The sequence below is a fragment of the Bactrocera dorsalis genome, chromosome 5 (assembly GCF_023373825.1).
Source record: "Bactrocera dorsalis isolate Fly_Bdor chromosome 5, ASM2337382v1, whole genome shotgun sequence".
Classification (NCBI taxonomy): domain Eukaryota; kingdom Metazoa; phylum Arthropoda; class Insecta; order Diptera; family Tephritidae; genus Bactrocera; species Bactrocera dorsalis.
In genome coordinates this window covers 6,847,201-6,991,379 of record NC_064307.1, presented here as the reverse complement: position 1 = coordinate 6,991,379, position 144,179 = coordinate 6,847,201, and the positions used below count along the sequence as shown (strand labels likewise).

The 144,179-nt window shown below is 40.1% G+C and overlaps 13 protein-coding genes across 23 annotated transcripts in view; 6 read left to right on the top strand and 7 right to left on the bottom strand.

Annotated features, from left to right (window-relative positions):
* Positions 1–1,853: 1,853 nt before the first annotated feature.
* Positions 1,854–10,868, bottom strand: LOC105223420 (guanine nucleotide-binding protein G(f) subunit alpha). Its single transcript, XM_049457312.1, has 5 exons — positions 10,341–10,868; positions 5,988–6,191; positions 5,252–5,420; positions 3,117–3,214; positions 1,854–3,005 (listed from the first exon to the last, which is right to left on the bottom strand). Exons 1-5 carry the CDS (start codon positions 10,349–10,351, stop codon positions 2,312–2,314), a joined length of 1,176 nt encoding a protein of 391 aa, XP_049313269.1. The 5' UTR covers positions 10,352–10,868; the 3' UTR covers positions 1,854–2,311.
* A 20,081-nt stretch (positions 10,869–30,949) lies between these two features.
* On the bottom strand, positions 30,950–32,784 carry LOC105223421 (coatomer subunit zeta-1). The gene is made up of 4 exons (XM_011201152.4): positions 32,627–32,784; positions 32,190–32,569; positions 32,035–32,125; positions 30,950–31,170 (listed from the first exon to the last, which is right to left on the bottom strand). Exons 1-4 carry the CDS (start codon positions 32,642–32,644, stop codon positions 31,123–31,125), a joined length of 537 nt encoding a protein of 178 aa, XP_011199454.2. The 5' UTR covers positions 32,645–32,784; the 3' UTR covers positions 30,950–31,122.
* A 174-nt stretch (positions 32,785–32,958) lies between these two features.
* Positions 32,959–36,075, top strand: LOC105223422 (coiled-coil domain-containing protein 13). The gene is made up of 4 exons (XM_049457311.1): positions 32,959–33,726; positions 33,788–34,687; positions 34,738–35,099; positions 35,176–36,075. Exons 1-4 carry the CDS (start codon positions 33,238–33,240, stop codon positions 35,366–35,368), a joined length of 1,944 nt encoding a protein of 647 aa, XP_049313268.1. The 5' UTR covers positions 32,959–33,237; the 3' UTR covers positions 35,369–36,075.
* Positions 36,076–38,783: 2,708 nt separating this feature from the next.
* LOC105223423 (LIM and SH3 domain protein Lasp) lies at positions 38,784–95,423 on the bottom strand. Of its 7 annotated transcripts, none has more exons than XM_049457303.1 (8): positions 95,211–95,423; positions 94,478–94,738; positions 59,188–59,282; positions 44,021–44,153; positions 43,641–43,776; positions 40,875–42,254; positions 40,306–40,577; positions 38,784–39,578 (listed from the first exon to the last, which is right to left on the bottom strand). In XM_049457303.1, exons 2-8 carry the CDS (start codon positions 94,544–94,546, stop codon positions 39,399–39,401), a joined length of 2,265 nt encoding a protein of 754 aa, XP_049313260.1. In that variant the 5' UTR covers positions 94,547–94,738; positions 95,211–95,423; the 3' UTR covers positions 38,784–39,398. The 7 variants fall into 7 exon arrangements, with proteins under 7 accessions (XP_049313260.1, XP_049313266.1, XP_049313261.1 ...); XM_049457304.1 differs by having other exon boundaries at positions 39,327–39,578; positions 95,086–95,423; XM_049457306.1 differs by having other exon boundaries at positions 39,327–39,578; positions 40,875–42,182; positions 94,478–95,423.
* Positions 95,424–96,010: 587 nt separating this feature from the next.
* On the top strand, positions 96,011–110,330 carry LOC105223426 (protein disabled). 5 transcript variants are annotated; one of them, XM_049457282.1, is made up of 11 exons: positions 97,337–99,325; positions 99,620–99,978; positions 100,032–100,337; positions 100,396–100,578; positions 100,641–101,151; positions 101,683–102,941; positions 102,993–105,616; positions 105,697–105,779; positions 105,840–106,667; positions 106,725–106,860; positions 106,920–110,330. In XM_049457282.1, exons 1-11 carry the CDS (start codon positions 99,202–99,204, stop codon positions 108,124–108,126), a joined length of 7,620 nt encoding a protein of 2,539 aa, XP_049313239.1. In that variant the 5' UTR covers positions 97,337–99,201; the 3' UTR covers positions 108,127–110,330. The 5 variants fall into 5 exon arrangements, with proteins under 5 accessions (XP_049313241.1, XP_049313239.1, XP_029405004.2 ...); XM_049457285.1 differs by having other exon boundaries at positions 97,341–99,325; positions 101,683–102,021; positions 102,409–105,616; positions 106,920–109,579; XM_049457284.1 differs by lacking the exon at positions 97,337–99,325 and adding an exon at positions 96,011–97,174 and having other exon boundaries at positions 101,683–105,616.
* A 2,533-nt stretch (positions 110,331–112,863) lies between these two features.
* On the top strand, positions 112,864–113,646 carry LOC125778631 (translation initiation factor IF-2-like). The gene is made up of 2 exons (XM_049457317.1): positions 112,864–112,957; positions 113,029–113,646. Exons 1-2 carry the CDS (start codon positions 112,946–112,948, stop codon positions 113,467–113,469), a joined length of 453 nt encoding a protein of 150 aa, XP_049313274.1. The 5' UTR covers positions 112,864–112,945; the 3' UTR covers positions 113,470–113,646.
* A 2,236-nt stretch (positions 113,647–115,882) lies between these two features.
* On the bottom strand, positions 115,883–116,685 carry LOC105223432 (uncharacterized). The gene is made up of 2 exons (XM_011201164.2): positions 116,490–116,685; positions 115,883–116,417 (listed from the first exon to the last, which is right to left on the bottom strand). The coding sequence occupies exons 1-2, from the start codon at positions 116,499–116,501 to the stop codon at positions 115,977–115,979; spliced, it is 453 nt and encodes a 150-aa protein (XP_011199466.2). The 5' UTR covers positions 116,502–116,685; the 3' UTR covers positions 115,883–115,976.
* Positions 116,686–125,120: 8,435 nt separating this feature from the next.
* Positions 125,121–126,114, top strand: LOC105223430 (cuticle protein 16.5). Its single transcript, XM_011201162.2, has 2 exons — positions 125,121–125,132; positions 125,210–126,114. The coding sequence occupies exons 1-2, from the start codon at positions 125,121–125,123 to the stop codon at positions 125,903–125,905; spliced, it is 708 nt and encodes a 235-aa protein (XP_011199464.2). The 3' UTR covers positions 125,906–126,114.
* A 6,304-nt stretch (positions 126,115–132,418) lies between these two features.
* LOC105223429 (cuticle protein 16.5) lies at positions 132,419–133,056 on the bottom strand. The gene is made up of 2 exons (XM_011201161.2): positions 132,996–133,056; positions 132,419–132,929 (listed from the first exon to the last, which is right to left on the bottom strand). The coding sequence occupies exons 1-2, from the start codon at positions 133,005–133,007 to the stop codon at positions 132,510–132,512; spliced, it is 432 nt and encodes a 143-aa protein (XP_011199463.2). The 5' UTR covers positions 133,008–133,056; the 3' UTR covers positions 132,419–132,509.
* Positions 133,057–135,019: 1,963 nt separating this feature from the next.
* Positions 135,020–136,197, bottom strand: LOC105223440 (transcriptional regulatory protein AlgP). Its single transcript, XM_049457313.1, has 2 exons — positions 136,061–136,197; positions 135,020–135,991 (listed from the first exon to the last, which is right to left on the bottom strand). Exons 1-2 carry the CDS (start codon positions 136,070–136,072, stop codon positions 135,110–135,112), a joined length of 894 nt encoding a protein of 297 aa, XP_049313270.1. The 5' UTR covers positions 136,073–136,197; the 3' UTR covers positions 135,020–135,109.
* A 4,916-nt stretch (positions 136,198–141,113) lies between these two features.
* LOC105223428 (uncharacterized) lies at positions 141,114–141,715 on the top strand. Its single transcript, XM_011201159.3, has 2 exons — positions 141,114–141,270; positions 141,334–141,715. Exons 1-2 carry the CDS (start codon positions 141,142–141,144, stop codon positions 141,625–141,627), a joined length of 423 nt encoding a protein of 140 aa, XP_011199461.3. The 5' UTR covers positions 141,114–141,141; the 3' UTR covers positions 141,628–141,715.
* Positions 141,716–143,041: 1,326 nt separating this feature from the next.
* Positions 143,042–143,546, bottom strand: LOC105223427 (cuticle protein 16.5-like). Its single transcript, XM_011201158.4, has 2 exons — positions 143,482–143,546; positions 143,042–143,409 (listed from the first exon to the last, which is right to left on the bottom strand). The coding sequence occupies exons 1-2, from the start codon at positions 143,491–143,493 to the stop codon at positions 143,083–143,085; spliced, it is 339 nt and encodes a 112-aa protein (XP_011199460.2). The 5' UTR covers positions 143,494–143,546; the 3' UTR covers positions 143,042–143,082.
* A 407-nt stretch (positions 143,547–143,953) lies between these two features.
* LOC125778634 (cuticle protein 16.5-like) overlaps positions 143,954–144,179 on the top strand; it is a 590-nt gene continuing 364 nt past the window's right edge. The window contains exon 1 of the mRNA XM_049457322.1: positions 143,954–144,092. Within this exon, the coding sequence (XP_049313279.1) occupies positions 144,081–144,092 (12 nt within the window). The 5' untranslated portion in view covers positions 143,954–144,080. The remainder of the gene's footprint in view (positions 144,093–144,179) is intronic.

Here is a 144,179-nt window from a genome sequence, read left to right as displayed (position 1 = left end):
GAAAATAATATATACTAATATTTGTAAGTATATATGCACGTGCCTTCAAGCAATGTTGGGCGCGCAAAACGAGCGTGTGTACGCCATCTGATAAACCCATTAACATGTGTATGTCTGTGCATGTGCATGTAGGTGCCTGTGCCCATAATTAATTACATATGTAATTTCTGGCTTGTTTACAAAGTGTGTGATCGTCAAGCAATTACAGCTCTAATTTAATAAAGCCACTCGGCCGCACAAAGTCGTTGGATATATTGCGGTGAACTTGGCAAATTAAAGTGTTATTGTGTCTAACCATGCGACTTGATTACATATTGCATCGCATATTATATTTACATATATTTAATTAGCATTAATTATTATTAAACATTAATAATTATGTTGGTAATTATAGGCAAAAGATTTCTTCGACCACAATATAGAAAGGAGCAAATAGCGTGCGACTTCCGCAGCCTCAAATGATATTCATACAAATGGCAGCACGGTTTCTGTGAAATGGTTGCCTTTTACATTTCGGGATTAGAGAACAAAAACAAATAGAAATCGCTTTATTCTCCATAATGATCTATACAATTTTGCATCCGTAAGAACCAATTGTCGAAACACTTTTGGCAATCAGATTGTTGTATCTCCAAAGCATATGTTCTGAGCGCATCAACCGCCTCTTTAGGTGTCGAAAAACCTTGACCTCATAGTTTATTTTTTACGTACTGGAATAAAAAGAAGTCCTTCGTTCCTAAGACAGGACTATAGTATGGTGGATGACTCATAAAATTGATGGTTTGAGTGCCCAAAAATGCAATTGTTTCAGACGATGGGTCAGAGCTCGCATTGGCGTGGTGAAGATTGATCTTTTTTAAGTAGGAGGAAGTGTCGGGACTTTGATCTGTAAATGTCTCAATCTTGTCTTAATTAGATTTGTCGCTTCGCTGACAGCTTTCTATTTTACAAGTGCTGCGAGACTACTACCAAGAGTGGTTTTCAGCTTTTCCCTTATACCTGAAAACCGAGGACAATGAAAGAATACGTGTCTTCTATACACTCTGTACACGTCGGCCTAAAGTCATGACGATATTAAATAAATTTTAACGCAACCTTGGGCACTGAGCATTTTGGAGAGGTGGAAATTCAGGTCCCCATGTTGTCTACTTATCCATGAATGTATGTCCGAAATCAGTCTGTGGGTCCACCGTCCTTTGCATCAAGTTTGCCAACGTTGCTGCCACATTTGCTGTTTATTCTCTCCTCTCTTTATGCTACGCTAGACGCCTCTGATATGTTATATATTCGTCTTCTTGAATATCAATCGGCGCCATACTGGCTAATACCTCAGCAGCGTCATTGATCAGCCGTCGATGACTGGTTTCTAGTCATATTGTATACCCATACAGTTGACCACCGTCTACTTTGATATACAACCTCAATTGAATTTTGACGAAAGCTGTAAAAACTAATCACTTCAAAATACCCGCAATTTAATTCCATTATTTGGCCGAGATGAATATTTTAAGCTACTGTAAACAACACAAATAGCGCTCATATGTATGTCAAAACGTTCTGAGTATGCATACCGTCAAAAATGTCAAACTTGACGATAAAGTTCCGAGTTACCGGATTGAAACTCTAGGGTTGCCAAGTCCTGAATTATAAAAAAGCAAATTTCGTATTACTAAGTACTGACATTTCGTCTCAAGCCTAAATATTTTAGCTTAATGTCATACTTTCACATTGAAATACCATCCATACTTATCTCTATATCCTTATAGGATCTAACAGCATCGAGGATAAATATTTCACACGTAACCCAACCATATAACTCCCCACATATGAATATTTCACACATAAGATGCAAGTTTGTCTTTTCAAGTAATAATTTATTTTTATTTTTTCAAAACTTCAAAAGTCGTTTTAATGTTTTTACAAACTTTGGCGAAAACGCAAAAATCGAACGAGTGTAAAACCCGGTTTTTTTGCACACACTGTTTGATTGCTCACAATTATTTAAGCTGTTAACCATAAGTTATTACAAATTTCGGTAGAAAAATCGATTTTTAAAACTACTTGTGATGCTTACAATAAATATCCCTATTAAAATCACAGTTACAGAATAGGAATTCACTAAATTCTGGCGCTTATTCAAAAATGCAAAGATTCGGCACGGACCTAACACTAACATATTAACAATAATCAAAATACTATGCTTTCATTAACCTAACACTATACTTAACTACTTAGAAACTCGTACTACGACTATGTTAATTATAATATTTGCGTTTCACGAACTCGCATTCGTGCTAAATGTACAGTCTCATCACAGCAGCCCCATCAATTTCATGTTCTGATGCAGAATCATCTGATGTACGTCGTTAAAGACCTTCCGCACGCAACTCGTGTCGGTGGCGACGGTAAAATGATAGTAGCACTCGCGCCTCGAGTAGTCAATGTTATTTCGAGAATTACGTTTGAAAGGCTCACGCGTGATATCGATGAGCTTGTGCTGTATGAAGCGCTTCGTCCAATCCGACTCATCGAAGTAGTTGCCTTCTTGCGGGGAATTGCAGAAATCCTCAAAATCTGGGAAGTAATCGACGATATGCTTGCCAGCGCGTATCTTGCGCTCCATCACGTCCTGCTTGTTCAGGAAGACTATGAAGCCGGCGGAGGCGAGGAAACGATTTTGCCATACGCTCCGAAACAGATTGAGCGCCTCTTGCAGACGATTCTGACGCGGGTCCTCACGCAGACTCTGATCGAAGTCACCGCAGGAAATGAGAAAGAGCACCGCTTGTATACCCTCGAAGACCTGTATCCATTTGTTGCGCTGGTCGCGCTGACCGCCCACATCGTACATGCGGAACTCTTGCACGCCGCCGCCCATGGTGCGTGGCACCTTCACCTTGAACGTGATCTGATGTATGCCGGTGGTGATCTTGCGACTGTGCAATATGTCCTCGGTGGATGGTATATATTCGGGGTCGGAGATGCGTTCGAAATTGTCGAGGAAACTGAAAAGAAAAGGGTGTTAATTAGTAATCTTTTGTAAAGGGTAATTAATCACATGTGATTTGCTGGCGATAAATGATTTCTATCAATATCGGCGAGTGTTGGAAACTTACTATTTCGTGCTGTCCAGCAGTGGAATCTCATTGGAGCGTTCGAAACACGTCCGTATGCCAACATCGTTCCACAGAGTTATTATGTGATCACAATATTCCTGTAATGAAAAGAGGAAAACATGTTTAATTGCATTTTTGAGTGGATTTTATAATTTTTTAATTGCACAACTCCATGTTTACACTCCCATTATCTAAGTTCAATAAGAAACCAATTTCTTCATAACAAAAAAAACAGGTTGTCAATGGGTTAAAAATACTTAGCTTAGCGGAATGTTTCGAATGAATTCAGCTAACAGCACGAAAAACCCCCGCCTCTACTCCTTATCGCCCTAACCTGCTAACTAGGTGCTTGGAAAATCTTGCATATATGTATATCTACTCTGATAAGCCTATCTATCAGCACGACCGCAATACGTGTAGACACTGCTGCAGAACTGGCGCTGGCATGAATCATCAGTTTATTTAATGTAGATTTTTAGTTTTGTCGTTTTAATAAAACAATAAGAGAAGAAGCGTCTAAGATCGCCTTTAAAGTAATCCCCACCATAGCGTTTTGGGCTATAAATTCAGTTACAATCGTGCCTCGATGCGATGGTGCATTATCATCCTGTATTATCCATAAATGGTTCTTTCACAATTCCAGCCGTTTTCGACGGATGTTCCCACATAAACGCCTGAATGCGGCCAAACATATCTATGATGCACCAGACATCGAATATCGAACGAAATTAATGAGCTTGATTTTTGGGCGACTTTGGAGTGTTTTTTATGGTTTCAGCTGCCTTTTTTGACTCCATTCCAATGTTTGTTGACTAAACAAGTCAAACTCATAAGGTTAGTCTCATCAGCTAGACGATTTTCAAGCACCATACCCATCATCTTTTTAATAATTTCAACAGTTGAAGAGGTCGAAGTTCGTCCAGAACGAACAATGTCTTCAACAATCTCTCGGCCGTCTTTGAAGACTTTGTACCACTTATAGGCTTAAGTTTTTGATAGAACTGATTCATCGTCAGCATTTTCCAACATTCGCAACGATTCAGCACACGAAATTTGGTACGAAATACAAAATTTGAGACAATTTCTTTGTTCGATATTTTATCCATTATAAAAATCGAAAGGCACATCTGAGGTGTACCGACTCAAGCAGCCGCTGTAAACAAACTGGTTGACAGATCGCGCTCATATTTGGCATAGTATTTAATTAAGACCTGTCCTACCAACTTAGAAATACATCTTTTTGAAATATCATTTACCCACACTGGAAATGTGGGTATTTCCTATTTTTGCGGTGCAAACTTTTAATATTATAAATCTCACAAACTAATCATTATTTTATCAGTCATAAAAATCCATTTTTTGTATTAAAAAGTGTGGCATTGTGTTGGAAAGTGTTGATAAGAAACCAACACATGGCTCTCCGCGTACAACTATGGAGCAAAACTATGGAATGTAGACGTGTCATAAAGATAATCACACTCGTAACCATGATTTTGTGTTACTAAAAGCGGTTATAAGCGAATTTGTTTAAATGTATTATAATACAAATAACATTAAATATATCGCTCCTCGTTGGAATATATCTAAGAATTTAATATTTATACTATATTGTTCACTTCTCTTTTTTTCTTCTCATTTTTAATAGTTATACATTGTGGTATATTGAAAATGAAACACTGTATTGACAAAATTTGTTTGTATTTGTTTTGTGCAGTTCTGACCACATCACAATCAATATAATCTAAGAGCCCAAGTGCCTACTCTGCGATTATATTTGACGTAAATTTAATGTAAACATACACACATGGGTTTACCTACATATAAACAACTTCTCAACTTAAATGCCAGTAAAGTCCAGCAGAGATATGAGAATTACTTTTATGACATATGCCAAAAGGAGGAAATATCAATTTCATTAATGAAATTGAAAAATATGAATGAATTGTGCTAGAAATTAAACAAGATTTATAAAATTTTAAGCAGCGACCTCCTATTCAACTAATAATCTGATACTCAAACCTCAAGCATGAATCTAGAACCCCGAAAACACGCTGGAAGTCATGCGAATTCCAAGTTGTGTCTTTCATAAAAACCTTATATGACTTTGAAAAATAATTATTAAATGGAAAACCCACCTCATTCATGTATTCCGGCGCTTGATCGCCCATTGAGAGTATATAATCTGCGCACTTTCTACTCGCTATGCTCTGATACTGGATACCCAGTATAGACATGTGCTGCACCAGCTGATAGATGGATTCGTGGATGTTTTGGTATATTTCGGGAATTTTGTCACAGCGTTCTCTGTAATGAGAAAATAATATGAATATAAATATGTATGTGAAAGTTAGTATTAGAAAATGATCGAGAGAGAAATTCTATATAAATCTAAACCGAGAAAATTAACCTAAAAATCCAGTACATTTAGTTACATAAGAAAATTGCGTAGAACTGCGTGGTTTATATTTTTTTGAAAAGTTTCTTATATTATTTGACGGTAATAATATCTTTATATATAAAAATGACATGTCATGTTGTTTATCCGCGATGGACTCCTAAGCTGCTGAAGCGGTTTTAGTAAAATTTAGCACACTGTGTCCAATTTGAACCAACTTAGAAGATAGCATAGTATATAATACATTTAGCTTTGCTTCAGTATTTTTATCTTCAATCGCAGAAAAGATCTTAACGTCTGCTGAATGATTTTCTGAATATAAATTTTCTATAATTTTCTGAATGATTTACGGAATGCTGTTTATATACCGCTTCTGCGATTGGTGCCGCTTGGTTGACAAAAAAATGATGGCTCTCTCGACTTATTCTAATCTAACGCTTAGGTGAGCTTTCGCTCAGCGCTCATACGCAACTTACTCGTCTGTGTATCCGTTTATGTGCAGAATGCGCATTTGTTTGATGATCGTCGTCTTGCCGGACTCCGCTGTGCCCAGCAGCAAAATTTTCACGGCCTCACGAAACGATTTGCGCACCTCGGTGAACTGCTGCTCCACATCCTGCGGCGTTGTGTGGAACTCGTCCGGCACTTGCGGCTTCGTATGACGTAAACAACGTAAGAGTCTGTAAATAAAATAATGATAGCAAATAAGTACACATGAAATTGTGTGACTTCGCCGAAAATAAACGAAAGCATGAACGGAGTTAGCGCAGAACAAACGCTTCCACGCGCGCATTATTTGTCAGTTAGACCAATTCAAATATTTACAAAGGGGTTTACTTTAGTCGACTTGCTACCGTTAATTCGTAAATGTTTCGCGGAATTCGAGATTAGTAATAACACTGGTTCCGGGTATTTATTACTCGTAACAAAACAAAAAAGTGATTTCCAAAAAACAGCCGAAAAGAACACGCATTAATTAATTGGCAAATGTAAGTGGTTGGCGTCTGATGAATTGCCTTGCGCGCCGTTGATAGTGGGTGGTTTCCGCTTGCTTCCAAAAATGTACATTTTATGTTTCGTTAATTGAAAAGTAATTAGTAAATATAATGGCTGTTTGATTAACATTACTTAATGAAGTGGTGTACTTTTCGGCTTGTTACCTTAATTGCTTCGGCGAAGTGACAATTGCTGAGCACATACATACATATGTATCTGAACAGTTTCACTTTTCGATCTATTTTTATTATATTTCTGTATTTCTGTTGTTTGGGCTTCTATTTTGAGGCGTGCGATCTTCATTTAAACCGTATTTTAGTGCCAACCCAGTCTGATTAATCCGTCTGCCACTGCGAGACTTTTATGGCATAAATCATGATAAAACCGCATGTGCGTGGGTCTGACGGAAAGTGCTGTTTTTTTTATCAGCTTTCAGGCACATGTCAGTGTTGCTGTTATACGCCTCTTGCACCAAGTATGATTCAGCGCCTATTATTGTATACAACTCATCAGTCTGCCTAATTGATATCACATCGACGAATCCAGTATAAGCGCCTGAGATTAGTGAGGAATATTGGTAACGTTTTGTGTAATGTTTCGGGTAACGTTTCTGGTAACGTTTAGGGTAATATTTCAGGTAAAGTTTCGGGTAACGTTTCAGGTAACGTTTCAAATAACGGTTTTAGGTAACGTTTCGAATAACGGTTTGAGTAACGGTTTGGATAACGGTTTGGGTAACCTTTCAAGTAACTTGTTGGCTAACGTTTTGGGTAAAGTTTTGGTTAATGTTTCGGGTAATGTTTCAGGTACAGCACACAGTTTGCCATACTCATCCTTATTAAATTTTTATTTGGAATATTTATATTACTGCTGAGTGCTATAAAGTCACCATTGTCGCACAAATTAATTTTCTTATGTTGGTAAAATGCTGAAGAGTCATTTCTTCATGAATGAATGATCTTTTCTAACCGACGAGGGGAAAATCACTCAATTCGATTGAAAGCTCTTGTAAAAAACGCTAGAAACTTCCTAACATTGCTTTATGCAACCTTTTTAGATAAGAAATTGACAATAAACATTGAACTTTCGCATAGAAATTGAAAAGAAAGCAAACCCTTCTTATACAAAGAATGTATACAGACATGCTCCCACATATATACATAAATATGTGTGCAAGCAACACATACACATACATATATATACACTCTCCTTTGCTGCATTTTACTTTAACCCAAACAACAATAGTACAAGTCATTGCACACTTTGTACCCAAGGTCTGTCATCAAAATTTCCTAGCTTCATATCTTAACAATTCCATTTCGTTTCCAACAACAATAAATACCAACGAATAACTACTTAATTTTGTATCACATAATTAAACAGAGTTTAGTTGTAAATCAGTCATTCATAAAGAACCCACTCACACACACGCACATACACACACATACAAATGTAAAATCAACTACCAAGCGGCTAACACAATTTTATAACTTTACGATGATAAACACACATACACATACGTATAAACTCAGATATCAGTGTGTCCACACAGCGGCCAGTTATTTACGGATATTGACGCCCTCAAATCCCTGCGTTTGGGCGAGCCGCTTGAGCGCTGCGCTGCTATTTACGATACCTTAATTATGCAATTAACTGAAATGATTAGACAGATATGATATGTGGTTGCGCGGGCGTATGATAAAGCATGCGAGTAAACAGTTAGTCGCATAATCATTTGCGCCACCCACTCGCAAGCCGCCATTATTTCGGCGAGAAGCTTGCTGGTAATTGAAATCATTTTGTTTATATCATGAAACATAAATAGTACTTCATATGGGCACCGATAATGTAAATACTATGCATCCATCTATGCCTGCGCAGCTGATCAGTGTGGAGAACGTGACAAAAACATTTTCGCTTTTATCGGTTTTCCTTTTGACTTTTTTAGATAAAAGGTGAAGTGTTTGTGCGAGCTTCGGTTTTTCCCTTTTGACGTGGGTTTTTTCTCTTACTTGCTACATATCTTATATGTATGAATAATTGTTCTTCATCGATTTGTCTGGTGCATAATTTATTTATTTATTCAATGTATATATTGAACAATATCTGGTAGCATCGGAGCTTCGCTTCTTTCTTTTATGTTCTATACAGTTAGAATTTTGAAAATATTGATTTATTTATTTTATTTTCTTAAGGTACATGTATTTGAGAATACACACAGAAAATTTCATATTGTTCCGGTGAATCTTTTCGAAGTTACATGCAAATTTGAAAAAGCGTTTCAGAGTACTTGGAAGCACAAGGCCACACTTTAAATGCGTTTTTTTTTTAATTATGTTTTCGATGACCAACATTACTCGAAAACGGCTAGACCGTTAGTAGTCTCATGCTTCTTATATATTTTTGAGTAATTAAAGAAAGATTTTTTCTCACCGATAAATATTTTTTTCTAAACAATTGAAGGCCGAAGGAAATGTTGGTAAAAAATCGTTGTTTTTTGAGAAACCGCCATTTTGTCAAAAAATTTTATTTTGCTTATTCCTTCAACTAATTACTAGATTTAACATTACTTTAACGAAATCTGTGGTTTTTTTTTAATTTCAGAAGATTTAGTTTAGAGTTAAAGTGGTTCCCGCAAACCGTCGTTTGAGAGAAGCTCCCGAAGATCAGCTGTAGTTTCTTTCCAAATAAATATTTTTTCTATTACTAAGCTTTAAAATACCGTTAAAAAATACCGTACTATGTCTACAAATCTTTAGATCAATAGTTCTCTCAGAAAAAATTCTGAAAAATGCGCTTTTTTTTGGACTCCCAACTGTATATAACCCCTGTTTACTGATTTTCAGTAAGAGTGGATCTTATAACCGAATAGCTAACGGTAATTTTTTTAAATTGCGCATGATTAAAAATGTCTTTAATTTGTGAAATAAAAAACCACTTAAACTGGTAGAAAAGCATACGGCGTGGGTCTCAGGTCGAAAAAACTGCAATACAGCGGAAATGAAAGCTTGAAATTTTATTGAGACTCACACCTCAAATTCGCCGCCACCCATTTGCCACTTGAACACAAACGCAGTTTGAAAACACAATGCAATGAGTGAGATCTATATAATTTTGAACAAGCCATTTCCCCTTTGGCAGATTATATAGATAAGGTCAAAGTAAAAGTCAAAAAACTGCACGCTTGCTGAGAGAGCTGCAAATAAATATGCTTACAGGGTGACACTTGGTAAAATTCAACGCTAAAGTAGCTCAACAGTAATGTTAATGTTAAATCCCACTAAACTGAGTTCCCTACAAGGGACGCCTTAGCTGATATACCCAAGCGGCGTCTTCAACATTTAAAAAAATACTTTGTACTAATCTACCTCTAGCATTACTGGGATTAAATAGATTGTATGTCGATATTGAATTTGCACCAGCTGGAAAACACCAATCAACTATGTACATATGTAGTCTGCGCAGACTTGTTTGTTTTTCGTTGTATTTAAAGTTGAAGCGCTTAACTTCCTTTCATAAATTAATCAATCACCGAGTCAATGGTCACTTGGCTGGCAATAGCCGCAATACCGAGTGATCACATGCCAAGTCAATAAAAAAGAATCTTAACTTTCAATGTTTTATTATGCTTAGTAACAACCACACACACACACACACACGCATACATATGTACTCATGTACGCAGTTTAACGGTAAAAAATATTGACCGATAAACCTCTGTTTGCTGTGTAACTCTCTGGTGTGCCAACAATGCTGCAAGCACACATGTTTGTATGTTTCTGTGTGTGTGTGTTGGCTTTAATTGCTTGTAAGCGCATAAATCTTCAACTCACCTTAACTTCATTTTGGCCAACGTTGTTGTAAATTTTTGGCTGTCAGCAAATGTTGATAAAAAGAATATTCGAAAGCACTTGTTTGTGTGTGTGTGTGAGTGTTCAAGCAGTCCTTCACACTCAGCTTATTAGCACTAACTTGATTCGGCTTTTTTTTGCCACACTTCTTTATGATAAATGTTCTAATGTTTTTGCACAATTGTTTTTCTTTTAGTTTCAGTTTTTTTCTTTGTTTTTGTACACTAATTCACTCGTCGGTTCACTTTAAGGCACGCACTCACGCACTGCAAGTCTTTGTCTTTGTCTGTGAGCTGAAAGGGAGTGTCTCTGTGTGTGTTTGTTCTGACTTTGTCTAGCGAAATTCACCTCGATACACTTTGGATTGCGTGTGCTAACGCTATGAAATCACTCGCCCAACTGTGGCCCGTGCTCGGCGTAACAATCTTTTAAACGACGTCGAATATCGCACGGCACAGCTCACCACAGCGCGCCGTTATCGCGGGCAATTATTATTATTGTACAGAAATTGCTGCTGTCCTATCGATATCGTACAAATTGCTTGTACGCCCGTCTAATTTATGGTACACAGCAGATAAGATTATCACACTCTTTCACTCTATATGCCGTACAGCTGTTCGCCTGCCGGGAGTGTGAAGTGTGTTTCGCCTGCCCGCGCTGGTAGTTAGTAGGCGTCGAAGCGCCGCCCAGCGACATTTTCATCGGCAGCAGCCCGCCGCGCACCTGAAGTGCCACCTAAAGCGGCGGCGCGATCGTCGTTTTGTTTCCTTTTGCTTGCCGAGTTTTTGCGGCATCAACGCTCTCACTTACATGGGTATATGTGTGTGTGTGTTTTGTGGGTGAAATTGCTGCAATGCGACGGAAAGGAATGTTGCGCGCAACGTGTGGGGGTGGGCTGGTCGGAGCCCTTATCGCTCTGCTGCTGCGCACATCCCGCGCGCAAACAGTGACCCTCCTCAAACGACGGCTGACTTTGCATATTTTGCTCGGCACTTGAAGTGTTTTTAGTGTTTTTCGTTGGCTCACACACATGGGCACTGGGCTAGCGGGCCAGGGGCTGCAAACATACCACACACCTGTGTATTGGATATAATAACAACGGACGCGGCTAAAACAATTTGTAAAGAGACAAACATGTTAATAAGTGCAGGTATGTTTGTGCCTCCTTCTGCCGATAAGCGCGAAATCAGTTGAATGATTTTCGCAAAAAAACATCATAACACTTCAGCACTCTGGTTCTCCTGCAACATTGACAGCAACAAGAAGGGGCACTTTCCCACAGCTGTTGATAGCAAACTCCTCTACCTCTGAGCACATGTACATAAGTGTTTTTTAAGTATGCAAATCAGAAATCACAACTTAAAACACCTCTACCCCACTAAAGAGTAATTCAGTGGGAAAGCGATCTACTTGAATCGCAGTTGTAGAGGAAGTGCCCACTTTTTATAAGCTTAGAAGCCTGGACCCTACTCATCTCCGAATTTTATATTCCGACAAAGCGCTTTGACGCCAATGTAAAACAGGTTAGGCGCTTTATTTCTATTCCCACCAGTTCACCGGGTTATCTGAAGGTGGGAGCTCTGAGGTGTAAAACATAGCTCGCAAAGGCAAGAAACAGTCAAGAAAAGAGTTTTGAGATGTTTCTACCTTTTCTAACTATTATCAGCTTCAACAACTGGTTTAGCTGGCAAAAATTGTCCTAGCGGGTGCCGACTGAGGAAAGAACATCACTGGTCGCACCATCATAGCTTAGCAATTGGACTAGCTTCTAGAGCAAGTCTTGGTAGTGCGAGCAGGCAGCGTCTAGCTCTGGTAATATGCCTTGCATATAACACTGAGGTCGGTTGTGTATATATTTTCTCCCTGAGGTACCTGTCGGCAAGTATAAAACGCTAGGAGTAGTTCCCCGAAAAACAAAACCTCAACATGGAGGACAAAAGGAGCAAAAGTGGGCTGGAATATCAGCACAAACGTCGGTGAAAGAAAGAAGCCAGCACTGGGAGCAGATGACAGTAGTTGCAGTGCTACTGCCAAACTCGCTTTGCCACGTAGAAGTACTACAGTCTGTGAAGACTCAGACCTCGAAAGCGTTGGAAGCGTAAACACAATAGAAGAGGAAGCTTTGTTACGCTCTCCGGAAGATGGCAAAGATGCTACGTCGGCGATAAAGACTAGGCCGAGAGCAAAACTCAGTATGGAGAGGTCGAGAGGAAAATCGAACTACAAAGTAGCGATGAAAGACCAACCGCGAAGGAGGAAGAGGAAGGTTGACTTGGATTGAGGCAAATTTGGAAGATAGACGAGCATATAATGCATCGAGGCCGTAATTCACATCCTGCGATCCCAGTTTCGCAAATTGCAGCCAAAGGCAGAGGTTGAAAGTCAAGCAACGGTTACAAGGGAGTTCCGGAAAGAAAACTACTGATAAGATTGCTAAAAGTATCATAAGTCTATCGAACAAGTACAGGAAATACGAAAGTCACTAAAAACGATATACAACGAAGTGTCCGAAAGGGCTGACAGACGAATCAGGGCGAGATGGAATTTCTTAAATACATGCAGTATTGCCAGGATCACATGCACGATCCCATTCGCTTTCTTCTTACTCACACGGTCTCGAAAGGACTGCAGGATGGCTATTGGCTTCTTGACCGGTTGCCTAGCAAATATCAAATCGCTCTTCCAGTTCGCAAAAAACGTTGATATCCTTTATAACCTCAGAGTATACAGAATAATAGGACCTGTAGGTCTATGTATGGCGGGATGGTCGGGCAGTATAACCTAACCTATAACTGGTATCCTGTAAGATAGCCAACTTAACCAGATGGACGCCAAGAGGACAATGATCAGTTAGAATGAGGCTCATGGCGTCAGCACTATACCACTATACTTCTTGGAATTCACTTTGATCGAAAATGATCTTACGTGAAACCCAGGTAACCAATGATATAACACTCACAGAGAGAAGGAGCTCCGTACTTAGTAAATATGAACTAAGCAAAATCATATGCATCATATAGCTTTATATGTGGAAAGAATTAAATAACAACTGTCTAACAACATACAATTAGTTGAGACACAATCTGCCTTGGGTCCTCCAGATGTAAAATAACGTATCGATCAGAGATTTATAGTAGTAAAATTTTGAAAATTTAGACATAGGTTTTGAACATTACTATTTGGTTCTATGGGGTATCTTTTCATGATTTCTAGAAACAAGGACTCGCTTTTCACAGGAGATCATCAATGAATGTTGCAAAAATGTTTTAAGTTAGAATCTCATCGTCCATGTTGAAAGAGAAAAGCGATCCGGCACCGTTATGAAGATCTTGGAAGCGGATGCCTTGCTTCGAAGGCGGCGATCGAGGCGCCCACATGAATGAAGCCGTTTTATATAAATAATCGATATAACGATATCTTTTGCTCATACATCAAGTTTTCTCTTCTAATCTGCACATAGTTACTTAGGCACATTAACGGCACAACAACACCAACGAGTTAACACTTGTAAAGCGGAAATTTCGTGTGAATTAATATTTATGCCCCATTTATTGATTTCACTTCCTATTTGATGATTACACACTTTGGAATTTCAGTTATTTCAAACAAACACTTCAATTCCATTCGCATTAACCTCATCACAAACAACAAGAGCAACAACAACTAAAAAATGTCCCAACTTGTTTATGTTTTGACAACTTATCCGAGGCACATGTCACTCTGTTTGTACGCAACTAAAGAGCACGCAAGTAAATATGTATTATTGGCATTAAGAACGTAAACAACAACAGCTCGCTGGTTGGTTGTCATGTTGTAAATGCCCTCCGACCACTCCGCATTCGACACTCGCCCGCACTTGACATTCGCACCTCAGCCCATCTGCCACAAAAAACAATAACCGAGTACTCCCTTCAATTTTGCATTTTAACTCCGTCTGGAAGGCAACACGCCGAGTCGGACGCCGGTGCGATGCGACTCTGCGCTAAGCGCATGTTAATGCTCTAATTGGCAGGTGATAAATTACTTCATGGCACGATGTGTGTATTGTATATGGCATACCATATACTATGTACTTAGCTCCAGATGTGCGTGTGTGTGTGTTTGTTGACATGTGAACTTGTTGGTAGATTAATTAATATATAACATTGAATAATTATTTTGCGCTCGATCGTTAGGTTGCTAACTGTAAATGTAAGCAAGCGCTAGAAACCAAAAATAAAAGTAAAACTGTTACAAAAATACTCCTGATAATCACTATGCGAAATGTCGCATATTACATCGTAAACAGCAGGTGAACCAAAATAAGCTTGTACTGAGAGTTGTTTTGACTTTGAGGGGACTATTACAGTTTTTGATAAACAATATGAACATCTTATAAATCTTTTGTATTTTTTATAAAAAAACTCAATAATAAATAAATTTTGATGTTAATGATTGTTATCTTGTCACATTCAAAGTAATCCTCACCAAATGTAATACACTTATGCAAATGATTTTTCCCGTCCTCATAAGCACTTTTTGGCATGGCCTTCAGCTCCTTCAGCGAATTTTGTTTTATCTCTTCGATTGACTGAAAACGGGTACCACGGAGCGTTAATTTTAGTTTGGGGAAGAAGAAAAAATCACACGAAGCCAAATCTGGTGAACATCACGGTTGATTGATGGTATTCAATGCATTTTTCGGCTTTAAATTCCGTCACAATCGTGGCTCGATTCGATGGTGCATTATCTTGATTTTTGAGCAAATTTGGCGTGGTTGTTTTTCTTCCGGCTCGTTTTTTCCCATACATTCCGATAATTATTGACTTGTTTGCATGTCAAACTCATAAACACATGTCTCATCGCAGTTGTAATGCTCTCTGTTGAGATCTGTACCTGTAAAAGAAAATGAGAATACGCTCTCTTAATTCAGCAACAACGAACGATTCGAGCAATAACGCGTTCCACACCCAAAATATTCACCGAAATCTCTCGAACGGACTTGCGAGTTGAAAAGGTCGAAGGTCATCCAGCAAGTCTTCAACGATCACTCGATGGAATTTGAATATTTAGAATTTATTTAGAATAGTATCATAATTAAGGACAGTGCTACCAACTTAGCAAAATACATTCTTTTGAAATATCATTTACTCGCGGTAAGAGAACAAAAATACGCTCGAAAAAGGTAATATTTTCACAAACGCACATACAATAAATTATTAACCAATTCAAAATTTATTGGTTGAGTTGGAAGACTTGATGGTAGTGGAGCTCCCAAGAAACTTTCTGCATCCTATGCTGCAAATAAAGTTGCTTGGAATATCAAGGAACACCCCAAAATATCCGACGTCGCTAACGCCAAGGAGTTGTAAAAAGATGGCATTGCAAAACCGCTGCCTTAAACGGTTCGGAATTTTATTCTTTCACCCGATTTTAGAGCTCCCACTACAGTAGAGGTATAACATACAAGTCTTCACACCAAATGTACGAGGTACCCTAGTCACGGCCGCCTGAGTGTCCGTAATCGACTCAAAATGGTTCCTTTGACCATTGTGAGCTTTGGCGTTTGGTTTCCGGGTCGTATTGGAAAAACCAGCTTCCTTCGCCTGTAATAACTCGATCAAGCAGCGTGGGATCGTTTTCTACTTGTTTCAAATCAGTCTTCCAATCAGTCTTCTGCGCGTTGCTCTTGATTTCGTTTTTCCATTTTCGTGACGAGCACTACAAACACACGTCTACTCAACTTGACGCAGCAGGCGAACTAAACAAGCTAGAGTGATGGTACATATACATATCAATGGAGAGGGGAGGAATGCCGAAAAAAGAGAAAGGGAGCTTCAAGGTCATGGGTTTACCACAAGCGCGGCAATAAAATCAGTCTCATTACTTAATTGTCAAACCTCGTATCTACAACAAGTATGTCACTGCGATTATGTAAAAGGACTCCTATCAAATATGATATACTATACTTCTATTTTTTTTCAGTTGATCTGATATGAAGGTACTGCTAGGTAACATCATGTAATGAAGATATTCTATAACTTATTCTATTTTTTTAGCTGGACAAACTTATTAAAAATCTGTGTATGAAGAATATATGTACAACATAATATTATTTCTTTTATCGGTCACTACAGTCCCTTTTTGTTATTTTTTCAGACTTAAGTAATTAGTAGTAATTATTTTGACAAAATGATTTATACTTAAAAGGAAGTGATTTATCATTTAACAGGAAGTCGTATTTAAATATTATTTAATATCGAACATATCACGTCTATGTTTGGGACTATAGCTGTACGAGTATAAAGAGAAACTCTCTCATAACAAGGAAACTGAAAATCAATTAAATTTCCAATGCCGATTATGGATAATAATTAATTAGGGAATCTAATCGGGTCGCTATTAAATTTATCATAATTACTAAAATAACGGTTTCCGCTTTTTAATAATCGGCAAACTATTTACTAAGTTAAAAAATATATTACTAAATAAAAAATATCTATCGTACAAATTATTTGTTCACAAAATATCTAAGTAAGACAAATGTGAGTAATTTTACAGAGCAATTTGTACCGGATGATACGCAGCCGCATGTGTCATTGTATCCCCATATAACTGTTGCTCTAACGTGTTTAATATTATATTTTCCCGACCTAAAGCGCACAGAATTTTCTTCGCTGAAATTTTTAAAATATTTTTCTTTTTTACTTATGTTTATTTGATAATAATCGCTGAGTGATGACCAGCCTCAGCAAGAGCCGGGTATTCACAGAACACATTGACTAAGATGTGAAAAGTCTTCCCTATTTAAACAGCTGCTTCTCGAAGCACTCTTGCCGAGCTCTTAATCCACAGGCCTTGAAGCGCAAGTGCAATGGAAGTGCTGGGATTTTTCGGTATCAAACAGACACTTGGGGGCGTTCAGTCACTTCCAAAGACATAGTAATTTAAGCCACACGCTCTTAGCCGTAAGTACTTGGATATGTGAGTATATAAAGGGTGATTTTTTAAGAGCTTGATAACTTTTTAAAAAAAAAAAAACGCATAAAATTTGCAAAATCTCATCGGTTCTTTATTTGAAACGTTAGATTGGTTCATGACATTTACTTTTTGAAGATAATTTCATTTAAATGTTGACCGCGGCTGCGTCTTAGGTGGTCCATTCGGAAAGTCCAATTTTGGGCAACTTTTTCGCCGGAATAGCCCGAATTTCTTCGGAAATGTTGTCTTCCAAAGCTGGAATAGTTGCTGGCTTATTTCTGTAGACTTTAGACTTGACGTAGCCCACAAAAAAATAGTCTAAAGGCGTTAAATCGCATGATCTTGGTGGCCAACTTACGGGTCCATTTCTTGAGATGAATTGTTGTCCGAAGTTTTCCCTCAAAATGGCCATAGAATCGCGAGCTGTGTGGCATGTAGCGCCATCTTGTTGAAACCACATGTCAACCAAGTTCAGTTCTTCCATTTTGGCAACAAAAAGTTTGTTAGCATCGAACGATAGCGATCGCCATTCACCGTAACGTTGCGTCCAACAGCATCTTTGAAAAAAATACGGTCCAATGATTCCACCAGCGTACAAACCACACCAACAGTGCATTTTTCGGGATGCATGGGCAGTTCTTGAACGGCTTCTGGTTGCTCTTCACCCCAAATGCGGCAATTTTGCTTATTTACGTAGCCATTCAACCAGAAATGAGCCTCATCGCTGAACAAAATTTGTCGATAAACACATTTCGAACCGAACACTGATTTTGGTAATAAAATTCAATGATTTGCAAGCGTTGCTCGTTAGTAAGTCTATTCATGATGAAATGTCAAAGCATACTGAGCATCTTTCTCTTGACACCATGTCTGAAATCCCACGTGATCTGTCAAATACTAATGCATGAAAATCTTAACCTCCAAAAAATCACCCGTTACTATACATATGTAAACTTAGTACATAGAAGTATAGATAATAAGTATAAGGCTATTTATGAAGTAAATTTAGCCCCATTTTGTTGTTGGTAGATATGTATATCATTTACATGATTATCAGTCGTACGTTGTAACAATTGACGCTCTGCAAACAATGATTACAAGTGCCAACAGTAACGAAACATTATTGAAATATTTCACTTATCTGTAAGTGGGTTGCAGAGCTCACTCTGTGTGAGCGAATTCCTCATAGAAACATAACACTCCATTTGCCTTTGCTGATGTGCAGCTGTTGTAATTTCGCTGTGGCCAGCAGTGAGTGCATCAAATGCAATGCCTTTAGAACAAACCCTGGCGGAAAAGTGAGAGAGGGAGAGTGGTAGTGGATTTAAAAATTGGCAATTATTAGAAGCAGATATTCTGTGGTTAGAAAGATCAAAGTGATACAAGCAAACCGTACACTTCTTCTTCTTCTTCTTTAATGGCGTGGACACTGCTTAGTCGCCTTGTCTGAAACATCGTTTGATATCGAACGGCTCGCATAGGTTCTTCTAAATCCTGAGGAACCTTCCTTGTGTTTCTACGGTTGCAGTGGTCGTCATTAAAAGGGGGATCTCTCATCCGAGACTGTTTCCTTTTTTTCATTGGGGGCATTTTTTATGTAGCGGATCCCGGACCCAGCGCAGAACCCTGCGGGGGGGGTGGTTTCGCCTTCTCACTTTAGCTCGTCTTCAAATGGATGTTTTTGGGCTATCCAGAGGATACTTGGTCTCAGAACGGAAGTCATAGCAAAAAGAATCGTTTCCAACTACTCTCAAGTGTATGGCGCTCAGAGATCTTCCCTCCCTTTCGTCAACTTCATGGCTCCATTCAGCAAATAAGTATATAAATTGGTGTGACACCTGTATATGAATACCTTGACCCCTGTTGATAGAGTGTTTGTTTCAGTGGATGTCATCGCTTGAAAGAAACGCACTTGTGACAGGAATGGGTGACTGCAATCTAGGATTTCAACACGATGCAACAATTAGTGTTCATAATGCACACGCTTCAGACCACCACCAACATGAAGACCACTTAAAAGCAACAACAAAAGGGCACTTGCTGACTATAATGACATCATGAAGAATTACAGCAAGCACTTGGAATTTATTGCGGCAATCGTGTTACAAATTTAGTTGAACAATACTGACAACAATAAAAGCACGCAGTTTTGTAAGTATGTATGTATGGCAACACATGAAACACACACACATAAGTACAACTTCAAATATATAGCAGTAAAAATAACTTAATTGAGTGAAGTCACAAAGCGAAAAACGTGAGATCGGCGAGTGATATCTCGAATTCCGACGAAAGAAATTAGAAGAAACACATTTCATGTCTTTTATGAACCGTTAGATTGCTGCACAGACACAACAATTTATACAAAAACATAATTGAAAGTGAAAATAAAAGTATGTAGTGTGATTGACTTGCCTGAAGGCTCGTTCTTTTCGGTCTCATAAAGAGTTCAGCTGCAGTTCATGGTCAACTAACTGGAATATGAATCCACTTCTTTCCAAAGGACTGCTTTGCTTTTCTTTGACTGCTTTGGCAGGCATATTGAATAAAATTTTGATTTTTTATTTGAAAATACTATCGATTTAACATTAACCATTCAATTTTTTGATAAAACCCGCAAAAACCAGTTTTGCACTTATACAAGTGAAATTCATTGGTGTTTTATTTTTTTTCTTAGCGCTTATTTAATCAATATTACCTTTCAAAATATTTGCTTTGATTTGTTTGCCAAATATGGTTTAATAAATAAACTTTGCAACCATATTCACACACATACACACACACACACATGTTACAAGTGCACATTGGACATCTCTCAACATTCTTATCTAAATTATCTAAATAATTAAAGTTGCGATTTGTGAAAGACAAACAGGCACCTTTCTCGAAAGCCCCCAACACGCTTGCTTTCAACTAGCTTTCGTTCAAGAATCACCTTCACCTCAAGTACTCGTGTATAACTTTCCACTCTATTATGGCTTATGATAAATCACTTAACGCTATTTTCTCTGATATCACTCGAATAATTTGAAGCGTTTTCAAAAAGTTCCATTCGATGCACTGAGCGAAACAATCCAGTAACACTGCCAATTTTTAAAGTCGTGTGTATTGGTCTGGTGACGTTATTGAAGTAGGAGAGATGTTCTTCTTCTTCTTTATTGGCGTAGACATCGCTTACGTGGTTATAGCCACCCTCCGACGCCCTTTTCTTCTTTTCATTGCTAGTGTTTTTACGTGGCGGGATTCCCAAACTCAGCGCACAACACTGAGGAGAAGAATTTTAGTTAGAAGGAGTTTAAAAATGTTCTCGTAAACATGGATTGAATTCGACACAATATTCCCATTTATCAACTTATACTCGTATATGTACTTCTCGGAGAAGGATTTCTTTGAGAAACCCAATAAAATCTATAAACTTTTTCTGCAACTAAATTAAACATTCTCTTAAAGAAGAAAGCGTTTAACTGTAAACTTCTCCAACTAAGGCCTCTGAGTCCACACAAAAAAAAATTTGAAAATAACCGATTAACTTCTTCCTAGTTAAAACTAATTACGGACCGAATAAGGCAATGCAAGGACAAAACAAAACGCAAATCCGACAAGTAATGAACAAATCAGTTTATATGATTTAGAACATATTTTTTTTAATTTTCATATCAATAATTTTTCTGGAAAGTTTTCTTAAAAGTTTTAATATTACTACTCCTCTTTTTGAAGGCAATTATTGCTGCCAAATTGTTTTGGTGTCTTTTGGTGATCAAAAAGTGTTTAAATAATATTATTACCCCAGTACTCTTGTCCTTTTTAGTATTTCCAAGTTGGTCTCTCAGAAATGATTATGAGTCATTTCGGTAATCTTTACAAACATATTTTGACACTTAAAAAAAAATAAATAAACACGATAACAAGTAAGGAACAGCCAAGTTCTAGTAGAACCGAATATTTCCTACACTTGCAACTTGCATGGAATAAATCCAGGGAAGTACCATCAAGTACATAAGGCTTGATAGCTATATGGAGTCTAGGGCGAGCTTTCACCTATTTTATTTCATTCTAAGCATGACGATTCAGCATTATAAGAAAAATACGCCTCTCTAAACTTTATTAAGCTAACTCACATATTGGCCGATATATGCGGAAGTTCGAAAATCTTTATTTTAGGTATTAGGGGGGCTAAGGGAAGGATTGAGCCGATTCAAGCCATTTGTAACATACACACACGTATTACTATCAGGAAAGGATTCTATTTTAATTTCAATTGTATATCTCACAAATTTACCCATATTTTCTGTAAAAAGTCTCGAGATATGTGATTTCAGCTAAAAAATGGGTGGTGTCATGCCCCATCGTCCAATTTTGACCCGGGCTCCTCTAAGGCTCTCCCATACCATCTCGGCGGTAAATTTTATGCCTCTGGCGTATTTTATTATTGATTCGTCGCACATTTAGTAGTTTTAAACAGTACCGTACATAGAGAGGGAACGATTTCATCCATTTTCATACAATCTCAGGAATTCTTATAATACAGGGTTTTGTCCGGCAAGTAATAGGACTGATTTTCTTTCGCTGCGACTGTAATTCGGAGCGTGCACGCACCGACTGGATTCGGTAGAAAGCGTTCCTAACTAACGAACGAGCGGCTGGACAATTATCTCCGAGAGAGTCGGGACAAACATTTTCGCCCCGCGTGTTTCTGTGAGTGGTGCACGCCGTACGTGAGTAGAGCAGAGGTACGTGATTAAGTACGTATAAAGTGACCCCCAATTAACGTTTGGATCTTTAAGTATGATCCCAAGACAAAGAGGCAACATTCCGAGTGGCACTTACCGGCTTCTTTCTCGCCCAAAAAAGGGAGGAATGAACAAATCCAAAGTGATGATGATGCTCATTGTCTTTTTTGGGTTCAAAGGCTACGTCTACCATGAATTTGTTCCCCCAGGACAAACTGTCAACTCCAAGTTTTACGTGAAAGTATTCAAGAATTCAAGGGTCAATCGGGTCTGACAAGACATCGCAGCAGCTTAGAAGTTGGACCACGACAACGCCCCGTTTCACACCGCCTTTTTGTGAAACTTCCTAACCAAGGCCGGCATTCCAACGCTTCCGCAACCGCCCTATAGCCCAGATGGGGCCCCCACCACATTTCCTTGCCTGAAAAAAGCCAATGTAAGGCACAAGCATTTTGAGACAAAAGAGGGGATCCAAGAGTATAAAAACTATTTATAAACATAAATCCATATTTCACGATCTACCTTATGTCTGTGTGATTTCTGTGTACTCGTATATAGTATAAGTGTTTCAAATTTCCTTTCAAATTGTTTGCTCTGCGCATTCCTGAGTGATCGCAATCGTCGCGTTAACTTTGACGTATGTAGATCATTATGGACAGTGACAAATGAAGTAGCTTTCGATGGGCCAACTTTTGAGTGACTTCGGTTGCCTGTTCGACACTTCATGTCGGCAAAATTTACGAGTGTGTGTTTATATCACTTATTTGTAGTAATACGAGTAATAATAAAAACATAATGCGAGCCGCTCAAAGGCACGTGACTTCATTTAATGAGGCGCAATTGATTTTAAAACACATGTTCTCTCTTTTTTAGGTTATAAAGTAAACAAAAATATTTTGATTTCAGCGAGACTAATTCAATCGACGACAATTAAAATTCCTGTAACTCACGCAATCGGTAAACAAAAGTAATAAATTAAAGCAACGCCAGCTTTGAGTGCCAATATAATACATACAAACAAATACATATGTATATAATTGTACATGTGTGTGTGTGTTGTTTGTAGTTGAAATATAAATCCAAGTGCTTTTAAAGTGAATTAGAATTACACATGTACTTAAGGCTGAAGTAGCACAGTATCGGACCAAACAGGAAGCTTCAAGAGCGATCTCACTCGGAGATATTAAGAAACTCGTGCTAGGGATCAAAACAGTAACTACAACTCACAAGCACCACACACCTCGGCACGTTTTCAAACATTTCTCACACCCATTCGGTGCGCTCAACCAGACAAATCCATACATACTTACATACATATGTACACACCGAGCCGAGCAAATTGGACCACGATGAACCAATCATTTCGCTTGTTATGGAAATAAAAATTTATGGCCCCAAGGAATCGTGAGTGTGTGGAGACAGTGCGAGCGCATCACCCACATCGCCTTATCGGGGAGAGTCTACGCATACTTCCACCAACACACATGCGTGTATTTCGATACTCTACTTAGTGGATATATGGCGTCGGGTAAAATTCCATCACTATTAGAGATAATGCAATCAAATAATTATTGTAGGGCGTGAACCCAATTTGGCTTTTATGATCAGTCTCAAAGCCACTGAAAGGTAAATAAACAACATTTTTGCGTATGTTGCTAAGGCACCAGCGCGAACATCAAGCGGTAGGCAACTGTTGCAGGCTTTTGTGGGTCAGTCATTTTTGATAGTTTAAACGTCTGAATATTTACAACGGTTTACTATATGTAGTTCGAGCGAAGCAGTTGGCAACAGACGCCTTAATGAAGATAAAACTCCGAAAGGCATAAAAAATCTTCTGGGGTCAAGTGGTGTAACGCATCCACCTCTCTATTTCTATGCTCCATGGCGAGATTTAGATTTTGGTTAAAATACGTTTTAGAGAAAGAAACCCGAAATTTAAAATTTGGTTCGACTGTGCTTTTACTCAAATATTGGAGCTTTATTAACCAAATGGCACAAACTTCAAGAAAATATAAAGGTATCTTTCCTGGCAAAGTCTTTTCTTGGAGGATTGATCATTTGAAAAGCCTGTAGACCATGCACTGCAGAGCGGTCCTCAAGAAAGGCGCTCGCCAATGCTTTCGGTCCGATGTGAAGACAGCTTTCCTGAACTTGAGTATTCTAAGAATATACTATACATTTTAGACGGAGTTCGAGATCGCGCTCGACTCGAATAACTTATAAAACCAAGATTTAAAAGAAAGAAGCTTGTTTGCAGCAGCTACTTAAGACTTCAAAGGCGGTCGAGAGATCGTTGAGGATATGCCTCGTTCAACTGATAAAAATTTTGAAAAATTTAAAGATCTGATGCTTGAAAATCGTCCGTCAGGTAAGTATACAAGAGATGACAAGAGAACCAAGAGAACTCGACATCTCTCGCGATTTCGTACAAATGATTTTGATGTTCGTTCTTGTTCGGCTTCCCTCGAAAAAGCTAATTTTTTTCAAGAGGAGTACCGTAAACAGGTCTCTTTGGATATGATTGATCATGCGAATTCCGATCCCACATTCATGGAGAGCACTATAACAGCCGATGAGATATGGGTTTATGAGTTTGACTTGCAAACAAATAAACAATCATTGGAATGGAGGGAAAAAACGAGCCGAAACCAAAAAGACCACACCAAAGCCGCTCAAATATCAAAGTTATGCTCATTTTTTCGATATTCCCGGTTTGGTGTATCATGAATTTGTTCCGTACGGCCGGAATTGTGGAAGAACAATTCTAAAATTTTACACTATGAGAATGCGCCTTCGCATCGAGCGATTAAAGCCAAAAACGCAATGAATACCATGGATCAACCACCGTATTCACCAAATTTGGCTCCGTATGTGAAGCCGCTTTGTGGAACCCATTTTCAGTCTATCGAAGAGTTTAAACAAAATTCGCTGAAGGAACTGAAAGTCATCCCAAATAATTGCTTATGAAAAGTGCTTCGAGGGCTGGAAAGATAGTTGGCATTAATGTATTACACCTGATGGGGATTACTTTGAAGGTGACAAAATAAATATTGATGAATAAGTAAATATTTTGCGCTTTATTTACAGTTTTTTTCTTCGAAATACGTTTCTATTTTACCAGTTATAATACTACCGAGAAAACAATCAGAGAACAGGCAATAAAAGAGGCGATCCCTACAACAGATGTGATTATTGCATAAGGAGGTGTGTTCAAATATACTTTTGACTGCCGTGGTAAGCTCTTTAGGTATGTGAAAACTAATAGGTGGGCAGTGGTTCCACTCCCATCTAAAGCAAAATCGAAAATTACAGAAAAGTGCGTTTGGGACTGCAAGAACTCATGGAATGTGTTCGAATCTAGTTCCAAAAAGAAGGAGCTTCTGCAAAATCCATCTGTTTGAGTAACCTACGGCTTATAAGTGTAACGCTTCGTATAAAGTCAATACGCACAGCCCAAAACAGGCGTGAAGCTCGGCCTATATGTTGGTGAGGCACGAGCGTCAATTATAATCACATGTCTATAGGCACAAACATACAGAATAATTGACTTTATCTAGTCATAAATTGTTCGAATTGAAATACGATATATGATACGAATATGACTAATATGATTCGTGAAATCATAATCAATCAAAATCAATTCGATTGGAATATGAAATTCGGCAATATGCGAATGTTATGTTTATAACAGCTTGTAAAAACGGTAATGCAATTGCGCTGCTTTCAAACTCCTGCAAAAGAGACACACAAAAAACGGCATGTTCTTCCTACAGACAACAAATTCATTTAATTGCACCGTTATAAAACAAAAGCAAATTATTTTACAATCAGTATTTCGCAGAAATTCAAATAAATAAAAGACCAAACCCCTTCCCAAGAACTGACAAGGTGTTGAACTTTTTTTAAAATAAAAATAATTGAAATGAGAAGAAATCGAGGAAGCATAATACCGGCAAACATAACGGTAATGATGAAATTCGTGTCGCAATACAATTGCAGTGTTTGTGTTGATTTCAATAAGATTTTGGGTTTGTAGTCGCTATTTCATGATAAAATGTCGGTTTGTGCGGATCTGAAGTGGTTTGGAACTGTCATGGTCAGCTGACTCACGCCATTTTTGGTCATGCTCAAGATAGAGAACTGTGAATGCGATAATGTCATTAGTCAGCTGAAAGCTTTATTTTTTTTAATGTTGTTCGCTAACGCGTGGCTGCGTGGCTAACCCAAAGCAAAACTAAAAAGAACCAGTTAAACGCCGTTTAAGTGTAGACACACAATTAGATACACCAGGCAGCCGAAAATTAGGCGCACACGCGTCCCCTCTATCTGATGAGCCAGTACTATCACTGATGATGTAATTCCTCAGCAGCCGCGCTCGCTGATAAAGGCACAGCACGTAATAGAACCTTTGATTGCAACAAGCCGATAAAAAGATGAGTGTTTGTGTGGTTTCTGCAAAAAAGGAAATGAAATGAAAAATCTAAAAATATGGTCATTACTTCTGGCAATATTTATAGACACAGACACTGATATTTACATACATACACACTATATGAGTACATACACGTGTACTTAGAGTGCACTTTCCTGGAAAATAAATCAACGCCAAGACCTCGACTCGAACCATCAAACAAGCGTATGTTTTGGCAACATGCTTGCAGCAACAGGTTCTCGCTTATCTAAATTGCAATCAACGGTTCTAACAGCGGTTTCGCATCAATTGCGTTTTTAATTTGATATGAATTTCCAAAATAAAGTTGACAACGTTTTTTATTCAATTTCAATAGTTATTTCGTTTGATTTTCTATTTCTTCTTCTTCGTGGACTTTAAGTTAAGTTATACTGGCCGGTAGTCACGCCATCCATAGACCTGCCAGTCCTTAGTAATACCCGATGAAGGTTCAGTTGAATTTGCGTTGAAATGGTCTCCATACAGAATCTCTAGTATTTGATCTAATTTTGTTAATACGCCTAGTCCTTTGAACTGCCAAGCTCCCAGATGTCTAGGACGAGTTCTTGTTAATGCTGGCAAGAAAAATAGGACGTGTTTCAACAGCTCTCTGATGCATGTGTCCCTGTACTTTCTGCATATAGCTTCGTTACTTATGCCCATCCGGTTCGTATGTGATGCCAGTAGATTGTAACCAGTCCTTAGACCAAAAACCGTCCTGCAATCCTTTCAAAACTATGTGAGTGAAAACCGTGCATGTTTTTCTTCCGTGCTTTTGCGAATAATCTTGGTGATAGTGTATGTCCTTAAGGCGTTCCATCTCACTTTTGGTAAGCTCTTTCGGAATCTCCTGATTCATCGGTAAGCTTTTTCAGAAATTTCATAGTATATCGGTTTTAGTGACTTCCGTATTTCCTGTACCGGTTCGGAAGCCAGAAGGATGGCGCTTTTGGCAATCTCAACAGCTATTTCGATTGCGGAATTTCTTGGTGGTCTGGAACCCGACTTTCCGACAGCTGCTGCATCTATTGTCGTCCTACTTCTATTTTCTATATTCTCTGACGTATTGTGAAGTGAGATTATTACCTTAATTGCATCCTGAATATTGACTTATATATTGATCATCTGCCGCTTTCCTAATCGCCAAGACTTTAGCCTGGAAGATGTTTTAGTATTCGATAAGCTTGAAAAGCCCGTCTCTGATGTTGCAAATTTCGCTGGCGAGACGCATGCTCCTGCGCCATCCACCCTCGTTATTCCCGTCCTGCTATATGGTGCAGGGGCGTGGACGATAACAGCATCTGAAGAGTCGGCGTTACGAGTTTTCGAGCCAAATGGATGAAAACGCTCCAGCTCTGAAAGTATTCGACGAAAGGAAGACGTCCATTCCGTTGGAGGGATCAGGTGGAGAATGACCTGGCTGCACTTGGTGTCTCAAATTGGCGCCAAATTGCGAAAAGAAGAAACGACTGGTCAGAGCTTTAAAAGTTGAAGGTTCCGGAATTTTTGTCGAGTATGTCCAGATTATTCGATATCACTCTCAATACGGTGCGAGCAAAATGATGACATAACAGCATTGATACATAAATTCTGATAATTATTCAATCACTGTCGACATATATAACCAAGATAAACCAATGATAGCGTCTGATAGAATGTTAAATCATAAATACAGCAAATATTTAGAACCTCTGTACTTTAAATTATTTATTATATTTATTTCACTATCATTTTCGCACTTCTCCACCAACTTGCCTCCATATTTATGTATGTTTCGATGGACCTTTCAGATTTCATCGCCATTTATGAGACCAACTGAACTTTTAGTGGCTAGCCGCACAGTGTATATTACGACTCCATAACTTAATTGGCCCATCTACACATTTATTTGCAGACAAACACAGATAAGTAGATACATTTACTGCATACTTGAACCTTGTGAAGGCCGCCGATTAAGTCGCTGTTATGTCAACGTACATGTTTGTATCTAAGTAAGTCGATAAAAATTTCGACTCTCCCAGGCAAACTAAATTTATCTTCCGCCTTATCGGGCAATACTTGAAATTATACTTTAAACATGTTATATAAAGTCCGTTGCAAATACATACATATGTAGATAGGTAGGTTTGGCTAACAGTAAAGACACATTTCATATACATATGCACATACATACACACCGACAAACAAACGTACTTTATAACCCTTTGTCGTCCAGCTAATCAGAAAATTACCCGGCACTCGAAGGTATTGGCTACCAGTTTTCAAAAAGAAATTTATGGCATATAACCCGATTTAAATTTATAACGGTAATACGCCGTAGTAATATTAACTCAAAAACCCATAAAAAAGCAAAGTAGTACACACATACACATATGTAGAGCAAATCCAGAGACTTAGTTCCGAAGGAGATTGCCTAATTGTTTGTTTATGAGTGGCTGTCGTTAATCTTTAGCTCTTTTAGGTCGGGCCGTGTGTCGCTGCGTGACCACCGAAACGCGGCAGCGCTAATAATAACTGCGACGTCTTCACCGACCGCATGACAGCAGCAGAGCCGTAAAAGATATTTCATGCTGAATGTGCATTATTAAAATTCTTTTATGGCCATTTCGATATAATATTATTCCAATATCGGCAAACAAGTAATATGTGGCTTGCAAAATGTTTCATGTGACCAGCTTTTATGTAACAGACATTGTTGAGGAACACAGAGCGGGTCTACGGCATGATACCAGCTGTGAGAGGAACTGCTACAATATTTTATAAGGCACATAGGGGATTCAACTAATTATAAAATACTTTACAATTACTATGAACCGAAGCCCAACTAGTCCACCAAGAAAAGGAGCCTAAGACTATTCATTGCTAAGTCCACACCAGCTGCAGTTGTGTTACCAGGAGACATCATCTGGGTATCTGGTTGAAAAAGAATAGATGGAAACGAAAATGCAGACGAACTGGCCCGCTCGGGGACAGCTGGAGACAAAATTCCCCTAAGTTGCCACAGGCCATTCAGCTCCTTCAAGGGTTGTTTGAAGCAGTGGACCCTAGAGGAACACCTCAGGTGTGGGAACACAAGCAACACATGTCATACCACAAAGATACTTTGGGTTAGTGTTGATGGCGAACAAACCAAAAAGCTACTACTCTTAGGTAAAATGGAACTTAGCTACATTGTAGGGGCTATCACAGGGCATCATGACTTAAGATCCTACCTTCAGAAGATGGGAAGAAAGAATGGATAGATAATGAGACGCTCGAAAAATATCTATGCGAACGCCCAGCCTTCAACCGGATGAGAAGGGACATATTCCGTGGCTCCCAAAACTCTTACTGAAGAGATATTGAGCAGATGGGGTGACAGGACTTAAATTGGTTACTTCCCGAGGCACAAAGTACCTAACGTTGGCCAGTTGCAAACTGATCTTTTTCTGGCTGGTAAAATATTGGACTGTAGGAGTGCCTACAAAAAAGCTCACTTCACACTTACATAGATATGTGTGTATATACAAATCTTACAAACATATGTACATAAGTGTTTAGAAAAACGTTAATTCGCTTGGGATTATTTTGAATTTATTGTTATTGTTTACACTCGGCAAAGTCCTATTAGTAATAAAATAATAACGGCACACAAGAAGAAATGGAAAATTTCGTAGCAGTTGCTGTTGTTGTTGTGGCGGCGACAGTCCTTGGCCGGATACAAGCCCGGATCCGCTCCGGTTACGTAGACCCGACTGTCGTATCCGTCTTATATGGCGCCGAACAAGTGTGTCGTATGTCTATAGTCCGTCCAAATTCTCCATAAAAATAAAACAAAGTCAGATTATTCAATAATGATTGCATCGATATCGATCTTTGATTTCCTGAATTCGGAACAACATTACGAAGTACGCCGGCTCAGATAGTTTTATTAGCGTGTTGGCTTACCCCCCACGATGTAGCCCGCCTGCTGCATCTAAATAGGTACATATGTATGTACATATATACATAAATGAATCTAGGTAAACAAATGGAACATACTTTAATGAATGTTTTCCGAAATCATCGCGCATTGATAAAATACCACAATATCACGGAATCTTCGCGTGTGGCCAAACTGATATCAATAAACACGCATTGGACAAATGATGCGTCTTTTTTTAATTAAAAAATAAACAAGAGTGTCGCCCACTGCTTATCCACTTATAATTGTTCGAAATAACAAATCGATTAATATACCACACGACCATAGAAATCTAGCGATAAACATTAGAGTGGGTCGCTCAAATGAAGTAAATGTTTTATTTTCTTAAAACCGATTCTACGGCAGCTAGCTCTCTTACCAATTTCGAGCAGCAAGCTTCTTTATATTTACCTCAGTGAACCAATGAATCGCTTAGGCCCAATTTAGCAAATCAGCCGAATGCTTTAAAATCGAAATAACACTTTAACAGCATTGACATACACACACATTTGTCGACATATTTCGCTATATATTCTTTGTATATGGTATTAAATTATATTAAAATTACAATAAAAATCGAATGTACTGCGCTTTTGGAAAGTCAACTTAGTATATTATTGGGTATAGTTATAAAACTTGATTTTTGCCTCCTCTGTCCCAACGGATATATATAAACACTGCTCACTTAAGTATGGACCACTTGAACTGTTCGCGCGCCGATTGCAAAACCTGTAAAGGCATGAGAGTTTATTACGAAATGTTATACAAATTTATAAACAATTTTGCAAATATTTACTGAGCATATGAGTAATATTAAGTATTAAATACTGTTGTAGTAATTAAAGAAAAGTAAAATTTTCTTGAATTTGTTGCATTTATTTAATAATGGCGTAAAGTATATAACAATAGTAATAACAATAGAGAAGCACTTCTAAATTGCAAGAAAATGTTTCCGCTTTAGCAGCTGTTTTCGGCATAAAGAAAAGGTAAAAAGTTGTGAATAAATTAATTTTAAAACAGAGGTAAAATATGTTTATTTTCGTAAAACCACTTCTTCTACTGATACTGATGAGGAGAACGTAGCAAAATATTACACAAATTGAGGCAAATATTAAAAAACATACAAATATCAACCGATTTAAAAGTAAAATAATATACACTTAAACGTTTAGCATATTTTTATTTTCATACACTCTTGAATTAGCTAAAAGGTAATATATTTTCAGTTCATTTACACCAAACTTGCGATTTGTTTATACATACTCTGGTATAAATGTAATTATATGCTTATGCGCTTATTACTGAGGCTTTACTTGACTGTTTGTCATTCATTACGAGGCACTTATATTTACAAGGGACTACAAATACACGTACATAACTGTTATTATTTAACGAAAAAATTTGCTTGGCAAATATTTCAATTTAATAATAATAAATTTCGAGATTTTTAAAATACATTTAGGTAAACGACGGGGAAGGTTTGAAAATCTACGTAAGCGCAATTCGAGAGCAATTCTTTCTTTTTTAGTGACAAAGCATCTATACGATAAATGCGTCGTACTACCAAAACAGTCCATTGATTTTATTAGTTACCTGCGCGACGGTCTGCTCGGCGATGGGAATGTCATCGTTGCGCAAATCCACACGTTTAACCACTGAGGAGGGATCTGCGTCCAGTATAACTCTACATAAAATAAACAAAAACATTTAAATATAACACAACCAACTAGTCCGTTTTCAATACATACCCGCCGTCACAGATTTCGTCGAATGCCAGCATAATAATCTCTAGATTATCCAAAACCATACGCTTTTCAACAATCTTCTTCAGTATCAAGTTTATCGAATCGTATAGGCAATTCAATACAGACAGTAGAATCAATTCATTCTCATAAGCACTGCCCATTACGTAGAAAAATAGATCCACGTTACTTTTGTAGACACAGGTAAGGCCATCCAACATGATAATTTCCGTATTGGATCGATGTGTTTTGCTGAATAAGTTCTTTTCGAAAGCCTTTTGCTCCTTCACTGTGGGCAACACATTCTTGTCGTAGTACTTGGCCAATATACGGTTGCCATCATTGTCCATGATGCACATGCCTTTGATTATGTTAAGCGTGGGCTCCTATTGTTAAAAGACGTTTATTTATCACTTAAACTTTATCATTTTTACAAAATTTACCATCATAAAACCTTCCATTTTAGTTTTGATTATTTTCGTCGGCAGAATGATATCTGACAGTTTACATTACACGTCAACCCCTGACAGGGTTGCACACGTTACAAAAATGAGCGCAATATTTTCATAATCCTATATTTTTATATTTTTTATTGAGATGTTTTGTAAAAAATACTGTATATTTTCTTATTTTTCGAATTAATGGCTTCATAAAAATGTGTGTGTAAAATAATTTATGAAAATCTTGCAATAAGACTGCCTTTGCATTTAGTGTTCTAAGCGACACCTGTTGGCCTGCAATTTGAAGTATACTGTGCCACCTGTTGGATAGAGCTGTAATCATCCACTATTGACAAAATTGTTTCCTTCTGTCTCCCAATTGCTGGCATCGCTGACATTTCCGCTCAAGTCAAAGGAACTTTTCCATTAACAATAGTAAGTGACAGCTAAATTTAAATTTTAAAGAAAAATTTAAAACGTTTTTTCAATTTTCGATCAGGAACTCCGCATATATTTCTTATTACGCTATACAATTATAACAGCAATATATTTTTTTATTTGTTGCCTATTTTCTATAAATATTTAGATAAATATAACAATATATTTTATACGAAATGGATGTTATACAGAAAATGGATCAGGCGACAGTCACTGAGACGCCCAAGGCCAAGCGTCGCTCAAAGGAGAAATTGGCTAAGATTATTGAGGACGCAATGGCCGGCAATGATGACCTTAGCAACGCTGGGGGAGGTAAAAAGGGAGCCAAGATACATCTAAAACAAAAGGTAGTCCTGCTGTCGGAAGAGAACCAAAATCTGAGCAAAGCTATCAACGTGAAAAATGCGGAGATAACAGATTTGAAGCGATCAGTCCAATCGCTAAATGAGGTTCTCAACTCGGTGCCCATCGATGAATTGCGTTGTAATTCGTCTATAGCGAGTTCCAAATTATTAGAGTTAAGCAAGAAAAATCGCTTGCTGCGAGCCGAACTGGAAAGCACCAAGAATAAAGTTAACAAAAAAGAGTTGCAAATCCAAAAGCTGGAGCGAGACTTAAAACTTCTCGAGGATAAGCTGCACAAAGGAACCACTGAAACTCCAAAGGTGTTTCTACTAATTAACGGTCTTTTTTGATCACAAATACTCACAAGCTGGTTTCTTTTAGGAGCCGTCAGATGAGTTGCGGGTTAAATTGAACTCTATTCAGCAGAAGCTCTTCGAGACACGCAATAAAAATACCGAATTACAAAACCAACTGAAACTCGCACAAAAGTGTCTGCAGCAGGAAATCGGAGAGAACTTTAACTTGGCTACAATGGCGTCGCAGACACAGAACTCCAACTGGCGCGGACGCGCCCAGCAAATCATACATCTACAGCAGAAAGTTCACGAATTAAAAGAGCGCCTGGAAATCGTAGACAGGCAGTACGCGGAGGATAGTCCCATCACCTTTGCCACCGATGATGTTCCGCATGCTGATTTGACAGCCTCACACACAGCAAAGAGCGGTGCACGATCGGCGGGTGGACACGCGGAAGCAAACGTTGCGTCGAATGTCAGCGCCACCTCCTTCGATCGCTACAACACAGTCGTGCGAAAAACCGAGATATTGCATCGCGCCAAGGTGGAGGGTCTAGAGAAAGAGATTGCTTCACTTAAAGCGCAACTAGAAGAGCAGCGAGGCAAGGTGTTGGCACTGAAAGTGCGAAACAAGACGCTCAACGACGAAGTCTTGAAGTACAAAGTAAAAGCGAGTTCCCTGGAAGAACAAACCGATTATAACGGCTTGAATCTGGCGAATATGAATGAGAAAATGAATGTGCAGCGCTACCACTATGAAAGCCGTTTGGAAGAGATGGCGAGACAGCTAAACGACCTGAAGCGCATACATAAGGACGGTGCCTTTCGTGAGGAGGAATTGCGACTGAAATTGGAAAACATGGACAATTTGTTACAAAGCAAAGAAACACACATCGAAGACTTGAATCAGACAATAACGCGTTTGGAAACTGATCTGAAAGCCTTGTCTGGAGGTTTTCTGTTCTCATGCCGCGAACTACGCAAGGTGAGCACGCTTCCCGTGAGTTCCGCTATATTTAACGTTATCTTCTACAGGAAGAATTCATAACTATACTCGACTCGTTGGAAGCCGAGAAGAATGAACTGCTTAAACATAACAAAACACTCGTTGAACGCAGCGAGCAGGATCGTGCAAAGAACGACGCATTGCACGAACAGCTGGCCAAACAGAAGGTGCGCCTTTCGCGCATGGAAGCGCGTATGCGTGAGCTGGAGAAGGAACTTGAGCTACAATCCGAACGGAAGAAGCGCTCGCAACGCATCGCGGACTACGTGAGCAGTGTGAATTCAACCGCATCGATGGGCACTTTCGTTTTTGAGAATACTTCGCAAAATGCTTTATCACAAAGGGCCATCGATGAGTTCACACCCGCACAGGTGTACCAAATGAAGCATGAGTAAGCAAAATAGTCTGAAATTATTTGTGAGAACTGAATAAAACTCTCCTCTAACTCTCTATCTCTCTATGTTTAGGCTCGAATATGCCCAGGAAAAGTTAGCATACATGAGCGAGAAGCTGGCGCATCTGCAGGAGGAAAAGGAGAACGACGCGCGCTCTTTTGCGGAGATTATCAACAGCTCCAAAGGTGTCGTGCTCGAGACAATATTGGGCAATCGCAGCAATGCTTCGCTGTCCGTGGAGATCAGCACTGGCACATCGGTGTAGCTTCAGCTCCAGCTAGTGAGGAGCGATGGCTTATGCAAAAATCTTTACCATCTCCAACTCGAAATTGTGTAAAATTTTGTTCGTAGTGCTTCCATAATTCAGTTTCTTCCGACCAGCTGAGGGAAACCGCTGTTCCTTGCAGGCAGCGCCATTTTATTATGCAAATATGCGAACAACTTTTTTGGCATATTTTCACATTCAAATTACTAGTAACGTGGCTTTTGATAAATAAAACAAATATTTCAAGTTTTATTGAACTTATTTTTATTTATGTTTTATTGCTATTTCAATTATTTTTACGCACCCTACGTTTGGAAAATTTACTAATTTTTGTTCGATACTGTTGCGATCTTCGTTTTCGAAGTTTTATATATGATTTAACTCAGTTACATTTAATGTTGCATGTATTGTGATCTTTAGTTGAATACTTTTTGTAGTTCGTGGTAAGTGAAAAACTCACTGTTTGGAAATATTTAGTTTAGTATTGAATAGTTCGTTTTCGCATTATGCTTTTACTTTTAGGATGTACTATTAGTTTATACTTAGATATATATTTGTTTTCAGAAAGACTAAGACAAGACTAAAAAATTTTGAAAACTTTGCTTTTATTTGACTTAAAAAGTTTTTAGTTTTTTTTAGTTTTTAATTATAATTTATTTATTTGGCAATCATTCGAAAATATGAGGATCAAAGATTAAATAAAATAACTGTATATATATGTATCTTGTGTGGATATTTACAAACACTTTTAATTTTTATTTATATGACAAAAAATGTATTGTAATTTTGGTATTAAAAATTTTTTGTTTTTAATGTAAAGTAATTTATTTTTAGTAGCATAAAAAGTCAAAATGGGATCAAGTTGAAAAAAAAATATTGAAATAAAACAGCTACAAAATTTATTGGAAAATAATAATTATTATTAGAAAACACATTTTGAAATTATAATTTTTAATTTCATAAAAAAATTAATTAAAAAATTACAAAAAAATAAAAAAAATTTAATCAAAATGAACATGTGACATTTTGCAATTTTTTTAAGATAGTTGTTTCATTATAAAAAAAATATTAAAAAGAATTCAAATAAAAAAAATAGAGGATAAAATTTGAAAAAAATATATACAAAAAAATTTTAATCAGTATGAAAAGATTATATAAATTTCGCCACATTTAACAATTTTTTTTATTTTTAGAATGTTCTTTCATTATAAAAAAAAATTAAAAATAATAAAATAAAAAAATAACAAAAAATAAAATAAAAAATTAAAATAAAAAATAAAAATTAAAAAATTATAAAAAAATAAAATAAAAAATAAATAAAAACATTTTTAATCAAAATGAAAAGTTCGTCTAAATTTTAACAAAACTAAATTTAACATTTTACAATATTTTTTTTTTTATTTTTAGAAAGTTGTTTCACTTATAAAACTCCTACTTTTTACGATTTCATTGGGCTGATAAACACGGTAGTCCTTTATTTCATGAAAGTACGCTCACTATTTTTTACTAATTATTTATTTATGTATGTATATACGTATTCAAGCAATGATTAATGCATATGTATATCGTCAACTAAAATGCAAAACAACAAAAAAATCCAAATTTGTTCACTACCTCATATTACAATAATATACATAAAATTTTAAGCCTCCGCTATCCATTAATATAACCACTAACTAACCATTTTATAACCAAAATTCAAATTTTGTTTCATTTTTCATTCTCCCTACGCCTATAGAGTATGTCGAGTGATTTTATGTTTTTTTTTGCATTTTAGATGACGATAAGTATGTACATATGTATATAGGTATATGTATGTATGTATGTATTTATGCATATATGAATAGACTACGTGTAGTTTTAAGCATTATTTAAGGTTGCTGCAAATAAAAGGCACTTTAGGGATTTAATTGTTAGTAATCAGATCCTTTCAATGTTTTGCTTGTTTTTGTTGTAAGAATTAGTTCTATCTATCATAAATTAGTATACGCTTTCGATGCTATCAAAATTTTTCGCACAAACGTCACTCATCGAATTTTCTAATGATTTACTAAGTTGTTGTAAAAACATAAGAGTAGCTAAATCTGTAAATACTCAGTCCAATGGGCTTCACTAGAGGCATCACATGATAACCGGTTATTACTTCGATAATCGTTATTGTTTTCGAGTATAAAAAGCAGTTGGTTGTTATTCTATTCAAATTGTTTGCGGCCACATTTCGTTTATTGGCCAATATTTAGCTGATATCTATAGCATTATATACTTATGTATGTATATTTATAATATAGTATATTGACTAACCTAAGTGTTAGAGTATCGAGTTAGTATTGCAAATTCGATCGAATGTCCTTTATCTAAATGCTTTTATGGGTTTTACGACTAAATGCGCTTAATCCTGGCACATACCAGCCATAATATGTCTTGGTTTTTATAATTAGTTCATTTTATGCAATCTGCCGAATTCATTACATACACTTTTTGGGTATACAAAGTTGATTATTTCTACACAACGTACTTTATTCAATAACTCTTAGAAATGCCACAAGCATCCTGACTGTAAACGAAGCAAAAATAATTTTGAAATTAAAATATAAATCATAAAAATATATAAAAGAGTGGAGGGAGTTAGTGTCTTTAACTGCTTGTTTAAGCTACAAAATCTGTGTGATTGCCGGCGACCAAATCGAAAGCTGAAAGCTAGTAAACAAGTGACTGAAAACACATATTTTTCATGCTTTTCGCAAAACAACCTTTAAAGCTTATGCCTAAATACCTTCATATGTATATTTTCTTTATTTCATTATTATTTTCCGCTATTCAAACTATCAGTACCATTTTTATATACTCATATTTGTAATATATTATATTCTTGTTTCACAATGAATACAGTGTGCTAGAATTTTCCTGCATTTACAAAACTTTAAAACCATAAATTCGTTGGAAGGATTAACGAAAAAACGATAGCAAACGCTTTTTCAAATCAGAAAGTCAAATAAACCCAAAAAATCAAAATTTTATGAACTCCTCCCAGCGTAAAAAACCAAAACTAATCCGCTCAGCTTGCTTACATTCAGCCATAAGCATATAAAGCTCGAAATTTTAGTATTCATTTCGCTTTTAACTCTTTTGCATTCGGTTTGTGATTTTTATTGAAAGATTTTTATTATTTCTTTACTAATTAAATTTAATTACATTGTATGCCAGTGTTTATTGTATTTTGTTTGTGTATATACGTACTATATAAATTTTATATAATATATGCATGTATGTATATTTATAATATATGTAAACGTTTATATCTAAGTTGTGATATAACAAACATTATCATCTGCAAATTCCTTTCAATTCAAAATGGTTGTGTTAATGAGTTTTTGTTTGTGTTTTTTTTTCTTTTTTAATAAAAGTGTTTAATTTAGTTTATGTTTTTTGCTTTTCTTTATCATTTTGTTTGTTTTTAACAACAATAATTGCGGCGTAGTGGCGACGCTTTGCATTTGCATTTATCTTACTACTCTCACATCAAACGTCTGCTTTAACTCCCGTTAGGAGCATTTAATTAATTATTGAATAAGTTCGGCCGAATGCAGCCTAGGGACCAACACAATGCACTTTCGCTGTTCGAAAGTGGAGCAATCCAAATTGTGCAACACAATACATACATACACACACACATGTATATATGTAGTGGGTGCAAATGAAATTCGTTTGGAAATCAAAAGACATGATTGAAATAATAATAGAAATCAGTCTCGACTTGTGGCTGATTGCTTGGCTTTTGTGGATTAGTGGATTTCGCGTCCCTAGGGCTGTGTGGCTCATGATAATGATTATGATGGTTGTGGTGGTGGTGGTGATTGTGGCTGTGGTAGTTATCATCATCGAAATTCTTCAAATGATCGGCATCATAATCATTATTGCTATCAGCTATAAATATGTTAATGAAGAATATTAAGACGACTACCAAATAAAGGATACAAATTAGTATTACAACAAATTGATGATGACAACAACAATAATATAACATTCCCTATTATATAACGGCTTGTTCCACATAGTTGGCGGGCAGCATTCCGGTCTTGCCAGTACGTTCGACGCGTCCGGTCATCCAACCGGAATCGGCTGACTCCACCTCAAAGATAACGTCGCCTTCGCGGAAGCTCACTTCGTCGGTGTCCTGGGCCTCATAATCGTACAGTGCACGATACACACGCTGGTAAAAGAAAATTAAAAAAAAAAACATTATTTATTTGACGAAAAGTTGTATAACTTTTAGTGTCTAATAGACGAAAAAACCTGCTACAAGCTATTGAAAATATTTGAGGTTAGTTCTACAAGATTTTTGTTAAAGTCTGTTTTAAGAAAAACTGCTAAAAAAAAAAAAACGATTTTAATGGATCCCCAAAGCACGATTTGATAATTTTCGTCAAAACTAAAAATTCAAGTGAGCTATTTTACTATGTGTGGAAGCAACTTCTATCTATTTACTTTGAGAAAGCTACGTGGGGTTATTTGCTCACCTAAAATCGGAAGCTTGTAAAATTGAAATATACATATTTCGGCGGGAAGATTTTAGAAGTTAAATCAATGTTTCCTTGGCAAGCTTGGTGGATAATTGAAAAAAAAAAATTATTAATTAAGAAGATTTAACTAATAAGATTTGAAATGGAAGAATTAGTTTAACACTTTTTAATTGCAAATCAAATTATTGCATAGTTTCAAAAACCCTCTAACTCTCTAGGAAAATATATTAATGAACATTTCTTAGCCGAACAGACATATGTAAGTTGTATGATAAAATTTTGACTACAGTGGAAGCTTTATTTATAATACTTATGGGATTACAGTAAACCCTCAACGAATGCAAATGTCTGAGTTAACTAGTCTGGTACTTAGAACACACTAACTTGAAAATCAATTTCAGTCCGTTATAAACTTACCAGATTTGATTTCGATTGTTGCTGTTGCATCATTTGTTGATAATACTGTTGCTGTTGTTGTTGCTGCTGCTGCTGGAGCGCCCGTTGTTGCTGCTGTTGATGTAATAATTGCTGTTGCTGTTGTTGCTGTTGCTGCTGATGTTGTTGTTGTTGCGACTGTTGCTGATGCAATTGGTGATGCGATGCCGTCTCACTGGCCAAGGAGCTGTAAATGCCGTTAGCAGGGTCTATGTCAGCTATGGAGCCGATACGCTTCGGATAGGCGTTGTTCACTACAGCGCAAAGAAATAAAATTAATTAAAACCACATTGCATTTAATATCATAAGAATGTTACTAGGCGACAACGAAAAGAACACAAGAAGCGCGCTTAGCGATAAACGGGACTCATGTTTAGGAATGACTATGAGACAAATTGCTTAGGGCAGACGACAAACGCACAAAATGTTCGAAATGTTTCAAATTCCCCATTTACGGTTTACAATATACTACCGTTATTATTTACAACCAAACCGAGCGTGTACTTTACATTTCAAATGATTAGCCACGACGGGCACTAGCCTACACTCACCCGAACCGCGGCTGTCCGAGCTGTAAATGAGCGTTGTACTGGGTCGGCCGGTGTTGGGCATGGGGCGTGGCCCATCGGTCAACGGATCGTAGTCGGCAATCTTTCCGATGCTGTTCACCGCGCCGGCTGTTGCACTGCCGTTATTCACCAGCCCGCCGCTGCCGACACTTGGGTGACTGTGATTGCTGTTGCTGCCGCCAATGGCCGCGCCGGTGCTGACGGCACCGTTGCTGTTGTGATGCGTCGGCCCGCCTGGTGCACCGCCCAACGATGTGCTTGACGAGAAGTGACTGTTGTAGTTGTTACTGGCGTAGATTTGCTGGGTCGCTTGTGGACCACCGCCGTGCCCAGTGCCGGTGATGGCACCGTTGTTGGCGTTGGCGGCGCTGATCGCGTTGCTGTTGCTGTGATACGAGGCGGTCTTCTGTGGCTGCTGCTGCTGTTGTTGTTGTTGATAACTCAAGTGGTTATTGTTGCTATTGTTATTGCTGTTGGCCGTGGCGGCGCTCGTGTAGTTGTCATACTGGTCATAGGTGGCGCTGTTGGTCCCGCTGCCATAGCCGCCTCCACCGCCGCCGGCGCTGGCCACATTCTCGTTGAGGTGCGCGGCTTGTGCGCCACCAGTTGGGTGATGCGAGTTGTGCAGTATTGCCGAGCGCAATTGATTGTACGTGTTTGACGACTGTTGTTGCTGATGCTGTTGTTGGTGCGGCTGGATTGGTTGATTTGCTGCCGCTGTTGGATACAAATGTGATGTTTGTTTAATGGGTTGTTGCTGTTGCAGCATATGTTGCTGCTGCTGTTGGTGGTGGTGTTGTTGCTGTTGCTGTTGCAACAATTGCTGTTGTTGCTGGTGATATTGTTGGCGTAGCGCCTGTGGCTGCTGGTAATGTTGGTATTGTTCGTGTTGTTGGCCATGTTGTGCATGTTGTTGTAGGTGGTGGTGTGGATGGTGTTGGTAGTGTTGTTGTTGTGATGCCTGCTGTTGTGCCTGATAATTTTGATGTTGTTGCTGTGCTGGCGGCGGCGCCTGATAGTGTGCATGTGTGTTCTGCTTGTGCAGCTGTGCTTGCTGTTGTTGTTGCTGCTGCTGTAGCTGTTGTGATTGCAGTGTTTGCTGTCTGTGATTGGGACTTTGAGTGTGCTGCTGCTGCAGCGCCTGCTGCTGTTGTTGTTGTTGGCTATTGTAAATGTGTGTGCTGCCGCTGCTGGCAGCTGCCTGAGTGCTGGACACTATGGCGGCCGTGTTGAGGGGCTGGTGCTGTATCGGTGGCGGTGGCAGTGTTGCGGCGGCCGCTGCAGCTGCTGCTGTTGGTGGTGTGGGAGCATATTGTGAGAACTGTTCGGCAGCCAATGTTTCAGAGAAATACTCCGTTTCCTCTGAATTTTATTCGTGCATTTTTTTACACATTTTCAATTCGTTTTTGTGTTTGTTGTTGGATGCGGTTTTCAAATGCGATTTGCAATGAGTGTGTTGATGAGGGTGCACAAGGTGGGTGGTTGTGTTCAAGTGCCGTCAATGAAGGGTTAATAATTGTCGCACAGCCAGTGATGATTGCATGAGTGTGTGTGTGTATGTATGTACAGTGTTCGCAATGTCGTTTGGCGCATTAAGTTGTTTGTGTATTTTGTGTGTGTTTTTTTTTCATTTTTTAGCCAGCACAAAATGAAAACGTAAACAGACAACACATGCACGATGTCACAGATGTAAAAATGAAACAAAAAAGCAAATAAAAAATGAACAAGTGTTTCGTAATTGTATAACAATGCAATTTGTGTCTAGCACTCGTATAAATATGTATGTGGATGTATTGTTGTTGCATTATATGAGTTTTGATGCTTTATATGCAGTTAGAACAATATTACAGGCTCTGCGAACCAGAAAATACCTCAAGTGTAACGAATAATTAATTTTCGAAAATTATTTCTGCTTTTACATACAAATTAGGCCTTAAAGTTTATAAAACAAAATAATTAATTTAGCCGCAGTAAGATTAATTGTGAAGGTAGGGTATACTAAACCACAAAAATACCTTAAAATTTTTCTTCTTTCATTATTGCCATCGTAGCCACTATTTTTATGCTCATAAATTACACTGTGCTACAAACTAAGCATGTATTTCTCTATGTACATATGTACATACATATCATCACCTAAAATGCAAAATAACGTAAAATCACTTTTCATAAGTTTACAGGCGGAGGAGATATAATATAAACCGCCCATATTAAAAAAAAAAATGAGTTTTGGTTATACATATATAGGTTATAATTCGGTTACAAAATGGTTATATATAGGTTACAAATTGGTTACATATTGGTTATAAATTGGTTATATATAGGTTATATCTGACAGCGTGAGCTGAATGCTACATATGTATATGTAGAGAATCGGTGGCAATTTTCATTTTTTTTTTGCATTTTAGGTGACGATATGTATTTCTGTATACCGGATAGCGCCATAACCATTTTCGGAGTTGTAATTTGAACAACAATTCGAGTGTCTTCACTGGCTGATCAAAAATCAAATGCAATTAGCTCTAGTCTACTGTACAGTTTTAGTTCGATGGTCTAAACACAATGCGGCAGTTATGTATGAAATAATTAATGAAAATTAATGAGCTTAAATTTGTACACTAACGAGCATAATGTGAGACCATAAAATGAATCAGTTTGAGGCGCAAAGCCGGGTGCACACTTTTCATAATTATAAATAAATATATAACACATTGCTTGTTTACGGCAAATAGTGGAAGCATCACATACCTCGGACGTCGGCGATCTCAGCCGCCTCGCGCTGCTTCTCCATAGCTGCCTTCTTCTCCAAGTCGCCATGATATGCAATGTTCGAAATGATTTTTGTATTCTGCTTGATTCGTAATGTTTCGGGATCGTCGGCGACCTGTTGGCAATATATAAATATACATAAATATGTGTGCTCAAATATTGTTTGCAAATAAATAAAATACATTTTGAAAGTTATACAAACAATCAATTGGACTTTAATTGTGTGCGAATGTTTCGAAACACATTGGATTTTGATTATTTAGGCAAACAAGAATTTTTTAGCATTTATTTCAACTGTTTAATGAATTATGCTTAATAATGCAATACTCGTATGCCACCAAAAAATAAATTTCACTCACCTGTGTAAATTTGCCTTTAGATTTTTCAAAGTCTTCGTGATACTTCACATTCGATTGGATTTTTGTGTTTTCTGCTATTCGCTTCAGTTCGGGTGTGTCCGCAATGACGGTTGCTTTGGCCTTTGGAATGTGCCTGCAGTAAAAGTAGAATTTAATTAGTGAATGAATTCTCCGGGTAAATCATATTTCAAAAAAAGGTATTTTACTAAGTTGATAGGCCTATCTTTAGTTAGTATGCCAAATATGAGCGCGATCTGTCAATCAGTTGGTTTACAGCAGCTGCTTAAGTCGGTACACCTCAACAGTGCGTTGCGATTTTTTCAATGGATAAATTTATCGGACAAAGGATTAGGCTCAAATTTTCATGTGCAGAATCGTTGCGAATGTTGGAAAAGGCTTATGGCGATTCAATTTTATCAAAATCACAAGCCTACGAGTGGTACAAAGCCTTCAAAGACGGTCGGGAAGACATTCGTTGAAGACATGCATCGTTCTGGACGACTTTCGACCTCTTCAAATTATGAAAATATTAAAACAGTGAAAGATATGTTGCTTGAAAATCAAACATATCATGACAAATGTTAGAGAGACGGCAAGAGAACTCGACATCTCCCGCAAATTAGTTTGAATGATTTTGTGTATTGGGTATGAAACGCGTTCTTGCTCGACTCGTTCCGATGAAGTTGACATTTTTTCAAAAAGAGTAGGGCCAACAGGTCTCTTTGGACATGCTTGATCGTCCGACATTCTTGGAGAGCATTATAACAGCCGATGAGACATGGCTTGATGAGTTTGAGGTGCAAAGAAGTCAATAGTCACCGGAATGGAGGGAAAAAACAAGCCAAAACCAAAGAGACAGCGCCAAAGCTGCTCAAAAATCAAGGTGTTGCCCATTGGGTTTTTCGATATTCGAGGTTTGGTGCATCATGAATTTGTTCCGGATGGTCAAATGGAAATTGCCGATCCGTGGAACTCATTTTTAGTCGATTGAAGAGATAAAACAAAATTCGCTGAAGGAGCTGAAGGCCATCCTAAAAAGTGCTTATGAAAAGTGTTCCGAGGACTGGCAAAATCGTTGGCATAAGTACATTACACCTTATGGGGATTACTTTAAAGATCTTAATCCTAAAATGAAACATCAAAAACTAATATACCAACAAAACTATTTAGCTCGAACCTGCTTCCAATGAGGTTGCCCCTTTGTGATACTTCAATAGTAAAGTTTGTCACAGTAACCCGATTTTTAGAAGAATGGAAAGAACGATCGAGTAATACAAAAACGTAGAATCAAATACTTTTTAACATTTGGAACTTGATACCAGGGAGTATTATAAATTCATAATTAATTTGCTCTTCTTAGTCTGATCAAACAACTTTATATACAAGTATATACTTATATGTAAAAGTATATTCCCCGCTAACAGGTGTTTGCATAACAAGTTCCACCGGACAATTAAGAATTAATGAAATCTTATCTCGGCGATAATAAATAATAGAAAAACAACATAATTAATAAACTGAGTAAACAAATGGCACTCTACACACATACAAACCCATACAAACCAACACACATGGACACAAAACCACCAACTAATCATCAACGGAGCTTTTACACACGAGCGCGAAGCAATTAATGCAACTTGTTGTGAGTGTCACCCTCAACCGAATCGATGGATCGTAAAATTTTGTAATAAACAATACAAAACAACAAATAACTGCATTGCTGACGTTTAGCCGTCAATCAGTGAGAGCGACTGGGAAAGGAAGAGAGGAAAGCATGAAAAAGTGATCATTCTGCGGTAAACGCGATACGAGCGCCACATGAACCGTTACAAAAACGACAACAACAACAAGTTGGTGGTTAACCTATTATTGCGATAATTGGTGGCGGCAATGAGGTGTTAACGATGTTGACACATTCGGAAAATAATTGAAAGCTTTTGCATTTCTCTCTGTTTGCTTCATTCATAAAACAGAGACTGATAAGATATGAGATGATATATTGAGTGCAATTGACTTCTATCTAGCACATTTTAACTGGAATGATGATAAAACTGCATTTGGTCATTTCCGAATTAAATGGCATCTCTGGTGTGGCGAGTTCGTCGCATTTGGCATTCGTGACAGATTCAGCTTGTGCAAGAACTGAAGCCCTCGACCTGCTCAAGCGAATCGCTTCACTTTAAGAGCTCTGAAATGTTCCAAGACGATCTGACGTTTTTGAGCCAAATTTTGTTCAGCGATAAAGACAATTCTGGGTCAATGGGATTGTAAGAAAGCAAACTGCCCCACTTCGGATGAAGAGCAACCTGAAGAGATTCATTAGCTGTCATCTCATCCAGAAAAAAACAACTTTCATCCTGCAGTCCTTTAGGAAATTTCATCACATAGTATATCGTTTTTAGTGATTTCCGCATTCCCTGTATTGGTTCGCAAACCAGACGGATGGCACTTTCGGCAATTTTATCAGCTATGTCGTTTCCTGGAATTCCTTTGTGGTCTAGGATGCAGTATATATGCAGACGCTTTCCGGCAGGCACTACATCTACTGCCTCTCTACTTTTTATGACGGGTATTTGATCTACTCTATGTTGTTTCCTGTGTTGTTAGCTAACTCAGCCACTTTCCTCTCCACAAATTCTTCCACATAGAATATAATGCATTCCGAAAGTTTAGGGTTGCCTGAGATCCAGGTGCTTATTGAGCTGTAAGTTAGAGACCTTCGTAGGGAATTCATCTATTGGCGCCAATTTTGTAGCTAACTTTGCTACACAACTTTCTACTGCAATGTTGATTGGTGGTAGGTTAAGAAACCTTTCTAACTCATCTGGTAGAGTGGTTCTTAATGTCTGTAGACCCTGGCATCTTCTTACATGCACATAGGGCACCACTGGTATTTTTTCATTTCAAAACTACTCCCAGGTACTTGATATGTTCCTTAATTGTTAATTCAACCACGTTGAAGCTCGGGGGTTTTCATAACGGGTTTTTGTACCTCCTTGTACGGATTACCACATCTGTCTTATCGCCACTTACCACTAAGTTGGCCGATATCGCCCATCGGTGCATGACCCTTATGGCGTTGCCCATTACTTTACTGATTGTGTCTATGAACTTCCCCGTCACGGCATAAGTTATCAGCTTGGGTGTTAAGCAGATAAGATAAGTCCGCATTCGTAGTGGCCATAAGTCGCAAATTCTGTTTAAACATTAAATGCTTTTTGCCAAGTATTAGCTATGGAAGAAACGAAACCCTTTACTTATAGACACAAATTCCGACAAAGGAGGAAACCTCCGTAAAAGACACAGAAGGAAGAAGTCTGCCCCGCTTTGTTGAGGCCACCATTTTCTATGTAAACAAACAGTGTTTTATTACGAAATGCCTCAATTGCTCTTTCGGATGACCGCGTTGCGAAGAAATGTGCGGCTTAAGTCCTTGTAAAAGTGCCACAACGGATGGTCTTATGCTCGTTACACTTGCGGCTTCCTTACTTGTTAATGGGCTAAATGCTTCAAAAGCAATTAAAGGAAAATCGATATGTTGTACAGTGCCACAACCGCGTGTGTGTGTGTGTGGGCATTGCAAAGTGCATTGTTCGCGGCTGTTGTCTGCGGCGTTGCGTATTTCCTTTGGTCCTTCGCTTAATGTGACCAGAAAGCAACTTCAAAATGCAGCACGGTTCAATGAACTCCACGCGAAAGGACACGACAAAACGAGTGGCGGAAGGAGAAAAACCCCCAAAGACAATAATTCAAGTAATTTCGTTTCGATTTTCACTCGTGAAGTGAGCAGCGGCGCAGGGAGTTGTAAGACCGCTGGCGCTGTCAATGATAAATTCGTAATCGAAAGCGCGTAATTGTAAACAAAACGATTGAAGTTGGCGTGTATCGAAGGGCCGCCATCAACAAGTCATTGTGCAAGAAACCCCTCATAGGCACCACTCATCCATATGTGCCCATCAACCAGCACTTACCAGTAACCGTGCACGAAAGTAGTGCGCTGCTTGAGCAGCAAATCGGTGACAACGAGCGCCAAACATACTGACAAAGCACAAAAACAAAGTAAACGAACACACAAAGGCAACACGAGAGCAAAATCTGGTACTTTGGCACAGTGGCACAAGGCCGTTTGATGACCAACCCATCAAACACACACACACACTCACAAAAAAACAACAAAAGCAATCGCTGCTGGTAACTTTTGAACTCGATACTCGTACGCGTGGCGAGGAGGCAGGAGGCCACCGTTTGGCACATGGAAGCCGACAAACGCAACACAGTGGTGACAGCAGCCAAGCGATGTGAGAACCAGTCGAGGCGAAAACAAGCCGTAGCAGAGCCAGCAAAGCGCGCCAGTAATCCGATGTGCCAATGTGTCCACAAATAAGCCATGCATGCGCCAGTTCCTAACCCACAAATCACACACGCTACTTAACACCCCACCACCACCTCGCGAACCCAAGCGAGGGGCTTTGCCACGGCCCCGTCGCCTCACCAGCGCCGTTTTTGTGGCGCGCTGTCACTCGCGGTAAAGACGCGCAGCTGTTGCCATAGGTCAACGAATCGTTGATGATTTAAGTGCTAACGGCAGCGGCGAAGCGGAAAAGGAAAACGACACAATAACAACAATGGCAAGCCATACATTCGAGCGCTCAATAAAAAGACATAATAATGCATGATTTTATTGTTGTTGCTGCGTTGCATGTCCAATCGCGTATTCCCTGCTGGGTCGGCATTGTAAAAATAAGCAGATTATTGAGCGAGAGGATGCGTGTGCGTTAGTGTGTGTGTTAGTGAGATAGCAAGGATTTAATTCGGCGGTTTTATGGGCTTTAAAGCGGCTTCGTAATAATTAATTGCCATAAAAGCTAAAGAATTCGAAATATTTGCCATTAATTGCTTTTTGCTAAATATTTATCGCTCATCTATTATTTGTATGTATATTTGTAAGTTGTACAGATAGTTAGTTTACCATATATAGTCGTAAATATTTGTTCAAAAACCAATTACTAATATACACAGTGGTGGTGTTATAATTAGGCACGCTGTATTAAGGTTACATGGGTTTCACGACTCCATAAAATAGTTGTTTACTGTCTCACTTAATTCCGCAACATCTCTAGAATATTGTCCTAAATTCTCACGTTGATCCAAGCAATAGTTTTGGAGATAAAGCCTTGAAAAGTTACGCGCTTGAGGTCAGCTATATAATCGTTTAAAACTTTAAGTGCGCTTTTTTCCAAATTATGTGTTTCAAAGTTGGTTGTCAAGATTTCTCGCGAACTGCGAAACCGAGAGGTTTTTTCGTCTGGTTTCACAAAGAACTGTACATAACAGTCTAAGTGTAATCAGCCATCTAATCTAACCTAACCTAACTCAATCGAGCTTAATGAAATTTTACATAGGCCTGCGATACACAATTTACAGTCTCGAACCAAAATTTCTTTTGTTGAATTACAAATATTTAAAAAACAAGAACGTCGATGGCATTTTTTCGTAAAAACGTCTGCCAAAAATACTATCTTCACTTTTTTCTTTCCCTCGTTCAATACCTATTTATGATCTTAATTAAAACACGTATTTTTTTACTTTTGATAATGCTGTAAGAAGTTCTGCTGTCAATGCGGATACATCTTTTTCTGAGAGATTGCCGGGAATGACATCGTGATGACCGTGCTTTGAATATTATCTTTTGAGAATCTCACAAAATCGTTTAAAATATGTATTTTTGGAATAATAAAAATTTTTAGTAAAATATTAAAAATTTTATATGAAAACAAATTATTTAAACTAGGCTATTTTTGGCCCGTCGAAACCCATGTAACCTCTTAAGGATCCAAAAACACAGTTCCACCGAGATATACTATAAATTTGTATACTATCAGTGGAATATTCAATATAATGGGAAGCCATCTTTATGGTGGCAAGAGTGACTCATAGATTGTTTTCGGGTTATATGGAAGCATATATAGGGCGTTCCAAGGTTAACGCAAGATTTAAATTTGCCGTCATTTCAATTAGTCTCTACACAGTTGTCCAAATTAAAACATATTTTGTATGCAATTTTCGAACTGCGGCCGCTAAGCTTTTATTATTTTTGAAATATTGTTGTATAATGAAGTCAAGTTGTTCTAACGTGTAATTTTACTAAGTCTAAACTGCCAGGTATCGATTTGTGAGCCGTAAGGGGACATTTCGTCTGTTTTCTTTGAACCTGTTGACTCGGTTTTGCGTGCGTGGAGTTTCGTCACAGAGGTGGGTAGATCACGGATTTGGTTATTGTTCGATCGTTGAGGCCGTCGTATTGCTTCTGTTAGCCTCTGGATCGTATCCCCTAGTTCATACATAATGTCTCCATTCGGTAGTGTGGGTTCCGCTTGAGGCGTGCTGTCTTGCAGCGCAGGTGGCGACGATCTTGCTTTTAGAGGCTTTCCCACGGTGAGCGCTTGTTTTGATGATGGCACCAGTCTTGGTACATTGTTTAAAGGGGTCAGCTCCAATACTAAATCCACTAATGATCGGCATTCTTTTGGGCAGTTCCGCTTCTAGAATCATGGTGCCAGCGCTTTGAGTGCCGTTGCTTGCCTACTACTACTGCGTCCAATTGACACTCCCTGACCAGGGACCGAAGTGGCTGTTTACTGATACACCACGCGGCTGACACCTCGGCAGAGCAAGCTCACATCACCCTTTTCATCTTACCAGCGGAGAAATCGAGGTCAAGATACCCAAGGACTACAAATGCGCCGCGGTACGTACCAGTCAAATTGTAATAACGGCCTCATCTAACATGGTGTACAGACATTGGCCAGGAAGCCGTCCATTATGGGTACGTCGCGCCCAGATTTTGTCTTTATTGATTCAAAATGCCCAAACATGATGAGGAGGCACATACGCACTGGATGATGCGTCACCCGTGCTGGGCTCATCAGTAGCAGCGACTATCCCAGAGGTCGATTAAAGTGATATCGCAGTGGCACGGCCCGAAACTCCAGATAAGTGACTGAAACATGTTATATTACATATTATATTACTCTACACCGAATTGATTCTTGGGCTTAAAGTTCGATACAACAACGGCTGGGCGGCACAGGAAACGCAGTCCCCAATACTGGGACAGACACCAAAACCTTTTGGGACAATCCCAACCAAGGATAAAGTTCTTGCAGTCAATAAAAACCAATTTTTGACAGTAATTTGTCATTTCAGCCATTCACCATGGTAAATCTGGCCAAAAATCTAATTTCATAGAGTTGACTAAGGCCTAACTGAGGAGGATTAAGGTGTAAAAAATAAAAATTATTAGTTAGTTTTTATTTTGAAAGAGTTTTCTAGTAAACATTTCGTTTGAAGTGAATGAGTAGCTAAGTGTGAGGATCCACAAATTGACGGACAGGCATATTTGACCGCCAAATGAGTACACGCTTGTGGCAGCTTATAATCAATTGGCACTGCGGCCGCTGCTGACCATTTGGGCTGTGGGCAAGGGAAACGGAAATGGACAACTGAACGGAAACCAACACGCCCGGCAAATTGCACTCAGCATAAAAGCTCTCCACAACTGCCAGCAATGAGAGTGTGTAAACAGTTCATATACGCAATTACATGCATTTGTATTTGTGTGTGTGTGACTGTGTGTGTGCAAAACTGCACTTTCGTTGTAATTGGCGCTTGATTTTCCAATGCGCAATTCATCCACAACATCTGAGATCATAACCTCACAGACTATGTATTCGCATGCACTCTAAATATGGCAGTGATGAATGAGCGACACTCCTCGCACCAGCAATCCCGTTCCACAACTCGCAGTCGGCTTCGACGTCGGTTCTGGCGTCATAAGCCGGGCGCTGGCGCAGCTGCTGCGAAAGTCGACTGCACATAAGGTGAGGCGGCCGGCAGTGTTGCCAGAGTTATTTTTTATGTCGGCGCACTCAATACAAATTTGTTGCACAAATAAGTGTCGGCAGCAACATAAAAAATTTAACAATTTAGGTAATTGAAACGATTTTTGTTTTTGTTTCGTTTTTTTCAATTTTTATTTACTCAACTGCGAATTTATTTTATTTTTATTTTGTTGTTTGCGGTGGCGCTGCCGATGTGTGTCACTGGATGAGATCACTTCGGCTGCTTGGCAAAGGTCTGGCGAAGAGCAATGAAAGTAAAAGCGTTACCGTTACCAATAGCCATTTGTATGTGAGTACACATGTGTGAATCGAATGGGTAACGGTATAACAGTGATAAGCGAATGCAGGCCGAATGCACCTTTGCTCGTAAGCACATGTCTAATTTTTTTCGATTTCGAGGCTACGTGCGCAACCACGTGATATGTGGATTTGGATGAATTTCAAATTTTTTAGCTGGTTGCCTTTGCAGCATCGTTGTTTGTTCGGTTGCGTTGCCCCGCTTGCATTGTGCGCCACTTTCAATTTTTTATTATTAATGGTTGTTCGCCAATATGGATTATGGAGGAGAGACTGGTGCCAAGTTCCGTGCCATTCGTCACCGTTTTTATCCACATTTGGGTTAATGCTCGTGCGGGGTCCTCTTATGAAAAAGTGGTTTCGGCAAATATTTGGGTGACTGCGTTTTTCGGTTTCCATGAGTTGAGCGAAAGTATGCAGTTATCTAATTTCGGTGCATTCAAATATGAATGAAATATAAACGGCTTTAGGTAAGAAACATTTAGGTGGAATATAAAAAACTTTTTAACATTATCTAATAAAAATAACGAGTACCAAATAGTAAAAGCTGCAGCAGACGAATTTAGACAGCTTTCTCGAGTATGGCCCTTACTATAAATTATCTAAATTTTATAAAAACTCAGTCAGATTTAACAAATTTAGGAAGGGTGCCGAAGCGCACCAAAAGACTTCGGCACCGTTCGCGCATCTTACGTCGATATCTTAAATTGAAAGCGTACAAAAGCGTACAGCTTAAGCTAGAACTGAAACCGCTCGACCTTCCCAAGCGACATCGATTCGCTCTATTCGCTCTTGAAAAGTTCCAAGAAGATCCGACGTTTTCGAGACGAATTTTGTTCAGCGGTGAGACCCATTTCTGGTTCAATGGGTATGTAAACAAGCAAAATTGCGGCATTTGAGACGAAGAGCAAACTGAAAGGATTCAAGAACTGTCATTTCATCAAGAAAAAACAACGGTTTGGTGTGGTCTGTGGATCGGTGGAATTATCGCTTCACATTTCTTCAAAAATGATGCCTGAAAGCTCGTGATCCTGATTTCAACAAGAAGGCAACACTTCCCACACACCGCATCAATCAATGGATTTATTGAGAGAATACTTCGGTGAGCAGATAATTCCAAGTTTCGGAGCGGTCGATTGGCCACCAAGATAGTGTGATAACACACCGTCACATTTTTTCCTGTGAGAATATGTACAGCTTAAAGTCTATGCGGACAATCCCGCCTCGATTCAGGCCTTAGAGCAGAACATCAGGCGTGTCATTCGCCAGTTACTAGTCGAAATACTCGAATGAGTCGAGTCGAGTCGAATCGAAACTTGAACTCAACGGATAGACCATCTGAGGCATAGCCGCCGCCAACATTTGATAGAGATAATCTTCAAAAAATAAAGCCGAGAAGCCCATGAAGCTCTACCAGATGTTCTAGTGCTTTAGTCAGAGTTCTGAGGCTGACATGAGATAAGCAGCGACATCTATTCAGATTTGACAATGCTCTAGTGCATGTTTGACACCACTGTTGGTGGAATCCACATTTTAATAATTATTCCGGCCAACCCCTTTCCGATCTCCCCACCGAATGAGATATTTTCCATTTACGAGTAAGAGTATCTCCAGCAATTACATTGATTGCATTTCGAGTCCTAATAATGCATATTTTTAATCACAGCAAACTTTCTCTGACAACACAACCGTCCGTGGCAAATAGTAGATAATTATGGGGCAAGTGATGAGGGAAATTGTAACGGCATTCGCAGTTCATTGCGCCAGTGAAGAGTGAAGGGTTTAAATGCTTTTAATTTGTTGCAGGATTAACGGAGCATTTAGCAACAATTAAAATACCGCCAACGGGCATATTGGGTCAACCTACTAGAATAATGCAGTGGCAGCGGTGAGCGATGACAGTTGGTTGCTTGGACAAAACTATGTCACAATTGGAAAGGAAGCATACTCGCAATGAAATTGTTGCAAACTCGATGCTCTCAACCGAACTAACGATGACAGGCACTTTGTTGTTGTTGATGTTAATGTTGCTGCCATTGTTGTTACACCAGTACGGCAGAGGCTATGCAATAATGAAAACAACTACAACAATTACTTAGTTTAGTCATTCTGCTCTCGATAAATCGCTGAAAGGAAAAGTGGGCTGCCCGAACAAAACCGAAAAACCGAACGAACCAAACGGAGTAGTAAAAATGCAAGCAAAAAGAAAATAGCAATAAAATATCAAATAACCAACCGCCGCTGACACAACCAACCCAACACAAGACACTCCACTCCACTCCGATATTAAAGAAAAGCAATGAATGCATGTGAATACGGGACATTCGCCGATTATTCCCTACAACCAGACATTTGCCATTTGCTCTTATTTATATTTAGTCAAAATAAATGTGTACATGTGTCCCTGCAATCTATAACTGTAACAACTGTAACATGTCTTTCAACAGCGCCATTCTTTCCATCTTCCAAAGCTCTGTGCATGTGGGTATTGTTGTCGGGTGGAGGCAAGTTGCCAAATAACAAATGAATGACAGTAGTTTACTTGCTGTCCGTCCGTCAGCAGGAAGTGACTGTTGCCTCTGCGAAAAATCCATCCGTCTTTCAACCAAAGCATAAGCATTTGATTACATTTGGCTGGTGTGTAAGGAGCCTCGAGGAAGCCATTTCCAATCTGCAGCAGTTGAAAGGAGCAACAGACCGACTTGGCAATACGCAAATTGGGAGGGAAAATGCTAAAAAAAAGCCAAATGCTGTCATGCAATGTCATAAAAAGATCCAAATCAAATGTGGAAAAATCAAATTGGAATCGATGTGAATGATGGCACTCGAGCACAGTTAAGAGAGCTGAAGCGGGTTAGGAAAAAAATATGACAGGAACTAACTTCGACGTTCAAGTGCCAACACTTGGCGATGACAGTCATGCGAAAATTGTTAAAAACGACGTTGACGACGATGTGAGGAACTGATTGAATTTCGAGCTAACGAAGGGATTCAATTCCAAAGTTGCTCTAGCTGATAAGGATTATCCATTCACTAAGGGCAGCGATGCATGACAACTGATAGCAGATAATAAAGAGCATGTCAATTTGCATATGTACATATGTATATGTGTGTGTGAGAGTTTGTGAGTAGATATGCCTTCATACGTTGAATAAAATTCCTAATAAAAATACAACTGAGTTCCAAAACTAATGATATTTTCGTATCTAATGCGCTCGAAGCTGACGAGTAACACACAATAAATTTATTTCTTTGAAAGAGCATTTAATAAAAGTTATCAGCGCAAATAACGAAAATTACACAAATAAAATACAGGGTTTCTCCGAAAAGTAATAGGACTGAGTAGATTTAAAAAAAATGTTTTGAACTAATCGTTTACAATTCTTTCAAAATAATCCCCTTCTGCGTCGATGCAGCGCTGCCATCGCGATTTCCAAGCATTGAAGGCGTCACGGAAGACATTCTTCGGAACAGCCTTTAGATGAAGGGGGACTCAAGCAGCTCCATCGGCCTTGTCAGGTAAGGAAACAAAGAAAGTCCGGTGCGGCCACATCTGTGCTGTAGGACGGCTGCGGAAGCGTTGGGATGCCTTGGTTAGGTAGTTGTTCACAAAAAAGGCGGTGTGAGCCCTTTGTTTGAGTCTCTTGAGGACTTCCACGTAAAACATGGCGTTGACGGTTTGTCCAGGAGGAACAAATTCATGGTGGACAATGCCTTTGATGTCAAAAAAGACAATGAGCATCGTTTTTACTTTGGATTTGCTCACTCTTCGCGGCCTTCCAAAAAGGTTTGGTGCCACCGAAACACACCACTTCTTGCTAAAAGTCTCTGTCGCTGTTTACAGAGTTTCACAGAGAATTTAATCGCGTACCTCTGCTCTTACGAACGCTGCATTTTCGGCTTGCACCACGATAACTGACCAGCGGAGCGTTCGTTAGCTAGAACACAGCCACGGCGGAAGAAAATCAGTCCTATTAGATTAGCCACCTCCATTAGCAATGGTTTTACAGTCACCAGAACAACATTTTCGGAGATCAAAAATTCACGATTCCACATTTTCAAAAGGGAGAAGCGGGATAAACGTTTATATTTGAACACTTTTTCCTTCTTCTCCTCACAACGTCTTGTGTGTATGAAGAAACTATTGAATGCCCTGAGGGGAAATCGTCCTACAATTAACACAGCACTCGGCATATCAACTCGTATGAGCAGTTAGCTAAGCGATCGTTCGCTTTTAATTAAATTCTCATAATACCTGAGCATTCGCTGAAGCTCACACACACACGCACACACTCTCCTATATATACACACTAGTGACTTTCAACATTTCCCCTATCGACTTTGTTTTCACTCTGCCATTCAGCTGTCGCAAATCGTGCCACCACTGCATTTCCTCCTTCGGCATGACTAAAGAAGTTGCCAAGCGCACAACAATAAATATTTCAACAATTCCGGTATAAAATAACAACAGCAAGAACTAAAGTAAAAACATGAAAACAATTGCAACAAAGTAAGTGGGAGGTGTGCCGTTGGGATTTTGAGATTTCTGTCGTCATAGCGCCGTCATTTGGACGGGGCAAGAGCGGTGTTGAGAGCGACAGCGAGAATTGGAACATCAGCAACAACAAAAGTGACAACACCGCAATGAGGTGTGACATTCTCAACAAAATGCCATTCACGCATACGCAACAAAAACAACGACACACAACTTTCAAACACAATAAATAAGATTGTGACGTTGTTTTTGTAAGAACTTTTCAAAACAAAATACAGTTGTGGATCCCGCAAGCGGCAAACTCAGAGAAGGTTGATAGGCACAATTGCGTTGCCAGCGCGAGTCAGTATTTGTACATTAGTATATATCTTCACCTCTCTCGCAGTGCGAACATGAAGATGCACCCTAGCAATCGGCGAGCCAATTCCAGCCCTCAGCGAGATAAGGGTTTTATCAGCAGCAGATACTTGTTTGAGGTGTACGAATATGTAATTGCTTTAAATATGTAGGTGTCAACGCTTTGTCGGATATAATGGGGTTTTTCAATAGGGACCGATAGGGACAGCAAACGAAGCCATATTTTTCCGCGCTCTTTTGATATTTCTTTTCAGTAAGGTTTGTCATTTTATTATGGAAAGACATACGATCCAACAAGTTAGAATTATTAAAATTTACTACCGAAATTCGGAGTCAGCGGTTTCAACTTTAAGACTGTTGCGTTCAATTTATGGTTGCCGTCTTGTCAGATCAACAGTTGAGCGTCTAGTGGAAAAATTTCGATCCATAGGCACAGTACAAAATTTTCCCGTGCTAAGACAAAAAATAGTGTCCATTGCCGAGAATATTGCTGCCGCTAGCTCATTAATTTAGGAAGACCCAAATCAGTCTCTAACAAGTCGTTCTCAAGCGTTGGGCATTTCTGTGACCTCGTTGTGGCGAATTTTGTGAAAAGATCTTGGCCCACATCCTTACAAGATCAAGTTGACGCAAAAATTGAAATGTTTGACCACCAGATTCGTCGTTTGTTCGTGAATTGGGCTAAGCAATAACTTGAAAATGATCCGGATTTTCATCGAAAAATCATCTTCAGCGATGAGGCTCATTTCTGGCTGAATGGCTTCGTCAATAATCAAAATATGCGTTATTGGTCAGGCAGCAATCTATACGTTCTCTATGAGTCACCATTGAATCCCGAAAAAATTACGGTTTGGAGCGGTTTGTGGGTCGGCGGTAACATTGGGCCGTACTTCTTCCGTGATGATCAAGACCGGCACGTTATTGTGAATGGGAATCGCTACCGCTCAACGGTAACCGACTATTTTTGGCCCGAATTGGATGATATGGACTTGGACAATATATGGTTCCAACAGGACGGTGCCACAAGACACACAGCGAATGTCACAATCGATTTATTGAAAACCAAGTTTGGTGAACGTCTTATCTACGAAATGGCCCAGCCAATTGCGTTATTTGACGCTGTTAGACTATCTCCTGTGGGCCTACGCCAAGTCTATAGTCTATGCCAACAAGCTAGCGATTGTTGAATTCGTACGAATATCGAACGTGAAATTGCAGCATGATCGGCCGATTTATGCTTGAAAACCGTCGAAAATCGGCTTCAGCGTCTGGACTTGCAAAAGAAATCGAGTTCCATACATAATGCCATCAAATGTACTTTCAGAGGAATAAAGAATATTTTGAAGCGCTCTTATTGAAACACCCGTTATTTAGTAAGAAAATTTCTAGAATTACGCTTTGAACGTTTTAATAAAATAACTTCTAATAATGGCTAGTGTTTTCTGAAGTAGTCAGGGTAAATGCTTTTATTGCATTTCACAGTCCTATTAAATTATCGGTCAGTGTGTCAAGTAGTTTTACTCAGAAGTATTCAATAAACATGCACTTTAGGGTGGTACAGTTTTTTTGAATATTTTTTTATATTATTTTTCAAGAGTTTTTGCAGTTGCAGTTTTCTAAGGAATTTTAACACTTTGTTTCGAAATTTTCAAAACTTTCTGGTTACTATTTTCATAACAAATTTTTAATTCGGAATTAAAGTTTTTAATATAATAAAAAAAGGGGTTGGTGTACCCCCTAGAATATTTTGCGAGTCACAAAATCATCCCGTTGCATTTTTGTATTAATTTTTTTTCTGTCCACACCCTAAAGGCTTCCGTATATGGCTTATCATCTTTTGCAACTGTGTCAATGGCAAGCGACGTGCTGTAAATGTATTTCATGTTCACGATTACGTAATTATCTACTCTTAATTGCTTCATAAACTCTTTATCTTTGTGAAACTTAATTGTAGTGAGATATTCTTTGTTTATTAAACGAAAAAATGGGGTTGATACTGGCATTTTCGTTCCATTATTAGACATTACTAGATATTAGCGAGTAATGAGCTGTTAGATTTTGTATAAAATTTATACATGATATATACTCGTATTACCGTTATGATTTGTACTTACGCTTCACAGTATGGCAGTTTGTTGAAGCCTTTGTATGTTTTCATATTCAATGCCATGCCACATTCTGTGCACTTGAAGCATGTCTTGTGCCATGTCTGAAAAAATGGAGAAATTTCAATAAATTAATATTGAGTTTAAAGAAAATTGGTAATTACTTAATTAAAAATTATAATATTATAAATAAAACTACAGTTTATGAAGTATAAAAATGCATAAAAGTATAAAATAATAAAAAAACAGATGAGCTTAAGTAGAATGAACCCAAATTTACTCCCATCACACAGAAGTAGAATATTCGAAGTTATTTTAATGCAAATTATCCGGGAGTTTTATTTGGCCAATTTAGTACTTTTACTTTGTGACCAATCTATTCTGTTTGCTGTTGCAATGAACCGTTATTTGAGCAAATCTAAAAGCCGGTACAAGAAGTGCATGCGAACATTATGAGCCAGAGAACTTGCTTACTCACCCTCGTGCACACTACAAATACAACATGACTAAGCAATTTACACACACACATACTCATTTATATCGAAGTGTACGTTGCAGCGGCTGGAATGCAGAAAATCATAAACATTTTACAACGAAATACCTGTGCGCAAATGGCTAACTGCGGAGTTTCACAACATAGCGACGTGGCTGGCGCAAGCTCACACAAAATAGAAGTCATTCGGTGTAAATTTATGCAACCTAACACATGCACAACTGTATGCATGTATTATACATATGTATGTATGTACATGAGCAAATGCATATGTAACTGTGTGGGTATGTGTTTAGGTTAATTCAAATGCGTTGAATATAGGAATTTCCCCCGTGACTGACTAACTGCTGACAGCAACTAGTTATGATAGATTATTATTGAGCAAAATAGTTGATAAGAATATTTACAGCTACAATACAAATTGTATGTAAGTAAATATGTATGTATGTATGTTTACCCAATGAGTTTGTAATACAAAATCACCACAACAACTATCAAATACTCTTTAGTGCCACACTATCACATTTGTTACGTACAAATTTTGATAGATTTTAATAATTTACACACGGTGCGTTGACGGTCACTTTAAAAGTTTTTCCCCACCTATGTGTTATTCCCAAAACCGTACAAATTATGAATATAAATGCTGCTTGAATCACTATTACACTGACATCGAAAATATTGTTAAAAAGTTTCCACTACTAGGCCTTCAAAATCGTAATGCCATTCATAAACACATGCAAGTGTAATTTGGTTTCAATTGGTCAGCTGGCAGGGACACCGGTTTTTTTTTGCTCAGGTTTGAGGCCGACCTAAAACCTCTGCAGTGCTGTGGGTTCGGCACACGGCCGTAGTGTGACTCCACACTAAGCTGAATTTTCAATTTCATCTGCCTTTAGGTTTAAAACACAGCCACGACGAATCTTCCCAAAGGATTAAACCCAATGAACTGATTGAAGCGAACTCCAAGGTCTAACTGCTCCCCGTGGTACCAGATTTAAATCTTTGGTCAGACCTTGTAGCTTTGCTTCTACTAGTTGAGCACCCATCAAACTCAATGGCTGGTGGCAATTGTCGCTTGAACTTCAAATATCTTTTCATTTGAAGGAAACTCATTCAAAGTCCATAACATCGCTTCAAGCTGAGTATTATAGCACTACTTCTGACAAGGCTATCCTGAAATCTCAAATTCTACCCCTTGCTGGCCGAGGGAATTACTCGATGACAAATGATCCAATCAAAATAAATTTTTTTTTTTTTAATTTTATCGATCGTAGGTTATTGTATGGACAATATCTTCTTTTATGGGTAAATTAAAGGGTATGGCCACTGTATATGTACATATATATATTCTCCATAAAGATCTACACACTTTTGCATGCGTTTGAACCAAAAAAAACACGTTAATTACTTTTTTATTCATCAACATTTTTTCATGATTCTAGTAGGGACGATAACCATTCCCGTACTTTTTAAGAATAAATTGCGTTTTTGTGTTTCAGTTGATTCAAACATGACAAATCGTGCCCGCCAGTGAAAAATGCATCTCATTCACCCAGAGATTTCTCCGACAGATGCCATCGAAAAATTCCGAAAAAAATTTTTTGTACACTCCACGATATACCTCATGATATGAGAAAAAAGTTCTATTGCAAAATAAAAATTTCTATGAAAAAAAATGTCAAAAAAACAAGCCAGATTACCCTACTGACCCCTTAAGAGATCGAAAGACGTTGATCTATTACTTTATATTTTATATACGGGAATAAAAAGAATTCATTCGGTCCTAAGTACCGATTATACGTAGGATACTATCGATGTTTTGAGTGGCCAAAAACAGTTGTTTCAGTCGATGTGTGAGAGCTCGCATTGTCTTGATGAAGGGTGCTCCGTCTTTGGCGAATGGTTTTCCAGATTTCTTGAAAGACAACTAAATGGTTGTGTACCACTCAGAATTTACTGTTTTCGTCCGCGAACCACTTTTGTTTATTTCGGCTCGTCTTGAAACACCCATACAGTCAACTACTGTTTACTTTCAGGCTCATGCGTATAAATTCACGATTCATTACCTGACACAATATCATATACATGTAGCGAAGTACCGTTATCATATTTTCTAACATTTCTCCCGACTAATCGACACGAGCATTCTTTGAACGATTGATAAATTGTGTGGAATTCAACGTGAACAAATTTTTACAGTCACTTGCCTCAATCCCATGATAGGTCACATGACGATCTTGCAATACCAGTTTGCACAACATCAATAGTCTCTGGAACACGAGCTGATTTCGGACGACCTTTTCGAAATTCGTCTTGGAGTGATCTACGATCTAGGTAGGTTTGTTTGAAACCCGAAAAATATTTTTTTTTTTTTCAAAGCATTTTAGTCTTGAAAGTGTAAAACCGTTGTTAGTGCACATTTTTCTACATACATAGATCAAACTTGTGAAACAAAGTTGTATCAAGCCGTAAAAGCCAGGCTTCCTCTAGATAAGTTCATAAGAACAAGTCTTACAGTCTTGTTTCATATTCAGTCTCCACATTTTCGAAGATATTGCTGAGCTGCCTGTCCAAGCAAAGAAACATATGTATGTATAAATTCAGGATCGCTCCGGTTGTGTAGCCTCGACTGTCTTGGAAGCGCGCGTAATTTGGAGCTCTGAGTTCGCTGTGGGAGATCAGCGCTGATTACTACCGTTATCTCGTTGCATACTGCGATTATGCTAGTTAAATAGTCTTTCGTACCAAATGAGGAATTTTCGACGGTCTTCTTTGCTTCGGCAGCCGCGCAACATAATTAAGCAGCAAACAAATGGAGTAAACACGAAGAAGAACCGCGAAAATACAGATAAATTAAGGAATGAAAACACAAAAGAAATGATAAATAGCTTCATTAAGTAATTACCGCTACATCTGTACAGCTTTAATTGCGAGACAGCGAGCATCGCCCCAAAACACACACGCGCACACACACTCGGCAGTCCAGCTTATTAATGCGAGTATCTTGGCGCGTACGCAGCTGCGCGGAAATGCAATGCATTCAAATTAATTTGACAACGGATGGACGCTGACGAGTAGCAAACAGAAGCGCTGCATGCGCTTATGTGCATATGTATGTGTAGTAAATATTTACTTTTGCATATATGCACACATAGAAAGCATTTACTTGCGGAAAATGTCACTTGGCGGCGCTTCTCCGTGGTTGCACGGACAACGGACGGGCTCAGCCCCGGATTACGGCATTGCAGCGACATAACAAACTTTGACGGATGAACTGCATTTGGATGTGCCCGGCTACCGGCTACTGCTTACCGCATGTGTCCGTCAATCACACGTTTAAGCGCTTATCCGCTGAAGTATTTTGCAGCAACAAAACGAAAAATCCACATTTATACGTGGTGTTCCTATGTGTGTGTGTATGTGTGCGCGCAGAAGAGCAAAAACAAACATGCAAATAGGAGAAAAACAAATGCAATCCAAAACCACCGCGAAAAAGCTCAAAGCGAAATTCAGCATCAGCGGCGAACATGGTTGTACTCATATATCACACACCTTTGCATGTATGTATGTGTATGCGGATGCCTAGTTGAAACGGAGCAAAGTGTACTGACGCACCATTTCGCGGCGCGTGCAAACAAACAACCGGGGTGTTGAGGTTGAAAATTACGCACTTTCCCGGTTGACCGCTCATCAGCATCTGACCGGCACGGCAGCGGTCCGCGTATGCACACACACCCATACATTTGCACGTATGAGTGCCATTACTTTTCGGGGTACGCCGCATCCATTCGCACGGGCATTCAAATGTTGATTCGCACGTCCGGCTGTTGGAAGCAAATATGGATAAAGGGGCCGCTGGGTGCTACTGCGGTTGCGAGCGAAAACTTACGCGCAGCGGGCTCTTTAACATCATATGTGGTTTGAGCTTTTCATGTTCAAGCTGGCAACACTGCAGCAATATTAGAGTCTTTAATTCTCACATTAAAAACAAAACTAAGTGGTCCATTTTAAACTTAGCACTTCTACAGTCAACAGAAACTGCTTGATAAGAGTTTTCGCCTTTAAAGCTTAATGGGTATTCTAGTCAGGAAATAAAAGAAAATCGTTTTCATACTCTTGCAACCTGTTGCTACAAAGTAGAATAGTTTTGTTAGCCTAACGGTTATACGTATCATCTAAAACTAAGCGAGATAGATTAGGGTTATATATATATAAATGATCAGGATTACGAAAAAAGTTGAAATCTGGATGACTATCTGTCCGTCCGTCGATAGAAGCTGTAACTGTAGTAAAAACAAATAAAAAACGTTAACTTCTGCTGCATCGAAGCTAATATACCCTTCACAGGTGCATTTCTTTTAGTAACTATGTGCTAAGTTTGTATGGCAGCTATATGCTATAGTAATCCGATCTGAACAATTTCTTCGGAGATTATATTGCTGCCTTAGAAAATAATCTATACCAAATTTCGTGAAGGTATATTGTCAAATTTGTATATGCCAAAAATTGTCCAAATCCAATAAAAACTGTTCAAGCCCCTGAGTACCGAATATGTAGACCCTAGTTATAGTTGATTTTTGATCGAAAACGAAAATATCGGTCAATGTGCGATATATATATAACTGAAATTAAGGGATAATCCTTATCTTGATATGTTTGTATGTCAAAAATGGGTTGAATTGGGTCAATACTTCCCTGAGCCCCCATATACCTAATATTATAAAGATTTTCGAACTTCGGCTTGACTTTATACCGCATATATCGGCATATATGAGAGTTATCTCAATGAAAATGAGAGAGTATATTTTATTCTTTTGCCTAAAATGGGTAAAGTTGGCCGAAAACTTGAACTAGTCATCATAAAGCTAATATGAGGATTTTCGAATATGAGGTACTTCTTGAAACCCCAGGAACATTATTTTAGTATCTGGCATGTTAATATAACGTTTTCTGGTCGATACTAAAGTCTACACTTAATATAAAGTTTTGCCGGCACCTGAAGGACTGTTCAGTTTCATCCAAGCTTAGCCTTTCCTTACTTGTGTCTCATATTCTCAAAGTTTAACTATTTAAGAATATGTTTACAAGAGATTTTGAAATTTTTAATTTTTTCACAGATTTCTTTTCAGTTCATAGTTACATACATATAAGAACTTTCATCACTATAGAAGGGTTAAAACAAAATTAAAGGTTAAGACGGTTAAATAATCTTTTAAATAAATTTCAAATAGTTCCCTCAATTTCCACAATTGTAAGTTTTTTAAAAATCCATAGCTTAACAATCGGTTCAAATTCGAACATGGTACATGGAATGAGGTGAAACCTTATTGCTGCCTCACATCGGTCGGGCTTGATTTTATTTACTATCGAGGAGTTCACCTTCCTCATTTGTAGGCACCACCATCCATTTACAGTGAACCTGAAAAAACTCGTTGAAAGTGTGTACTGGGCTTCAAATACCACGTGATATAAACATGCATCGTTGTTGAAAAGAAGATGTCTGCTTGATATGCAGTTAGTCCCTCCATGTGCGCTTTTTTCCCGTTTTGTTGACTTTTGCTTCTAATTTATGTGTTTTATCAAGGCTATCATCCCGAAAAGTGGACTAGGCTAGGCAATGCGTGTGCGTTCGTTTGACACTTTTGCAAACACGCACACAGCTACACACACACACACGCACACTCATATGGGCAAACATGCATTCGAGCTCCATCGCCAACATGTCAAAATACGTGAATAAATTGTTATGGCGCAATGCGCAGACGCGCGCCTTTGCTGCCACGCCAAAATGATCAAATCGCACAAAACGAACGAGGCAAACAGCGTTGGAGCCGATGCAGATGGGCGTGATGCCATCGACGGCAGTAGAAAAAAGTTAGCAACACGCGTTACACACAGTTATATGCATATACATATGTGTGAATGTGTGTCTGTTCGTATGTGGGCAAACGGAGTCGCTGCAATGTACGAACGCTTGCTGACGTGCTGAAAAAAGATGTTCTGCAAAGTGAATAAGACAACTAACAAATTCACACATCATTACAATGCGATGCAGTATGTGGCATGCAGCAACGACGGCATCAAGCAGCAACGTTGCACTTATAAGTTATTAAGCTCAACTGGACGGGCAACTGCATTCTCGCTACGACTCAGTCTGCGTCTGCCAACGCGCGCTTACTTCACCAAGGGTGTTCACTTAACAACAACAATAACATTTTTTGCGGTTGACTTCACAGCTTGGTACAAATTTTTCTCGGAAGAAAGTGGAATTTTTAATACGAAACTTCTCATTCCATCAGACTTCCAAAAAGACTGACTTGAAATTAAGATGTTCGATATTAAGGAAAGCAATAGTATAGAAAGTTCTGTTTCCAAAGTAATTGATGTTGAGATGCCACAAAATGGTAGCCTAATTATTCGAGAGAAGCCTAAGTAACTTCTAAGCTCAAAAAGTTTTTCAACGCTGCAATATCCTTTTCTTTTTGCAATGCGGCGGCAATTGGAGATTCTAAGCGAAGCCAGGTCCTTCTCCACATGGTGTTTCCAACGGAGTGGTCTTCCTCTTCTTCTGCTTCCCCCGGCGGGTACTGCGTCGAGTACTTTCAGAGGTGGAGTCTTTTCATCCTTTCGGACCACATGACCTAGCCGGCTTAGCCACTGTCTCATTGCTGAAATATGTCAATGTCGTCGTATATCTCATACAGCTCATCGTTCCATCGAATGCGGTAATCGCCGTGGCAACGCGCAACACCACAAATCTTCCGCAAAATCTTTCTCTCGAAAACTCGTAACGTCGACTCATAAGATGTTGTAATCGTTCATGCCTCTGCACCATATAGCGAAACAGAAATAATGAGTTACTTATAGAATTTCGTCTTTGTTCGTCGAAAGAGGACTTTACTTCTCCATTGCCTACTCAGTTCGAAGTAGCACCTGTTAGCAAGAGTTATTCTACGTCGGATTTCGAGGCTGACATTGTTGTTTCTGTTAATACTGGTTCCAAGATAGTCGAAATTATCTACGTCTTCGAAGGCACGACTACGACGACTGTTTGTTTGATGACCAGATAGATTTCGTCTTGCCTTCGTTCACTACTACGAAGTGCTGTTTGTAGTCCTTAACTTCGACGGGACCTCTTAAGCAGCCCACGAACAACAGAAAAGAACCTCAAAAGTATTGTATTGTAAAGAATCAAATATCATCTTCTCTCACATGAATAAATACCTAATCCGGTGGTTCTGTTGGAGAGAGACATTAGTTGGGAATAGGTTAAGTTTGGCGGATTAAAGTTCCGCACTCCGGCTTTTGATGCTTCCGCCTACTTTAAAAAACTTAAAAGAAACTACCTCCGTGTTCTTCGCACGCGTTGTTTGCATCGTGAATACCGTCATTGCCACGTGATAGACGAGAATAAAGCCAAATGGCTGCGGCAACTGGCTGGGAGCTTAAATGTTTAATCGAAGGTTAACACACGATTAACTTGGCGCATTTTGGTGCATGCGAAGAATGTGCCTAGCCTTGGGCGACGAACTGCAAAAGTGGGTGTGCTGGCCGCGCTGCAGCGACAGCAAGAAACAGCTGCTTACTTATGCGTGCCATTCGGCAATTCTGGTTGAGGCGGCATAGCTAAGCCAGCCAGCTGAAGATAGAGGCTGACGTTTGAGGTTAGCGATTGGAATTGGTAAGAATGCAGAAGTGCCCAAGGCGTCAACGATGGATGTATGTAAGTATGTATGCACTAGAGGAAGTAGAACTTATCTACAACCTTTCGGAAGTAAAATGCAGCTCGAAGCGGAACGCTTTGAAAAGTTTCACCGCAACTGCTAATGGTTAGTGGCGAAAGTAGCTTCTCTTATGCAATTAAAAGCAGCCAAAATAGTTTTCTTTTCTTTTTAAAATCAAAGCTATGATAATTTCAAGAGCTTCCAAGCATTTTAGTGCGACTGTTCAAAAATATTTTCTCCACTTTGTGCTATCGCCTCAACGGCATTTATTCGCTTAAACAAATGCACCGTTATAAAGCATTATCAATCACTGACAGAGCTATTGACCGAAGTCGTCATAAAATTTCGTTTTATTATCAGCTCACACACACACGCAGAGACAACCAGCTTTCTGTCATTACACCTGTGCCGCTTTTCACTGCTTTATGCCATAAAGCATTTACATACATACATATGCATGTGTGTGTGAGCCCCGACTAATGCCCCGCGCCTGCCGCATAATGAAAGTTGTAATCATATTTTATCTAATTTTGTGCCGCCCAGTCTTGCTGAGCTCTTCTTCCTCGTCTTCTTCTTCCACGACCACTGCTCCTCTCCCATTGTGTGGCGCTGTAATCCGCTGTGGCATTTTACGATCACTTTTGCTTTCGAAAAAACTCGTCATCGACCGACCGTTGTATAAACAGCGTGCGACCGCCCCCCTCCCTCGCCTATGCGGTTGTCACTTCGCCAAGCGCCTCACAGCCGTTGGCCGTTGGCACGCATGCGCCATAGTGTCACTGTTCGTTTGTCGTTGGTCTACACGCCGCTGCGGCATGAAAACGTCGTTGGAATGACGGCACCTGGAATGCAGTCATTTAAGTATTCAACACAGCGACGCGTATTAAGTTTTGTTGTATTTCGTTTGAATGACATTTGTAATTGTCATTTTCCATTTTTCCTCTCTCCATAATGCTTGTTGTAATTGTGTAGTGGTTGCTGTACAATTTAATTGATTTCACGTTCAACATTTTATGGCATTACATGTTGTGAGTGTGTGTGTATGTGCGCGTGTGATTTACGGAATGCCGTTGGCCACAAACGCCAACAACGCGCGATTGTGAATGCATTTTTATTGCAAATGATTTCTTATATTTGGAGACGAATGCCCGATTTTCAATAAAAAAAAATACTAGAAATACTGGGTAAACACTTTGTACCGTAATAAATTAGTTTTTTTGTAATGCCTTGGAGATTCCAAGTGTAGTCAGGTCATTCTCCACCTTCTGATCTTTTTAACGGAGTGGAGGACCTCCTACTCCTCTGCTTCCCTCGGCGAGTACTACAATTGGTGTTTGAGAACCGATGTTTAACAGTCAGAGATCTTACTGGCATCATTGGAATATCGGAAGGATCAGTGAAAACCATTTTGAAAGATTATTTAAGTAATGAAAGTACAATTGGCTCCTAAATTACTCCTTTTATTCTACATTGAGTCTTAGATACGTCTCGTTCGATGAGTCCTAGATCTATGCTTACGACCCGGAAACAGACGATCAATTAAAGGTGAGCCGAAGCCGAAAAACCCACGTCAAAAATCAATCTGCGGCATAATTTTTTGTTGTGAGACCCACGTTCCTTAGTTTCAGGTTCATATACAATATTCGTCGTATATCACGATTTTATAGACGAAGCAAGCCGAAACCGCAATCAACGAATCGCTTTACGAGCATTCACGCATATCAACCAAATCCGCTTAAATCGCTTAATACAAAATTGGCGGCGTCAACCCCTCACCTTGGCGATATTTAAGCCTTTATGATTTGGAAAATACAACAACGTCAATTTCTCTTTTGCATCATAACCATTCGTTTCCAAATGTGGGTTGGTCAGCGAACGTCGCCATCACCGAAGCTCATTACGCGCGGTAATTTCGTTGTCATCGACACTAAACACCACAAAATTACCATTTTGAACGGCAGCAATTTGAGCCGTTGCAGCAGCAATATAGCGAAGCCAGCACTCGCTCGCTTACAAACTCGTTGACTGACGACCAAATCATTGTGCGCCACAGGGAGGAGGTGTTGGGTGTCCAACGTGAATGCCAACGTAACGGCTCTTACTTAAACACCAGAAAATATCTTAATTTGCCGACGACGTTTTGTGTCCAACTGCAGTACACGCCGTGCATTTGAATTTGTCTCGAGCCAAGGAGGTTTACGTCTGAAGTACGATGGTAGACACTGCAACTGAACTGGAGCTGCAGGCGGTGCTTGGGGTGAACGGGTGGGTGGTAGCACCATTACAGTTATGTCGATGCATTTATGTGTTGGCACAAAACTACTTAACACGCTCGAAATGGAAAGTCCGAGGACAAATTGAACGGCGCCCTTCACTCGCCAACAAGCGACGATGGGCTGATCTCGCCATGTTTACATAATAAAGTGCTTTCGAAGCATAAACAAGCAGCGCTGCAAGACATAATTATGAAAAGACGGTAAAATGACCAGTGATCATGCATATGTGTGGGGTTGTGTGTATTCCCGGCTGTGAAATATCGTACATGTCGGAAAAATAGTGATTTTCCGGAGGAAAAATGAACTAGTCCGAAAAAGACATGGATTGTACCATTTATAAAATGATTTATAGAGTATTTTATGCTACTTCGACGTCATATGGAAACAAGAAAATACGTTAACTTCGGTTACACGGAACCGAATACAGAAATAAAACGATCCAATGACAGCCGGTTCTACGTTACCGGAAATTATCCGATTTTTATCCGACCAAGGTTTGTTTTTTCGGAGATCTAATCCCGATTGGATCGGTAAGCTTAAGATTACAAACGTTCCGTCAGTCAGTTCTTTCGTCAGTTGGTATGGCAGCTACCGATATCGTCGGTTCCGACACCAACGTTTCCTTCTAGGTTTTACAAACTTCGTAGCAGGAGTAATAGTCGCCTTAGAAAAATATATTGCGACTAGTTTGCATGTGGTTACAGCTACTTGACTTCACTGCAGGGATGATCTTTCAGTCAATGCAACACTCAATGCTGCAAACAGAGAAGGTGTAATTGATAGCACTCTGTAAATGTGTGTGTGTGTGTGTGTGTATGGGGGCTATGTGTTGGCACGATTACAATTGCGGAAGTTTGCTGTTTAAGCAATCAAAAGCAGTGAGCGCATTTCAGCTCAGCACCACTCAACAAATCTACAAAAACAATAAGGAAAACAACGAAGTTACAAACAAAACACTTTCCAGAACACTTCGTTATTTTATTTTCCATTTCGGTATGATTTGTAATGCAACTGTCAGTTTTCATTGCGGCTGGCTGAGTGAAAAGTAGTGCAACAACAAATCGGTGTGTGTTGCAGCTTCGTATACGACGCAACGCGGCAACTGAAATATTTATTAGGAAGATTCAACAGCATTTGGCGCCAAGTTTTTCATCTAATTTACAATTTTACAATCCGAGCGCAAAATGATTTATTTGCAGAGTGTTTCGGGATTTCTTACATGTGTTGAGGAAACAAGATTGAATAGGTAAAAACAACAAATAATAACGGTATGTTAAACAGCTATGTACTTTCTCACTTAGCGCTGATTCTATTCTATGGGAGAAGGTAGAAATAATTTACTCCATTCGCTAGTCAATTGTCAATTATATGTATTGAGTCAAGATCGTGTCATTACAATTGCCATGTCATACTTCAATTTTAGCGGTGAGTAAAAACAAAGCCGCACCTCAAAGCCTATTATTCATATTATTTATACGTGTCTACTACCGACAACATTCTCGGGGAATGTGTCAGTCTTCACTTGAAAAAATCGTCATCATAATATTAAGTTTAGGTTTATATTTTCCATGAGAATAGTGAGCAAGTATCTCAATTAGAAAGCGTCTATCGTCTTAATCTCAAATATGCAAGAATTTAACCCTCATAACGGGTGTTCCAAGTAGAGGTACTTTTTTCAATAGCATTTTTTTGTATTTTTTGGCGTTTCTTCATGGAAAGGCTCAACCTACGGTCAACTAAGGGGGTCTTCTGCCTACTGAACTTACTATTCGCAATACCATCAGCCATCTTGAGACCCAGCACTCCTAATTGGATAATATTCAACCGAATAGCCCACGTTCAGCACTCAGTGAAAAAATATAGCAGCAATTTACGCATTTTACGTCGAGATCTTAAATGGAAACCGTACAAAATACAGCTTGTGCAAGAACTGAAGGTGGTCGGCCTTCCCAAGCGATATCACTTCGCTCTATGGGCTCTTGCAAATCTCCTAAAAGTTTCGAGCCAAATTTTGTTTAGCAATGAGGCCCATTTCTGGCTCAATAGGTATGTAAACAAGCAAAATTGACGCATTTGAGACGAAAAGCAACTTGAAGAGATTCAAGAGCTGCCATTTCATTCAGAAAAAAAAACAGTTTGGTGTGGTTTTGTGGGCCTGTGGAATCATCGGTCCATATTTCTTCAAAAAAATGGAGACTGTTATGGAGCCTACTATTTCATGTCTGAAATTGAAGCTTGTGATCTCGAAGAGATTTGGTTTCAGGACGACGCCCTTACCACACATCGCATCAATAAATGGATTTATTGAGAGAACACTATGGTGAACAGGTCATTTCACATTTTGGGCCGGTCGATTGGCCACCTAAATCCTGTGATATCACACTGTTACGACTTTTTCCTTTGACGATATGTCTAAAGGCTATGCGGACAATCCAGCTTCGAATCGAGACATGACACAAGGAGGCCAATAGTTTGCGTGATTCGAAAGATTGCCCCTCTCCTTCTCAGACAATTATGAATTTACCCAACTGCAAGCCATATATTTTCCTAATTTGAATTTTGTATGTAGCTTTAACGAGTTGAGATCCACACTAACCATCCGCCAGTCCAGTATTTGGCTGTCATTTTATATTTTTGCTGTCAAATACAAATTGAGATGGTTGAGATAACTATGACATCTATGAGTGGAGCCGCGGCAAGTGGCATTAAAAAGCGATTTTTATTAACGGACGCTAAATTTCCAGTGCCCATCTAATGCAGATTGAAACATGAAACAATTGTTGCTGAAATTCAGCGCAATAAATCTTGGATGTTCGCATTTGTCCGCCCACCACTGTAAATGAATGATGCGATGTCAACTGTAATTTAATGCTCGCCAGTCCCATTCATTTACCGCTTTCATGCATACACACACACACACACATGCATGCATAAAAATTGACTAAGCAATTCTGTAGCGAACACAATACGAGTGGCGAATTCAAATCCATGCAATTGCCCATACTGTAATTAAAGCAAGACGAAAGAAATCGCAAACGTAAATAAAATCGCACGTCAGGCCGCCAACAACGAGTGACTCATTTCATGTGATCATTTTAATAGCACGCCAATGGCAATAATGATACACTGGAAGCAACAAATAAAGTCAATAACAATTACAATTTATGATAAACTCGCACTCGCCTCACACCCGAGCTTATAAAAACAAAAAAAAAAAAAGAAATAAAATTCACGCGGTGTAACGAACCGGCTCGAGCGAGTTAGGGTACTAGAAAGAGCGGAGGAGAACACGAAAAAACTAGTCGGGCAACTCGTCAACAGTTCAGGTGAGCGGCGAAAAAAGCAAACGTGAAAGGTTGGAAAAACAAAAACAAAACACGAAATAATAACTAAAAGTCAAGTATTGAAACCGAAAAGACAAAGCTCTTTATGAGCACACGAACGTGTAATTGGCCGAAGTGAGCGCCTAATGGCCACATGTGAACGGTGACGACGTCGACTGGGTAAATATTGCAATTCAGAAGTATTCGGCAAATTCTGATACACACCTCACACCGTTCGCGCTTATCGGGCGTGTACTGAGCAGCTGCTTAAATATCTCATTTCATGCTAAAGTAAACAACACACCGACTGCTTCAACTCATCTCCTCCCACCGCGCAACCATGCTGGAGCAGAAGGTGGAGGGGGGGAGTTTGCGCTTGCAAAATGTGCGACATTAGCACGTTTCATCCAGCCCGAAGCAAAAGCCGCGCAAGTGTTTACACTTTAAAGCAAATAGAAGAAAGAACAACACCAATAACTTTGCTTCAGCGGAGCATTTCAGTTTTAACATTTTAATTGCAGATATGCACACAAACACACACACACTCAGCTGCTGTGACGTTAGCGAAGGCAACTGCCACTTCTCGTGTTGCCATATAACGCGTTTCGAATTACATAAAAGTGAAGCAACAGATGGTCCACCGCATTCCAAGCCAGTGTGTGAGTATGTGAGCATGTTTCTTCAGATGACGTGTGCATTCTGAAGCTTAGAACGGCAGCAGCAGGCGGCGAGAAATCAAGAGCATTTAGCAAGAGCAGCACAACTGTCAAGCCAAATCCGTGCTGCTTTGGCGAATTGTGTCACAACTTGTTTGTGTTCGCACGAAGCTCTCTTAATAAGGAGTTAATAGATATGTTTGAATAAAGACACTTGCGGAATAATTATGTGTTTGCTTTACTTTGGAAAATGTTTCTATTTTTTTTACGAACAGATGAACAGAACATGGCGCAGCTGGAGGAGCTATCTATGTCGAGGTCGTCTCATAAAAAATGTTTACATATGCACACAGTGTGTTATTACGTTGCAACATAAAGCTGGCCTTTTCTATAAACGAATACAATTACACAATTCAATTCAAAAAGAAATCAGGGAATTCTTCAAACTAAGCTCAAGAAGTCAACTAAAAATTGAACGGGTGATCCAAATAGAGGTGCTTTTTTCAATAGCCTTTTTATTACTGATCAAGCTGTCATGTTATTTTCGTTCAGTACTACAAGGTATGTTCCAAAGTAAACAGGACTTTTTGAATCTAGCGCCACCAGATCTATATTTCGACTAGTACGTTAGAATCTGCTCTCTTTATCGATTGTCCAGTGAGAATTTCATAACATTTCATCGATTGGAAGTGAATTTAGTGTGTTTTGCGTATTGCCGCATTTGGGACGAAGAGTAACCTGAAGAGATTCTAGAACTGCCATTTCCTCCAGAAAAAACAACGGTTAAGTGTGATTTGTGGGCGGGTGGAATAATCGGTACATATTTCTTCAAAAATGATGGCGGTGAGAACGTAACCGTCAACGGCGACTATTATTGCGCCATGATAACCAACTATTGGTTGCCTGAAATTGAAGTTGGCGATCTCGACCACATTTGGTTTCAACGAGACGGCTTCGCACTTCCCACACAGCGCTTCAACCAATGGATTTTTTAAGAGAACACTTCCGTGAGCAGATAATTTCATGTTTTGGGCTGATCGATTTGCAATGAAGATGGTATGATACCACACCGTTATACTTTTCCTCTGGGAATATGTAAAGTCTAAAGTCTTTACGGACAATCCCACTTCGATTCAGGTCTTGGGAGGAAAACATCACCACTTACTAGTCGAAATGCTCGAACGAGTCATCGAAAATTGTGCTCAACGGATGGACTATCTGATACGTAACCGGAACTAACGTTTCAAAGGTCTTGGTCTTTTCAATATCTTTACTTAGACCTCACACCAACCATATGAAACGATGAACAAAAGAGAACAGTGAAGAAGAAATCTACATAACTTGGGTGTTTAGAGAAGAAGATCGCCTATGAACACTGGTTCTTCCTAACTTGGGATTGTAAGCAAATCCATAGAGTTCAGCGTTTTGCACCAGATCACAACAAATTGCTAGGAAGATAAGAGGATACTCAGTTTTTGTAGATTACAGTTTATTCTCGGGCGTTATGAAGTTTTCCAAAGCACTGATTCATGAGCAACCGCTTTTACGTACTTCGTTTCATGACTTAGTATGATCCGCCTATGGACGTCACGGTGGGAATTTTTCTATAATTAAAGTGTTTTGTTATTTTTAGTGGAGCGCAATAGTACTTCGACATGCCTACAAACACAGGAGGCATGCGAAAACAAGAGAATGTTGAATTATGGGCATTCACTAGTTTTGCCCATAACATGGACTCTACTTATATGGAAAAGTGGCAACAAAGCAATTGTAATAATTGAACTGACAGAATAAAGAATAATTAATATGTATGCCATATATCAATATTGTAAGTATGTATTGAGTGAAAATGGTTGCTACAAAGGCAAAATGTTGTTTGATGTTACGAACACGGCGTTGACAATTATTGTTTACCTTTTTTGGTGATCTGTACAAACATTTGTGTGTGTGAATGTATGTGGAAACGTAGAAAATTGAGCCAATCGGCGATCGCGGGCAAGCACAGAGTGCTAATTCTACGCATTCAACACGTTCGACAATCAAGTTTGCACAACAAATGAAAAACTATTTGAGATCTAGAGAAACATATCGAAATAAAAACCTGACGAAGTTGATGAAATGTCTTGAAATTATCATTTTCCGTGAATTTTCACGTATGGCTGCATGTTTATCAAATAAATTTAATGAGTGGTTTTTATTTTTTGAATTATTGCTCATTACGCGCTACGTGTTAACTTGATAAACGCTGCGTGGTTTTCCATTACGAGTCGTACGCCGCTACCTTGACCTTGTCTCGACGAGCTAGGAAGGTATGTGTAGCCTTAGTTACAAGCCACGCTTGCCCATTTTCGCTTTTCCAGTAATAAACTCATATTTATTGGAGCGGAACGTTGCATGTTTTTGTTTCGTTTTGAATGGAAATCCAAAATTGAATTAACCTAAACATGTATGGCGATAAATCGTTTGCCGCACGTATTAAACTTGACCTTATATGGCATGCGCTGATGTTACTATTGTTTTTGGCTTTGCTTTTGGAGTGTTTACAACGAAAATGAGTTTGTAAATGCAGAATTGAAGCATTTTAATCGGCCAAAATGTTCTTTACGCGAAACTATCGTAACTGGACAACTCAAAGATGGAGTTGGTTTCTGAAAATGTTACATCTCGATGGATTTCTAACCAGATTTCGTGTGCGGAATCGTTGCGATACGGTTTTATCAAAAACACAAGCCTTGGAGTGGTACAAAGCCTTCAAAGACGGTCGAGAGATCGTTGAAGACATGCCTCGTTCTGAACGACCTTCGACCTCTTCAACTGATGAAAATATTAAAAAAGTGAAGGACATGGTGCTTGAAAATCGTCAGGACAATTTTTGGAGTGATGGCAGGAGAGCTTTCTTCCGAGTCCATTCGAATAATTTTGATAGATATTTTGGGTATAAAACGGGTTCTTACTCGACTCGTCCCGATAAAGCTGACTTTTTTACTGTAAAGAAGTCTCTTTGGACATTCTCGATAGTGCGAATTCCGATCCCACATTCATGGAGAGTATTATAGTCATGATTAGAAGTGTTATGAATTTGCTCCGGAGGAACAGCAGTCAATAAGGCCGTATTGAGGCGTTTTCATCAAATTGGGCTCCGTGTGTTTTTTTCTTGCTCCCCAAATTGAAATTGTCGTCCGTGAAACCAGTTTTCAGTTGATCGAAGAGACAAAACTCGATGAAGGAACTGACGGCCATGCCAAAAAGTGCTGTTTTTGTCACACTCTTTGCCAAATTTTTTCTTTTTAATGTCCATAATCTTACTGAAGTGTATTTTTGTGTCAACTCATTATCGGAGGGAATAAACTCATGCCTTGATAATGCACATATGCTTTATTAATGCCAACGAAGTAGTGACTTCTGCCAGACTTAAGCTTAATCAACCATTCAAATAGCTTTCGATGGCGTGAGATAATTGAGTTGAGGAGGATTCCAAATGCATTGCCGTCAAATGCACTTATCGATTGCACACAACTTTCGATTAGGATAATATCAAAGGATTTTATTTGCATAGTTAGCAATGAATGCAAACAACAACTACAATTAAGTAGGATTTAATTCCTGCTAAGTGTCTTCACAAAGCGATGATGCCGAATTCATTATAACAAGGAATCTATTGGAATATGTGTATGTCTGTGTGAGTGTGTTAGTAGAGGAATGCAGATGTGTAGAGGTAAATGAACACATAGCGGGGAAAAGCGGTGGAAAATTATTCAAAGCAAAGGAGAAAGGAAAATATTTGCAAAAACTAACCAAGTTAGAGCTTCCGCCATTTGTTGACAGCAACTGGTTGTACATATATACAAATAAGTATGCATACATGTATGTACATGTGTACATTTGTATAAGTATGTACATATGTATTTACATGTGTGTGTCTATATTTCCTTGTGTGAAACGCCGCCAACAACAGCAGTTGCCTCTACTGCTCCACACAACTTCCGTAATCAAACTCACACACACATACATATGTATACACAGTTGTGTATGTAAGTATATAGTTCGTGTGTGACTTTCCGTTTGTTTGATGCAAATGATTAGTTTAAATGGCATTTATTGACATAAGCAGGTCGCTCGTCGCCGAAGGACTATAAAGGGATTCGTTTACTGTGTTGAAAGGACAGAAACCTATCTACATACATATGTATGTATGTACTTGTGACACTATACTCGTTGGCATGCAAAACATTTGCCGATTTTTGCTCTTTTTACTATGCAAACACTTTTCTTTGTAGCTCATGTTCTAGCAGCGCTCCAGCAGCAGTCGCACTATGCCGACTTGCCACTGACACTGACACACATACACATCTATGTATCTGCAAATGAGTCACATGCTTACTTACGAACATATTTGTATGTATGTAAATGGTATTTAAGCGATCCCTGCAGTAAATCCCATTACAATACTTAAATGACCCTGCTTTCAGTGAAGAATAGAGTTTCCATTGTTAGAGTTATGGGTCAAGAATACTGATGGAGCACCAAAAACCAGCGGAACCAAAAGAATATCGTGCTTTCACTTTCCCTCAAAAGGAGATCCCAATGATCCATACCTCTTCAAACAGAAAAATAAAATCTCAAGACCTCACAGCAGCTGCAGCTTTTTTGCTGGCAAAGTTTCTTCCAAAAATTGTATTATATAGTGAGAACTCGTGCTTCTTTTACTGACCCAATCGGCAGTCATTTCGGCACTACTGCGAAGCTCCACTGGAAATCAGTTCATTTATGGGCTAGCAGCTACATACGTTCGCAGCCAAGTAATTGTATCACAAGTGAGCAGTGGTTATGGGTGTGTGTACGGCGGAGGCTGCCATTGGAAGCGAATGCTGTGCCTCTGCAATGCGTACAATGAATTTTAAATGAAATTATTTATGTGACATTTTCACTTCGCCTATAAACAAAATAAATATGCTCGAGCAGACATATCTGCAAGCGCCTTCTGCCACAGAGAATAGAGCCGAGGAGAGAGCAAAAAAGTCACCTCGCATTGTTCGGTTAATGCTGCGTTGACATTATAGGTTTGCATGTGTGTGTGTGTGTGCATGAATTTCGCTTGGTTTCACACAATGTAATTCTGTGTCGTAATATATAAACTCACATATGTGTTTGTGTGTAGGTACATATGTACATGAAGTAGTGTGCGTCAATGAGTGCATTTTCGTCACTGTGCCTATGGACTTGTCCCACTGATCCATTGTCACCGCATATTTCACACATTTTGTTCAATTAGTTATTGTTAATAGGTTTTCCATGTTTCGGCTTAACCCGCATTCGGAGCACAATGCTTGTTGCTGCTTTTAAGGCCACACACATACACAGAAATATTCGGTTGTTAAATGTGTCAGAATAATGTTGTTCACCGAAACCCGCAGCTTAAAAAATATATGTAATAATAATTTTGTAAATTCGCTTTTTACGTGAAGTAGATTTTTCAGTTTTAGTGGCAATTTCGGTGAGAGAGTTTTTATCCAACCGTTGTTGGTTTATTATCGGAGACATATGACATGCAAATGAAAAGAGCTTTCCAATAAAATATTATATTACTCATGTTGAGTATTGAACATGGTTTTTCAGCTCAAAGGTTGAATTGTAGGATGTACTATTGATAATAATCTATATTATTTTTTTCTCGTTTTTTTTTTACTGTATAATGAATTCACCTTCCTTTCATTGGTAGTGTTTTTTTTTAGTGGGGGGTCTCAAACCCAGCGCAAAACCCTGTGAAGAGAATGTTTCGCCTTCTCACTTTAGCTAGCTTTCAAACGGATGTTCTTTGGCTACCCAGAGGATACTTGGTCTAGGACCGGAAGTCGTGAGCTGCTTGAGCCATATGTAAAAGAAGAAGTTTCTGGTCACAGAATGGGAATCAGAGAACTTTCCTCACTTGCGTGAACTTCTACAAATGATTGCATGTCGCATTAGCAGACAAAAAAGAGAGAGGCCGAAATGCAAGAGTACGAAGAGCTGGACAAAATGGCCGACAGGGGTAATGCTCGAAAATTCTACGAAAAGATGCGGCGCATTACAGAAGGTTTCAAGACCGGAGCATACTCTTAAAGAACAACCAGAAGTGATCTAGTGACTGATGCCCAGGGCAAATCATTAGGGAGGGAACACTTCTCCAGGCTGCTGAATGGCAGTGAAAGTATAACGCTAGGAGAAGGCGAACCCGATTCCCTAATCGATGACGTTCCTGACCATGAAGAAGTTCGAATAGCAATTACCCGCCAAACAAAGCGGCGGGGACCGATGGATTGCAGGCCGAGCTATTCAAACACGACGGCAAATAACTGACAAGGAGCACGCTTCAGCTTCTTTGTAGACTATGGTCGGAAGAAAGCATTGCCAAATCCACAAAAAGGGAGACTCCGCAATCCACGCCAACTATTGTGGGATAAGCCTCCTCAAAAACGCATATAAGGTTCTATGGAGCATATTGTGTGAAATATTAAAGACCACTGATTGAACCTAATCAGTGTGGCTTTATACATGGAAAGTCTACAATTGACCAGATTTTCACCATGCGCCAAATCTTGGAAAAGACCCGTGAAAAGAGGATCGACACACACCAACTCTTCGAAACGGAAAGGAACTGCCCTTTTGCCGATGATTTTGATATCATTGGTCTCAACATCCGCGCCGTTAGTTCTGCTTACTCCAGACTAAATAAGGAAGCTAAGCAGATGGGTCTGGTAGTGAACGAGGGCAAGACGAGGTGCTACTTCGGACTGAGTAGGCAATTGGTTAATAAAGTCCTCTTTTGACGAACAAAAACAAAACTCTATAAGTCACTCACTCAGCTGCTACGTTAGCTAGGTCATGTTGTCCGAATGGACGAAAATACTCCAGCTCTGAAAGTATTCGACGCAGTACCCGCCGTGGAAGGCAGAGGAAGAGGAAGACTTCCGTTCCGTTGGAAAGACTACTCAAGAACTTGGTTTTGATTGGAAATTTTGTATGGCAACTTTGTGCTGAAGCGGTCCGATTCCGACAAATGAGCAGTTTCTTAGGGAGAAAAGAATGTTTTAAAATTTCCAGATCGCAGTCTCAAAAGTTGAGGAACTAGTTTGCGTATAGACGGACATGGCTCAATCGACTCAGCGCGATAGAATAACACTATTCATCAAACAGCCTCTAACATCACAGTCGCAAAATAACAGCAAACTAATGTAATCATACGGTAAAAAATTGCGATGAAAAAAATTTTGTTTTCTTCGAACAAAATTTTGAAACTACCGAGCCCGCCCCGCTCGTATTTTGACTGTACAGTATTAATTATACGTATACACAACGGGTGCTTAATGGATCCTACTAAAACATATTAACCCAAAATAACGTCATTAAAAGTTTTGGGCAGCAAGCAACAGTCGAATGCTGAAAAAGTTGCATTAAAATATTACAAAAATTAAAAAAAAAAAAATTAGTAAATATTACCACAGTAAACTTCAAAGTGGAATGAAAAGTAAGAGCAAACTAAGCGAAAGGCAAGCAAACGTTACACAAGCAGCGCCAAGTAGACAAATCTTGTAGTCTTGTAGTCTTGAGGCTGGAAGCTGGAATGCAGAGCACTCACTACCTCAATGAGATTAAACTGGCACTCGCATGCAAACGCGAACCACAGTGCCACACTCGTGCATACAGCGAGCGAGACACATACATAATTGCGACTGAATAAGCATGGCGAGTGAGCAAGTATGCTTCGAGTTAATGAATAGCATGAAGTTGAAAATCTCAATTAAAATTTCATAATACAAAACTTGCATAACAAAAAGCAAATGAACGCTGCGCAACGCAGCGCACAAGACCGAAGTTGCCTATTTTGGACTGCCGGGTGGCGGCGCAGACTCCAGCCCCGTCGCATAACCTGCTGCAACGGCATTGCAGGCAGCGTCGCAGGCACCAGCGCGTAGTGGCCGAAAATAGTGAAAACTACGCAAACGCCAACAACAACAACGAAGCAGGCAACATAAATGCAATTATAAGAAAGTTGCCGGCTACCGTTACAACGCTCAAGTGCGCGTGTGAGGCTGCTGCCTATTGCCACGCGTCAAGTGGCATCAAAAATGAGAAGCATTTGCAACAGACACAACTCAAAAGCTACTTGCACACACATACGCAGGCAAGCTTGCACGCGCTTGTGCATACCTGTGTGACAAGAGACAAGAGGAAAGCATATTGTAATAGTTTTGAAAGCGTGTTGGCCATAATGGCAGCGCAAGCGAAGCAGGAAGTCGCCACAGCTGCCGCAGCTGCTGAGCTGGCATTCTCTGCGGTTGCACACAGCCCCAATTTCCATGCCAATTCGTAATCGTATTCCAGTTCGAGTTCCAGTTGCAGTTGCTGTTGCAATTGTTGTTGCTGCTACGCCGCCTCATAAATTTCTTTCTGCAAGTATCCATGCATCAATGCTTGGCGGCGCGGTGATTCACCGCCGACGGTGGCATTAAGGTTTACAGCTCCGATTGTCATATGCAACAATTCACAGCTAAGCAAATCCAGTTACCGCTTGCAGCCAATGGTCGGTGCGGAAAATCAGCGCTCCATCGCCCGCTGCCCGTTCACCACCTCGCGGCCGCTGTTACCGCTTTTGTATTGCACATTGCAATAGTTGGGTCAAATATTGAAAGTGTGACATCATTCTACTTTCAGTCGCACATATGTGTGTGTATGTGTGTGTGCACGTATTGATGGCGCGCTAATAAAGAAACGGGCATAAATAAATAGAAAAGTTTCGACAGAAGTGGGGTAGCTCAATTTGCAAGCCATTGTGCTGATGCGGAAAAGATAAAGCCAAAGCCCCAATTGTGTGCTTGTGTGTGTGCGTGTACGCTATTCTGCGATTTTCACAATCGATAATTATCATTAACAAAAAACGAGTTCTTTGCCGCTACCAGCAACGCAGCGAGCATAAGAGCTTTGGCAGATGGCTTTGTCTCGCGCGACCCAAATATTAACAAATCGAGTAACCCAAAGTGGGGTGTAAATTTAACATGCACCAGGCACTCGCATTATTGTGGATAAAGTGAAAATGAAATTGATAAAAGAGTGTTTGAGCTGACAGTGTTCGAATTTAGCATTGGGAATTGCTTGTGGAAAACCGAGGTCTAGTTTTTTGATTTCAACATTCCCTAATGCGACACATCATTACACAATACGCGGCCGATATTAAAGGAAGTAGTTTAATGAGCATGCCCGATGATTGGAATTGAAGTGTGCTCTATCTAATTCACGAAAAGGGAGAGCCCACAATCTGCGCCAACTACTGTCGGATAAGCTTCCTCAATCATAGCATATAAGGTTATATCGAGCATACTGTAGGAAAGACTGAAACAAACTAACTGATTTGACCTTATCAGTGTGGCTTTAGGCCTGGAAAATCTACAACCGGTCCGATTTTCACAATCGACAAGTCTTGGAAAAGACCCGTGAAAGGAAGTTCGAAACACATCACCTCTTTATCGATTTTAAAGCCGCCTTCGACAACACGAAAAGGATAGAGGCAGTTTCGATTCGCTATGTCTGAACTTTACATCTCCGCAAAGCTAATACGGTTAAAAGCTGATATTATGCAATACCAAAACATCCGCCAGGGTCAGGAAAGACTTCTCCGAGCTGTTCGATATCAAAGAGGCTCCTTCTTCAATCTACTGCGGGAGAGAATAATTCGAGTTGAGAAGATACAATCTTTTATAAAGGTGCTGCTGGCTGGTGTACGCCGGTGACATCGATAGCATTGGACATAACAACCGCACCGCAGAACTAACGGTTAGACAAATAAGCAAATAGAATGGGTCCGGTAGTGAACGAAAGTGAAATATCTCCTGTCATTAAACAAAAAGTCATCGCACTCGCGACTTGGCTCCTATGTCACTGTTGACGGTCATAACTTCGAAGTCGTAGATAATTTCGTCTATCTTGAAACCAGTATTAACCTCAACAACAATGTCAGCCTCGAAATCAAACGCAGAATAACTCTTTCCAACAGGTGCTACTTCGCACTGAGTAGGTTATTGAGAAGTAAAGTCCTGTCTCGACGAAGATAGACCAAACTCTACAAGTCACTCATCATCCCCGTCCAGAGTGCATAGACATGGACGTGACAACATCTGATGAGTCGGCATTACGAGTTTTCCATAGAAAGGTTCTGCGGAAGATTTATAGTCATTTACACATTGGCAACGGCGAATACCACAGTCGATGGAATGATGAGCTGTACGAGACATACGACGACATTGACATATTTCAGCAATGAGACAGTGGCTATGCTGACTAGGTCATGTCGTCCGAATGGATGAAAACAATCCAGCTCTGGCAGCAATCGACGTAGTACCCACCAGGGGAAGCAGAGGAAGAGGATAACCTCCACTCCATGTGAAAGACCAAGCGAAAAAGGACCTGGCTACACTTGGAATCTCCAATTGGTGAAAAACAGCCACCACATCTACATATATATCAATATTGCATAGAAGTTTTACGTGGAATGTAACCTAACTTTTCGAAAAGGCAGGTGAACATATTTTGCTTTTGATATATTAGATACATCCCATTCTTCCGGCACTTACGAACAACGAACCAAAAGGTATTGTTGTAACATATAAACATGTCAGTGGAGCACCTAAGTACTCAACGCATATACATACATATGTATGTATGTATGTATGTGTGTAAGTGGTGGGGCAATTAAAAGTTCTCACCGCACTGCTTCTTTAGCTCCAACCTCTCGCCTAAGAAAAGATTTTAGAACGTTTGATGAATATTCAGTAGACTTATTGGCAATTAAATGAGAAAGTTGGGTGTCTTAAAATCCACCAAAAAAAAGTTTAAGAATTTGTCTTCTATACACATACACACACAGCAGTAAAAACATTTATGGTCCCATAGACAAATGTTGGCAGCTGAAATCAAACAATTACATAAGTATTTCCATTCTGAGGCTTTTATTGATTAATACAACAGCAATTGTTCGTCAAGTAATTACCAACAACAACTTTGCCCTTTGCCTTGCACTTCGTGCGGCTTTTTGAGCCCGACAGCGCGTGTGAGCAACAAGTTCAATTGCAATAAATGAACCCTTCAGATCGGCAACAAGAAGCAGCACCGCCAGCTGCCGCATCTGCAATAGCAGCAACAACAAGAACAACAACAACAAGCGGTAAGTTCAAATATCTGGTAAGCACAGCAAACATAAATAAAGCCCACGAAGCAGCAGCATTGCCGAATGATTGGCGTTCGAGTCGGAGAACAACAAACACACACGACTCTTAGCAGCAAGTAAAAGTCGCACCATTAAAAGGGTGGCTGTAAGCGGAGAAAATCAAGTGGCAACGTGTGTTAAATGACGCATGAACAAACTAAATGCAATAAAACTTGATGGGTTGCAACAATAAAAACAACAGTCAATACATGTATGTAATAAGTAAAGAGGGGGCAGTGGGAAGCGTCAAGAACGAAAGCAGCAGATCAACGACAGCGGAAATATCGACTGTAACAATAAAAGCTTAACGAGGAAAGTCGATGTATTTGAAGACGACAGACGAATGCAAACGTGTGGCCAGGCCCTCGATAAGCATAAACGAAACGAGATCAGATAAAAATGCTTAATTCCTTTACAAACACACACATGCACACACACACACACACATTAATGTCAAAATGGAGGAGGGCCCCGCTTTCGCAGGCCCAGCTGCATCGGTCGGCTGCCAGTGCTAATGGGGGAAGCACCGACAGCAGACAGATTGACTGCAAGCGACGAGCGTGCTACTTACGTGCATGCTGCATGCAACAATTACGAATAGACGCGGCGGCATGACTGACTTTCGTCTAACCGCGCAAACGCAGTGAAAGCACACACATACATGCACACACATTCGCTTCCGAAGATAATAAAAGTCAATTGAATTTAAACGAAGCAAATGTGGGGAGAATGCCGGGTTTGAAAAAAAGCTGAAAATAAGTGGGAATGGCTGGTGAAAATGCAAACGAGCCAAAAGGTCAAGTAACTTCTATGCTCCAGCTGAAACAAAAAGCACAGCAGCGGGCATGCGAACGCCAGTGGAAGAGAGGCCGAATTTGTGGCGGAAGAATTAAACTGCAATAAGCACAAAAAGCTAATTATAAAAGTAAACATAAATCCACAGCGGTACACACGCGCTGACAGCGTATCAGCGTCCGACAGACAGACAGCACTTGAAATACAACAGCAACAACTAAATCGACAATGGCTGTGCGGGAAAGGTTCCAATGCGACGAAGCAGCCGCAAGGCGACAAGGCTCAAAAGTCAAGGCATTTACAAGCGAAATTTGAGTATAATAAATAAACGGGCGACCCGACAATCGGCAGCGCCGACACCAGCAGCAGCGACAAGTGCTAAACGTCAATGACAATGGGTGAGTGACAGGAAACACTCTGCGCCACTGCAGCCGGGAAACATGCAAACAAGCAGAAAGAACTGAAAGGTAAAGCATAAAAATATAGAATCTTGGGAACTCTAATGCCGTAAGCGGGAAGATGGTGCAGGAGCCAATAGCAGATGCGCGACTAATGACAAACAAAGCATAGCACTTAGTAAGACGCCGGAGGCACCGCTACCAAAGGTGAGAGAAATGAAAAATAGCAGTGACAACGAAAGCAAAAACTTCCACAATGACCGGGGACAGTGCGAAGCTGTAAAATCAAGAAAGCCGTCGCAAGTCAACTCAGCTGAAAGCTAGTGAAAACGACATTCTCCGCTCACCGCCACTAATTGTTAGGAAAATGGTGTAAGCGATCGCACAAGCACCCAAGTGACCCAAATTGTATGTAACGGGAAATTAATGCCGACTTCAAGGTGGCACAACGCACAAAGTCAATGTGAACGAGAAGCTGCACTCCGAGCTGACAAAGAAGTAAAAGAGAAAATAGCCACTTGGAGAGTTGTAAAACACTTTGAATACGCACAATAGACGGAGAATAGAAGTTCATTAAAGCTTTTGTGTGCTGGGAAGTAGACAAAGAGGCTTTGTCGATGCGACAGAAGCGAGGTGATTAAATTTTAATGAAGATACACAGTTGGCGAGATTTCAAGATAATTTCTTACACACAACGGAAATTACACCAAAAACACTATCTGTAGTTCTGTCTTTAAGCGCAAATGAGCAGAGCTTCTTTTGCTGACATACTTACAAAAGATGACCACGTTTTACTTGAAAAGGAAAGAATATAAATATTAGAACTATTTGTATCTAAGTGAGTGTACGAGTATGTGTAGAAATTTATTTGATAAATGCATAACTACTCGAGCGGAGGTTTTATTTCAGACTTCATATCCGCAGTTACTGCTAATATGTTAGCATTGCTTGTGAAAACTGGCGGTTTTGGTCAGGTTGCTTTAAGTATGTAAAAACTCGACAAAATCCGATAAAAACGTATGCAAAACACATATCTATATAATTACTAAATTTAAGAGATCATCAGGACCAACTCGCGCACCAATCTAGTTCACCCTTTGCCACCGATGGAAAGCAAGTTAAGCTCATTAAATACGAAACACAACAACGCTGTGCAATAACTGTTATTGGATCAACAAGCTGGAAGCAACAATAGCTCAATAATTTGCTAAAATGAACAAAAGAAGAAAGGCAGAATGGCAGCAAGCAAATTAATGTAGATACAAATTATAAAATATGATTCTAAGCTCTGAAAATCATACAATGAATACAGATAGATAATGAAGTGGAATTTTAATAGCATTCGCAGAATTCGCCAATGGAATATAATAATAATGAATTTAGGTAAAAATCATATGTACATATATATATATACATATCTATATGTATAACTGTTTATTATGCGGCAATTTGTCGTTAAGCGCTTACCATCCCGACTGCTTGAGCGGAAATTTGTCATTTCTCAAAGCAAAAGCAGAAATAAAATAATAATACGTCAACACATGAAATAAAAAAAAATAATAATTGAAATTAGCATAGCCGCCTCGCTTCTTTGCGTCTTTTCTGCACACTCGCCTTTGTCACTCTTTCGCCCTACTCCGATTGATGACTAAAGCGAAGTTGCAGTTCGAACCGTTGCCTGCCGAGGCGGAATAACCACTTTTATTTTCAAGCTTGACTTGTTTACGAAATTATCTTGTGGCTATTCGCTTTACATTCCAAGTGAGTTTCAGAAATAAGTCAAAGCTATAACAATAACAAGGTATGTTATCTTATATTTACTTACACAGCTGTACGTACGCGTACAGTATGTTTCAAAGGGTTAAACACTAACATCCCTTGTCATTGCTTTATTGAAACATTTATAACTCTCATTTATAACTCTGTCTCGAAACACAGTGGAAAAAGCTTCAGACATGTCAGAACAATGTACTACGGATATAACGGGATGCCTCTTGATGAATACCAGAAAGTGAGGATCGTATGTTCCAAGCTAAGGAGCATAATGAACTCCTCTCCAAGCAGTGTTTTCATAGAAATCATCCCTGCAGTCATCTGCTTGAATTGGAACCACCTCCTAGGAGAATCAAGAGGTCATTCCTCAACTAAGTCGACTTCATAAGACAATGCGCCGACCAGACTTCGGACGCAACTAACTTCAGTCATGAACTGACCGCGATTGTGGAGCCATAAGGAGCTTAACTGACTCGTTATCAATGAATGGCGTACTTGGAGCCGAACCACTACCCATTGCAGACGACGGGCTCGAGTCGCCGCGAGAATCAAGAGCTACCCTTGCGCAGCTTGGTTCTAGATACTGTAGCATGTTAAACTCCCACTTAATGGGAAACAACCCCGACATATAAAATATATGTCCAGCATGCAACGAGTCTCCGCATGACTATAGCCACCTCTTCCTGTCGTCCAACTCCGTCGAAACAGAACGTTTCCCGGGCCTTCCGCTGGATGACTTCGATGACAACTTACACCGCTACAACAACAACAACAAACAACTCCTTTTCTGGACCTCCCCTTAGGTGACCTCGACAGCAATTAATTTACGCTTTGAATACCCGCTACTACCACAGCCGATCTAACCATATGTAAACTTCCAACAGTCAGAAGAAGGCATCAGCTTTTTGTGAAATATATGTACGAAGATTGGAACCAACTCCGTACCACTTTTCACTTGGTGTAAGCTTCTTTTCATTGCATGAAAAATAAAGAATTCAACTCAAACGTCAAACGCACTAAAAAAGAAACGCGATTTTTTGAGTGTTTACACTTCATACGAATTTGTCTTCCTGTCTTCAGTGGGAACAAGGGCATGCTTGGTTGACTGGCACATATTGTTGACTTGTGTTTTATCTTTTCCTATCTCTTCGTACGGACCGATGAATCATTTGTCTAAAAAAAATGCAATTCACTTACACACTAACACACGCAGTACTTCAATGTTGGATTCTTAAGTGGCCGGGGCAAGACTTAGCGAGTGTTAAATCGTTGTGTCCACACACAAATTGGTGAAGACACCAGCCAACATAAAACAGTGCGAATGATCCGACAGAATTGTGCGAATTGAGCGAGAAAGCACAAAGCGAAGACGAAACCACCCGCGCTTTAGCTCCTACAAACAATCGCAAATGTCTCTTGAATCGGCCCCTTCAGTTGCGGCTCGCCAAGAAACGTTCCTTCAACAATTGCTTTGCTCGCTTTCGCGCGGTCGTGGGTAATACTCGCCGTCTTCGCTTGGCGTACATTTGACTTAATATTCAGACGGCTCTCCGCTTGTAAGTGCACAATTTGCTTGTACGAATTCGGTTCTGCTTGCTTGGCTATGCGCTGTTCGGCAAAGCTGGGAAGAATAGAAGACAAGATGAAAATTAGAAAACTGAAATTTGAAAATGCGCAAGTTTAAGCGCGTGTCACAGCAGAGCGCGGTCGGGCGCTGATAGTCGGCAATAATGGGCCGTCGGCCAGCCAACCGCCTGAGTGCCGAACAGCTGCGCGTGGATTTGCTGCATGACTGCATATTGTTGCCCGTTGGCTGCTTGTTGGTTTTATTTTTGCCTTTGTTGCCATGCTTTTTGACATTTGTTAGCTGTTTACTTGTGATGTTTGTGGTTGTTGCTCTTGTTATTGCCACTTTGGTCGCCTCGGTGGTTTGCGATTTTTTGCTCTTTTGCTTTTTGGCTCATGTGTAATTGTTTGTTTATCTGTTTGCTGTTTCTTGGTGCATATGTATAGTTTGTGGACCAGGCCAAAAGAGGTCATTTACTCGTACTTTCTCTCACGTACAAGTAGCCGCAAACAAACTTACTCGTATACATTCATACATAACGAGTTGTCCGAGTAGAATAGCAAACAACTAGCGGATAACTAAGAAACTAACAGAAGTTGCGGCGGTGGCCTGGAAGTTTTTGATTGCTCACCGCTCCACACTGCTCGGCGCTGCAATGGCTCATTAAAAGTTTTAAACGAACCACAGTTTCTAGCGGAATAATATCAAAAATAAATGTGAAATAAGTTGCGTCCAAACCGCAACGAATCGAAAGTAGACAAGTGTGAGGATAATTTTACATAAATTATTTATGGGTATACATATGTATGTATGTATGTAATCATATTGTAATTAATAATAATTTGAAATAAAAATTCTTAGTAACTATTTGTAGGCATGTACATATGTATTTTCAAGAAAATTTCGTGTCAAGATGGGTAAGTCACAACTTTTGTTGATTTTTTTTTTTAATAATTTGTTGTTTCGATCAGCTGTTTTCAGTGTCATCTGTGCCAAAAGTCACATCAAAATAATCATCAGTGTTTAACATACGCTTGTTTTTCTGAAGTACGTAAAGTGCAATCGGCCGGAATTATGCATTGATTCTTTGTGAGTTTTTCGCTAAATTCGCCTGGTTTAACACCGTGCGTCTTCTGGGGATTTAAGACTATTATTGACTTTAAGAACTGTTTCGAAGATTTGCAAAAATTTTAACACAAGCGTATTGGGTCCAAGGCGTTTATTTTGAGGGAGATGACATAAATGTTGAAGAATAAATTAAGAATTTTAAAATTATGAACAAAAACTTACTATGTACATACACAAGAACGTACGTATGTATGTATGTATATGTATGATATACCTCGAAAGCTTAGATGCAAAGTGGTAATATTAATTGAGCTTCACAATTAATGATGATTTTTTTATAACCACAACTTCCTTATATTTATATTTACATTTGTAAACTTCTAAGCTCTTCTGCATATGTATGTATGTATGTAAATATATTACACAAATGTATGTAGATACATACAATACGTAATAAAACCAATTGGGTGTACTCATAACATGCTTTCTGAATAATTTTGTCATTACAATTGTTTCAAAGCGCATGATGTCAACTTAATTGAAAGAAGACGATCGGCCGCAAAGCCACAGACAGCAAACACAGACATTACATTGCACAAATTAGACTTAAGCCACAAGTGCCCGCGCAGTTAGCGTCATAAATATTCAAATATTCTTACTCGGCTAGATTAGATTCGTCAGACAACTTCATAAACTTGTATAATTTTTTCTTCAAAAATTAAAACATATCCGCAAGTTATTTTAAATTATATGACTGTTAATAATTAATATAATTATTTATGAATACTTCCATGATTATATTCCAAAAATTTCAATTATAAATTCACTGCCTAACAATTTATACACATTTAACTAGGATTGCCCCCGACCTAAGTCGCATGGAATTTAACAAAAAAATTATTTTTCTGTACGCAGACTTTACAATAATCGATTAATTCTGTATTTCGAGTAAAATGCACATCGCAGTTTTAATGAGATGCATTCATTTTGATAATTTATTTTTGGTTTTATATGTACATATTTATTGCAATTTTCTTTTAACTATTATTTTTTTTTAATTTTTGGTTAAGCTTTATTCAAAATATGCCTTATAGAATAAAGGTGTGAAAAGCTGAAATGCACAAGAAAATGAACTTGCGAAAATTTAAATAAAAACTAAACACATGCATACATTCATTATGTGTGTATATATGTAAAAGTGCACAATATAATGTAATAATAATAACACTTAAAGTCAACACCATAAAAATGAGCATGACGAAACAGAAAACTGGATTTTAAGAAAATTAAAACAACAAGAGAATGTAAAGAAACCATAATAAAGCAATAAGCATGCCCAAGGTCGGTTGGTGGCGAATTCCGAAAAAGCACACATGCACGTACACGTACTGGTATAAGTACCAGCAGCAACATTCCGCAGCACACTCGGAATCTGGCCAGACCGGAACAGGCCATAGACCAAACCAAACGAATTTCACAAATCGCACGAGACCTACGTGTGTATGTACATATGTATGTATATTGAAGCAAGCAAGTGAAGTAAATAGACTTCGAGTACTCCGAGTGCCTCAAGCCAATTTCTTGGCGTTTGCAAATGAGCGCAAATGCAAGAAAAAACACGATTTGTTTTACGTTTTCACTATCATTTTGTTATTTGCCTTGCCAAATTGCAGAAGTTGTTATTTGCCTTATTCATTTTCGAATTTGTTAAAGTGCAGACAAATCGTTGTAGGAATTGATGTTGAGCGCCTACTTGCACTACTGCATAACTGCCAGCTACCGACTTGTAGAGTGTACAGTGATGAGCAACGTTTTCAACTTCAGCTAGAGTAAAGCAGCGCCCACGCGTAAGGCCAGTGGCGCATACTAAAAGTCAACAGGATGACGCGTACTCTTGAATTCATCATTTTAGTGGTTAGGTTTGATAAAGACCTTAGTTGATTGCCAGCAGCACCTCATTTTCTGCATCAACCGACCAGCCGAGTTCGTTAATATTCATTTGTATGCGAAGAACCTACACATTTACACCTGCAGGATTACACATTTTTGTGCTGCTCACTTTGCCTTCTTAGTTTGTGTTTTATATTTGCGCTGCAACTCGTTATGTACATACATACATACATATGTACATGCATATAATATGTTCCACTCTATTCCCAGCCAATCCCATTACATAAATTCTATAATTATCCCAACTCTCAGCGCGTTCTTCCAGGTCTATTTTTGTATTCTATAAGCTGTGCGACGCAACCAGTAGAGCAGCAAAAACCACATTTTCTCACGTCATCTCAGAACAAGAAGTCGAGACAGACAGATATCACAGCATACAGATAAATTAATTAAATAAAGAAATTATGTTAGTTCTTTTAGTGTATTTAACACTACAGATGTTGTATGTGCTTGTTGCCCAGACGCCGGTCCAGCGAGTAAGCCTACAAACCGGCTCCACGAGCAGCGACTAACAACTCGTTGACTGCCAGAACGACTTCAAGCGCTTACAGCGTAAATCTCTAAAATATACTGTTCATATACAAGTATGTCCATATGTATGTACATATGTACTTTTGTAGCTAGCGGCCTGGCGTGTGTAAATCGTGCTGGTAATATGAGATCAGGAACTAGCCAACGAGTTAGACCCTGCTGCTCCACAGCATTCGGCGGGCAGTCGGCAACCTAAGCAGCTGCGTCACCACACCAGTACGCTTAGCCCCACTAATCTGTATGTGCACAATTTTGCCCGCCAATGTACATATGAAGTAGCAGGCCTCCACTTAGCAAATTGCATGCATAAAAAGTGATTTGATAATTTCACGAAATTCTTTATTAAAGTGCAAAACTTTTTTTGCTTATAATGCCAAGCTTTTCTATTCAATAGGCATTCAAGCAGTGCGGAGCAGTGAATGGTAGAATTATTGTAGGAACTAAAATAGCTTTCACAGTAAATTAAGCTGCAAAAAAACGCAAGCAAAAGAACTATTTGTGAATGACTTCCAATTTGTATGAGTACTTATAGACATTTGCATAGATATGTACATATGTATGTACAAAAGTAAGAAATTGCAACAATAATTCGCTTCCGGTCTGCGGTTATGACAATTCTACTTTATTGCAGAAAATGTATGCGCAACTGCACAGCAATGTAAAAATTTATGTATGCTCATGTGTATGTATGTATGTTTTTATATTGAAATTAGGTCTAAGAATCCTTTCAAAAAAATTCGGTGTGTGTACACCTGCACCAGGTAAAGTTAATATTAATTGCAGTCATCAGAATAAAATAAATGCCCACTCAACTCACTATGCACATACATATGTACATAAGTATACAAATAAACAAAAATTAATTGTATTTACATAAAGCAAATGCATAATGATTATATAGGAGATATGCAGATCGGTGCCTTCCCAATTCAAAGTAAAGGAAAAAATCATAGTAAACGAAAAATCTGCGCTTTACGCATAATTTTGTAGGTAAAATTAAATTCATATAGAAAATCAAACAAAACGTTCAGCAACATTTTTACTCTTAAAGTCATTGTTGTCTTATCACGTCGGGGTTGTCTTGTTAGTTTCGTCGTTTGTGTCTTTGTTCGTCTTTCTCACTACGCGTAGCACAATCGGAATATTTTTAAACAAGCACATTAAAAATAATTGCAAAAAAAAATAAAATAATAATGAGACACACGGAGTAAAGAGAAATTACATTTCACATAGAAGATAAATGCAACAACTTTTCATAAATGCATAATTAATGGAAATGTTCTTAACTCTTGAAAAAGTTCCAAACAACAAAGGCACTGCCAATTTTTTGGGCACACCTGTTGTCCCGTTTTTACACATGTCAACTGGGAAACGCAACCAGCTCTGAGCGGCAAAAAACAACTAATAAGAGTTTATGAATATGGCATTTGTATGCACAACTAGTTTCTACCTGTTATTTATTTATAATTATGAAATGATTAAGCGAAAGGTCAAACTTAAACTCACTTTATCCAAACATTTCAACTCTTCGATAGGATACACCACTTTCTGACAGCGAGCACAAGTTTTATTCATTTTGCGACTGTTCTTCTAGTGTTTGGTTGCGGCTACTAGTATTCCCTTGCTTCGTTGTTTATTCGCCTGTTGATGCAGTGGATCGCGCGTGCGCACTATAGTGTCACCTACAGATGCTATTTTTTGTTTTATTATAATTCACGTTTCACCGGGATGTGGCTCAGTAAGCCCTGCAATTCGTGTAACTTGGAACTGCTTTAGGAAATCAAAAATCTTATTTGTATTTACTCAATTATATCACACACACTAAACTCGTTTCAATTTTTAAGACTTTTGCATTGGTTCACCGATCAAATATGTATTTTGCAGAAAATTTAGTTCCAAATTTATATTGTAGTAAAATTTCTAATATCTATTGGTTGTTTTCAATAAACTAAAGAACTGAAAAGTGACTGAAAACACCCAACAGACCGAATGTAGGAATTCAATCAGAAAAATCCAGTTGGTGTCAGCCGATGTTGTTTGTGCACTGGCTGTGTTGCTTGGGTGAACCTTTACAAGAATTCGACTTTTTAGATGTGCTCTTTTCGTTTACACACTTTTTCAGCTTTGCCAATTCGTTTCTGCTCTGTGCACTAACCACTAAAATAACAAAACGCGAAACGATCGACGGCAAATGGCTGAGCCCAGAACCAAGTTATAACCAATTGGAAAATATTTATACCTTCCGCAATGGCAAATTTTCTAATTAGATTGTCACTATTAAGTAGTTTTCACTAATTGCACTTTGTTATTTATATTTCACTAATAATATTAACATTCCCGTGTTCCTGCTGAAAGGTATATTTTTAAATTTAATAAACGCTTTTTAACTGCTACGCGATAAATACAAAATAGTAAGTTCACTACCAGCGCAAGAGAAAGACTGAGTAAAAGCAAAATTAAAAATACGAACCAACTGGAGTCGCTCCAATTGCCGCCGTTGGAGCCAACACAGAGTTGCTTTTTATGGCATGCGGAATACTTAATATTGAACACTTGTGGAATAATATTGTACAATCATGAATTCATTTATTGCACAAAGCTTATTTCGGCTTACCAAATGAAAAATATTAAATGCAATAATATATTTAAGTCTTGTAGCTTTGCCTATTGCTGTTATTTTGAATATTTTATTAAGAAAAGGCAAGACTACTACAATAAATACAGTTTAGTGTTTCAACGATAAAACGGTGGATATTTAATATTCTCCAAATAAACACAGCCATAATTAAACACAGCTGGTGGGAATATCAATATTCACAATATCAAAATATTAGAAACTATTTTCGAACCTTTCACAAAAACAATATTATTGCTCTCATATAATTATATTCCCATTCAATTTTATGAGATTATCACGAGAATAGAAAGATAAACTGAAAATATTGTGCTAATTGTATTTGCGCTTCTCCACCAAAACGTGAATTGCAACAATCATTCACAATGTGTGCGGCAAAGTGTCAATCACTTATTATCCTTCCTTCCCATATCCTTTTCCGTCATTGAATTTCCAATGAAAGTAGTAATTCGGTCATCGGTTCGGCGACAATGAAAGGCGTTGCACTGAAAAATTCCTATTCCTACTCAAATAAATTCAACAATGAAAGTGCAATGCGTTGAAACGGGTTAACAAAAAAGTGCGTCCGAATTTACGGTACTATTGCATTAATTAAACGGAAGTGTTACCAGGAACGTCGCTGCTTTCGAAAATTTGCTTAACAAGTCTGTGAAAGATGATTTTGTGTATCCGAAAAGTTGTGCGTCAATTACCATGAACAAAAAATTGCTTATTAGTTTTCTTACATTTTACATTAAGAACAATTTACCCAAAGCAATATTAATAAAAAGAATAATCCCCCTTTCGCACTTCACATACGGTGTAGCGAGCCTTCTTAGCCCAAATACTACACCGAGGCGTTGATACAGTGAAAAATCGATAAAAGTTGCTGTATTCGAAATGCCGGTGATGCAGTCATACCGTCAGGCTGTCGGCTAAACAGCTATCACATTGCTCATCTACACATCCACCAAGAATACGACACAACAACAAAAACGAGAATAAAAATACAAACAAAGCGGTGTGCAATAAAAAGAGCCAAAAACAAAACACGACATCCCTTGGAAAGTAAACAAAACAAATAAATTATGATGAAAGCGGATGAATTGTGAGTGAAAAAGGTGCTGACTGGTTTCCATGACATTATCTACGTTTCATTAAGCCGCCTGTAATTAGTATGCAATGTCCAATGGTTTGACACCAAAAATGAACCTAATAGCTTAATAGGTGAATCCTAAAAGTTTAGGTAAAAAGTAGTAAAGCTACTGATAAAAATTTATTTAAATAAATTGATTAATAATCACAAAATATGTAATAGATTTTATGGTTGATATTAAACGCGAATATGAATACTTTCTAATTTTACTGTGATATTATTATTGTTTGAAAATCTCCTTCCAAGCACCAAAGATAAAATTATTTAGTTTACTAATACCTTGGCAAATGCTACAAAGTATTCAAAGGTGAAATATTCCTCGAAGATTAACCAAAGATAGCAACACAATATAAGAAACTTCGCAAATTGGCGAAGAGAAACTGGAAAGAGCCCAATATGCAAACGCTCCGCAAAAAGACCAGTCCCTGCAAATGTAAGTGTCTACTTGTAAATTTTACTGCAATATTTTAACTTTATCTTATATTTTTGCTGAATTAATCTATAATTTTTCCTTTTTGCTTATTTATTTATTTCAAAAATTTTCGAGCGAATATTTTCTTATATCATTTTATGCTGGGTGTTGCTAAAACAGAACGTCATGTCAAATACAACTCTGCTTGAAGTATCTGCACCTGCAGTGCACACACACATTAAAAGAACGAATGTATCTGACAGTTTGCCACACGAAACAGTAGCAAGCAGAATATTCTGCTGCAGATACATTTGTATTTATTAGATGCATTTATTGTTTGACAGGCAGCTGCACAGTGATTTTATTTACATTTAAAAATTGTTTGTTTAATACAAATTTAACAAATTGATATAACAGTGTGTCGAAAAAATATAAATAAATAACGAATCCATAACACGTTTAATTGGGAAAAGTTAATGGTTTATTCACGAAGCAACTTTGAAATGTGCAAATATTGATCGCGGAACAGTTGCAGCATTTGCAGAGAAAATTTAAAAGTGAAGATGTTACGCTAGTGATACACTTTGAATTATCATCTACGTTATCGAAATATTGAATTGAGAAATGTTTAAGTGAATTTCTAGTTGTGTCCGTAATAATAATATTGAATCGCTGTTGAAAAAATTTGCAATGAAAAATCAATAAACGCAAAGGAGACACCGCGACAGGCACGAAAGGAAATACATATGTATGTACAAATGTAGATAGTGATGATGCCCGCTTCTGACGAAGGAATGCGACAAAGCTGACTAGTTGTTACGAATTCAACTCGTAGGAGCTGACGTTTATTTACGTACATATGGATATGTACATATATAGTACATATATTTTATTAGCAGACAAAAGCATGAAGGAAAGCAAAATTGACAATTGCCATTTCGCCTGGACATTATAATCATTGAATAAATATAAACAATACGTGCATGACAATGTCAACCTAGACTACAGCGAGATACTAAAGGAAGCGTTTTGTTTATACTTGTGCATATATGTATGTATGTGCACCCACATGCTTACATTCCTAAATGTGATTGTGTGCGTGCTTCTGTGACTGCCTGTCACTTCCAGATACACTACGCTACTGCCTGCAAATAATAGCACAAGCGCACCTACAATCACACGGTCAGCGCAGTGTGGAGAACCTACAATACTATTAATCTACGTGCATAGATAGATACATACATATGTATGTACGTTGTGCAAAGCCATAGCTAAGCAAACAGTGTACGCGGTGGCTGCGGTGGAATTTTGCGCTATTGACCGAATAAAATAAAATAAGCATTATGCTTTAAGCAGAGGAAGTCTCCAGTTCAACACACAACTCACCCTGCAGAGGCTTGGCCCACATTAAATTCTACGAATAAATGAATATAAGTGAAAACAAATCAACGATTGAAGATAAACTGCAGCGGTAGCGGGTGAACGCCGGCAATGTGGCGCTACTTGAATTCGCTGGGGATGGTATGAAGGCTGATGATGTGATCGTTGACGCCTGATTGGGTGTTTTCGTAGTAACGCGTTAATACACACACACACACACACATTTATTTCAGCTTCCGAATATGCACTCATGTGTAACAACAAAACACTTGTACTTGTATTGTTATAGTGAGAATAAACAATTTTGCTTTTAACAATAATAGCAACATTAAGCAATTACAACAAGCAAAATAAGCAACGTACATACGTATAATAAATAAGTCCAATTTTCAAGCATACAATAAATACATTGCAAATAGTCGATGCAGAGATATTCCATAGCATCGAAAATAAAAGATAATCCAAAGGCCTAAAGGTCAAATTTCGCAGATTGTCAATTACGTTACGACAGCTTCCTCGTCACTAAACATATTGGATTTCCATTGAGAAATGTCATTGCGCGTATAATACTCACATTAGGCAATCACCACAATAGCTTAGCAGCACAGTATTTAACATCGTGATTGGGGTTGAGCGCGGTTGAGCGCTACACATTGTCATCAGAGACTATGGTTAAGTCATTGGTTTCGAAGCTATCGGCCGCATCATCAAATCTATCGCTCGCTTCAACGCTCTCCTCGGTGGGTGTGGGCAGCGGCAGTAGCGGTGTGCAGGAGACGAATTACGCAAAACGTTAGCATTTGTATTCAAATCAAATTTATTTTTTTTTGTAGTTATTGCAGTTTCGTATATTTATTTGATTTTTATTTATTTCATTCCTATTTGAAAAAAATATATTGATTTAAAGTCTTAAAATTACTATCGATGCACAAAGAGTGTAAAAATAACTTATTTTGTGACAATATACTTTTTAATAACCAAATCTATAGAGTAAAAAATATATAAGCTAGATGCGATGATTTTTGAAATTATATCTAACCGTTGTCGTAATTTCTAACGTCACGACATTTCATTTTCAAATAATAGATCGCAATGATCCAGGTCGATTTTTCGGCGATGGCGTTCAATTCAAAGCGAAGCTTATTGGCATACTCGAAGTGGGCGAGGCGCGCGGCGATCGCATGTGCCAAGAAGCCCTACAAGATCTTAAAATAGCCATACGCGCAGCCGGCGAACATAAACAACGCATAACGATACACGTGACAATCGATGGGCTGAGACTGCGCGATGAAAAAACAGGAGATTCCCTCTATCATCATCCGGTGCACAAAATATCCTTCATTGCGCAGGATATGACCGATTCACGAGCATTTGGCTATATATTTGGTTCACCGGACAGCGGTCACCGTTTCTTTGGTATAAAGACTGACAAAGCGGCTAGTCAGGTAGCGATTTAACTGTTACTAAGAAATAACAAAATTAATTTCACTATTTCTAGGTCGTGCTGGCAATGCGCGATCTCTTTCAGGTTGTTTTCGAATTGAAGAAGAAAGAAATCGAATTGGCGCGACAGCAAATACAATCGAAATCCATACATGAACATCAGCTTGCCTCATTGTCGTCGCTTAAGTCCGCCGCGGGCGGTATTGGCACCGGCTTGGGTGCTCATAATGATCTTAGCAGCACTGGAGGGGTCGGAGGTGGTAGCACGCTCTCCATGTTAAGTGGCATTGGCGGGCAAAGTCGTGCAACAGCCTCGAATAGGTTGGGTGTTAACTTGGATAACAAGGGAGCAGCGAAAGAGGTTTTCCCTTTGTACGATTAAATGCTTATTTTAAGACTTACAAATCCGTCTTTTGTAGATGTCACCTGAATCAGTGGCCGATTTGGTTGATTTGGAACAAGAGTTGAGCTCCTTGCAACGCGGCATCACACAAATGGAACGCATCACACCCAACGAGCCAGGGCAACCTGCAGTAGCCGGCGTCTCTGGGAAGTCAGTTAACGAAGACGATCCTTTTGGAGACTCATTTACCAACTTTCCCGTAAGCCACTTCTTGCTTGTATCCCTTATTATATTACTAATCATACATTTGGTTTGTTTCAGACTTACAATCTCTTGCCTCCACCAGAATCGGGACGCTCACGCCATAAGCCCACTAAGGCGACTGACGCGGCAGTAAATCAAACAACAGCATCAGTGAGCGCTGGTCAAAATGTTACGCTCTCCTCTCTACTTTCGCCTGCGCCGGTCTTGAACACTTCCACCGGCACTCTGCAACAAGACGACGACGACAGTTGGCTGCATGAACTGGACCAGCAAAATGATGTATTTGACACTTCAAAAGCCGGCAGCATGAGCATAGGTGTTGGCCTGCCAATGGCACCACTGGCCCCGAGCGAATCAACATCCACACCTACACAACAATTGAGCGAACATTCGACACTCGTCGATGTTGAAGCAGCTGCCAATGCGGCAACCAACGCGAGCATGCAACCGTCCGGCGGAGCTGCGGCATCGACCTCAGCAGCCACTTTGGGCGTCACATCGTCTTCGCCGACGCCGGTTTTGGGCGACGGACCGCCACAGGCAGCCGCGAGCGCTGCAGTGAAGTCAGGTAGATTGGAGAAGCATTTTTCGGAAACACTTTCTTTTAACGAACTCATGGTTTATTTAATTAACTCCTGTACAAGTTTGCCTAAGTTGTTTCTAACGGTTTCGGGTATTGTGTTGTAATTATAGCATGTAATTTGTGTCTACTTTACGGATCTGTAGCAAATAATTTCGAAAATATGTCAACTCACATGCCTAAGAGAGGTTAGGTTGTATAATTCGGTATTTTATTATCGAACAACTCGAGTCTACAACCGACTATCTTCGGAATATGAGAGATTGAGCAGTGCAAATACTGTCCAAATTTTAAAGATTTTATCTTAGAAATTATTTTCCAGTTTGCCACAGATCCATATCAGTTGATCACATGTATGTATATTTGGTTTCTATGATTGTGTTTGTTTCGTCAGTTATGTTTGATTTGTTAGTGTGGCCCGCTTATTCCCGCTACAAAACACACAATAACATTGTCATTCCCTCTCGCTTTCGGCTACGGGGCAATTTCACTGATTCATCACTTTTTCCCATGTGTTAGATGCTTTTACAGATTTGGATCCATTAGGCACGGGTCGCACACGTCCCTATGTCGATAAGAAATACTTCTTCCAAGAGCTTAAAAACCCACCCAAAAAAGTGCTCAACGACCTGTCTTCAGGTGGCAACGGCACCGTAGACATAACGGCAACAGGTGTGCACTACACGGCCGCCTCGGCGGTGGTCGATGAGTTTCTGAGCAAAGAGGGTCTCTTCGAGGATGCCCTAACCGCCGGTATGGACGAGCAAGGCGAAGTGGCTCAGCAGATGCAGCCGCCGCAGCAGACACAGCATTCTCTATCAGCACCACTTAATATTACTAACACTACTCATGCATCAGGTATAGCCGGCTTGAAAACAGCCTTGAACACTAACAAAACTGTAGTTAATATAACGGCGTCTGCAACAGCAGCTGCAACAACAACTACAACAACTTTACTAATCGGTGTGCTTGCACCACCATGCACGGTTAACATTTGCACCTGCACCATAAGCAGTACGAAATACACGAGCACCGCTTCTAATGTTGTTGTACCCAGACTAACGAATACTAACCACCAACTAGCGTCTAGCAACAGTTTACTAACAACCTCTACCTACTCTACTAATTCCACAACAGCTTCTACTTTAAGAATGCACCATTACCAGCCGACTTTATCGTCGGCAACGTCTTCGTGCACTACAACAAACATACCCACTAATCTACATTTAAATCATTACACTTTAGACTCCACGGCGACTGCTGCTGGAACAACTGACGATGTTGTGATGATGCCGCGTGACACCGATCCTTTCTCACCCACACGTAAGAAGAGTGATCCATTTCAGGAGGGCGGTGACGTGTTTGCCAAATTGGACCCATTCGAATTTGAATTTAACAGCGGTGACGCCACTAACCAACGTAGCTCTCCAACCGTCAGCGCGGAGACCTCTCGTCCTGCGGATGTCTTTAATGGTCCGCTGCAAGTTAGCTTGCCCCCGGAGAGCAGCCTTTCGCCCACGTTAGCGCAGCCGTTGAGCACAGCAGCGCAATGGCGTGCCGATGTAGCGCGCTTAGAGCGTCAAATGGCCGAACCGGTAGCAGCGATGGGCAACGGAAGTGCCATACCGCCAGTTGGTGTCAATAGCTCGGTGCGTTTGAGGCCAACACCTTCGGGTCAGGTCTCCTCGGTTGGACAGCCTTCTTCTGTATTTAAGCAGCAGACAGCGGACGTAATATCGAGCATTAGCAATAAGAAGATGCCACACTTATTTGGACAGGCACGTTTCTCCAAGCGTGAATCGAATAGTATTAATATGTGCCGTTTACAGGAGAGCGACTCACTAAGCGAGAATGAGGCGGCACCAGAGCCACCACCACGTCCGGATTCAGCATTGCATGCGGAGCCGCCGCCATTGCCGCCCAAGAAACAGTTCAATGATATTGTTATACGCCCACGTGTGACGTCCGGTAATGCGGTGCCTCCGAGAGTCGCGCCGCCCTCTGTGAGTAGTCGTTATGAGTTCGTTAATACAACGTCGAAGTCTTTACGTGGCGCTAATTCCGAAGTTCCACCAATACCATTGCCATCACGTCGTGTTGGTCGTTCTGATGGCACCTACCCGGGGCCTGGTCGACCACGTAAGCCTGGACATACTGACGATGATTACTTGGCGCCTATTAGTGGCATCGGTAGCATTGCGAATGCAGCTGCGGGTGATGTGCCACCACTTCTGCCACCCCCAACGCAAATCTCAACACGCAACCGTGCTCAACGCCAGCAATCACTTTCTAAGCCTCAGGATATCTACGAGAATAAATTGGAGATTTTGCAACAGCAGCAGCAGCAACAACAGCAGAAACGACAACAAGCGTTAACTGATGGTGGCGCCGAACCAAACACGGCAACGGCGTCTCTCATACCCGACATCACACTGAGCCAGCTTATGACTCTAAGTTTGGATGAGCTGGCAGTAAAGTTGAATGTGCCGGTGAGCAAGTTGAGCACTATGACATTGGTAGAACTAACATCGTATCTCTCGGAATTCATTGAGAAGTCAAAGCCACAGCGCGAGCAAGCGCTACCTAGCCATATGAGTCCTTTGCCGACGCGTCGTGTAGAAATGAAATCCATTAAGGCGGAGTCATCACCTCTACCGACTCAACCAACAGTTTTTAAGGTGAACTTTGATCAGCAAGCGACGTTTGTGGCAAAATTCGACGATACATTTGGCGAGGACTTCTCCACTCACACCGCCGATGGGCAAGGGCAAGACGCTTTTGCAAATTTCGAACAGTTTAACGAGCCACCAGTTGGTCCGTCTCCAATATTCACGGATACTAGCCAAAGCGCACCAATTGTGCCATCAGCCGATCGATATGCGGTTTTCCGTGAGATCATTGACAAAGAGCTGCAAGAGCAACAGGAAAACGCGGACCTAATTGGCGAAGTGATTAATGAGAACGAAGATGCCGGCGGCAGCATTATATCTGGAACTGATGTTGGAGGCATTGCTGCAGTAGCAGATGACATTGGTGCGCAGTTCGAGGCTAACTTTGATGACGACGATTTTCTTACGTCCTCTGGGGGTCCACAAGTGCAACCACCAAAGATTGATACGAAAATCACGGAAGTAGTGGCACAAGCAAAGGATCGGTATGCTGCGCTCCGCGATATAATTCTTGTCGAAAATCTTTTCGACAATAAGAGACCAGCGGCTTTGCAGGCATCTCAGGAGTTCCCCGAATTCAGTGACGAGTTCAATGAAGATCAAGATCAAGACCTTAAGCACATAATGGATGGGCGTGCCAGCAGCATTGGGCCCGACCGCTTAGGCTTAGTAGACAGTCGCGGCTTACCAGCCGAGCCTTCCTCATCCGCATTAACCGTCGAGGACGACGACGAAGATGATGATGGCGGAGCGGAAAGTAGTTTAGACAGTAATGATAAAGAAACCCGAGTGGCTGCTGCTGCGCAAGATAAATACGAAAAGCTGTCGACATCCACACAACAATTGGATGGTGAAAAATCTGATAAGCTAGATTTGAATGGCAGCCAACCCGAACGCTGCGCCTCACAACCTTCCTCGAATTTATTGAATGCCAAACAGGATAATAAATTCCTAACAGTTGCTGGCAGCAGCGGACTCTCTTCGTCCAAGGATGACTTGGAAATTGATGAACTTATGCAACGTGCCATATCGAATTTATCTTTAGATTCTCGCGAACGCATCTCCCCTGCAAATTCAGCGACCAATATGCCCACAGTAATTGTGACATCTGGCAACTCTATAGCTTTGCCACGGCCAAATGCCACGCTCTCGTCTCAGGCGCAGTTCAATGACGTTAGCACATCACCTATTCCCTTACAGAAGTCTCCGACACCAGGCGTTGCTCAGCAGCAACAAAGGTCACCACTGAGCAAATCGCCACAGCCGTCACCAGTCTTATCCCAACTATCCGCTGTCTCGAACCTAATTGACACAGCTACAAAACAAATCAACATTGGCAGCAGTTTGCAACAAGAACCTGAAGTAAAACATTCTAAGGAGTTTTGGGCGACTTTCGACTCACCTAAGCCAAATATCGAAAAGGTAGATAAACGCGGCAGGGCTGCTGCGAAGTCTACGATGAAGAATTCATTGCTACACTTACCACCGCCGCCGCCTTCGAACACCTCACAGAACGATACAGCGGAATCACCATGTTCGTCTGATCCACGTGATTATGGTTGGAGTAAGAGCACGGGCGTCAGTCGTCGTTGGCCAAAGAAAGAACGTCATCAGACTTCGTCTTCGTCTCGCGATATCAGTCCTTGCGATGATGAGCCGTCTGATTTTCAAAAGCCAAAACGCATTCCTAGTGGAGTGCCCGCAATACCGCCGCCTTCTTCAGATCGGCATGGGTATTATGTGAGACACACCCGCCGCTTGAACTCCTGTGATGAGGATTATGAGTAAGTACCGTGGATCTTCTAAAAACAATCAATTTTCCAAAGATATGAATGTTTGTAATCACCTGTTATTCTTCTAACAGCTACGAGGAGGAGTTCAACACACGACGTGATCATCGTAAACTAAAGCCAGGACTTTCGCGTAGCCGAGATAACTTCGATTTAGGTGAATATATTTGGCGTATGGGCTAATGGTATTCACTTAAAATCGTTGTTTTTATTTCAGAATCTCCTAGTTGGTACCGTCATGCTCCACATCACACCTGGTCGCCGCAGGATATGGAGCAAGCAGCCGGTATGCGCGCACGCGCTTTCGAACGTAGCGCCTATGAACGCACCACATACGGACCTCCCGTCTACGACAAACGCGGCGTTGCGCTGCCGCCTAATGCATCTTCTAGTTATGATCGTCGCAGTGGCTACGACAAGCGCAGCAAATATTATCGTGATTACGCTCGTCCAAATTACGATTTTGATGATTACGGCGATTCGCCCCATGAACGTTATCGCGATGCCGGAAGTTTCGAGAAACCAAAGGTTGGGCGACGTTCTGACTATGAAAACATTTACGATGAGGGTCGCTCTCCTATGAGTGGAATAATCGGCAGTAGTGGCGGCGGCAGCAGTGGTTATAAGACACGCGGTGGGGATTACATGTACGATAGAGAGCGTAAGTCCTTCGATCGTGAAAGCGTCGAATCGTTTGAGAGCGCTACACGACGTCGGCGCAGTTTCGGAAGTGGCGATGTGTATGGAAGTATGGAAAGCCACGAAGAATTTCGTGAACGTTATGGACCGGAAAAAACACGCTCGCTGCGAAAGGGCATGAAGTTGCGCGCTACAGGCGATATTGAGTACGAGCAAGATTCGGAGAATGATTTTCATCAGCGCACACGCATGAGCGGCGGTGGAAGTAGTGTAAACATTCCGGACACGCGCAGTTTACAGCGCCCGAGCCAATTGATATCCAGTAATACGGGAAGCACCATGAGTATGGGGCCCGGACAACCACGGGCACGTAAGAGTAGCGGTTCCAGTCCTTGGGATGGTGAAGGTAAGGAACATGAACTTCGTTACTGTGAATCTTTTTTTATTGTTTCTACTCTTAAAGAGCCACCGTTGCCAGGGCAAAAATCCTGGAAACGTCCTTCAAGTGCTGCCGACTCAGAACGACGACTGGCTGAAAGCAGACGGGTAGCCGCACTCGGACAGACCCCCTCCGGCTCTGATGGAGAAAAGGATCGCAGGTAAGTGTTTGTTTGATCAGTTGTAGCTGTGATATTTTATATACAATACTTTAATTCAGGTTCCGCAAAAAGCAACGGTCACGTGGCAAAGAAATTCCTTACAGCAGCTCGGGCCTACCACCGTCCAATACTGGTAGTCGATATAGTGGCACTGTTGCCGCCACAACTCATTCTCGTGACAATTACGATTATATAACGTACGACGATGACGATGTCGGCGACGAGGAAGACTATGCGGATGAGGATTATGACGAGCCGCCCACAGATGAGGACAAATTCGAACGCTTGAATAGGCGTCGCCATGAAATGCATCAACGTATGTTGGAGAGCGAACGCAGACAGCATTCGATGGGAAAAGTGCCCATTAGTTCCCTCAAATGCAGTGCTCCGACGGCGGCAACAAAGAAATATCCCACAAGAGGCGGCGAATATGATTTCGACGATTATGAACAATCTCCAACATCGCGTTCGAATGCCAGCGCCAGCTTGGCAAGTGCCGCCAGTTCTTATATAGCTACGACTGGTGTCGGTGGCAGCACTGGAAGTGCTACGAAATTTAGCTTTGATGGTGGCTTTGAATCGGACTTCAACCAAAGCTCTCCACCGCCAGCACCCGCCGGCACTGCATCCAGTTGCAATTCTACGCCCGCCGCCACCACAGCGAGCGCATGCGTTACACCGGCAACCAAGTCATCCTTCCGCTTTTCGAACGACTTCTCGGAACGAGAAAAATTGCACGGCTTCCCACAAAACTCCAACAGCGTGAGCACCGCGCAACAGTTGGACTTGGACAATACGCAATCACCAGCACCGCATGCAATGCCCCCCATCATCACGCAAAAATTACGTTTCGACGATAATGTCAAAGTTTCACAATTCGACGACGCCGCTTTCGAAGATGACTTCTCGAATGCACAATTCGACTTCGAAAAGGAGGACCAATGGCACGCGGACTCATTGCAAAGCGCCAGCAGCGCCGCACTCATGACCACCGCTGCGAAAAAACACAATCTGCGAAATAGCAAACTGCAACAGAGACAGGAACTGATCAAGAAATCCGAATCCATTAACATTTTCGGCAAGAAATCTGAGGATCCCTTCGAGGACGATGAGTTCTTCAAGGCGCCCGGCGGTGAAGGCGCATTAGCCAACAATAATAACAACAATGGCAACGGACAGCAGTTGAGTAAAACAGGTGCGGGCAACGGCAGCGGCTTTCAATGTGACGACGACTTCAACTTCGCCAAATTCGACGAAAATATGTGATTTGATCAATTGTTTGCAAGGAACGCCCGAACAGAGCATGTAACAAAACAACAAAAGCCAACCGCCAATATGAGTGACACGCTGAACGTTGAAGTTCACGGCGTTTGCAACGAGACTACGCATCGGACTCGTGTTAAGGGCGTTGCGCCGAAGCCGCAAAGCGACGAGGAAGACGAAGATGATAATTATGCAGAGATCAATGTGATTGCCGATCACGATTACTATTATATAACCAATTTAAATGATTACTACTATCAGCAGCAGCAGGAACAACAAAAGCAACAACAAATACAAACACAACTACAACAATCGAACAGTTCGGCGGCACTGTGCGCGATCGCCGCCGACCAAGGTGTATGCAGTAACGGGATGGTGCGCAAAGAAAACGGTTTTCTCACGCAAAGGCAACACCAACAACAACAACATCAACAACAATACGAAAGCCTTAAGGGCACGCTGTTGCGGAATACGAAAAAGTGTCGACGTAAAATTGTTTCGCTAAATTTCCTAATGAAAAACTTGATCATGTACCGCCTCAAATATGACATTCTATAGGAGGGGCATGTGCGTTTAACGCTTAATATTTGCAAACTGTCATACTCACAAACATACATGTAAAGCACGAATATGCTTTATGGCGCCAAGGTTATCGGACAGTCCTCTCTTGCGCCCTCAAGCTTTGCGGTTTCGCGCATTTATTAATGGCCATGTGTGGTTGTTGTTTTTTTCTTGATTTATACTCACCAATTTTTTGTAAATAATGCAACCGAATTGTAATCAAAAGTACTCATCGCAAGTCGCTGCTAGTTCTATGTGGCATACTAGATTAATATACTTATATATATATGTATATGTAATTATGCATTTCAGTCTGAGCGCTGCTTTCCTTTCAGATTGTGCTTTCATAATCTGATTTGTAATTAAACTGTGTTATTTTTTCATTATGCTTATTATTTGACTAATTTGGCTAATAGCAATAAGTATTCAGAATTCCGGCGACGTGAGTGTGCGTGTGCGTGTATATAACGATAATGAAATCAAATTTACTAAATAAGCAATGTTTATCTAACTTTATATCTCTATGTGTACATATATACAGATTTAGTTAATACAAACAAACATGCATACATACATACACATGCATGTGTATGTGCGTTGGTGAAAAACGATGTAAAGGTGAAATACTCCGAAGCGAGCATTATAACGGCAAACGAAATGTTATCAGGTTGAAAAACGTAAAACTAAATAATTATTGCAATTACATAACTACATACATACATACATATAAACTATTATAGACAAGCGTCAAGCGAATTTGATGAGAAGCCATAGTTCCAAGTATCCAAACATCACTCAGTTAGCAAATCTACAATAAATAATTAAGAATGAAAACTAGTTAAAAGCATTGCAAATTAACTGTAAATTAAACGTACATACATACATATATACATACTGGCATACATACATACATATATGAATATAGCTCGCGGTAAATAAAGAAAAGAATTGAAGAAAAACCGGCACACTGTTAAACTAACACCACAACAACAATAACAATAACAATAGCAACTAAATAATTAATAATTAAAAAGTTGAAAATTTCAGGTTTTCCTTAAACAATTCACCGAAGTGTTTGCAGTTATAGAACCTTACTGAGCAGCACACTCAATCCAAGCGCCAACGCCGCTCGGCAACTCGGCAAATATTAAATTAAATTAAGAAATTAAAAAGATGATTACGATTATGATTATAGACAAGTAGCTACGAACAAAATTATGCTTACATACGTACATAAAACACTCATTAACTCTTAAACTAAGTAAATTTAGTTAATTAATACTACTCATTTAGTGTAATGAACTACAAGGAAACAAGTGGAGCTAAAAAATCGAGCAATATATGCAAATAAACAATATATTATATATATAACTAATAATAACTGTAAAATACCTATGTATGTGTGCAACTATTATACTTACAAATATGTATACCGATTAAATCATTTATGAAATTGAGTCAAGGCAATATGAATGGCAACTGATGCATACTCACTCACGTGTAAGACGACGACGATTCGGGACTGCGTCCAAGCGCAGGCGGTATTTCTCTTGTTTGTTCTAAGAAGATCGAAAAAAATAAAACATAAAACATGTAACGACAAATATACATACCAATTAAGAATAAATATACAGTATCTAATTCAACTGTCTGGCGTTTTTTGTTCGGATAGTAGTTTTATAACACGCAACATGCTGCGTTGATCATTTATACGAGTATTTGAGAAAAAAGGTAGGCGGAAATTGTAAACGCAAAATATTTAAGTATTCGTCAATATTTATTTTGTCGCCTTCAAAGTAATTCCCACCAGGTGTATTACATTTATGTCAACGATTTTTTCAGTCCTCGAAACACTTTTCAGAAACGATTTTTGGGATGTCCTTCAGATGCTCTGGCGAATTTGGTTTTCGGAGTTTTCTTCCCTTCGTTCGACTAAAAACGAGTTCCACGGAGCAGCAATTTCAATTCTTCTTCTTTCCTGGCGTAGACACCGCTTGCGCGATTATAGCCGAGTTAACAACAGCAAGGCTGTCGTTTAGTTTTTATTGGTACTGTTTTTACGTGGTGGGTCCCAAACCCAGCGCACAACTCTGCGGAGGGAGGGTTTCGCCTTCTCACTTTAGCTCGCCTTCAAACGGATGTTCTTAGGCTACCCAGAGGATACTTGGTCAAAGACCGGGAGTCGTGAGCCGCTTGAGTCATATGTAAAAGAATCGTTTCTGGCCACTCCCAAGTGAATGGCGATCAGAGAACTTTCCTGACTTGCGTGAACTTCTACAAATGACTCCATCCTCCCATTTCAATTTGGGGAACAAGAAAATATCACACGGAGCTCAATTTGTTGAATACGGTGGTTGATCGATGGTACTCATTGCGTTATGGCTTTAAATTCGGTCACAATCGTGGTTCGATGTGATGGTGCATTAACATCATGTAAAATCCATGAATTGTTCTTCCACAATTCCGGACATTTTCGACGAATTTTCTTACGCAAACGCCTCAACACGGCCAAATAGAACTCCTTATTGACCTTCTGTCCCTCTGGAAAAAATTCATGATGCACCAAATTACGAATAACGAAAAAGACAATGAGTATCACCTTGAATTGAGTGGCTCTGGCGTGGTCCATATCGATTATTGTAAACTTGTAAACCCATGTCCCATCAGCTTTATCAACTGTTTACGATACTCTTCTTGAAAAAGTTCAGCTTTATCACGACGAGTCGAGCAAGAACGCGTTTCATATCCAAAATATCCACCAAAATCATTCGAACGGACTCGCGAGAGATGTCGAGCTCTCTTGCCATCTCTCTAACACTTGCTTGATGATTTTCAAGCGCCATATCCTTCACTTTTTTAATATTTTCGTCAGTTGAAGAAATCAAAAATCGCCCAGAATGAGGCATGTCTTCAATGATCTCTCGACCGTCTTTGAAGGCTTTGTACCAATCGTAGGACAGTGTTTTTGATAAAACTGAATCACCGTAAGCCTTTTCCAACATTCGCAAAGATTCCGCACAAGAAGTAGAAGTAGGTTTTTTTTGATTTCGCCCAGTTCACACAGTATTGTAGGAATCGAATTTGGTTGAAATCGGCACCGAGTAGGTTCCGAGATATGGCGCGCAATCCGTTCTTCCTCTTCGCTGTTTGACGCCAATTGGAGATTCCAAGTGCAGACAGGTACTTCTCCACCTGTTCCAACGGAGTGGAAGTCTTCCTCTTCCTCTGCTCCCTCGGCGGGTACTGTGTGTAATACTCTCAGATGAGTGGAGTGTTTTCATCCATTCGGACGACATGATCTAGCTAGCGAAGCTGCTGTTTCTTAATTCACTGAAATATGTCAATGGCGTCGTATATAACGTGCAGCTCATCGTTCCATCGAATAGAATACTCGCCGTTGGCAATGCGCAAAGATCCATAAATCTTCCGCCGAACCTTTCTCTCGAAAACTTGTAACAGATTAGGCTTCTGAAGCTTTTTCTGATTTCAAAACTGAAAAATCCACTTTGGGGAATACACCCTGAGTCGATGGAGTCCAAACTTTTGGCGACGTAAACAAACAGCTGCTAAACGCACACTAACTGACATATGGAGATCAAATTTCACATGATAGTTATGCTCACCAATATAGAAAATAAAGTTTTAACGATTCGATTTGCACGCACAGTTTTTAAGGACCTGTACGGCTCAAACTTGTAATTGAGTGCGAAAGTATCGCACGTTCGACTGTGTTCGAGCTTTGTCCGTCGTAGCTAGTTTAAATCTTTGAGAAATAAAAAGTCAACACGTATCTTATAGGGCAGTAAAATTTATTTTATAATACATTCCATTAAAATATTTAATACACACGTTACAAAGTCAATGTCGAAAAGACATGCTTTTGGTATTTTCGGTAGTCGTACTGCTAACCAAAACAGCTAATGGCAACTGTGCATAAATATTTACGGCTTAAGTTAACCGCGCTGCATAATAAACAGAAAGGGCGCCAGAAATAGTTGGGGAAACACAAAAACTGGCTTAAAAATACACACACAAACTTATCTGCATGTGTGAGTGTTAACCATAGGGTTTTCATGGACAAGCCTTCTGTAATGTAGCGCCATGGCGCCGCTATTAGCCGCGCAGAACACACTCTTACCTCAAACACCTTCTTCACTATAAAAAGCATGTGCACACCGTTAACAGTTATCAAAAACATTCGCAAGTCCAACGTGAAGACAGCTCGAGTAGTCAGAGAAAATAAAAACAAAAACTTTCAAAAATGTTCAAATACGTAAGTGATCCCGTTAGATTCCTTACTGACTCATTAAAACTAATAAGTATATATCTGTGTTACTTTTCTAGGCTGTTGTCATCTTCGCTGCCATCGCCTGCGCTACCGCTAAACCTCACATCTTAGCCGCTGCTCCGTTGGCTGTCGCCGCTCCGGCGCCTATCATCACCGCCACCAGCAGTCAAGTTGTTGCACGCACCCACAATGGCATCGCCTTCGCTCCGGTAGTGGCCCCAGCACCCATTGCTCCCATCGCTCCAGTTGCTAAGGTTGTCGCCCCAGTGGCCGCTGCTCCATTGGCCGCACCAATCGCCCCTCTTGCCGCTCCAGCACCTTTGATCGCACGCTACGCTGCCGCACCCGCACCACTTTTGACTCGTTACGCTGCTACTCCCTTCGCTTACCCCGCTCATTTGGCTTCCAATGCTGCTCCTGCTCCCCTCTCCTACGCCTCTGCATTCGCACCAACCCTGCGTTATGCCGCTGCCGCCTCTGCTCCAGTTGTGTGGTAAAACAGAACAACTAACGATATTCTAAGGATAGACTGTGATAGTTTTTAAGCGATTAAAAGATACTATTGAAATATAAACGACTAACTGTTAATTAATCGAAGTTGCTTTGCATTCTATTCTATCATTGGAGGTATTAAAACTTCAGCTTGATTTTGGCGGACTTGTAATAGTCAAAATTTCAACTTATAAGCATTTTTGTGATAATAAGAGTCGAATCATGTATAAACTCCTAAGGATTGAGCGCAAAATTAGACTCTTCGTAACAAACAAAATTTACTTTTTGGATCTTTCTCTGTCATCTCTCTATTCTGTCTGATGTTTTATTGTTATTAATAATTATTAGGCCGTTCAATTTAGTCATATACTCTTCAATGTATGTATGTTTACCGACTTACGTATATAATGAAGGTATGGACCGATATCATTTCCTCTTGGTAACAGTCGGTATTGAGTTTAATACGGCACATTTCTCTAATTTAAAAAATGTTCAGGAAGAAATTCCTGTCTATTTTCATTAAGATAACTCGTAAACTCACGTAATCCGATATTTACATCATAAAATAGTCTACTCATCATATCATATATCATCTCATATATCTATGAGAGCTAGGGGAAAGTCTAAACCAGTTTTTTTAATATGTGTTTTAACACGGACCATATTATCGCCAGAAAAAGGTGTTCATTTCATTTTGCTAAGATATCACTCAAATTGTCAGAATTTTTAGATGAAAGCTGCCTCATATTAGGATTACTATTCGTGACATTTTTACTTCGATATCTTCATTACTGCATAATTAATCTATGAAAGAGATTTTCATTTCTATTATCCAGATGTGTTCAGAACGAGGAAACATTAACCCTAAGCTCGTCGAATTGAAGAAAGACGAACGAATTATTTTGCATTAAATTTACTGGCTTCTATATTTAATGAAAAATTTATTGTTTCAATGTTTACGAAACATTTATTAAACCAGGTTTCAGGGCACTATCACTATGGAATGGGGAATTGTTGATTGAAGCATTTCATTGAAGAAAGAACAGACTAACATATGCTATGTTCGTAAAGATATCTTTCGTACAGACCACCTGTCGACTATCCTCTCCCTAGTAGTGGGGCTTTTAAAGTGCCATTAAACTAGTGGCGTCCACGCAGTAAGGCTGGGAATCCAACCTACCAGACACTATCTGCATGGATTAAGATGAGGTAGAAACAACTCAACACTTCCTTCGTACTGTCCCTCGTTTGAGAGGTCAAGACTTAAACATTTGGGTGCGAATACCTTCACACATCCCACCGAACTATCAACTTTGTTCAAATTTGTATTGGCTGCAAAGTGTTTTGCTAACATAGGTGCTCTTTCTTTCTATGGCTTCACGAAGAACTACATATGGTAGTCCACGTGCGATCTTTAACCAGCCATCTAATCCAACCTAACCTATCGATCACCGGTTAATTACCCAACAGCACCACCATAGATTTCTGTTAAAATTCCTATAAGTTTCCTCACAATCGACAATTCGAACTGAACATCTTATGTATGTATAGTACGAATGTACATGTGATCATCCATCAATTTTTCATAAGCAAATTCTCTCGATATCTAGGAGTTTAGGTAGCAGTGAGTTGCTGGGTTGTTTTCCATACTATAACTTTATTAGGAGAATGTAGTCATATGTAGAAGTTCACGCAAGTTAGAAAAGTTCTCTGAGCGCCATTCACTTGGGAGTAGCCAGAAATAATTATTTTGCATATGGCTCAAGCAGTTCACGACTTCCGGTCTTCGAACAAGTATACTCTGAGTAACCAAAGAACATTCGTTGAGAAGGCGAACCATCCCTCCCCAGCGTTGTACGCTTGGTTTGGGAGCCTCTACGTAAAAAACGCCCCAATGAAAAGGAAACAACAGTATTTCCAGTCGTTTTTGATGACGATTACGGCAAACGTAATAAGGATACACCGCCGTCCAAGAAGTGTGATGGACGGGACAAGGACTGAGACGAGTAGTTTACTACAGTGGCCATGTAAAGAAGCGTAAATTCGGAGTGAGACTCCGTCGGCGAGTTCTGGAATTCTAATCCGCATAAAAGCGAAGTTGTTCAACATATCGCTGATTTGCGCCCACGTCCTGACGGAAGAAAAGCAGTCAGCCTCCATGGTGAAATATGGCCAAATGAGCTGAGACTGTCGGGGTCCGAAATATGGTTATACCTGTTACTCTATATATATATAGGACGTTTCCTTCTGGGTGCTACAAACTATGGTGGGCACTTAATGCACCCTTTTCAGATATAATAATAGAATTAAGAATATTTAGGAGAGTTCTTGGAGAAAGCTTGTTAACTTTCGTTATGTCCTTTTCTGATTACTATCGAGTAATTCCGTAAAGATTAATAGTTTTAAAGCAACTTCGATTAATTAACAGTTAGTCGTTTATATTTCAATAGTATCTTTTAATCGCTTAAAAACTATCACAGTCTATCATTAGAATATCGCTAGTTGTTATGTTTTACCACACAACTGGAGCAGGAGCGGCAGCGGCATAACGCAGAGTTGGTGCGTACGCGGGGGCGTAGGAGAAGGCAGCAGGGGCAGCGTAGGAAGCCAAATGAGCGGGGTAAGCGAAGGGAGTAGCAGCGTAGCGAGCCAAAAGTGGTGCGGGAGCAGCAGCGTAGCGTGCGATCAAAGGTGCTGGAGCGGCAAGAGGGGCGATTGGTGCGGCCAATGGAGCAGCGGCCACTGGGGCGACAACCTTAGCGACTGGTGCGATGGGCGCAATGGGTGCAGGAGCCACTACCGGAGCGAAGGCGATGCCATTGTGGTTGCGTGCGACAACTTGGCTGCTGGTGGCGGTGATGATAGGCGCCGGAGCGGCGACAGCCAACGGAGCAGCGGCTAAGATGTGAGGTTTAGCGGCAGCGCAGGCGATGGCAGCGAAGATGACAACAGCCTAGGAGAGTTACACATATATATTTTTTATTAGTTTTTATGATTCAATAAGGAATCTAACGGAATCACTTACGTATTTGAACATTTTGAAGTATTTTTTGATTTTCTCTGACTACTCGAGCTGTCTTCACGTTGAGTTTGCGAATGTTTTTGATGTCAATTGACGGTGAGCTCAAGTGTTTTATAGCAAGCAAAAGTTTATGACCAAAACTATGTTCTCAAGTTCGCGGTCTGCATTGCAGAGGGCTTGTCCCTGAAGAAACTTCAACACGTACGCAACACAATAAACATACCACAGTGTAACAACTGTCTTTCTTAAGCCAGCGTTTTATGTTTTCTCTAAAGCCAAACATGTATCTGCGACGCTACTTGAATATGCAGCGTCGGTAGCGGCTTTGTGAAGACTGGCGTACAAATGTACAGAAGCATGTGTGTGTCAAAGCGAAATGTTGTCAAACATTATATATGGAGTTAAGCTGTCATTACTGAAGTTACAAGCCATGAAAGGCAAACCATAATTTGTGAACTTGACCATGAAAATGTAATAATGACGGCAATTTTTCTAGTGCTGAGGAAAGGAATAGTTCGAATGTTTGTCAGTAAATATTTGGAAAGCATTTAGTGGAGTCGTCGCTCTTTTACAGCCGGTATCGGTGGTTATTACGGCCGTGTGCCTCAAATTCACTCGTAGGATTGTACACTCAAGTTTCTATACCAGGAATAGCTGAAATAACAGAAATCGTTTGCTTTTGGTCGTCACGTCGTTCTTTGAGGCCTTATCCAATTTCTAAGATAATTTTTTCTATTGGTAAATCTTTTTGACTTCATCAGTCACTCTGAGACGTCGAAAAATACAAGTTTCACATGCCGGAGTATTGTCAACCTCGTCTTCTTTATTGGCCTAGACACCTCTTACGCGGTGGTAGCAGAGTTAACAACAGCACGCCAGTCGTTCTTCCTTTTCGCAGTTTGGCGCCAATTGGATATTCCTTTTCCACCAGGTCTTTCCAAAGGAGTGGAGTCTTCCTCTTCCTCTGCTTCTCTCGGCGGGTACTGAGTCGAGAACTTAAAGACCTGGAGTGTTTTCGTCCATTCGACCGACTTGACCCAACCAGCGTACCAACCGCTGTCTTCTAATATGCTGAACTATGCACAAAGGGCCATAAATCTTCCGCAGAAACTCTCTCTCGAAAACTCGTAACGTCGACTCATCAGATCCATGCCTCTATAGCCTATAGCAGACAAGGATGATGAGTTTCTTATAGAGTTTGGTCTTTGTTCGTCGAGAAAGGACTTTACGTCTCAATTGACTACTCAGTCCGAAGTAGCACCTGTTGGCAAGAGTTATTCTGCGTTTGATTTCGAAGTTGACATTGTTTTTGGTGTTAATACCAGTTCCAAGATAGATAAAATTACCAAATTACCAAACAATAAAAGGGTGGCCATAAGTAGAAGTAAAAAGTGCGGCTTAACAACCACCATTGATACAAATATCCGACGGGAATTTTTACGACAGAGAAGTAGACTCTGGCTTATGTCTCTGGCGATGAATTATTCGCAGATTGTGCTGGTTTTGTGTAAGAAGGCCTGGTATGCGTCCATTTGCGTTGCTGGCGAGCTTGACGTTCCAATTTGTCGCGGACAGTGGCGTGGCAAACGCTTTTTCGACCAAATTCAAGTGGAATCCAGTTCGAAAGCTGTTTTGCTTGGTGCTCATATTGGGATTCAAGAGATTTATAAAGGACATTAAATGGCTGCACCCTTTGCTTCCTTCGACAGAAGAAGTGGAGTTACGCACCTGAAATCCTTCGGGATTCGAACAGTAAATATTTTAAACTCGAAATCTAACCGTGAAATTGCTAAGCAATAAAGCTAACCTCGAATTATGGTTTGCGTACTTCGAACTTCGAACCTCGAATTATGACTTCTATCCTTGTAAGCACATCGAAATTGTGGGTTCGTTTTTATAGCAATGGAAAGTTCGAAACGAGACTATTAGTTTTGGTCCTGACTATCTTCGAATTAATCAGTGTTGAATTCAAAGAATTCGAAAATTTTCGTTTGCGAAAAGCAATTCTTCGAAAAATTTATGGTTCGTCCCTCGAAAGTCTATGTACGATAAATGCAGCTTCGATATAACAAATTTGCACGCATCCTTTTTATGGCCACGTGGCGGAATGAACTGTGCGCCCACGCTTCATTGCCATGAACTGAATTGTGGAAGTCACTCAATTTAGACCAGATGAACGCATGAATAGTGGACGCCGATTTTTTTGATATACACACTGCCCACATTGCCATATATTCGCGCTCGTGTGTGTTTGTATGTGTGTGTGTAAGTGTGTTTGAGCAACCACTACAACGCTGGCAGCTTCTGCGCGCTACACAACTTAGTCAACACGTTTTAATTGCTTTCACAAGCAACCCCCTTTTTAAATGATTTTTTATTCCTGCAATATTAAAATCTATATGTTCGTATACATGTGTGTGTGAGTGTGCACATGCCAGTGCATAGAATTGTAGAAAAATTATAAATACATACAATAAAGTACAATGAGGATTTTCGGTATGCTGCTTGGATGCTTCAAGCCGTTCTGTCAAATTCTGAAATGCAACAAACTTTACTAACGGAACATTGTTTCGCTAGCCGGCATATCCAAAAGTGTACTCCCACTCGGCTGTCCACAACTACACGCAGCTTCCCGTGTACATGTGTAGGCGTGTGTGTGTGGGTGTGTGTTTGTAGACGCAAATTCACGTGTTTGTGCTGGTGTATTTCCGGCGTGTGCATTTCAAATCCTTGAAACTAAATCAAATTTTAGAAAATAAAATGGAAGAGGGAATTAAATATCAAAAATGCTTCAAGTTACCACAAACTCGTTTCAGCATGGAGTATTAATTTAATTTCACCTTCGTTATTTTGCTAAAATCTTTTACTTGATAACCAAAATTCATCGAGTGTCTAACATTCTAAATTGACTTGAGTTTTGTTTTGGGCGTTATACTTGATACCAGAGAATGCAATATTTAGACTCAGAGATTGACTCAAATTAATTATACATACTTCTCTTAGAATTATAATTACAGTTCTGTCTAATAGGAATAATATATTTCTGCCGAGTTGGCCTTCGTCTGATAAAAATTTGGATACGTTCCATTGCGTAGACCCGGCTAATAATCATCTTGAGACCTAGGATTCATCACTGGATAATCTTCGACCGAATATACCACGCACGCAGTGAAGAATATATAGAAGCCGTGGTTGAGAGTGTACACGAAGACCGTGGTGAGCCGATTCGGCGCCGTTCACAGCAACTCGGACTGACATATGGAACGACTTGGTGCATTTTACGTCCAGATCTTGAATTGAAAGCGTATAAAATAGAGCCTATGCAAGAACTGAAAGCGCTTGACCTTCCCAAACGACATGGCTTCGTTCTATGGGTTCTTGAAAAGTTCCAAGAAGATCCGACGTTTTCGAGCCAAATATTGTTCAGCGATGAGGCTTATTTCTGGCTCAATGGATATGTAAAGAAGTGAAACTGCTGCATTTGGGACGAAAAGCACCCTTAAGGCTGCCTTTCATCTAGAAAAAAAAGGTATATGGTATATGCACCGGTGGAATCATTGCTAAGCAGATAATTTCACGTTGTGGGGATATCTTAAGTCTAAAGTGTATGCGGATAACCCTGCTTCGGTTCAAGCCTTGGAGCAAACATCACGCGTGTCATTCGCCAGTTAATAGTCAAAATGTTCGAACGAGTCATCGAAAATTGGACTCAACGGATAGACCATCTGAGACGTATCCACGGCCACCATTTGAAAGAGATACTCTTCAAAAAGTAAGCACTTCGGTGCGGAATAAATATATTTGCTAACATTTCATATATATTTTTAAGTTTCTATAATAATATTAATCATATAAGTACAGAATAGATAGGTACAGAATCTAAGTGCCCAGTAAGCCAATCGCACGCTAACCTATACTTCGGTTAGCCATTTACCTGTTTCATGGACTCGTGGACATTACAGAGTAGCTAGAAATGGCTAGAAATGATAAGAATTAGTTAACCATACCGCTGATATGCCGATCGGGTAGGATAACGGCGCAGAGCTATAGCAGCTGGACGACGCCTGTAAGTAAATCGGGAGCGCAGACGGCCGGGGACTGCTCGGACGAGTGCCAAACGAGCAGGTGCGTACGCAAATGCTGGCGGAACAAAAACGCGAGTCGCCTGTGGAATAGCAGAAGGAACAGGCAAAGTTGCTGGAAATGGTACCAAAGGCGCTGCTTGTTGGGCTGTAGTAACTATCGGTGGCCGCAGCACTGGCAAGGGCGCTGTTAGAGGCACACTTGTATGGGCAACTGGAATACTGTTCAGTGGAACGGCCACGGCTGGCGGATTGACACCGACGATTGGCGCCACTGCTGGTACATTTATCGGCTTATTGTGGACCTGGTATACAAATTGGCTGCTAACAGCGCTGGCACTTGGCAGGATCTCCACGTCTGGATCGAGCGGCGCGGTGGCGAGCGGCACAGCGGTTAGCACTTTGCTGAACAAGGAAGCGCAGCAGATGCACAGCGTCAGGAGCTGCAAAGCAATTTAAGTGGTTAATAAATAAAAATGAAAGCCGTTAGAGGCCGCCAAGCGGAATATTCACTTTTAGCCACATTTTCATAACGAGTAGTTCAAGTAGTCCACGTATTGCACTCTACAATTAGCGATTATCGAAATGTTTATCATATCCCGATAAGCTTTTGCTTTTATATTGGAAATATATTCTATGGGGGCTTGACATAACTCTTACGGAAAATGGGAAGAAAGCAAAGACGGTGATAACATTTCACTCAAAGCCTTTTTGAGTGAATTTTCGAACTTGCTTTGCATATTATTGGTGTAGGATTATTTAATGTTGTAAATGAAATTGTCATTTTCACTTTCAACCGCAGTAGTTGGCGTTGGCGTTGACGGGATTGCGACAAATAGCGGCAATGCGCTGACAGCCAAGTGTCAATTAACGTTCGCCACACTACTAACCTACAAAGAATAATTGCCAAGTTTGGCCTGCAGACAACAGCGACGGCGCACTCAAAATGCAGCCACATGCATGAGCGCCAAAGTGCGCATGCGCAACAGTTTGACGCGGCGGCGCATAGTTACTACTTACCCACCAAAATACCATCAAGTTGGTGGGTATGCATCTATTTAATAAAACACATACTTGTAATGCCTTAATGTATTTACATATGAATGTAAGTTATAAAAAATTGATATTCTAATCACATTGAGTCACTAAGTCTGCGCGCCAATGAATCAAACAAAGCGCACCAACGGCCCGGCGACCGCCACACGTCGCACATGGAATTCCCATTAAACAAAAATATTCGAACGCTTTAAATAATAAGGTATATGTGTAAGCATTAGATCAGCGTGGTAGTACTTTAGAAATATATGTAAATACATACACACACACATTCCGTCCCTCAATCTTTTGTAAATGAAGCCAATGTCCAATAAATAAGCAAATGTCCGAAGAATAAGTAAATTCAAGTAAAATGCCAGTAATGCGGTGAAGATTTTATTTTACTCACAGACATTTCGCAATCCCAAATGTTGACCACGACCCCAAGAGTTGATCGACAACTGAAGTAGTAAAATTGCTGTCTTCAGTTCTTTGACTTTTAAAGGTGATTGGATACAGATTTATTTAATGTATTAGGGAATGACACGCGAGATCTTTTGTTCCAAGGCCTGAATCAAAGAGGAATCGTCCGCATAGACCTTAGACTTCACATATCCCATAACGGTGTGATATCAAAGGATCTTAGTGGCCAATCGACCGGCCCAAAACGTGAAATTATCTGCTTACTGAAGTTGTTGTCTCAATGAATCCATTGATTGGTGAGATGAGTGGGAAATAGCGCCGTCGTATTGAAACCTAATCTCGCCGACATCACAAGCTTCAATTTCAGGCATCCAATAGTCGGTTATCATGGCGCGATAACGGTCGCCATTGACGGACAACGTTCTCAACGGCATCATTTTTGAAGAATATGGACCGATGATTCTACCCTTCCACCACACCAAACCGTTGTTTTTTATGAATGAAGTGGCAGCTCTTGAATCTCTCCAGTTTGCTCTTCGATGCACAAAACTTGACTCGAAAATGTCGGATCTTCTTGGAACCCGTATTTCAATTTCAATTTAGGATCACCACGTAAAATGTGCGTGAAATTACTCTCACTCTCAGGCTCTATTTTTCATCTAGAGGACAGGGTAAATTATTTGTGGTATTTCCTGAATAATAAGGTCACATGGAAGCTAAACAACGAAGTGAGAGTGAGAGAGACATTTGTCGCCTTATGTTAGGACCGCCATCGATCGCAATTTGAAGGTGTTCGGGCTCAATCTAACCGGATTAACCCAATAATGTTCCAGCCGGAACGTGTTCAAAGAGCCGTCTTCAGCGGCATTTGTGGTGCACAAAGGACAATACCAACAATGGCACACAATGCGATTTCACACGTTGCAGCTGTAGACATAGGTGGTGGATGTTCTGCAGCGAAAACTAATATTACATTTAGGGAAGCTGGGTATATGAAGAATCCCAGGCGCACATTGAAACTCTCTACTACTTCGATTCCATTCCTTACAACATATTCCGGTTCGTTCTCTGCTCAAAAACCAGCGAGGGATTTGTGGGCTGGGCGAAACCCTTGCAGAAGAGATGCAGTGAGCTTTATCACGGATGGATCGAAGTTAAATCCGATGGGCTTGATAGGTATTGCACCCTTCCCAATTTCATACGATTGGAAGTGAGTCGGTTGTTCGATATCCCATTACGCTGTAAGGCTGGACTTTTGGAGCTCCGTGGCAAACGCTGGTCAACAACCAGAACCAGAGGGATGGCTTAAAGTGAACCGTATCCAATAGGTACATACGCGGTATGACTAAATATTTTGTTGGATACTCTCTGCAAAACTATGTGGAGGAAAGCGAGGTTTAATTATCTTGCCATTTTTTATTTTTTGCCGGCCTTTGCCTGCTTGAGATTTTGAGAACCTAGCAAAGTGGCTGAGCTTTATATTAATCGACTTTATAAATTTGTGATAAGTCCAAAACACTTCGCCGAAATTTTTATTCAAGTGAGATCCATAGATCCTAACCTCACCTAACCTCGCCTGGGATGACTTTCAGCAAATTTTAGTTTCTTTGTTTTGATGAAAATACGTTTGATGGACGTAGGGACTTCCACAAGTGGTTAAGCAGCTATTTTGTGACCTCTACTCGATTTTCCAAAACATTCAGATCTGTTGGTAAGAGTTACGCTTTGACATTTTGCATACCCGAAATATTAGCCAAAATATATTGAGTCGATTCATTTGTTACATCCTCTGTTATCTCTTTGATTGCCAACACAGTAATTTCAAGCACAGTTTCTATAGCTTTTTCTTTGTTATCATATTAACAGGCATGGATGGACGTGGTAAGATTTGTTTCCATGACTCCACGGCCGTTTTGTGTCACTCAAATATTATTTAACATTTCCCAAATTATTACTCAATATTTTCAACTTTCAAAAGAACTCTTAATTTTCGATGGTAAAAATAGCCAGACAGTCCAGACAAATTTGATCGCATGGTATATATTGTACACAGTACATATGTATGTACACACACAAAATAATTTGGCGCTATAAGATCTGGCAGCTTTGAAGTTTTAAGTTTTAAATTGTTGCTGCAACAGAAATATTTTTCGACTCTTCTCTTAATCAGTTCATGATTTCGCCGTGATAAACTGTTTTTCTCTGTATTCTATTGCACACATACACCAATGAGTGGGTATATATGTACATAAGTATGTATATAATGTAAGTATATATGGAAGTACATTAATAAGTATATATATACTTCATACTATTTTCAAATGCATATAACTGGATATTGACATGCAGACGAAAACACGAATATATATATTTACATACATATATATATATATAGTGCATAAGTAGATATCTACTAACTGAAAACTAACTTCTTGCTATAAACATTCCTTGATAATTTGCCAACGGCGTATAACGACGGCAAGTCCTTGAATGGCAGCAAACTGAGCACTTTTGTATTGTTTTGCAATAGAACGCAATTTGTAGAGCTATACACACCGCGATATATACTCCTAAGCTCGGCATGTGTATGTATGAGCGAGTAACCGCACCGCACAAAAGCCATACACCCGACCATACCGTCACTCAAAGTGCTACGGTTTTGACAAATTGATGTCGCAGACGACGAACATTTGCATTAAGAAGTTAACAAAAGTTGGCAAAGCGTTCAACCAACCCCAGCAGTGGCGCGGCAAGGGGTAAAGAGCCAGGCGTAGAATAGGTGGCAGTAGCTGTAGCAGTAGCAGAATATGCTAGAAGGAGGGGGGGAACACGCTCTAAGTAATACGGCATGATGTGCAATGAGCGCTAACCACCGGCTCCACCCTATAAAATGCGAGCGATCCAGTGTAGTGGAATGCATTCTATGCACGACTCAGCGCACCATCGTTGATTAAAAGCGGCAAACTCAAGAATTCGCCACGAATAAGAAGCAATATAGTAAGGAAGAAGCCAAACAGAACAAGGAGAAAAACCAATAACAAGAACAAAAACCAAAACCAAAACCAAATAAAAGACCCATCAAATATTACTCAGGATGTCGAAACTCGTAAGTGGTTGATTGAATTGAGGAAAGGACTTTTTATTTGCGCACAGTTATGTATTGACTTTCCTACATTCTTCTAGTTGTCGTTGTCGTTGTTGTTGTTGCTGGTGATTGCTCTGAGTGCTAGCTGCGTGACAGCTAAGCCCGACCAAGTGGCCGTCGCTGCGCCTGTTGCTGCTGCTCCAGTTGTTGCTGCTGCCCCGGTTATTGCTGCCGCCCCATACGCTGCCGCAGCCGCAGCCGCACCGCCCTATGCCGCATATTCAGCACCCTACGCGGCATACACTTCAGCGTACGCTGCACCCTACTCAGCAGCATACACTGCCGCCGTCGTCCCCGCCGCCTACACGAACGCTCCATTGAACTCTGCGGTCGCCAGCCAACGTGTGGATATACAAAGCAATTACTACGCAACACCACTGATAGCTGCTGCGGCACCTGCCAAGTTGGTCGCACCACCTGCTCCCATTGCTGCTGCAGCTCCGGCTCCTGCTCGTTTTGTTGCGCCAGCCGCCGCCTACCCTGCCGCCGTGTCAGCGGCTTACACAGCTCCTTATGCGCCCGTTGCCGCACCCGGTGTGCCTGCCGCTTATACGGCTCCCTACATCGCTCCATCCGTCGCTGCCGTAGCTCCAGCTAACTATGTTGCTCCTGCGGCTGCGGCTGTGGCTCCAGCTCCAGTTCCAGCTCGGTATGTAGCCCCCGCCGCTCCGGTAATAGGTGCCCCAGTTGCTGCTGGCCCAGCTAAGCTGGTTGCACCAAGTGTTGTTGTCTGAGTCGATCCACTCGTATGTGCGTTGCTATTAAACCGATAAATTCATACATATCTGACGACGAATACGTGAATTCTCTTCTCTAGCTCTAAGTTGACACCTGTTAACCTAACCCATCATTGTTTTTATTGTGTTTGCTTTTGTTTTTATGCGGGAGTATTCATTATTAATATTGCAAGTACCTGAATAAAAGGAAGAAATGTGCTCTTAAATGTGCCAGTAAATTGTTTAAGTACCATCCACACACCCACACACATATGTGCACTCATAGAAATGCGTGTTTCTAGTGGTGAAACTGGTGGATTTCCATATGCCGAAAGGTTTTTCTTATCAAACCGCTTTAAAATGAAGTAGTTTTGGGTGCAGTCGCCGGCGATAAGTTTATGTAACTGGAATATCAAATGAAAAGAGCAGTGTACTATATAACAGAACGTCGGCCACTAGTTCAAGTCGAATCCTATGAATCTGTGAACAATTTTAGCTCTTGAATCAAGTCTTCATATCGAAGCCACAGCTTTATTGAGTACTTGTTCGAGGTATTAAGTTTTCTCATAAATTGCTCGGGGAAGATACATCTCATTTTTAACAGTGATGTATTACACAAATACTGGAAAGACTGGGAAATTATTTGAGAGAGAGATTTATTAGACTAAGACTGGCGAATTAAATGAGAGAGAGAGAGATAGAGTTAGCATATGAAAAAGTACTAAGCTCTGTGAGCTTGGATATTATAAAATTTACTGCTGGGTTTGCACATTCATGGTTCAGAATGCGAGTGTCTTGTAAGGAATGCGATGAAATTCTTCGGTTCCTTTTTATTTTGAGTGTGGTATTGTCATAAGCTAAGAGAAATTGAAATGCGAACGTGAATTTATGGTCACTTCACCTAGCAAGAGCTGCGCGAACGTCGATATGACTAAAGACTTATGTTTACTTGTGTGTTAGTGCTTAGATGGAGCAGCGAAGGTATATTTAGATCTAATATCACAAACGTGGTCTGCACTGTGCAATATTGGTTGATAAGCTTGACCAAAAATAATAAGAGATATGGTAAAAATATTTAATAAGATATTTATGTAGAATTATATTCGTCTTCTACTTTTTATTGGTGTAGACACCGCTAACGCCGTTAAAGCCGAGTTTACAACAGCGCGCCAGTCGTTTCTTCTTTTTCCAATTTGGAGCAAATTCCAAATACCAAGTGCAGCTAGGTCCTTCTTCACCTGATCTCCGCAACGAAATTGACGTCTTTCTCTACCTCTGCGTTCCCCGTCGTAAATCAAACGGGGGGCCACTTATCCGAGGCTGATGTTTCGTTTTCATTGAGGGCGTTTTATGCGTGGTGGATCCCAAACCTGGCGCACAACCCTGAGGAGGTATGGTTCGTCTTCTCACTTTAGCTCGCCTTCAAACGGATACTCTTTGGCTAATCAGAGCATACTCGGTCGAAGACCGGAAGTCATGAGCTGCTTGAGTCAAATGTAAAAGAATCGTTTCTGACCACTGCCAAGTGAATGGAGCTTAGAGATCTTTCCCCACTTGCGTGAAGTTCTACACATGTCTTCATCGTTCATAAATATCTACAATATTCTATAACTGAGTTTCTTAAGTTTTCGGAAATTGTGTTCAGTACCGAACAACCTTTTCAATGAAGCGCAAACATTGAGAGAATTGTGATTATTTGGCTCTGAATTGAATTAGGTGTCGGAAGTTTTCTTTGTGTTATAGCTAGAAAGTGAAAGAGCATTGCCGCCGTTGGGATTCAAGCAAAATACAATGGCTAACTGGTTCGTAACTTCAAAATCGTATCTTTACATCGGAACCATGTAGAACCCATTGAATACGGATCTGAAGTTATTGCGAAACATTAAGTCCACGTTCTCCGGATCTTCTCGTCACAGAGCGGTCTGTGCCATGCTCTTGCTGTGACCTTGGCTGGGTATACTCTAACTTCCTATCTTGTTTTGACTCTAAATCCATTCGTCCTCTTTATTTGAAGGAGAGCAGACCACGTGAGCAGCCATATGTGATGCGACCGACGCTCTTGGTTTTGTAAAACTCAATTTAGTTTCGCTTTATGCTTAACAATTACTGCGCAAAAGTTAGTTGCTCATGTTTTGCATTTTACTATTTTATAGTGTTAAATCAAATTACGAACCAGCAAATTAATTTAAATACTTACTAATTAACTTTTATTACGATTACTTTGTCTATCGACAACAAGCTCACACATATACTAAAATAATATATAAATACTAGGAGAGTGTGTGCGTTTAGTGCGAGTTACTAGGCAACTTTAGTTGTGGCACAGTTTGGCTGAGAGTTCGCGGGAACATTGGTGCTGACGCAGCATAATGGAGATGAGCTAGTGGCGCAACTGAGGGTGTGGCAGCCCGAAACGGAGCAGCAGCTTGCCGTTATGGTTGCGCGCAACCGCTTGGCTGCTGGTGGCCGTAATGATGGCGCTGGTGCAGCGGCAAAGGCCAACGGAGCAGCAGCCAGCGGTGCGTGCAGAATGCCGGGCTAGGCCATGACGCTGGCAACGATGGCAACACTGACAATAGCCTGAATTAATTTGATATCAATTAACACGAAAAGTGAATGTTTCTGGGCGTTGTCGCATAAGCAGCTTACTTATTTGAACATTCTTGGAGATTGATGGACTAAATTCAGCGGCTACTGCTGCTGCTTCGAAGGCAACCAAATTCGTTAATTGCAAAGTAGAGCTAATTATGTTTCGACAATAGCAAGAGGCGCCTCATTTATATCGCCTGAACGTGTTTGCTCTCTTTGAATTGTTAAAATCTCACTTTGAATCGAGTGAGTCAGGGACGGTGGTGTTCTACAACTTCATATTAATGTGCATTGTTGTTGCTTTATGTACAGTTCTCGTCACTGACCCATGTTAACAAATATAGTCGCTCCAATTTTTTGTATTTTCTAGTTTATATTTTTCCCGGCCTTTTGTTGTTGTCAAATATAAACTTTGTCGACAACGTTATTTGCATACGAAATGTGAAATGAAGAGCGAGCGACTCGCTTTTACATCATAGAACCTGGCAGACATTTTTCGCGAGCATGTGCTCTGAATTTTTAATTAGTTTTAAAGTTTGTGCAAACACTCAAAAAGTACATTAATCGCAGACTTTCCGTTGCAGCTGCAACTAAAGAGAATTTCTGCAAAGGTCAATTGTTAATTAATGTCGGAATTAGTACCATTCTATAATAATAAATGACGGCACTGCTGGCGAGGATACTTACTAAGTCCATTGGTGTTAGAGAAGCCTTTTAAGAGCATGCAGAAAAAGATATATTATTTAGGAGAAGGCGATATAGGATTAGTAAGGATCTTGTGTACGCATTTGCTATGGATTGCCTTCTCAACATTTTTCTAAAATTTTTGAAATAAATATTTTAAACTCGTCCATTGCGCTGTCATTTCGGGTGACCTCGGGAAATTAGTTAACATTTTTTTTTTCAAATAAATGTAATCGAAAAAATCCTTCGTCTAAGTCTTTAAGAATTGTATCTCAAAGATCTGTACACAATTTCATGAAGATCGGTACGCAGTTCTCTAGAAATCTTGCCAATCGACTTCAAAAACACTCTTTCGAGAAAAACGTGTTCAAAGACGGTTCACTTATCCTAGCTACTAGCCACCAGCGCACAAGTTGTTAAGTCTGTATCTCCGAAACTGTTACTCGGATCAACTTGAAAATTGAGGACAATATTCTAGAGGTGTCGTAAAATTTAATAAGAAAAACAAAGCATTTGACTTTTTGAAACTCGTGAACCTATGTAACCCCTTAACAACAGCTCGTCAGTCTTTTCTTCTTTTCGCTATTTACCGCCAATTTGAGATTCCCAGTGCAGTCAGGTCCTTCTCCACCTGGTCTTTCCAACGGAGTGATGGTTTTTCTCTTCCTCTGCTTCCACCGAATCGTAAGCCTTCAATGTTGGAGTGTTCTCTTCTATCTGGACAACATTACCTAGCCATCGCAGTCGCCGTCTCTTGATTCGCTGAACTATGTCAATGTCGTCGTAATATCTCATACAGTTCATCCTTCTATCGACTTTTTCCGCAAAACTTTTCTCTCGAACACTTCAAAGGTGGACTCATCAGATGATGTCATTGTCTATGCCTCCACACCGTACAGTAGGACATGAATGACGAGGGACTTGTGGAATTTGGTCTTTGCTCGTCGAGAGAGGACTTTATTTTTCAATTGTGTAGTCATTCCACTGTAGCACCTGTTAGCAAGAGTGATTCGACGATATTAACCATGTTGAAAAATTACTACTGGATGGATATTTTTCGGGATTCACATAACTTTAGACAGTTTATATCATGTTTCTTGAAGGAAATTCTCAAGCATTGCGCCGAACTTTACAATTGTCTAAAAATGCGGACTTCTATGATATATAAGATGAATCCTATTAAAAACAAAATGTAAAGGCTCTCCCCACTTGGAACACATTTTACGACGTACATAAGTATTGCCTAACATCACAATATTTTTAAAAAATTTCATTACTGCCTGCTGTTTTTAGGATTTCCCGCCAAAGTGCTCTGTAATGCTTTTGGATTTTTTCCATTCTTCTTTCTTTCGTTAAATGTAGATATTTCGAAACACGCTCTGTGGGTGGGTCTTGAGACAACCGAAGTACTTAGTACAACGTAAATTTGCATTTGTTTCGCCTCTTTGCATTAATATGTATATTTCCAGTGGCAGTCGTGCATGCATTTTCACTTGTGCTCTGTCCTCTTTCTGGTTTTATGAAAATTCTCTTATTCCGCCAATAAATATTTCAGAAAGTACACAGAGGAACACCTACAACAGCATCCTCAATGAGATTCACATCCGCAGCCACTACCATTTCCGCTAATGTGCTTATGTATACGAAAGCGCAAATTATGCGCGTACATATTTAGAGCCGTACGGAGGTGCATTAGGGTGTGATTGTAAGAAGTTATGCACTTAAAAGTTAACGTCACCTTCTCTTCTCATTTAAGAACGGCTTCAAGATTGTATAAATGCCGTTTACTTTGGAAAGGATGCGAGCAAGTTCGCCAGGGTCTAGATTGTAACGTAATTTTCAGGTATAATTTCAGGAATAATTATAGTTCGACGTTGAAAAATAGGATGAAGTTTTCTCATAAGAATCTGTGAGTTGGGTCACTACCAAGCGCGGTTCCTTTTTAGACCTAGACTTGGTCTTAGTAATAATCGTTTTCATTGAAACTTATGTAGGGATCAGAAAGCGGTAACCGCGCGGGTCTCTGAAATAGGTACAGAAGAGCAGAATAACCATGCAGGTCTCTGAAATATGTACACAAGAGCAGAGAGAGTTGTCGAAACACTCACAGTGCCGAGTGCTTTGACGGCGTGACAATACAACTTAAAGCAGCTTTCTTGGGCGCAGAAAGGGATCACCACAATGCCTGCAAATATACCATACATATATACTCGTACAAGTATATATTTGAGTGCGCCTAATATCTAAGTACACGGTATATATATAATTGTATTTGTATACGCTTATGTATATTTATATTTGTATGCATTTGTGTATACATACTTGCATTTTGCCAACTTGTCTACTTGTCTACTTTCTATTCGTGTAATTTATTTAAAGCCAAGTCAGTAAAGCATTTTTCTCGCAGTCACTTGCACTTGAGGCGGTATTATCCGACTTAAGCAAGCCCCGACGATTGCAGCTATAAATGCAGTGCTCTCGCTAGTCAAGTAGAAGTGGCGGCGACTCCCACTAGCTGCTGCTGCTGCTGCTGGTGCACAAAACTGGAGTAGATTTGTATTGGGAACGTACTAGGCACATAAATTCCAGGAGGCACCATTAAGCACAAACAAATGACTTCGGAAGTGGAGTGCGAAAGAGTGCGGAAAAGGCACGGAAGAAGTGCAAAGGAAATGGCAGTGGCGAGGGAGAATACGAGAACATCGTACCTACATTATGGATTATGTACAAGTCAGAAAGCTGCAGCAGAAGCGCACACAGCGAGCGTAGCGGGTAGCAACTCGACAACAAAGCAAATCATACACCCATACACCCAAACACACTTACACACTCACACAGCTGTCTATGTGTGTATCTAGGAGCACACAGTCATAGTATTGTTGCGTAGCCACCTGCGATGCGCTGCGCAGTTTTGCTGCTATTACACAGAATAGGAATACCTGAGAAAGTTTAAAGCAGTTACTTTTGTAGTGGATTATTCTAGTTTTTTAAGTTTTTTAAGTTCTCGACTCGTGTTGCCTCAAAGAGAAATATGGCATATTACAAGGGGGCCAGCTGAAGTTGCTGCATTAAAGTTGAACTTGTGTGCGTGCGCGCGAGCACTGCGGGCGTTCGGGCGGGCGGGCTTTCATGTAGCCACTATTTATCGCAGTCATTTGGAGAATAAATAGGTTGGTGAAAATGCTTTTTGATGCCAGCAAAAAAGGAGTAATCCAACACAATGGTGCAACCTAAATAAATAAAGGACTGCAGAGCAACTTTTGTATAGACTATGCTGTTTTATTACTATTTTTAATTGTTTGTTATCTTTTCTTAAATTAATTTAAGCAAAATGAGTTGTCGTGTGTTGTTACCATAGCGCTGGTGCGGCTGCGTAGTGCAGAGGCGCCGCGTAGGAGGGAGCGTACGCCAGAGGAGCGGGTGCGGCCAAGGGGGAGGTGTACGCGAGCGGAGCAGCTGCATAGCGGGCGAGTGGGGCGGCGGCGTAGCGGGCAACTGGTGCTATGGGTGCGGCGAGCGGGGCGGCAGCGTAGCGTAGCAAAGGTGAAATCGGTGCAATTGGAGCGGCCAGAGGCGCAGCCGCTACGGGAGCAGCGGCAACAATCGGTGCGGCGGCAATGCCATTGTGGGTTCTTGCAACAACCTGGCTGCTAGTGGCCGTGATGATCGGTGCTGGTGCGGCGAGGGCGAGTGGTGCGGCGGCCAATGGAGCGTGCAAGAGACCGGGCTTGGCGGCGGCGCAGGCAATGACGGCCAGGACAACAATGACCTGAAATTATTGTGAGTAATCCAAAATTAATCCGATGCACACCGGGGGCTGTGCGGTTAAACTTACGTGCTTGAACATTTTGCTTGAAGTGATATTTCTTAAGTTGCTTCTGTGAAGACAAGTTGACTTATGATGTCCATCAGTTAACGGTTTCGGCTTTTTATACCCATTCTTCGGCGGTTAAAACACCTGCTTTTTTACACACACACACACACAATACACAAGAGCCCCATAGCACTGACCACGCACAACACGAAAGACATTCTGGTGCTTCCACGCGCCATTGGGTCTTCGGGGTCGCTTATTAATGCGTGGCACGTACGCGCCGCTTTTACGCCCGTGTGCACTGCTGCTTTGGGGGATTGTAAGTTTTTTAAAGCTGTTTGCTTACATATGTATGTATGTATGTGTGGTAAACAAATGCGTAGAATTTGGACGTTTTTTCCCTTTTGTTAAGCGTTTCCATACTTATAAATATGCACGTAGGTCTTGCTATCGTTGCCTCGACAAGGGCAAAGTACCATCGGCTTTTCCCAATGTTGACTGAATTTCATAATTTTGGGACAATATTTCATTGAGTAAAGTGGGGATAGTCGCGAACCATTAGTCATAACGGTAATAATCATGTTTTGGCGCTTACAACTGCATGAGTCGTCGATTTTGAGCAGTTGGAACATGAACTCAGTCACTCACTCAATCTAGTATTGGGTTTAACTTAATAAGGGATAAATATATAAAAAACCAAATGGTTACTGCCGATGCACATACGCTATAATACGCTTCACAAACACAAAAGATTCCTTACAGAACTTGTTTTCGATCATTCAGTTTGTTTGACAGCCATGTGTTCAATTCCTTTAGGGCTGTTATTGATTTAGATAATGATCGATATTTCAAAAACCGAGGGACTAGTTCATTTATACATATACAGACGGAGGAACAGCTACACGGGTATTGGTACATATACTTTATAGGGTTCCTTGGGGTGTTTCAAACTTGGTGGCGAACTTAATATACCCTGTTCAGGGTATACATGTTATAAAATAATATCTTCGCAAAAGAAAAAAATAATATTGTTGTGATGCGGCCACTAACAGAAGGTTTCAATACCGGAGCATTCTCTTGTAGAATTCCAAGAGGTGATCTAGTAATCATGCCCAAAGGGTACTGACATTATGGATGGAGCACTTTTCCAGCATAACACCAGTAGATGGTAAACCCCATTCCCCAATTGATGTCGATGGAGCGGACGTTCCATTACTCAACCAAGAAGAAGTTTGAATAGCAATTACCCGTCAGAAGAACAACAAAACGGCGGAGGCCGATGGATTGCCGGCCGAGCTAGTCAAATACGGCGGCGAAGAGCTGCTAAGGAGCTTTCATCATCTTCTTTGTAGATTATGGTCAGACGAAAGCGTGTCCGACGATTGGAATTTAAGTGTGCTCTCTACAATCCTCAAAAAAAGTGACCTGTCGTTCCACTCGCGTCTTGACTCCCCTTACCTATAGACTTCGGACTGAGTAGGTAATTGAGAAGTAAGGCCCTCTCGACGAACAATGGCGGAACCCTAAAAATCACTCAATATTCCCGTCCTATTATATGGTGCGAACGCATGGACAATGAAAACATTTCATGAGTCTATGTTACGAAATAATTAAAACTGTAGACAAATAGATGGAATTCTTACACAAAATCATTTAGACGAAGTGAAAGCTCATAGCCAATAAATAGAGCATAATTAAAAAATATGTCAAAGTAATCAAAAAACTATTTTCTCTGATGCCTAAAGTTCTGAGTTGTACTTTGTGAGTAATGAAGATGTAAAGACGATGTGATGAGCAAACTGACAGAGACGTATTTCATTTAATTTAAACTTAGCAGTTGCGCTAGCTAGGTTATGACAGTACATAAAGAGTCTCCAGCTTTGAAAATATCTAATGCGCCATCAGCTGGTGATGGCTGAAGAAGAAAAAGACCTAATTAGGAGAAAAATTTGATTGAAATGGTGAACCAATTAAGCGACTTGGGCATTCTTGAGGACTTGGTCTTAAGAACTCGAAACATTAATTAATTAGGAAGATAAAAAATTACACAAAATTCGTTTTAAATATTCTATTTGCTTAGATTTATATATTTAGCAGTCATTCATAAAAGGTTTTCGAGAGAAAGTATCACTAAATTACCATAGAGATGGTGCTACTGGAGCGACTGGAGCAACAAGTTTAGCAGGCGCAGCGGCAAAAGTGGCTGGGACTACTGCGGATCCGTAGTTCTGTTGGATGTCAAGACGACTGCTGGCATAGGCGGCATCCAGAGGAAGATTGGTGTAGGCAAGAGGGGCGGCTACTGGAGCAGCCAAAGGAGCAGCTAATGGAGCCGATGCCACAATTTTAGCGGGAGCCGCGGCCAATGGAGCGGCAACTGGAGCAGAGGCGACAAGTTTAGCTGGTGCAGCGGCAAAGGTGGCGGGTACTACAGCGGCTCCGTAGTTCTGGTGAATGTCCAAACGGCTGCTGGCGGAAGCGGCATCCAGAGGGAGGTTGGTGTAGGCAAGAGGGGCGGCTACTGGAGCAGCCAAAGGAGCAGCTAATGGAGCTGAGGCCACAATTTTAGCGGGAGCAGCAGCCAATGGAGCGGCAACCGGGGCGGAAGCGACAAGTTTAGCTGGTGCAGCGGCAAAGGTGGCGGGTACTACAGCGGCTCCGTAGTTCTGGTGAATGTCCAAACGGCTGCTGGCGGAAGCGGCATCCAGAGGGAGGTTGGTGTAGGCAAGAGGGGCGGCTACTGGAGCAGCTAATGGAGCCGAGGCCACAATTTTAGCGGGAGCCGCAGCCAATGGAGCGGCAACTGGTGTGGAGGCGACAAGTTTAGCGGGTGCTGCAGCAAATAGAGCGGCACCATATCTCTGCTGAATATCAAGACGACTGCTGGCATAAGCAGCATCCAATGGGGCATTTATGGCGGCGGTGGCAAGCGGGACTGCGGCCAATGGAGCAGCAAGTGGCGCGATGAGACCTGGCTTGGCGACAGCGCAAGCAATGAATGAGCACAGGACAATCAGCTGTAAAGTATAGAAGAAAACAATGCTTATGCTCATATTCGGTATATATCAGATATAGTTTGAACTTACGAATTTGGCCATTTTAAATGTGGACAGGGTTATTTTTCGGCAGTCGTTTGCTTTGTAAGCTTAGTGAACTGAATTGTGGATATGTCTTCTTTGCTGGCAATGCACGCTTTTATACTGCGAAAACATTTGAAAATTTCTAGCAGTTATTTAGTGACTTGACTTCGGCATTGAAAACTTCGCGCTTGCAGTTGCATAGATAATTAGTTCACTAGACCAAAGGGTAGCTTGTGGACTGCGCCGTGTCTTCAACGAATGCGGTTTTTGCATTAGCATAACTCAAGTATGTCTGCTTTGTTTTTTAAGTTTCTTTAAGCACTCGCAGATTGCATACCTAATGGAATTTGGCGCATTTGGAAGGCGCGATAACTTGATTGACTAAATATTAATCTTAAATAAATTAGTTAAGATTGTTTTTGTTAGTCTAGAAAGACTTAAGATACTTTTACCTTCCTTCTTACCAAAAACTCTGGAGAGACTGATGGACTGGTTCATAAGAGGGCGTATTCCGAGGTACAATTTATCAGGAGCGCAACATGCTTATTGTTAAGACAAGTCAGTAAATACTGTCCTGCATACTATCGTGTCATGGCTTGAGGAAGTCATTAGGCTTAGGGAATTCATTGCTGGGACCTTCTTTGATATAGAGGGAGCTTTAAATAACTCCTGCTGAAAGCAGTCGTAACCGTTCTGGACGGTCTTAGGGTTGAAACAAAATTCAAACACCTCATTTTCAGTTTTCTGTGTGAGGGATGGATTGAAACAGAATGGGGAAAGCACGTCCTCGACGAAATGAGAGTATGGCAGCTTAAAAAACTTGAAGATCGTGGCTGTAGGGTGATTGCTTATACAGACGATTTAGCAGTTATGGCCAGAAAGTTTCCTGAGTACCGTTTACGAATTGACGCAGGGGTACCACGGCGTAGCAACAAATTGGGCAGTCGTAAATAAAACCGAGATGGTTTTATTCACTAGAAGAAACATGATCCGTCGAGCTGCGAATGGGAGACATCCGTCTGTAATCTGCGGATACAGTAAAATGTCTGGGGCTCTTCCCGGATAAGAAACTTTCATGATAGCCGAATATCGAAAAGAGAGCAGAAAAGGCATCTTGAACTGCTGTAAAGGAGCCATTAGCAAAAGGAGGAGTCTCTCACCGAAAGTGGCCCGCTGACTTAACGACACCATAGTCAACCCCTTAATTTCTATGGAGTCTTTATGTGGTGGAGGGCTCTGGAAAAGACCACACTTGCACACGAAAGCGTTGAACGGGCTGCACTCATCGCCATATGTGCTGTACTAAGCTCCACTCTAATCAAGGTCCTGTGCATATTGAACGAGAACGTGCGGCTGCGAAAGTTGCCATTAGACTCAGAGAGTCTGAGTTCCTAAAAGAACTCGGGTCTGAACAAATGGAAATCTTCGTTCATACCGGATCACTCCGATCATACAGTCGCCAAACCGAACTCTGGCGGCAGGATCGATTGAGTTTTTATTTTCTCTGGCCTTAGAAAGGATTACATATCAACTCAACCTAACCTATTTTTGTATTAAACAAGAAATGCCTTGAGTTGATTTCGAAAGTAATATATAATCTATTTCATAATTAATTTGCACTGAAAACGCCTTAAAAACAAAAAAGTGTAATTCATTCGAAATACAATGCAGACCTCATTAGAATAATTTAACGCCGGCGAACTTAATTTAAACAGAAAACTTGTCACACAGATCATAACACTGTCGGACAATATTGTTATCACTGCTCTTAATACTAATACTTTTTAACTCAATGAAATGAGAGAAACTAAGTTGCCAACAAAATCTTTTTTCCGATCGCTTTTGGAACGCCACAGGTCCGCTGATTGCGCCATTTCTTTTTCTTGTACGTATGTATGTATGTGTATGTGTATGTGTATGTAAGTAATTGCGAAATCTCATTCGAAACTCAAATGAGGCGTGTTGTCGGGAGCGTGAGATATGTAGTCCTGCACTTAGCGTAATTACATTTGCAACTTGAAATTGTGCAGAGCATAAAACAGCTGGTGGCATAAGCAACAACAGTAGCAATAGCAACAACAACCATGACTGCCACGACAACATCTATTTTACGGAGTAAATTCTTCTGATATTAATATAAAAAGTTTTCATCATTGTTTTCCGCCGCCAGCCCGCGCTCTCGATTCGGTCCGGTCCAGTCTATATGGCACTCTCTCAATTGTTCTCTTCATCATCATCGTCATTTTCAATATTTTCCCACAGTAAGTATTAGTAGCAGCTGTGTTGCAACTTTAGTGATGTTCTTCACCTACTTTTCGCCTTGATTCCGGCACCCACAGCCACACATACGAACGTAGAGCCGTACTTGGTTGCCGTTTTATGAGTGTGTGTGTGCTTTATAACCGTTATTTCAGTGTGTTATGTGTGTGTGTGAGCACAAGTCAACAAAAATAAAGAAACGGCAAAAGTTGCTTCTCCTGCAGTGGCTACAGAAACAAATGTGCGCTTGAAGGTGTGTGTGTAAGTGTATGTGAGTGAGCGTGAGTGTGTGTGGTGTGGGGCCGGCGCTACCGAGAAATGCGCAACTTTTGTCATCTGTTCTAACAACATAATCGATGTCGAGCTGTTCTCTTATTGTTTGTAATGTCTTATGCTTTTCGCACACACACACACACTCAGATATGTATGTGGCACGTACTGTACGTGTGTGAGTTTCGCAGACTCATTGCATTACTTTTCGCTACACATTACCGTCAGCCTTCGTTTTTGTTTGTGTATCAATGAATTTTGCATAACAAAAAGTTTATGCTTCGCTGCAGAAGATGAAATTTTCTTGAAGTGCAAGCACATGCAGCTGACAATAATGCACCACTAAAAGCTCCTTAAATATTTTGCAGTGGAGTGGGACTGTACATATTATATCTCACAAACAGCATGTCCTGTCATTATCAATCATTTTCTGTTTCTACATGTGGACTGAGGAGCTTTGGCGCAACAATTTTGCCTAACTTTGATCTCGATATCCGATCGGTCCAATAGCACGTGGTCATATTATTACCATGTTCGATGTAGACGATTAAAACAATGCCATGAAAATCCCAAAAATTCAACCATCCGACTTTTATCTCGGACGTTTTCGGAAAATCATACGCTGCTTTTAATCTATGTAAAACTCTTTCTTGTTCCTCATTGGCGTAGACAACGCTTTGCGTTTCCTTCCAACGGAGTGGAGGTCTTCCTCTTTCCCTGCTTCCCCCGGCGGGTGCTGCGTCGAGTACTCTCAGATATGTCGCCATTCGGACGACTTGACCTGCCTCATTCCAATGGGCAAAGGACCATAAATCTTCCGCAGAACCTTTCTTTCGAAGACTCGTAACACCGAGTCATCAGATGATGTCATTGTCCATGCCCCCAAACCATATAGCAGGACGGGAATGATGAGTGACATATAGCATTTGGTTTTTGTTAATCGAGAGATGACTTTACTTATCAATTGCCTACTTACAAGTAGTCCGAAACTATTGCGAAAACGACGTTGAGTAGAGGTCTGGAGAAGGGACATGGCTTTATGACAATGCGGTTGAAACCCCCCAACAATCTAGTGAATGACGCTCAAAAAAAGATGCCGAAACTGAAAAAAAACGAAATTCCCCGAAGACACAAAAGACCATCCCAGGATTATTATTTAACAAATGCATGGATAATTGGATTAAAAGTTGGCATGCTTATAAAGGGTGACGTCCCAGATAGTCTATCCTTTGAGTGCAATTTTCGATGACAAGCGTGATGTCTTGGTCCAAGGTCTGAATCGAAGTGGAATTGTCCGCATAGACTTTAAACTTTACATATCCTCACAGAAAAAAGTCTAGCGGTGTGATATCACACGACCTTGATGGCGGCCAATAGATCGACCCAAAACGTGAAATTATCTGCTCACTGAAGTGTTCTCTCAATAAATCCAGTGATTGATGCCCTGTGTGGTAAGTGGCGCCGTCTTGTTGAAACCAAGATCACGAGCTTCAATTTCAAGCATCAAATAATCGGTTAGCATGGACCGCTGATTTCACCGGCCCACGAAGCACACCAAACCGTTGTGTTTCTGGATGAAATGCCAGCTTTTGAATCTCTTCAGGTTTCTCTTCGTTCCCAAAGCTCCAATTTTGGTTGTCAAAAAGGCTATCGAAAAAAGTGCTTCATCCTTGATCACCCGTTATTGTCTCAAGAGCTTATTATGAAGGCGATTTGTATAAAAAAAATTAAATGCAAATAATTGTTTTCTTTAAACAAAAACTATAGTGTTTGCGCATTGAATGTATGTATGTATGTGAGATTTGTTTTATTATTATTTAAAAAACAATGAAATTGTACAAAATCCTTTGAATTCCACTGAGCAAATGAATTTCGCAATATTTACATAAATAGCTCGTAAAAGCGCTCGAGTTTTTCTTGTAGTTGTTTCGTCGGATGTGTTGGTTTTGCATGTCGTATTTATACGAGGTGTGGATATTTAATAAGAATATTAACAGTCCTGAAGACGAAGCTTGAAAGCGCGAACTTCTAAAGCAATTCAAGCAACAAATAAAATATTCAAATAAAATATGAAGGTCATTTTGACTCAATTTTTTTATTCTTTAAATTGTCGAAGGAATGAAGAATACGGCAGACTCTTAAAATCTGCAAAGAAAGATTTTGTGAAATGTTCCGTAATTTCTGTGAATTTTTAGAAAGAAATGGATTATATTGTATCACATCCTCGAGTTTCCTGATTGACCAACAACGACTATACAAATACTCATCTCAACCACAACAAAAAACATTTAACAACTTCAATCAATTTTTCTAATCACACGCCCTCGTATGGTGCAACTTGGACTTTTGTAAAGCAGTCAAAGCAGAAACTATCAAAAACTATGCAAAGCAACTCTAAGCAAATTATTGCATATGTTTTTTTGTTTTTATCTTTTTGACCAAATGTTTACATTTTTATATTCTCTTGCATTCTCCTCAGTGCCCCATATTCAAGTATACGAGCACATTTGCACCTAAATACGAAACTTTATTCGGCATGGAATTCAACGCACGTTTCAATGGCAAAGTACGGAACTGAATTATGCAACTCCCGCCGAATTTGGCTGGGTATAAAAGCGCTTGCAGTCAGCGGGGGAAACACAATCTCAATTTGCAGTATCCTCAAAACGCTCAAAATGGCCAAATTCGTAAGTAGAAAATACTTCCTACCATGAAATAGTTTACTCGATATTTAATTTGGTTCCTTGCAGATCATTGTTCTGTGCGCCTTCATCGCCTGCGCCGCCGCCAAGCCACAGTTTCTCGCTCCAGTCGCCACGCCACTGGCTGCCGCACCCGTCGTTGCCTCAGTGACAGCCGCTTACGCTGCGGCTCCCATCGCCTATGCCAACGCGCACTTGGATGCGGCCTACGCCAGCAGCTCGATCGATGTGAGACAGAACTACGGCGCCGCTGTGGTGCCTGCCGTGTACTCCGCCGCAGTTGCGCCAGTTGCTCCTGTAGCACCATTGAAATACACCGCTGCTGCTCCAGTCCTGTTGTAGAATTACAAATACCTATTACATAGATATTGATTGGACAAGGTTGCTCTCGGCCTGGATTCGTAATAAACGCATTTGATTTGAAACTCTATTAGTTTATGTTTTCTCTATTATTCGGAAAATATTCGACTAAGTCCGTTAAATACAGTTCATTACAGTGAGATCTATGGATTAAAACTGGCTAATTTCCTTCCCTAAAACTAAGAGATTTAATGTTGTTATATCCTTCTCGGGGGTAGAAATAATTCAGTGCTATAATAAACACTGAATTTAACGAGATCTTAACTTTTTAAAAAGAAATTAACCGAGGAAAAAGTCAAAGATTTGTTAGTACATATGTAGCAAATCTGTTAACATAGAATCCAAAGATTGTTGCGAAATTTCAGTCAAATATTGTATCGGCTCACTTCCTAAGTTATAGTCGTATGCATATATGGTATTTGCAGAGTTCAGGTTAATTTGTTATGGTTTGTAATATAAGAACTGCGAGTTCTTATAATAAAACTGATGAGCTTGCACAACCAAATTCCATCAGGATGGGAATGGGTTCCCTTATCTTCGTATATTCGATCGCTGGAGCTGTGGACTTCTCGCGAGCTGAAGTTGCGTTGGTCAGCAATCAAAATTTGAATGGCAACCAACACTTGACGGTTGCTAAAGCCTCCGGGCTCAGAGTAGAACATTAAAGGAACATTGAACTGTTATGTCAAAGTAACTGCTTGTCAGAGTCGATGTGAGTAATATAAAGTGGAAACATTTACACACTTTCTCCTCCCACTGTTCAGCATTCGCGAGACTAAGGTTGAAACATCTCGGTTGCCATATTTTTTTCGAACCCGCCAAATTGGTTGAAATAGATACATTATTATGTTTTTGAAACATTCCCAGAAGTTTGCTACGCATCACAGCGAACAAGCGTTCCATGTGGGATTATGCACGGCTTCACGAGTAATGAGTCTATTTACCTAACCTAAGATAACGTATTATCTGCGAAGCCAGATTTCTGGAAATTTCGCTCAATAAAACGTTTCATGATGACTAAAATGACTACCGATTTATTTTTTATTTACTGCTTGAATAAATAGTGCTCGCGTATGTGAATATAATGATCACTCCAATGTACCTTTCGGTAAAGCCGAATGCACTCAAAGGGTTGGTCGCCATAAGAAACTTTTGTTTCGGTTTCGACGGGATTTAAACTACTATGAACCTCTTTCTTCATTTTCTTTTTCAAAAGATTCTGCACTAATCTATTTTTGGGACATTTATTCTGAAAATGTTAGCACGGAAAGAAATTTTCAAAACCAATAAGTGTAATAAAAGAGAAGAGTACTGTAATACCTAAATGTTTTCATACAATTCCCCGAATCAGAAAGAGGGGTAAGGTAAATAAGATTGATGTATTTTCGAATTAATAAATATTTATTTCCTTTAGTCATCAAATTTTCAATACGTTTTTCACCACAGAAGTTGGGGAGCAGCATAATGGGAAACAACTGGAGCAGCCAAAGGAGCGGCGGCGTAGGGTGACGCAACTAATGGAGCGGCCAGAGGGGCAGCAGCGGCATAACGGGCAACGACAGGGGCGGCTACGGGAGCAGCGGCAACAATTGGAGCAGCGGCGATACCATTGTAGTTGCGAGCGATCACTTGGCTGCTGGTGGCGGTCACCACTGGGGCTGGAGCGGCAACGACGGCGGCGGGAGCAGCGTAAGCCAATGGAGCGGCAGCAAGAAGACCGGGTTTGGCGGCGGCGCAGGCGATCAGAGCGAAGAGAACTACAGCCTGTTTTATACGTAAAAAGAATACAAGTGATTAAAAACGGTAATTCTAAATACATTGATTTCAACAACTTACGTATTTGAACATTTTGGATGAGTTTGTGGTTGATTGGTTGCTTCTTGAGTGAACGTTGGCAAGTGATTGATGACAACTGCTTAATAAAATCGGATTTATATAGCAAATTTAATCACATTAACCGCTTTATAAAATTTTAAATACGCATGTTCAAATAAAATACCGATCTTCAAAAGGGGGAAACCGTAAATAACAACTTCCCCTCATTACAATTCAATGCATTTCTCGTTGCTTGTGGTCAACTCTTTGTCGGAGCTACTGTAAACGACCACAAATACCTAAGCACGTGTGTCTGTATGTCGCTCGGCTTACACGCTTTGCATCCAAAAGTCCGTGTTGGGAATTTTTAACTGTGGGAATTGAAGTTGTAGTGAAAATGCAAAAGAGACCCACAACCAATGCTAAGCTTGAGTTTTATTGTAATTCACCAAAATGATGCACTTTACATTTTTCAATCGCTAATTACTAAAGTGTTAAGAAGGTTTTATATTTCCACCAGTTGACTATAAATACCTAACCGACTTTGGTCATAGGTATCAATCAATCTTAAGCTTTTGTTCAAGCAACAGTCGCAGACAAGCAAATCCAAACACTTCAATATGTTCAAATACGTAAGTTCCTCACAAAGATTAAACACATATACATAGAAAAAAAACATTCTTGTTAAGAAACTGTTACTAAAAATTCTTTCATATTCA

Excerpts from the sequence above, each read along its gene's own strand:
- LOC105223420 (XM_049457312.1), bottom strand. Across the intron at positions 5,421-5,987 it reads ATAAACGGATACACAGACGA|AGAACGCTGTGACAAAATTC; the intron begins GTAAGTTGCGTA and ends TTCTCATTACAG. Across the intron at positions 3,215-5,251 it reads CGCCGGAATACATGAATGAG|GAATATTGTGATCACATAAT; the intron begins GTGGGTTTTCCA and ends TTTTCATTACAG.
- LOC105223421 (XM_011201152.4), bottom strand. Across the intron at positions 32,126-32,189 it reads GACGAAATCTGTGACGGCGG|AGTTATACTGGACGCAGATC; the intron begins GTATGTATTGAA and ends TATTTTATGTAG. Across the intron at positions 31,171-32,034 it reads CCGAGCAGACCGTCGCGCAG|GTTTTGCAATCGGCGCGCGA; the intron begins GTAACTAATAAA and ends ATGCCTTTACAG.
- LOC105223422 (XM_049457311.1), top strand. The coding sequence starts at position 33,238 with ATGGATGTTATACAGAAAATGGATCAGGCGACAGTCACTGAGACGCCC. Across the intron at positions 33,727-33,787 it reads GAACCACTGAAACTCCAAAG|GAGCCGTCAGATGAGTTGCG; the intron begins GTGTTTCTACTA and ends GGTTTCTTTTAG. Across the intron at positions 35,100-35,175 it reads GTGTACCAAATGAAGCATGA|GCTCGAATATGCCCAGGAAA; the intron begins GTAAGCAAAATA and ends CTCTATGTTTAG.
- LOC105223423 (XM_049457303.1), bottom strand. The coding sequence starts at position 94,546 with ATGAATAAAACTTGTGCTCGCTGTCAGAAAGTGGTGTATCCTATCGAA. Across the intron at positions 42,255-43,640 it reads TGAGATCGCCGACGTCCGAG|AGGAAACGGAGTATTTCTCT; the intron begins GTATGTGATGCT and ends AATAAAATTCAG. Across the intron at positions 39,579-40,305 it reads AACAATCGAAATCAAATCTG|CGTGTGTATCGTGCACTGTA; the intron begins GTAAGTTTATAA and ends TTCTTTTACCAG.
- LOC105223426 (XM_029549144.2), top strand. The coding sequence starts at position 99,202 with ATGGTTAAGTCATTGGTTTCGAAGCTATCGGCCGCATCATCAAATCTA. Across the intron at positions 99,979-100,031 it reads CTGACAAAGCGGCTAGTCAG|GTCGTGCTGGCAATGCGCGA; the intron begins GTAGCGATTTAA and ends CACTATTTCTAG. Across the intron at positions 100,338-100,395 it reads ACAAGGGAGCAGCGAAAGAG|ATGTCACCTGAATCAGTGGC; the intron begins GTTTTCCCTTTG and ends CGTCTTTTGTAG.
- LOC105223428 (XM_011201159.3), top strand. The coding sequence starts at position 141,142 with ATGGCAAAGTACGGAACTGAATTATGCAACTCCCGCCGAATTTGGCTG. Across the intron at positions 141,271-141,333 it reads CGCTCAAAATGGCCAAATTC|ATCATTGTTCTGTGCGCCTT; the intron begins GTAAGTAGAAAA and ends GGTTCCTTGCAG.